This window comes from Lytechinus pictus, chromosome 3, assembly GCF_037042905.1.
Source record: "Lytechinus pictus isolate F3 Inbred chromosome 3, Lp3.0, whole genome shotgun sequence".
In the NCBI taxonomy this organism is placed as follows: domain Eukaryota; kingdom Metazoa; phylum Echinodermata; class Echinoidea; order Temnopleuroida; family Toxopneustidae; genus Lytechinus; species Lytechinus pictus.
In genome coordinates, this window is record NC_087247.1 from 6,398,856 (window position 1) to 6,520,751 (window position 121,896).

The window sequence follows — 121,896 nt, forward strand, 5'->3', positions numbered from 1 at the left end:
AAAATAAGAAAGATTCTATACACAGTGCGATACCAAATAATATTAGACAAATCATTATTATAATTATCAACCATAAAGGAAGAAGCCCGAGTCTCACCTCTACATGGTCTTTGTAAAAACCTGAATAAAAATCAATTCTATAAACAAAATGTTGAAATACAACATGAATCAATGTAAGCAAACATGATGAATGGCAATTTAAGCAAATCATTCTTTCCCTTAATAACAAAGCTGCTCACTGCACAAGCACATCTTTTTAGGTACAGGCAAACAAATGCGTCCCAGGTGTGAAGATCACAACATTGAAAATTTGTTCTTCTCTCGACACAACTGCCATTAATGTTGTTTTGAACATATAACCAAATACATGTAGCATACATAAAGTGCTCTATATTAATTAGCATATTACCCTGGTATTTGATAGCTGTTACACGCTATACATTTCAAGGAATTTCAAGACCTGCCAGGTCACAATTTACCTAACCTGGGTTAAGTGCAGCACAATACGGAGCAATTCTAATCCCATTTTCAATTTACTTCAAATTTCATAAACCTTCATATTCTTGCATTTAATTGAAAAATCTGATTAAATTTCCCAAATGTAAACAAAATGAAATCAACATTCAGAATACAGAATAAAGAATGAGTAAAAAATAAAAAAAAAACACCTCTCCATCCTTTTATGACACATCAATGCATATCTATTTAGTTTCATACATTTTTTTTTCTTGTGTTTTGATGATGATCCTTCAATGTCAGGATTTTATATCAATAAACTTTATAATTTGAATTTGTACAAATGCAAATATTGCTTTTTCAATGTTAGTGTTTCAGAAACAAAAGTTTGAAAAACACAGGTATATTTGGTTATTAATTAAAGCAAGAGTTCAAACTGAAATGCATGCTTTTTGGAAATGGCAGTTAATTACACACATATTCAGATCTCAATTTATTTCAATTAACTCAACAATGAATTTGGATTGAAAGATTAGTCTAGTAGGTTTCACAGTACACCATGTATCTTTCTTGGGCAAGTTAAAAGATTGAAAGATTGAAATATCTTTTCTACAATAACCAAACGCATTACCTTTGCCAAACACGCACATTTGTAATCATAATTTTTCTACAAGTATGTGTCACTTAAGTACTTACTGGTATTCCATAAAATCTACATTTACTCTAAATCTACACTGTTCATAAATTCTAACTTATTAATTCTAATTTGTAAATCAAATCTATGGTTACTGATTCGAGCCACCACTCATATAGCTTTTATTTGATTGATACTTCCATCAAACTTCGTTTTTTAAGGGGTCATGCTCAAATAATTGAACACATCCAACAATGACACTTGACTTACCTATAACACTTTTGGCAAATGAGCTCTTTTTGAGGGTGGCCAGACCCAGATCGCCAATCTTGACGGAACCAGAAGTGCCAGTAATGAAGATATTGTCACATTTGAGATCACGGTGTATGATGGGTGGTTGTCTTGTATGGAGGAAGTGCAGGCCCTTCAGGATTTGACGGCACCAGCTCCGCAGCACACGGTTCTTCACACCCTTGAAGCGTTTGAGATATCTAAAGGAAGATATGAAACAGGAGCTTAAAGGCTGCTACAAGCATACATGTATTTCCACCTAAATTATCTTCATATAAAACTTGTTATTTCTTTTTCAAAAAATCCTGCCTCTTACTGATTTCACATCATTGTAAGAAAACACAAAAACTGTATGCACCTCAATACATATATAATTCTGAATATTTACGATAAAGAAGCCTCCTTTGAAATCTACACATAATTCACATTCAAAATATAATAATTAAATTTAGAAATTCATTGACATGTACATAAAGCTAAAATACTTGGCACTGCTTTTTTTTTGTGAATCTGTTTTTACAATTTCATTAACAATTCAATCAAATGATTTTGTTGGATAATCGTATTTAAATAGCTTCATGATACAATTAAATATAAAAAAATACTTCTTTAGCGCTTTACAATCAATATTCTGTATACACAAATAATATAAAATGTCTGCGATATTTGCATCGAAGGCGACTTTAATTCTATTAACCCACATGAGTCAGACATTCACAATGTAAATAAGCATTGCTAAAAATGCATTGGTATCATCCAGAATACTGAACGATAATTGTGATGAGAGCTTACGTTTTCAAGGTTCCAGATGTCATGAGTTCGGTGACAAGTACTATGTGTTTCTTTCCTCTGGGACTGACTTCCTCCCAGTAGTCGTAGAAGCTGACAATGTTTGGGTGACTGAGTCCTTTCAGCATCTCTGCCTCTTCTTTGAACCTCTGCCGCTCAGACCGACTCAACTTGCGCTCCTGAAGGGGTTGGTTGAAAGTGAGAAGAAAAAAAAGTGTATTTGGAAAATGGAAATAAGAAAAATAGACCCTGTTAATTTTTTTTTTTCCTCTTGTACATAGTTGATTGAATGAACTACATGTATTCATAAGGCTTCTAATATTGTAGTGAAATTATGTCGGATGATGTAAGTTATTAAACATGATAACAGTTGAAAAAGCAGTGCAATTGGCGGTTTTCATCATTTATGTATTTTGTACCTCGATCCTGTATATTATGTACATGTACACAATTAAAAACAAAAACCAGGATCACAAAATGGAGCAGCATTGTAAAAAGAAAACAAATGAACAAGTGGAATGCCTCTGGCGGTCTCACCTGCATCACGCGATTCAATATAGCAGCAGTGCTGACTTTGAAAAACACCATTTAACTAATTATTCACAAAAAACACCATTCATATAATGATACAATACTGTACGTTCATTGACATTGGACCTTGATCATGTGACCTAAAACTTGTCAGTGATACTTGATTACCCCTACATGTATATCCACATTTTATACACTATATCTATAAACTTTGAAAGTTATGACAGCAATCTAATAATTACCTCTAAAATGGCCAAAGTTCAATGACCTTAAATGACCTTGACTTTGGTAATGTGACCTGAAACTCGCATGAGATGTTCAGTGATACTTGACTCTTATGTCCATGTTTTATGAACTAGACCAATATACTTACATAGTTATGATGGTAATTCAACAAATACCCCCAACATGGCCAATATCCATTGACCTTTGACCTTGGTCATGTGACCTGAAACTCACACAAGATGTTCAGTGATACTTGATTACTCTTATGTCCAAGTTTCATGAGTCAGATCCATAAACTTTCAAAGTTATGATGGTAATTCAACAGATACCCCCATTACAACCAAAGTTCATTGACCTTTGACCTTGGTCATGTGACCTGAAATGCACACAGGATGTTCAGTGATACTTGATTACTCTTATGTCCAAGTTTTATGAACTAGACCAATATACTTTCAAAGTTATGATGGTAATTCAACAGATACCCCCATTACGGCCAAAGTTCATTGACCTTTTACCTTGGTCATGTGACCTGAAATGCACACAGGATGTTCAGTGTTACTTGATTACTCTTATCTCCAAGTTTTATGAACTAGACCAATATATTTTCAAAGTTATGATGGTAATTCAACAAATACCCCCAATTTGGCCAAAGTTCATTGACCCTAAATGACCGTTGACCTTAATTATGTGACCTGAAACTTGCACAGGATGTTCAGTGATACTTGATTACTATTATGTCCAAGTTTCATTAATCAGATCCATAAACTATCAAAGTTATGATGGTAATTCAACAGATACCCCCAATTTGGCCAAAGTTCATTGACCCTAAATGACCTTTGACCTTGGTCAGGTGATGTGAAACTCATGCAGGGTGTTCAGTAATACTTGATTAACCTTATGTCCAAGTATCATGAACTACATGTAGGTCCATATATTTTCTAAGTTATGATAACATTTCAAAAACTTAACCTTAGGTTAAGATTTTGATGTTGATTCCCCCAACATGGTCTCAGTTCATTGACCCTACATGTAAATGACCTTTGACCTTGGTCATGTGACATGAAACTCAGGCAGGATGTTCAGTAATACTTGATTAACCTTATGGCCAAGTTTCATGGACTAGGTCCATATACTTTCTAAGTTATGCTGTCATTTCAAAAACTTAACCTTCGGTTAAGATTTGGTGTTGACGCCGCCGCCGCCGTCGGAAAAGCGGGTCTATAGTCTCACTCTGCTATGCAGGTGAGACAAAAATGAGAGAAAATACAAATCACATTTACTAGTATACCACAGTGAGCAAGTCCACTTCTGCCACACATAAAAAATACAATTTTTAATTTATTTTTCTCCTTTTACCAGATTTTTTGAAAAGTCTACATGAACATACAAGTGTACATGTACATGTAGTTGGACAAACTACAGACAGTTTCAAAGCCGAAATGTTTCCCTTTCTCTGTTTCGCTGCTGTTTTCAAGAATGATGAATTAGGAATAATGACTGTGCATAGGTAATTAGGTACATGTACAATGTAGACTGTGTACTGAGTAAGAGGGGGGGGGGGGTTCATTCATGTATGTACACTGCTCACAAAATACATGTATAATCTCACCCTTTCATACAAGATTATTTATTACAATTACTACATGTACATGCATTTCATACATGATTATTCATTACTTTATGAATTACTGTGCACTTTTATTTTGATACATGATATTGATCATACATGTACATGTACTTTGTCCATTTGGCATACGAAGGGCATTTGTTTATATTGATACAGCACACAATTGTACATGCTATTAGTGACAACTCTCAGTTATAACAATGTACATGTATCACCTTCACTAAACCAATTGATTTTTCTATTTCATATTATTCTAAACCCAAATGCTATTGATTTTCTCCTGTACAGCATACCATAAGGTACTGGTGACATGATCATGTACGATCCATGCATACAGTTATTTACTGCACTGTATAATGTACTGTACTTTAAGTTCTGCAGGCCTACATTTACAATGTGCATATAGCGACAGTACAATTACATGATCTGTAACTTGTATGGATAAATATTTCCAGTTCACAATCACAAATCAACTGTTTGGGCCTATAGACATTGAAATACATGTGTGTCAGTGTCAAAAACATTAGTTTTCTTTTAGGCCTACTGTAGAATTACTGTAAGTAATGAATAAAAAATTGGTGAGGCCACTACATGTACATGTAGCTGTAACGATAGCCAACATGTAGTTGGAGATAACAGTCTGCACAACTGTAATGTCCATCTTTAACTTCCTCAAATCCAAACTGATGAGATGTACCACTTTCTAATCTATAAGAACACAAAACAAGACTATCCCCGGTGGTAATGCACTTGGAACTGCTTATGGCTCTTCAGCAAAATCTCAGTTAAGGAGAAACACACCAAGATGATTCCCCCATATGGCAAAAAGACATGTAACCGAACCTTGACTATTTGGCCTACACATGTACTACATGTATTTATGCTAAAGCCTCCAGACATTCTGCAGTTGTGCATGCTTCTTTCTGTAATTACATGTACATGCATGTATGCATGTAGGCCCGATTTGTAGTTCTTCACACTGAATGAACCATAAAAGTGTTTGCTTTCATGAAAAAAACAAAATAATAAACAAAGACAGCACGTCTGATACACATACATGTACAATGTAGGCCTACAAATGAAGGAAAAGGGCTTAATACATCTACATGTAAATGTATGTAGGCCCCTGGTGCAATATAGCTTACAACATGTAGGAGTAGGACTACGCATGAACCAGACTTGACATAAACTAAGCATGTATACTTTTACTAGACATATTTTGTATCATACTCCTAGATTACATTGAATCCATGGTATGGTCCAGTGGTACGTGTATTTCTTTAACTTCCTAAAATGTATTTAGTATATTTACATGTGCCGTAAATTAGACTGCTAAGAGTAAAACCATATGCACAATTGTACTGTACACATACATAAGATGGCCCTCCTTTCAAACACAACAATGCATGTAGGGCTATTTGTCTACAGTACAGTATGACATGCATGCCGATAGTGTTGCCACAGGCCATGTGTGTATACTACACAGTGTGAATGTAATGTACAAATGTGCATCCCTACATGTAGTCTGTGCCTAAAAACATGTTACAATGAAAATCATTAACTGGTCATGTATTTGAAATACATGAACATGTAATTTACACATTACTGTACGTGTGTACATTTGAATGAAAAGAGCAAAATAAAACACACATAACACTGAAAATTTCTTCAAAATCAGATGTAAAATAAGAAAGTTATGACATTTTTAAGTTTTACTTAAAAGTCAAGTCCACCCAAGAAACATGTTGATTTGAATAAATAGAGAAAAATCAAAATCGGATGTAAAATAATAAAGTTATGAGTTATGACATTCAAAGTTTTGCTTATTTTTCACAAAACAGTTACAGTATATATGCACAACTCTGTGATATGCAAATGAGAGAGTTGATGAAGTCCATCACTCACTATTTCTTTTATTTTTATTGTTTTAATTATACGATATTCCAATTTTCACAGATTGAACATTAAGAACTAACTTTACTGAAGTATAAAATGTTAAAACAATAGAAGTACCATACATGTATGTTCAGGGAGGAATAAACTTTGTTTCACAGAACAATGAAGAGAAAGTTAGAATATTTCATATTTCATATAATAAAATATAAAAGAAATAGTGAGTGAATGACATCATCGGTCCCCTCATTTGCATACTACCAACCAGGATCGGTGTACTGTTTTGTGACATTTAACTTTAAAATGCCATAACTCTCTTTTGCATCCGATTTTGATAAAATTTTCAGTATTATGCTTGTTGGAATTTTATCATTTTATTCAAATCAACTTTCATTAGGGTTGGACTTGTCCTTAATTTTTCACAACAGTTAGGCCTCTACAGGTATTTACATCCTGATCAGTATGCAAATTACATGTATGTGAACCAATGACATCATCCACTCACTATTCCTTTTGTACATTTCATTATGGGATATGAAACAAAGATAAAGTCCTCCCTGAACTTGTGGAATTGCCATAATTTGAACATTTTGTTGTTTGAACAAGATGATCCTTACTGTAAAATCTGTAAAAATTGAAATATTGTAAAATCCAAACAATAAAAATACAAAAGAAATAGTGAGGGACATCATTGACTCTCATTTGCATATCAGTGATTTGTGCATATATATGCAAAAATTTTAAATGTGATAAATTTCTTATCTTACATCCGGTTTTGATGAAATTTTCAGTATTACATGTAGGCTTCTTTGATTTTTATCTACTGATTAAAATCAATTTTTTTTCTGGAGTAGAATTGCCCTTAAAGCACTGACTAAAGGAAGTGTCACCAGCCATTCACTTAAGTTTTGCAAAAATCTTGAACAGATTTTATACAAAACTTCACATCTTGAAGTAATTTATATAGGCCTTAATGCTTTTTCAAGATCTTAATCTTTTGATCTAAATCAAGAATTTAGGTTAAAGTATTCATTTCCAAAATTTCAGCTGAACCATCAGCCCCTTCTGACCTCCTGAAGGCAATGAAAATCAAACTAAAAAAAAACACAGGTATAAACATTTCTACCAAAATTTACAACTGTGAATCAATCTACAGTACAGGTATTATTTTAGTTAAAGTTTAAATGTAAAAGAATGAAACTGCAGCAAACAATTTAAGTCTTTACAATCAGGGTTAATTGTCACCGTGTTATAATAGATCTAGTTCTTGAACACTACCATAAACTTATTATTGTGAAATGATTAGGCATAAATCTTAGTTCAAAAATGATAATTTTTATGTTCACATACATGGGGCAGTTAGAGCTTGGAAAAATACCTGACTTTTGCTGGGATTCCAAGAATATTTTTCTCAGCTACTACATGTACATGTACATGTACATGTAGGCTGACATATTTTCCTCCAGAGTCATTTTTTCACATATTTTTTATTACTTCATTTAGGTGGTCATTTTGTTGGGATTCTGTTCGAACTCATTATAAGACCAATACCACAACTGGCATAAATTGTCTTTAAAGTCTTGAGATCAATGTATCAATGCAGTCCACTTTTGATTTTTACATAATGTTCAATCACTACTGAATCCAGCAAATACATGTAAATGATAAAGAATAAAGCTACGGTATGTTTCCTTTCGCTATTCAGGTTTTGTCTACAGTTCTGCAAACTCGGGATACCATGCAGAATAATACAAGATCCTTGATCAGTCCTCATATTCTACAGACCAGTAAACAATCCCAGAGATCCATAATGACCAATATATCTTCTCTGGTCAACAAAGTTCCATAAAAAGGGTTAATTGTGACTGGATCAAATATGCATCTAAGGTGAGCAAGAAAAACATTCCAATAACAATACACAACAATTTGATTTTGAGCATTGGACCAGTTACCACCTACAGGAATATTGTTTACTGTGAAGTTTGTTCACCAATGCATGTGATTACCTGCGCTGTACCCCTTTGAACAGAGCGCTGTGTCAACTTACAAAACCCCTCTAATCCCCTATGGTCTCACTGGAATGTGAAAAGATTGTTTGAAATAAATGGAGGAAAAAAGTGATTTCACTTTTAGAACAGCCCTACTACTCATGTACATGTATCATTGTAATGCTTATGAAAATTCTTAATAATCAATCAAAGGGAAGTCTGGCCTAAATTTATATGAATTGGATAAACTACATTGTAGCTCAGCACAATTATGACATAGTGAACACATACATGTAGGACAATCATATAATAATTTATAACATTATTATGAAGATTGGTTAATATTTTAGTTTACCATACATGTACATAGGTTGGTGGGTGTAATCTTTTCTACTTTTTTTTCAATTATACAATCACACTCAAATTTTCTGATCCAAGATTTGAAGACAGGATGATCAAGTCCACATTGTGAAAGATCAACAGTGTAATCACTAAACTTTTTTTATAGTACAATGTTATCATACTTTTAATATAATTATAATAAACACTTTAAAATGAAAATACATGTAGGGGCTTAGAATTATCAGCTCACTTATTGAATATCAATTACAATCATGTAGGCCTACAGAGGCAATATAGTGCAGAATTTATCATTTCCATTTCATTCTGATTTCAATTGATTTTCAAAGTATTAGTACTGTGCTTGTTTCCTTTAAACTTTTTAGTTTGATTTTGACATAAATATTTTACTTCTTTTCCTTTGAAATGCATTTCTCTCTCATCATTGTTAAGCATAAGATCAAGGCTTTGTTTAAAATGTGAAACATGTGGTGAACATTAATATTTTCAGAAGTTTAAAAAACATATCTACAGCACCTTCAACAATGGTGTATGCAATACATGTACATGTATGTGTACAATTTAGGCCTAAGTACTGAACATGAAACTATAATTCTTTGCAGATTGCACTGTATCCAAGGCTGAGATTTGCAATTTAGTGACAGTCCGGGGTGGCAGTAGAAGTATAAAATTTCAACTTTTCAAGTCAGATGTGCATTTCTCACACTTGTGCATCAGCATAAATCATTTACCGGTACGTTTTCAATGTCATTTTTTTTTTACTTCTAAACCATAACATCTGATTTATAACAGCTTTTCATAGAATTAAAAAGAATAACAACCAATTTCCAATTCAAGAAATCAGGCCTTGGCTTAAGTTTTGGTATTTTTAGAGCAAAGGCATTTTTCCATGGGCACATTTCTATTTAACAGAACCAGGGAAAAAGTGGGGGTACAGCGCAAATTTTGAGGCCACATGAAAGGAACAGCACTGAGACCAATCAACAGGGAATACATGGCCACAGCTTTGGTAAAATACTCAGAGAATCTTATTGTGAGTCAATGTAAAAATAACTTGACATGCTTTAACAATTAATGAAAAAAATTCTTAAATGAAAAGTACCATATACACACACAGGTATAGATGTACATACTAGCAGTACATGATGTAGAAGAGAACTGGCAAATATGACTGGTTAACAACATTCTACTACAACACTCTTTGGACCGTATTTCCTTTTTAATGCCAGACAGGTTCTTGTCACATTAATGTGTTTGTACACGATCTAATGAAGAGTTGACTTTCTCTTGTGATACATGTATGTTGCAAGCATGATGCAACTACTAGTTGCAAGCAAAGAACAATGTAACACCAAATAAGGTACATGTATCTCAATAGTGTACACTAACTATGACTACTTTTTTCAGAAGGAATCCTGTGCAGAATCTGTTTTTTCCCTTCTAATCCTCTTATTATGCATACATGTATGTGCATGTACATGTAGAAAAGATAATGGGGTTCACTTCAGGGATGCTGCTGCAAAATTCATATGGCAAAGAAGAGCAGGCTTTAAAAATGGTGGACACCACTTTTATTAAGTTAACATTGTCAAAAACAAAAAATTACCCCTGTCAAGTTCAAGAAATTTTTGTCAAAGAAAGTTGTGATCATAAAAGAAGTACTGTAGGAAATGATAAATTATGAGGTACAAACCTGCAATTCACACCATGCTACAGCAACTCCAGTCTCTGTATCCAGCCCTCTGAACACAGTCTTGAAGGAACCTCTCCCTACTTCTACATCATACTTCATGAAACGACCATCTGCAGACTTAGCAATGGCTTTCTCTTCCACAGCTTCTAGTTCTGCATCCTCTGTATCTGGCAGGAGACGTTTTTCTTTGCTCATAAAATCAGAATAGGGCATATCATCAATCTGCAAACGCTCAACCTTCTCCTCTTTGTGTACATCTAGGTGACCATTTTCAGTGATATCCTTAACAGGAGTCATGATTACAACCGACTTCTGTTTCTTTCCATTCCCGGAAGCGATTCTACCCCTTTCTGGCTTCATGTTACTGTCTTTCCTGGCACTCTTCAGAGCAGTTCCATTTGGCTGTGATTTTGCTAAGTGAACAGATGTATCAGGCACTTTTTCTTTTAATGGTTCTTTATCACCAGTGCTATCTAATCTACTGCTATATCCAGTGGTGCTACTATCATCACTGATTCCTGTGTGTTTTGATTCAGCTGCACTTTCCAAGTTTTCTGTAACCTTGTCGTGTTGGAAGGATTCAACATTCACATCAGCATCGGGGAAATTAGGAGATCTGCGATTAGAGATCACCATGTTGCTTCCCATACTGGATTCGCCATTGACACGCGAATGACTGGCATCAGCAGCTACTGCCTCCTCTGTCTGTGTGTCACCAGACTTGCCTTTGCTGCCTTGCTTAGTCACACTCCCACTGCTATGACTCTCTTGTGGGACGTCCGTGTCTCTTTCCTCCAACGACGCAACTCCATTTGACAGCGAGCTGCCGCTGTGGTGGCTCTCCGACTTACTCATTGCGATTGGTAAAGTTCACCCAAACACAACTGTTACACTAGTCCGAAGCAGGGCTTGGGACAAAGTCACTCACTTGAGAGAATCAAATGTGAGCAAGCCTACTCTGTAGGTCAAAAAACTGGATAAAAATCCAGTTTTATGGACTACCTGGACACAAGAGTGTTCCAAATAATACCCCTTTCACTGCCTATTGCACCTTTCCACAAGTAGCAAATTGGCTTGCTGCCAGATGCAGCACACTGTTCAGTTGGTATGTCCATTATGTATTCCTCCATGGCAAAAGATTGGAGACCACTTCCTTTGCATTGCAGGATAGGTGGTGAAACAAATTACAGGTTCACTGTTGCTAAGAGTTGGTTTGGCCAGGAAGAGGGACTCTCTATCCTTCACACTGTGTATATGGTGTGAGAATTGGTTTTCTTCTTCAGGTAGATGTTTTTTTCCTAATTTCCTTTTACTTTTAGGTACTTTCCTTCGAAATCCTGTATAAAAAAGAAAAATGAAAGTTTACATCAGTTTATTCCTTGCCTTAATTACCATATATTTAAGCAAATGCAGTTCTAAATAGAATTTGATTACGATTTTCAACTACTCCCATCCCCTCACACCACCCCTAACGAACAAAATGGCATCTGCTACACATAGGCCTACAGTACATGTACATGTACATAAAACATTACATTAACATTAATTAAAAACTCTGTTCCATTAATGCAAATTCTTCTATACAAGTGCCTATTGTATTACAGTGAAAAACATTACAATCAACAAATTTTGCATTTCAAGTACTTAATAAATATTCCCAATAAATGGACTGGCAAAACTGTAGAAAATCACACTCATCATGATCAGAGGATTTACTTAAGCGGTCGCAATGAATTTTGAGCTGTCGTAGATTTGGAGCCAAGTACGATCATACTCGATCATTGCAAAGTTTGTGAATTATTAATGACAGAGTACAAAAATTATTTTTGTTGTCATCTTTACTTTTGTATTTTTTAGAAGATCCAGACTAGCCAGGTAACAGACTGAAAAAATTGTCCGTTTTGATGAGCTTTTGGTTTTCTTTTAAATCTTTGTTTTTCCTCATTCAAACACAGATATGGTCTACTACTACTCAGTACTACATGTAGGTGGCCAGTGGAGTGGAACCAGATACAGAGTTAGTGTCTGTACACCACACCAGCAATAATAATAAAGACTGAAGCTTTCTGTCTAGCCTGACCATTGCCCAAGCTTTACAAGTTATTAGGCCTACAAAAATCATTGGGATGAATGAATAAAAAAAGCCAAACAAAACTCAAATTATAAAAAATAATAAAAACTTATTGTAGGCTAATAAACAAATGGCCAAACAGACTACGCCTTACATATATTCTACATAGTCTTGAGGACGCAATGATGATGATTTTTTATATACTGTCATATAGGGCCTACTTCTTGAAAGTTGAAGAAGTATATGACAGTATATTAAAAATCATCATCATTGCGTCCTCAAGACTATCTTCTACATCACAAAATTTCAATTTAATAATGTAAGTTTTAAGGGCCTTAACATAAGCTGAACAGCCTGTTAAACTTGTGGAAAACAAAGTTTTAAAAAACATTAAATTAACGTTTGTTGATAGATCCGTGTTAATTATCAGATTGATTATGACTTTATTCTTCTGCTCAGAATCGGCTCATGTCGTCAATTATGAACCCATCTTGTGTTGAATGAATCTGGACATTACTCTTCATCACTCATGTCTTATCAGATTGTATGACTTTAGTTTGTTCTTCATGAATCATTTTCTTCTGCTCAGAGTCAGTCAGACCTCAGTCAGAGTCAGACTCGGCTCACGTCGTCAAATATCAGATTATGATTGAACCCATTTTGTGTTGAATGAACCTGGACATTACACTTCATCAGATTAAGGTCTCAGACATTAAGATCTACGTACCACTTTTTTGAAGATCAATCACTTGCTTGAACTAAGCAATACATTCCCATCTTCATGCTCAATGCAGACTTAGTTTTGCATTGCTTCCCAACGCAATACACGTCTGACGCAAAATACAGACACAGCTCCAGTACAGCGACGGAGGTCTTGATTGTGTGGGTTGCATCCATTCGACATGTTCGATGAAACAAGTTGGCTTAAAGTCACACTTCCATATTCATTGCACAGTCAGTGATTAAAAAATGCCGGGTGGGTTTCGTGAAATACTGCGACATGTATTTACCGATGTGAGGGTAAAACATGCCGGGGGTACACCAACGTTGCTTACGACCCCTTTTCTTATGAATTGTGGATTTCCTACGGTTGCTTCACAGACCCTCCATTTTCCCTAATTTCTACACGTTATACACGATAACATATTTTGTGTACGTTAACCGAAGGGCTATCCACAACGCGGAAGGATTATTTTATATGAAAAATATTTCTGAACAAATACCAATCTTTATTCTTGTCATTATATTTTATGACGAGCTTTTATTTACACTTATTCCCAGTGAATAAAAATAATCATCCCTATTCATAAGAACCAATTGATCTTATTATATTAACCAATTTACGAACTACTTTTTTACTGCGCAATAATAAGATCACCTTTCCAGTGGCCAGGCCAGGTGGTATCAAAGACACACAGCTCGTAAACGTTTTTGTACTGCAATTTCATTTGGGGCCGTGAAAGGGGGCACCAGGCCCACAAGTAACCCAAAGGGGTTCCAACTGAGGCCGGGGCCCGTGCAAAATTGCCAATGGGATATAGGCCTATCTTTCAAATACCAATACATGAATCAAATCATTCCTCAGCGCTTATGCGGATAGCGGAGTCTACTTTCTAAGGAAACAGGCAATGCCAGAATTTCAAGAAGCGTCACATCTTTTTTAATTTGGGGGACAGATCAATTATTTGGCCCAGCGTATGTGGATCGTGTGTCAATTCATGGACCCTACTAGCCAGTCAATAGTATTTCATTTACTTTCGCTTGTATTTGCCTTAATTTTTTAGTTCATCTCAATCCATAGTCCGAGTCCCGGGAGTCCGAGTCATGAATCACTTACCTGCTCTATTAAATCTGTAAAAACAAAAATAAACTGGGGGGTAATCAAACTGTAACTCCACAGGGGGAATTTCATCATTGTGATTTATGCTGGCCGAAACAGTTAAATAATACCAGTTAAATAATTCTAGTAATGTTTTTTTTTTTAAACAGTATCAGGTATCAGCACGGCACATGTAGGTATGAGGCCCACCCCCCCCCCACATTAATTGTTTGTTTGTTTGTTTTATTTTTATTTCTGCGTTCACAATACATTATCATAAATATTTACATTGTTTGTAATATACAAAATAATTCATAATGCATACAATATAAACATAATACATAATTTGAAGGAAAAAATGGTGTGGGCATATACTTCACATTTTGATAATAAAAAAGGAACATTAACAAAATTTAAATGAACGCAGGAGACCGCCATCGTGAGCGGTTAAGCTTGTAATTGATGGCGGCCTCATAAAAAGGGTTCGTGACTATGATTGGTATAATTACTGAACAAGTGGGTGCAATGCAGGTGCAGGTGCGGGTGCAGAAGATAGCTGTAGAATTTATATTTTTTATTTAATTTATAGTGGTAAATGAGGATTAATTTGAAGGTTGGGATGAATAAGATCGAATGATATTTCTTTTAACAGGCCTATAGGCCTATCTATATTACAGACCTCAATCGCAAGTCCCAAATGCGCGCTATTGATTGGTTGAAAATCAAGTTACTCATGGTAGTTACGCAAAAGGTAGGGGGACAAGGTGCTGGAGAATTTGACAAGCAAAAACAAAAGTTATCACCCCAAAATTATTTAAGGTCATTTCGACGAAAATAAATTTGACAAGCAAAAAAAAAAAAAAAAGGTTATCATCCCAAAAGTAAGATCATCTCGTCCTAAAATACATGTTTTATTTCGATTTTGAATGATGTATTTCTTACCATCATAAGAGACCACAAATAGTAGGGGGACATTTGATATTGTGTCCCCCCCCCCCCTACTATTTTGAGTAGGGGGGACACGTCCCCCTGTCCCTCCTGGGATTTCCGCCCATGGCTTCAGCCAAAACTAAGCAGGTGTCAGCCGGGGGTGGTACCCCCGGTACCACAGGCGTCCAGTCGGCCCGCCCCACCTATGATCGCCCCCTTTACTTTTTCGAGTAGTGACAAAAAAAAAAATATATATAGGGGAGGAAATTAAGAAGCATGGAGAGTAGACCTATATTATGAGGCATGTAACTATAAGTGCATATTTGTGAATAATCTGACCCCCCCTCAACAGCTGACACTTTTTCATGAGGCACCCCCCCCCCCAGGCCCCGTGGCCCGCCGCCACGGAGTTGCTTGTGAAGTTCAACTGTTGACGTTTTTTTCAAGAGGGCCAGACTCACTTAACTTATAGCTGCGTTACTGCATGCTTATTGTAATGTTGTAATGTTTCCGTGTGAACCAAGGGTATATCATGTATGCTTATTCACCTTTTTAATTTTTCTTTGATTTCTATTTCTCCTCCTATGATATGTGGGGGTCCATGGCCCCCAAAGACCCCCCCCCCCCCCCCATGGCAATATGGCAGCGGAAATAATTTGCCTGCAGTAGTATCACAATCATTCCCTTCTTATAAGATTATTGTTTGAATACAATTATCTCTTCTTCTTTTTTATTAAGATCTTCATCAACTAACAATATTTGTTGCAAGCAGAAATAAAACTTTGTTTCACATTCACTGGGAAAAATATATTTCATATAAAAATACAAATGAAATAGCGTGAACGTCATCCCTCATCAATTTGCATATACTATTATAAAATATGCATAATAAAAGTTTTGCAAAATTAAGTGAAGCTTTAATAGGGGCCCGGCCATAACTTTCTTACTTTGCATGCAATTTTCCTTAGTAAGCTTGTCTGATTGGTTTCCCTTTTTATCAAAATCAACTTTTTGCTAGGATGGACGTACCAATATTAATTATTACATCATCCACACTTTTTTCTGCGTTTTCAAATCAGTCATGATTCCTTCCTTTCCTTTCTTTTCTTCCCCAGGCCTCCCCTTCGGCAACATAATTATATTGAATTCCGTCCCTTTATTTTTTTCTCTACCTTCCCCTTTGATATATTATTATCCCTATATGATATTATATCTATATGGGGCTTAGTGCAAAATGTGCATTTTACAAGTACCCCGGGTCTTGTATCCACCAAGCCTATATATACAGTTTCCTTAAAGTACCCGAGTTATGCATTTTCCACTGGTAGGAGTTGGTATAGAATCGAGGGTTCACCGTTTACTTTTATGAAGTTTACAGGCAATGCGGCATCCAATTATCCCATTATACCCTCCTCCTCCCCCTTTCCCTTTTCTTTCTTTACCCATCCATGTGTAATTTACTTCCTTTCAGTTCTTCAAAACCGCTCAGTGATGCATCAAGCAATGATGTCATTTTCTATTTTTACCGCGGCTTATATCTTATTGATTCGACGTAGGTGGCGGTATTGAAAGCGGATAACTGTTTTATTTTGACAATTTCTCCATAAATACAGCGTTTTTGCCGGCGTTTTTGTTTGTTTTTACATGTATATTTTGGATTTGAGGACCCCCTCCTCGTATTTTTTTTTGGGGGAGGGGGCTTTATTAATTGTATTTTTTATGGGGAATGATATTAGTAACTATTTTGTTTTGTTTGGGAGTGACTTTTTCGAGAGGGTTTGTCATTTTTCGCGGTGACAGTTAGATATGAGGAACTTCCTTTTTTGACTTATCAAAAACATCATGCCAAACAAAATCGATCAATTTCTGTGCTCCCTCTCCCCGGGTCCTGGCCCGCCTTGTACGATCTGTTTGTTAGTTCTTGACTTCTGCAGTTTAGTTTAATGATTTTCAGTTCTCAACAAAGAATGGAATTCTGAAAAAAGAGGGGGAAATGCATCATAAATTATACAGAACTACATAACAATGACAAAAAAATCAACCTTATCGAAATTGGGAGCATACTAAAGAAAATGAGTCAAATAAAAAGCACAAATCGTATGATGCAACTTATTTCCGGTAATATGTTTTTTTTTATTAAAGTTTAGTTTAATCGGCTTATTCCCACTGAAAAGTAGCAAAAAATATTGAGATACAAACGAATAGAATGTTGACTTCAACATTGGAAGCAAAAGTAACAAGGCAAACTTTTTATTAAATTTTTTGTTTACACTTTTATTTGTCGTAAATCGCTTTGACCTGTAGATAACTTCCATCCATTCTCTGTATATATATCTTCATATCTTCTCTAACTCTCATTTTCGTTCTTTCTTTCCACTCTTTTCATATACAGCTGCCCAGCCTTCCGATTGTTTTTGTTTCTTGTTCTGTCTCTCCCCCCTTTTCCCCGTCACCCCCCCCCCCTCCTTCTTTCCCCCTCCACTTTATGTTCCTAACTTTACTCGTAAACTGATTACCAATATTCAAATCATGCATACTATAATAGTCACAAGCTGTCGCTCTTTATAGGAAAGTATAGATCTACCAAAATTAAAGGTCAAGTCCACCCCAAAATCAGATGTAAAATAAGAAAGTTATGACATTTTAAAGTTTGGCTTATACAATTTCTTTTGTTTTTATTGTTTGAATTATTTTTTATAGATTTTACAATAAGGACCAACTTGACTGAACCATAGTATTAAACAATTCTAATTCCACATGTTCAGGGAGGAATTAATCGTTGTATCACTTGACAATGAGGAGAAAATTAGAATATTTCATATTTCATATAATAAAATACAAAAGAAATAGAGAGTGGATGACGTCATAGTCTCCTCATTTGCATACCAGCCAAGGTGTGCATATAACTGTTTTGTGAAATTAAGTGAAAGTTTAAAATGTCATAACTTTCTTATTTTACATCCGATTTTGATAAAAAATTTTAGTGTTATGCTTGTTGGATTTTTCTATTTTTATTCAAATCAACTTTTTGTTGGGGTGGACTTTTCCTTTAAGTGTTATCTTCCATGTATATAGAGTAGGCATAAAGGGGGGTGCTCCTTACACAGGGACGGGGGGTTGGGAGGTAGAACATCACCTTTTTATCATTGTTTTTTTTTCTCTTGTCATTTAATACATCTTGTTAATATTTCATTTTGTAATTGTTGAAACGCATCAGTATTCATTTCCAGTATCTTCGAAGTTTGATGTATAATTATTATAATTATATGGGATATGGATCTATTTTTTTTATAATCATGTTTCAAATAATTTGTACAACCTGTTTATGGATTGTGAATGTGTATTTTGATTTGAGAGAATACAATAAAAACATCCTTTAAAAAAATATCCAGTAAACCATACAGTGGGACATTGTAGAAGGGGATGTTGCCAGGAATTGTAGAGAAATTCGGCACCCCTTCTGACCCTCTCTTAACGAAATCCCGGATCTGCCCCTCACTGCGACTTCAAGTTTAGCATGACAAAAACCTTATTGTAAAAAGTGTAAACTGGGTCAGAAAGCCATTTTGATTTTCCAAGCACATAGACAATGAAACTAAAAAAAGTCTCACCTAGCAAGTACTGATTTGCCCTATTCAAAATAATGTACTTTTACTCGCATTCAGAAACAGAAAACACTACTAAGACCAGGAAGGGGAAAGGCATTTTTGTCGCGAATAGAGCCGTATTACGAACATGTTTTTTACACGAAAAAAACAGTGACTCTGGGACTAAGATGCCTTTGGGGGCAATATTTCTTTAAAAATTTTGCAAACGAGTGGGTGGAATATTATGATCATTTTGAAATAAAATCTAATTTAATGATAGATTGTGACATGATATTCATACACCAGTGGACTCACTCTTGGATATAGAGTGATTATTATTTTTTTTTCATTTATTTATTTATTTATTTCATTTATTCATTTTTACAATTATTTATTCATTTATTAGGCTCGTTAATTTATCGAGGAGGCAAATGTCGACCCATTATATCCCTTCTCGGTTGACCATTTTGTCTACAAGAATGACATTTTGACACTAAATTAGTGACCCCCAAAATGATTGAATGGGCTTGCAATCAATCTAACAATTCAACATTGGCAATGCTTGCAGAGCTATTACTATGGATTTGCCGAACAGCACCCCAGCTCATCTCCTTGAAAAATAAAAACTTGTAACCCCCCGGTGTAAATCCGGCCGGTGTAAACCGACCTTTCAATTTTGTTTATCACATTTAGATTGATTTACAACAAAATGCTTATTCTATGAAAATTACTATAAGGATTTAAAGGAGAATGAAACTCTTGGAGCAAGTTAGCTTATGTGAAAGCAGAAAAATCAAAGAATAAGATCAACAAAACTTTGAGTTAAATAGGACTAGCAATAAAAGAGTTATGAGCATTTGAATGTCGAGATCACTAATGCTATGGAGATCCTCCTATTGGCAATGCGACCAAGATCTGTGATGTCACACACGTACAACTCTCCCATTTGGACACTGAAAATATACCCCAAAACATCTCTTTTTGCTCATTCTAATCATATGACAAACGATTCATCAATGATATAATGTTGTGAAACCTCTGTACTTGTCATCTTATAAAGAGAACACATCACCTTGTGATAGACTCTATAAAAGTGAGAATATAAGTGAAATAAGTACTAAAGTAATGAGGGAGTTGTACGTGTGTGATATCACAGATCTTGGTCGCATTGCCGATGGGAGGATCTACATGGCACTAGTGATCTCAATATTCAAATGCTCATAACTTTCTTATTATTCATTCAATCTTCCTCAAACTTTCAACAATATGTTTCTTTGATTTTTCTCTTTGATATGGATTCAGCTGGTTTCAAGGGTTTCATTCTCCTTTAACTTTTTTTTTTCGTTGTTTGTCAAAATGACGAAGTAACAAGAGCGCGGCATGAGTACGGCATTTCATTGTGAACTCTGTAAAAAAAAATCTGCATATGGACTTCGATACCCACAATTTTACTACACTGTAAAAACTGTGGTGTTAAAACTGACACCAGTGGGTGTTAATAGAGGACCACACCCTCTGGTGTTAAAATTACACCCTAGAGATTGAATATAACACCAAAGAGTGTACATGTAAAAACCAAAGGTGTTGCAATAACACCTATAGGTGCTAAACTAACACTGTCAATTTAACACCGGTGTAAAATAACTGGTGTGGTCCTCGATGTACACCGGTTAACACCACATTTTTTGCTGTGTACTAGTATTTGAATCTATTGCACTTTCCCGCAATATTGATGTTGTTATCAGTGTTGACTAACACTGCGGTTTTTTTTACCTTTATCTTGTATCAACTCTTTTTTCATTGTTACTTTGTTTGATGTTTTGAATATTTTCGAAATAAAGATTGACTTGAATTGAATTACATTGAGTATTCTTAGCTTTTTTCCTCTTTTTTTTGCAAGGGAGGGTCATTAAAATGTAATTATTAATCTTTCCCTATTTGTTGTTGCTGATAACGTTGGATGGCGCCCGGGGGGGGGGGGGCAGTCAAATGTATTGCTTTACACATGCGTGACAAAATTATTTCCATAAACACCCCCTAAACAAATTTATTCTCTGTATATGCAAAATAACCCCCTAAACAAGCGGGCGGGGGGGGGGGGGAAGTGGCGGTCGTGTTTATTTGTTTCATTTTTTAACGTTGATGTACAGTACAGGTTGTTCTCTTCGCTATAGGATATCCCTACTCTGAGTATTTTCAAAGTTCCAGGATCCTTTGCAGATGGACGCCCAAACACTCCCAACACTGCCCCAAAATGTCCCCTCTTAGCTGGCTGGGCCGGGAGATCAGTGCCCCCAAAACAGGGAGTTGTACCACTGATCTTTCCACTAGTGGAGAGATCAGTGACACGGGCCTAATCACAACTGGCAGGCCAAAGATATTCATTCGAGCCAACCCATTGCTCAATTTTTAAATTTGATATTGCTGATTGACAAAAATGAATGAATATGACTGACAATCTAACACTGATTCTAGGGAGGGTACCTACTGAACTTCCTTTTTCCAAATTGGAAAGATATATCACCACTATGGAACTATATTTTTACTGGCGAAAGAATTAGGGTCATTTTACTCTCTCAAGTGATGAATTTGATCCCGTCAGGTGTAGTCTTTATAAATGCTGATTTATTTTTAAAATGAGCTGGTCGAGGTACCCTTTTCTGGTCAGATATGGAACGTCAGACATTTATCCTATCCACTGGTAGTAAACATTAAACCCTCGAATTTCCTCCTTATTCTTTATGAATTCTTTTTAAGTGCCACTTTAACACACGAGTCTATGGGAAATGAATTAGGCCTGTGATCGTGAGCCCTAAAGAGTGTTGCACAAAGAACGTGGAGGGCACTGTATAACTTCGAAATGGCGCTCGAGGGATCTGAAGCGGCAAAAATAACGCAAGATTTAGGGTAATTATTCAACAATTCGAATGAATAAAAACATTTGGATGTATTGTTTCAGTATCATTACTTTTATGCCTACCATTATTTTATTTTTCCTTGTCATGTCTTATTGATTTTAGTCTCGAAAGTTGACTTTTTATTGGGTGTTCTCTTTCCAATTCACATGATAGCTACAGTCCCACACGTTCAATATATTGATGTGTACTAGGCCTAATCTATATGATGGCGCTGGACTCTTGGATGGAGTGGAAATGGAAGTGATCTGACACTGACATTAAATTACTAAAGTTGGTCTAACTCAAGTCAAGCCACAACTTAGTCTAAGGAGCTCTGTTTCGCCCCCAACTTGACTCTACATCAGAAGAAAACTAGGACAGTGAGAAAAGGGCATGAATTTAAATGAAAGGAAGAACGAATGATAAAAAAAGAAAGAGAAGAAAAATGAAGAAAGAAAGAAAACACCAACTTGAAGAAGAGGTAGAAAAGAGAAAAAAATAAAAGGAAGAAAGAAAAGAAACTTGAAATAATAGAGAAAAAAAGTAGAAAAGAAGACAACAGGAGAGGATAAAGAAAAGGAAATAAATATCACATGATTGATAGTTTCTTTGTAGGCCTACATGGTCATGGATGGTGTACTCTTCTTTTATCTGCACGGAGGCACACAAATTCCACTAACTATCAAAGTGTAGTGAGTGATTATTACCGACCGGCCTTGTATTATAGAACGTACGCGTCAGAAAATAATTTCATATGCTAAAAACTTTGCAACATCCTTCCAATGGGAACTTTAATATAAAGATGATGAAAAATGATTAAAAAAATATTTTCAAAGTCTTAATATTCTAAAGATGATAAAATATGGTCAAAATAGCTCATCAGTAATTTTTTTTTGTCAACTTTTCCCATAGAAAACACACATTCGGTAATACGATACCTTTTTCAAGTGACCAAAATATTTTACGTGCGAAGAGGGGTCCGATTGGAAGCTAATTAAAATATCGTAAAAAAGAAAAACAAATTCGACAAAAAATTTTGCGTATTTATATTTTGTAGGTAATTGTGTATTTGTGGTGAAAGTTTGGTAAATTTTATGAGAATAATGTGTTTGATATGATTGAATTCATGAAAAGTGTTCAGTAATACGATGCACTACAATACATATAGTGAGTTCACCACCCATTGACCACCTCTTTTGAAACCGACCACCTTGTGCGCATTAAGATTATTGGTATTACAAACACAATGCACAGCACAGGAGAGTAGGTGCAGTGTCCATAACAATGAGAGAAATAGATTAAAATTTTGTAGAATTTTTCAAAATTGCATCGACCACACCTGAACCCCGCTGTAAAACAGTTGTTCATATTAAGAAATCTGATAGGAAATGGCTTCAGAATAAATATCCATCGTCAATCGTCGAATCATGTGCCGAGCTCGCAGTGGAAATAGTGAGACAATCACTTAGCACGGTGCAGAGCCACGATGACATCATAGAACTAATTTGAAAGCTAGTCAAAATATTTCACCAGCGCGACAAGAATCGGCCGTCCTAAAAGAAGGGTGGAAATCGTCGCATTTGTTGGTCGCTGATATACATGTACATGCATAGAATCGTCGATCTAAACGTGATTCTGATCTCAATTTTCTCCCCGAATAAGATGAACACTAGGTAAAACCAGAAAAAAATTGCAGATATGATGCTTAGAATATTAGGTGGTCGATAAGGGGGAATTCCAACCAACCATATATACTGCAATAATTCTGGCCGAACCTACAGTATGCCTATGGCATCAGTAAGCTGTGAGCTCTGCTGTCACTTTGCAGCAGACATAGATCTAGTCAGACATCTATTCTCAGTCAAACACCCTTTGTAAAGGTAAATCGCCTGGTAAATCAATTCCATGCTGGGCAATGGTACTACCAACCAACCTTTTATACAAAAAACATGACCATTCTAAATGTTTTTACAATATGATTTCATCAAAATCTGACTTTTCTCCACAAAATCAAAACACCATACCAGACCTCTTCAATGTATGAAATTTGGAGAGTGGTTATGTCAACATCTTGGCTTTTGTCTGGAAAGCAATTCTGCAATCAACGGACTGATCACTCGACGAGAAACTCAAAATCAAAGAAACTAAAAAAACTCATTATTTCAATAGTCTCACCATGCAATTCAGCCATTGACATTTTTGCCCTCTTTTCTAATCTCTGGAAATTTTCAATAGGAATCATTCATCCCACTGCAGTCACTGTCTCATAAATAGAATATGTATTTTGCCATTGAAATTGATTCATGATGAGCTGTGTAGGACCTGAACCATATAGGCCTATGGAATTTCTATAGAACAGAGATATAAGGCCTTAGAGCACACCAATCTGTTAAAGGACAAGTCCACCCCAACAAAAAGTTGATTTGAATAAAATGAGAAGAATCCAACGAGCACAACACTGAAAATTTTTATCAAAATCTGATGTAAAATAAGAAAGTTATGACATTTTAATGTATTGCTTATTTTCACATAATACTTATATGCACATCCAAGTCGGTATGCAAGTGAGGGAACTGATGACATCACTCACTCACTTTTTCTTTTGGTTTTTGTCTCACCTGCATAGTAGAGTGAGACTATGGGCGCCGCATTCCGACGGCGGCGGCGTCAACATCAAATCTTAACCGAAGGTTAAGTTTTTGAAATGACAGCATAACTTAGAAAGAATATGGACCTAGTTCATGAAACTTGGACATAAGCTTAATCAAGTATTACTGAACACCCTGCCTGAGTTTCAGGTAACATGACTAAGGTCAAAGGTCATTTAGGGTCAATGAACTTTAATAGACCATGTTGGGGGAATCACCATCAAAATCTTAACCTAAGGTTAAGTTTTTGAAATTTGGTCAGAACTTCGAAAGTATATGGACCTAGTTCATGAAACTTGGCCATAATGGTAATCAAGTATTACTGAACATCCTGCCTGAGTTTCAAGTCACATGACCAAGGTCAAAGGTCATTTAAGGTCAATGAACTTACCAAGTTGGGGGTATCTGTTGAATTACCATCATAACTTTAAAAGTTTATGGATCTGATTCATATAACTTGGACATAAGAGTAATCAAGTATCACTGAACATCCTGTGTGAGTTTCAGGTCACATGGCCAAGGTCAAAGGTCATTTAAGGTCAATGAACTTTGGCCAAGTTGGGGTATTTGTTGAATTTCCATCATAACCTCAATAGTTTATGGATCTGATTCATAAAACTTGGACATACATGTAAGAGTAATCAAGTATCACTGAGCATCCTGTGCTAGTTTCAGTTCACATGACCAAGGTCAAAGGTCATTTTGGAGGTAATTATTAGATTGCTGTCATAACTTTCAAAGTTTATAGATTTAGTTTATAAAATGTGGATATAGGGGTAATCAAGTATCACTGACAAGTCTTAGGTTGCATGATCAAGGTCAAATGTCATTTATTGTCAATGAACGTAGTATTGTATTATTATATGAATGTTTTTTTTTTTGTGAATAATTATTTTATAGTAGTTTTCAAACTCAGCACTGCTGCTATATTGAATCGCGTGATGCAGGTGAGACTGCCAGAGGCGCTCCACTTGTTTATTATAAGAAATATGAAATATTCTAATTTACTCCTCATTGTCTTGTGAAACAAAGTTTTATTTCTCACTGAACATGTGGAATTACCAATGCTTAACATTATATGGCTCAGTCGAGTTGGTCCTTATTGTCAAATCTGTAAAATATTGCATAATTCAAACAATAAAAAACAAAAATAGTGAGTGAGGGACATCATTGATTCTGTCATTTGCATGTGACTAAATTGTGTATATAAATATTTTGTGAAAAATAAGTGAAACTTTGAAACTCTTATCTTACATCCGATTTTGATGAAATTTTCAGCATTATGCTTGTCTGATTTTCTCTTTTGATTCAAATCAACATTTTAATGAGGTGGACTTAACCTTTAATTGCTTGTGGTCTTTGCCAAAGCATTGGGTCAGAGCAGTATTACTGATGTAATTGCATGGATTTGAATCCTACTCTTGTTGGCTAATATATTTTTTTCAGTTTTGGGAAAATCTTGGTTTTTGAATGTTTAGATATTGGATGATGGATAATCCTGCACTAAGCAAACATTCATCACCGGCTCGCAGCTTCAATGTAGCAAGACAGGTCTCCACTGCACAAGAGTATAACATTTAATTGTATACTTGCATCGTCCAAACAAATCATTGCATAACTTTGTTCCAAGGGCTTACTGGTGATCAGTTACCATTAATGTTTAATTTTGAAATTGATCACAAACGTTTTTGTTAGTGAGGCCCAGGGCCCCATCTATCAAAGAGTTAGGATTGATCCAATCAATCTCAAGTATCTGGAAATCCATCAATGTCATAATTTTTCTTTAGGAAATTTGCTCAATATCCTCAATTTTAGATGTTGACGTTGCTGGTTTTCCATAGTTGAGATTGATTGGATCAATTGCAACTCTTTGTAAGAGATCTAGAGTGGGTCAATTGCATAGCAAAGTTTTAGTTACCAAGGATGACACTGCATGCCAGTCTGGTTTACAGAGCATTCAATTTCAAAGACTAATATTATATTGTGGGTAATTCTTGAAAACTTATTAGTTTAATTAATAAAATTCATTGTATGAAAACCAATTCCATGATGAATTGTTGGAGATTAAGCACTGGGAACTGTTTGTTTTAGATATTTCTTTTTATCAAAGATATTTTTATGACACAAGAAACTAATATTGTCAATGTGCACATACTGTCACACTTCCCAGTTTTCCATGGTCAATATACAACCATCTAAAAGTTAATTTACTACCCTTATTATTTGGTATGAATATGGCATTGCAATGCGACGCTATCAATGGTCATTTTGGTTATGAAGTTGGAAATCAATGTAAATATGTGGCTGTTTGTGGAATATCCACATCGTAATCAAAGTTGATACCTATTCATGTTGCATATTATTTATTTCGTAGTATTGCTTTTTTATCTCTTATATTTCGAAAAATACTAATAGATCTGGATCTTCAGAATCAAGTGATGAGGTTCTTGGGTTATGCAAGATAAGTCCACTGACATCCTCCAGTTTCAAGGAGAAAACAGAGCCCATGCTTGAGGATAGAAATGGAAAAGATGACAAAAACGACGACGATGAAGAGGCAGATGAGCTCGTCATTGATGAGGGAAAATCTCCGGAAGAAGAGCAACCTAAAGCCCAGAAGGAGAAGCCAGAGTATAAGAGACAGGTATCGACGCCTTTGAAGAAGAGAAAAGTGTCACTTGCTGAGGATGAGCCTGTATCTACACCAGCTAGAGAGGAGAAACGTGACGTCGAGGAAGAAACAGCGCCCGATCTCACCACGTTTGGCTTGCCCCCTGGATGGACGCGGAAGATCACAGAAAGAATGTCCGGGGCATCTGCAGGAAAGTTTGATGTATACCTCACCAGGTAAGTGGGAAAACTTGAAGGGCGATTTGACATATTTAGGTGTTTCATGAAGCATGTTGAGCACATTTCTTCTTACCCAGTACTAGGCAGGGTCACAGGGGTGGGGGCCCAGGTTTTTCGTTATCGAAAGCATGCACTTTTACTGATTAAAAGCAATCAATTTCATGTTACTTTTTAATATTGAGATAGTGTTACTGATGATATTCATTGAAAATTGAAAAAAAAGAAAAGTTGAAAAAAAAGAAAAGTTGAAAACAAAGAATTGTGGAGCTTTATTCAAAGATTAACAGCTGAAATCTGATATTTATGAATTTGGCCTACCGTCATTAAAAGAAATTTATAATTTTTGTATAGCCTAATTGACTACTAGTATCTAATTATGGAGATTACATTTCACGATCGAAGGCCAAGATTTGGCCTACAGTCATTAAAAGAAATTGAATAATTTTTGTATAGCCTAATTGACTACTAGTATCTAATTATGGAGATTACATTTCACGATCGAAGGCCAAGATCTGAGCCCCCCCCCCCCCCCCCCTCCCGTCTATGCAGTACCAAATTAGCCAGGGCTATATAGGGTTAAGGATAATTAGGCACAACTTAACTTACAATGCGATAGGGGAAGAATTTCCCTTCACCCTGGGTAATTTTCTAGGCTGATGTGATTCCTCAAAACTTTACATTTTCATTTCAAGAATGATAGCTGTGTGCGCTATGAACGCCTAGCTTAGCCGGGTAATATAGGAGCGCCTTGAGCACCTAACAAGGTGGATATGTGCGCAATATAAATACCCTATATTATTATTATTATTATAGCAGTTTGGCAAGTCCATGTCAAATCAACTGATCCAGATCCTCCCGATTTTATAATTTTCATGTAAAGATACATGTGTTTTTAATACTAATACAAGATTTGGCTGATATCCAATTTTTTTTCACCTACAACAGGAATGAAACAACGATGTACTTGACAGTACTCCCCACTTCATAAGTGACCTCTATTATCTGAAAGCTTTGAAATTTACATAAATTTGTTATACTCCTTATATATTCTAATTGCAGGAAAAAAATTGTTTTGTTTTAAATGTGATTTGTAATTATCACTATTCTGAACAAATGCATTATTCATTTTTGAAATTGTTGATGTACCTGTGTTTTCCATTACCAGAGGTATTGCACCATTCTTGGCAACATGTCATAACAGGAAAAGGGTGCTTAACCGATGAATCATTTAAATGGCAAAGAACCGATATAACAGGTCATGTTTATATGAGAAGCACATTCCTTCTGTTCCTTCTATCTGATGGTGTATTGATTCTGTGTTATTTTGTGGAATTGTTTTCAGCCCCGAGGGAAAGCGATGTCGATCCATGAATGAGGTTATCAACCACCTTGAAAAAACACATTCACAATATAAAAGCGCAGACTTTATTTTCAAACCCAAGAATCTTGTGCCCAGTGCTGTAACACCAGCGGCAACGAGGGCACCGTCTAAACAACAAACAACACCAGCAAAGCGTTCGCCGACCAAGACGCCAACTAAGCGACGGAAATCAGCAGATAGCAAGGAAAGCACCAAAAAGGCGAAGGTAGACAAGGTGAAAGCTGTGAAGGAAAGGAAGAAGCGTAGCCCGTCGAAAAGCGCCACGCTCCAAAAACAGAAAGGAAAGGAGCCGCGGCTTGTGAGAAAACCGCCTCCGGAAAAGGCGAGTGTGAAAGCGAGCAAGCAGCAGAAATTCCAGAGACTTCTTGTAAAGATCAACTTCCAGCAAAAAGGCACCGACGATAGTGATTTGGACAGTGAAGAGGAAGAAGAGGAAGATTCCTTTGACGAAGGGAGCGAACCAGAGGAAGAGAAGATGGAGGAGAGTCCACAGATAACACCTAAAAAGAGTCCAAGAGGTTCGAGAAATAGTCTTTCTGATTGAAAATAGGAGGTGGATATTTTGCACTTTCCGAAGTAATTGAATGTCCTTTTTGAAACCATTATTACCAGGTAATGTACATTTAAAAAAATGTCCTTGTCAAAGTAACAAAATGAAATATATAACTTAATGAAATCAACATTGTCGCTTGTGATTTCACTGTAAGCATGGAATTGGTGACTATTTGTGTTATTTATTAAACTTCACGAAGTGCAAATTACCCATCTTCTAGAGTCATTTTCATTATTCAATTGCTTCGATATTTTAAATAATACCTTTTTAAACAATAATGGTTGATGTTCTGAAAAAAATCTGACTGTAAGTTTAGATTAAATGTATGATTGCTATTTTTCAAGTTTATTATTTGATAACAATCAAGGCATTATATTTTATTTAGGAGGGATAAATCACTTTAAACTTTATAACCGTTGATCTTTTACTTTGCAATATTGTTTTTATGTCCTCAATTATGACTATTTTCTTTTTGCTCTTGTCTTAGTCTTTAATAATTTTGATTAGTTATTTTTGTCATGATGATATGCATATTATACACATAATGCTAACTGCAAAGTTTATAATTTCATAACTTTCCCTTGCACATTTAGCGCCATCACAACTTACTCGCGGCACATAAACTGACATACCAATTTACCACTTTTTCAGCTGACTTAAGCTCACCGCACACTGCACAATCCGAATATGACACAATTTTTTAATAAATTGCATTTGTCATTAAATATTAAAGTTGCAAGAAGAAAAATCATTTAAAGTTAGGCATATTGCGAAGAATACTGAAATCAGAATTCTGCCTTGCTGCAAGCTTTGTGGTCAGAGTAAAGTCCGAAGCGGCATCGAGTCACATCCGATGATGTCATTCAAATTTGGTGTTGATTTCGTTGTCATTTCTATAGAAAAGAAACTGGAATTTAATTTTAGTTTTCATACCACTGAAATTGATCATTAAGATTCTGTAGGTTGGAACGTTCATATCAAATGCTATGACAATTTCTTTGAAAATCAGAGACACCAAGCTAACATATTTTTTGCAAAAAATGGTGGGGGAAGAGCTGGTGAGGGTGGACACTATTACTTGTACACTGTTGAGTTGGGTGTGGGTATCAACATTATTGGCTTGGATCTCTTCTCGATGGCTTATAGCATTTCAATTCATTTGTATGGAACATACACTGAATTAAATTTTCCATTTTTTGCAGTATCATGAGAAGTTTCATATGAATAGTTTACCCAATATTGTTGATTCATATTGAAGTTTCAGTGTCATATGGTTGTTATATTGTGCAACCCAAGTAAGTTGTTGAAACAGCACCATTTTGGCTTTGGGTTAACACCAGAAAGGCATTTAAGTAACACCAGTCATTGTTAATATGAATCGGTTTGATTCGAAACTGGTGTCTCAACGATTCTCTGGTGTCTTCCTGTATACAGTGGTCTAAAAAGCTAGTGAACCCCACCAGAAAAGGAACATATTTAAAAGTGTTCAAATTCTACCATCTCTTTTAGATATATGTAATTGTGAAGTCAGGTAATCAAAATATTGCATTCAATAAAGTTTGTTTCTCTGGGCTGACCGGACAGTGTAGCTTTGTTGTCTACGTTCAACACTCACTCAGCATGAAGGAGAGCATTTTCTGGTGGGGTTCACTAACTTTTTAGCACCACTGTAGATATATGGCCAGTGCTAATCAAGTCATTTTTGCAGTGTAGGGAGATAATTTACAGAACAAGGAGCAAGAGAAATAGTCTGAACATCCTTTGTACAGCTGAGAGAGAAATGAGGAAGATTTGATCATCGCTGCATCATGAATTGTATATTATTTCACAAGTTGTAAACTAAATCTTGCCCGAGGTACATTTCTTTTGCCTCTACTTCTCATACAAAGTGTAAGATAATAAAATGGTTCTTGACGGCATAGCGAAAGGGCAAGTCTGTATAAAGAGTAGGTTAATGGTATTGGGACTGTTTGTCCATAGTGAGATACGTAGTTTGGTTTGGAACAAACAGCTTATAAAGTATGGATATTTAGATATAGTTAGAAAAGGGTTAGAGTATACAAGGTTTACAGGATGAATGGAATTCGGAGTAATATGTAATTGAGCTTTTATTCTAATTAGCATGATGGAAGTGTAATATATTTATTAGATGGAGACAATATTCAAAGGAGATTTGGTGGATACTTCATCCCATCATGCAACATTCTTCGCAACTCCTTACTTTTTTTTTTCTAGTCTTCAACATGCTTTGGTTTTAACACTGAATCATTTATCTTTTAAGAATTTGTACGACTTTCCATTGATATGATTTTTAATGGCCCATTCTCAAAAGACAGCCCAACCTTTGACTAAATTTGTTAAGTTTACATGGAAGCTCAAAAAGTAAAATGGGTTGACACTTGACCCCCCCCCCCCTCCCCAAAAAATAGAATTAAAAAAAAAAAATTGGCAAATCAAGTGATGGAGTTTCTGGGGATCATGTAAAGCAATACAAGTGTTGTTAACAAAGGGCCATTTTAGATCGCGGTATGGGATTAAACATATGGCTTGCCATACATATATCGGCTTACGCTGGCTAAAATATCCAGGTAAGGCTGCCTGACAGTCTCTTAAGTGTTGTTGTTCATGTTAATTGATTTACTATTGGAGTATGCTTGATAAATGGGCTACATACTTTGTAATCCACTTGACAAATGTTCAGTACATTGGTTTCACATCCATTATCACAGAGCGCGCATGAGTTCTTCAAAGTTTTTATCTTCCTTTGCAAGATCACACTGAGATGGGTATGTCGATCGTTTCAATACATTAATTAGAATAATAGTTCATGTGAGTGTATTATACTTGATTTTTACTGGTGTCAAAGGGATGGGTTTTTTGTTGTTTTTTGTTTAGACCTGGAGGGCATTTCATGAAAGGACTTGTCGGACGTTTTATCCGACAAGTCCCATTTTATCCGACAGTTACCATAGGAACAGTGCCTTTCAGCCAATCAAAATCATGGAAAGATGTCAGATCTGACAACTTGTCGGATGAAAATATTGATGAAACGCTCCCCTGTACCCACATGGAGGGAGTAAATTGGTTACTCGACTATGATTGATTGATTGGTGGTGATTTTTTACCTGATTGCTAAGAAAGCATGAATGCTTGTAAGTAAGCAACCAGAGGACCGACAGCTTAATGTCCTCTCTGAAGGACCTGGTACTGAGGATTAATGCCTTACCAAAGGGCACTAGCGCACCAAGTGTGAATCGAACCCGGGTCATCAGAATACGAATCCCCCGCTCTACCGACCCTAAAAACACTCTGTCAGTGCACATGCTTAGCAATATAATTGAGTGAACCCCCAATTGATCCCCCCCCCCCCCCCCGAATGTATATTTGAAGGAATTGTTCTACGTTTGGCTTTCTTGTCGGTTCAAAGTGAAATCATTTTGAGATTTCCAACTTTGAAGTTCTCTGTTTCTGGTGAAGTCACTCCCGTATGAACTCACCAAAGCAGCTTTCGGCCGCATCAACGCCAAGCTTGTATATAACCAATTACATAGGAAACATAGGCTCACATCATATCATTGAACAGTGAAAGAAATGTTATTTTCTTATTTTGTACTTCTGCACCCACGATTTACACTGTGAGGTCACTCAGATGTGGAATGTGCAAAATAAAAGTAATGTACATCGTTTTACTGCCCTTTTTGTCATTTCCAGGGCAAAATCATCCCCTATCTATTTTTCCCCTGCACTGCTTGCGTGATGAAGTTGATAAATGGGAGAACACAGTATATTTCGAGATAGAGTTTGTTTGTCGACAGAAGGGAAATGATATTTCTCCAAAAAATATTTTAGATGCTCATGGTTTCTTTATTACTCTTCATCATATTAAACTTATGCTTAATTTTTTAATCTGTTAAAACCCTCTTTGCCCCCCCCCCCTCCCATCTCATCCTCCCAAATATGTCACTTAGTGTGACTTTTTTTTTTCTTTCCAAAACTGAAGCACTTGTATTTCTTTTGTATCAATCAGATGCTCAAGCTTCTTGTGACATGGAATTTGATTCCTTGTATACCTCATCAAAAGCAACTTGATACAAGTTTTTATTATTTTGTGAATATTAAATTGGGTAATTGGTAGGCTTTTCATGGTGGTCTAAGTTTTTTTTTTGGATTATGTTAAAGGAGTGAAGGGTGTTGTAAACTTGTTCTTGGTAAAAACAAAAGGGGAAAAAAAATGGTGAATGTATGGGCCATATGTGAGCGGACAGTCATTGGTTCGAAATGTATAGATATTTACCTTTGAATTATAGTTGGGTATTACATAAAAGAGGTGTACATGTAGTAATATCTGAACTGGATTTTTATGAAAAGAAATATATTTTTCACTTCTTTAATACATCTACTTGTAAAGATATTTGTAAATACTGGACAACGTCTACCTTTTATCGATTTGTTTCTTTTTTTGGAGTATTGAGAAACAGATTTATTTAGTTATAGTTTCATGTATACTGGTAGATTTTGTATTTTATTTCAACTAACTAACTATATGCGTAATGAACTTTGAATATCACCATTCCTTTCTAATTGTGATTGAGAACGTTGTGAAATTTGATGAAAGATCTGTAACTTTTGCCTGTGTGCCATTGCAATCCTTAGATTGATTTGTTTTATTCAAATTAAACTGTCTGAAAGTTTTTGTACTTCTAATCCACTGTTTGTTGTATATTCTTTGGAGTGATTTTTCGTTTGAAACAGCAGCTGCAATTTTACTCTTGTATTCTTATGTCAAACATTCAAAATCTTGTAATTCCTGGGTGATATGATTTATTTATTAAGTGATGATATACAAGATTTATTAATATTATCAGTCTTATTCAAAGTGTGATTAAGACAGTGATGCAATGAAATATATCGAAAAAAATGTTGAAAAACATCAATTATTGCAATAACTGAGAAGTCTGAGGTTATTATTTAGCATAGAATATTAGATACACAAAATCAACATGACTATAATTAGTGCATATCTACCTTTTGAAAATGTAAAAGCATTAATAAAGACGTCAGGTACCATATGGGTGTGTAAAGATAGATTTTGCTGCTGATTGGTAAACTCGGGTTTGGTGTTGGCATTGGTGTTTTGGGCTTGAATTTGGCTGCCTGACATACTCTGACACCAAATGTGGGTTAGTAATGGTTAGTGGCATGATTTTAGTGGCCAACACTTGTCTCATTTAAAGTTTGGTGCTCAGTCTGATGCAGATATTAGCCCAACACCAGCTATCGGCACTGGACTTGAGATTATCCAGTGTATTTAGCACCAGCCTCTTTTCAGGTTTGGTGCTGTCCAGGCACCAGCTGTCAACACTGAACTGAGAATCACTGGTCTTGTCCTGTTAACGTTTAAACCTTGACATGGTGTTAAGAAATATAAACACTTTGACATACACTGAAGTTATCGCACCCTTCACTCCTTTCCACATTCCTACGTCAGTACCAAAATAAATCGGGTGAATTGTTAACAAGTGAGCGTCGGAATTTAATTAGGATTTTTCTTTCAGATAACTAACACGATTTTCTTATTGAAAATTGTGATTTCAACATAGTTTTCATATGTATATTGTGAAACTTTGTGAGGATATATTTCCCTTCACTTTGGTAAAGGTTAGATTTATTGTCACTGTATGTCACGTTTGATGATTTCAAACCCAACACTTCCGTGTCAGAATGGAGTAAACAATAAGCTGTTATGGTCTTTCCTCTGAAATCTGTATTCAAATGTGAGTTGATAGATTTTACAGTATAAAAGCCATTTTCAGATACAGATTCATTTCAGTTTATTGCAAAAACCTCGTTAAAACAGTCAGGAGACTGATACAAACAAAGGTTACAAAGTATATTTATGCAATAAATTTAATGCAGTAATATTGCAAATTCATTGCTTTTTTTAGGACTTGCCTGGGATTCATGGACATAATACACATTGTAATGTGTAATACAAATTGTGAAATTGTTGCCTAAAAATCATTTAAAATTAGATTTACGGTCCCTATACATGTAAGCTCAAGTTCTTTTTTTTTATGGGGGCAGGCTTAGACAAATTTATATAATGGTTGAGAAAACCTACATTTCTTAACATAGGCCTTCACCCTAAACCACTCCCGTTGAAAACAGATAATTCAAATAAAGAAGAAATAACAGAGAAATAAATCGTTGAGTAATCCTACATGATGAATAAGAAGTAAATGAAGTGATAATTCAAAATAATTTACAAATTCATACTAAAATCACTGCATTAAATGAAAGGTCAATCATTAATTCAAAGGTAAAGGTAAGATAATTTAAAAATTGAAATTTACTTAACTGATTGATTGATTGATTGATTTTATTTGTCAGGTAACTATGAACAAGTACAAGAAAATATGAACAGAAGTGTATACCTTGACAGGATAACCCATGAAAGCCGAGATGGCTTATTTCCAATGGGGTCCTTACATCAGTAATTGAAGACAATGTACATCTATGAAAAAACACCTATAGAAATCTACAAACTACATCAATTAAGTCTAGACCACTAAATTAAGACGATGAATTGTAAAACTTAATATATAAAAAGACAAAAGCAAATAAATTTGCCATGAAAAACACGCAGTCAACAAAATATGATTAAAATAATTGTAAAACAGGTTGAGTAAACGATCATTACTTCTAAGTTACATATGAGAATTATACTAATAATCAATTTTTAGGTAGCGGTAAATGCATCGTAACTAATACAAGATTCATGGATCGTAAAACCTAAGATATGGAAAAGTACAAATAAGTTTGACATCAAACTTTCACGCAAACAACAAAAGATGATGAAACAATGTAAAACAAGTTGATTAAAAAAATCATATCTAAATAGTTATATATAAGACTACGATATTTAACATTACAGAGTGGGGACATTTTTTAAGTGTTGTTTCAATACTCTTTTAAATTGTGAAAAAGTCTTAACCGATTTAACATGATTGGGGAGGGAATTCCAAAAATGTATACCTTTATAATAAAATGTGTTACCAATTTGACCTTTTCTCATAGGTACAACAAAGTTAAACAGACTATTTCTTGTTTCATGCCCGTGAATATTAGATGACCGTGTAAATTTTTTTGATATGTAATGATATTCGTTTGAATAGAAAATTTTATGAACATGGTGAAGTATAAGTTGTTGCGACCTCAAGTCTATGCGAAGAAGGCCAGCTTTTTCGATTTCATTCTTCCCAACATGTGTTCTTGGGTGTAAGCAAGTAATAAATCTAACAATCTTATTTTGAATAATTATAAACTTTTTTTGATCAACCTTTCCAAGACTGCAGTACCATGCTGCATTAGCATAATCAAATAAACACTGTATTAATGAAAAGCTTAAAATGCGTCTGGATTTCGTATTCATGCAATTTTGGTACCGGTATAGAAATTTCAAGCGAGCATTAGCTTTTTTGACAATAGAGTCAACCATGGATGTACATGAGAGATCACTATTTAATATCAGGCCTAAACACTTCACGGAATTCTGTCTCTTAATTAATTGATTGTTATAGTATATATTGAAATCATCTGTATGCTAAGACTTACCCCGCGAACAAAACAAAATACTCTCAGTCTTACCAACATGTAAGCTAAGCTTGTTATCTATCATCCATTTAACACAATTTGATAATTCTAAGCTATAAGTTTTTCACCGATCAGCTTAGGACTTGTATCAGAATAGAGTAAAACACTGTCGTCTGCATATAAAAGTAATTTACTTTCATTAACACAAATACACATATCATTGATATAGCACATAAAAAGAATGGGACCTAATATGCTCCCCTGTGGAACTCCACACTTTATAGGCATAGAATATGAAAGTACATTTTGCATGGATACCACTTGACGGCGATTGGTCAAGTAAGACCTAAACCAATTCAAGCATGCTGAATTCAAACCCATCACTTCTAATTTCTTTAAGAGTATTTCATGATTAACCGTATCGAATGCTTTTTGTAAGTCAAGAAGAACCATGCCAACATAACGGCCTTCGGAAATTTCATTCCTAACAAAATCCAACAAGTGAATTAAACATGTTTCAGTAGAATAACCATTCCTAAAACCAGACTGAAATTCATAAATGATTTTGTATTCTTTAAAGTATTTCTCAATTTGAGAATACACGCATTTCTCCAAAATTTTCGACACTGTGCTTAACACACTAATAGGTCTATAATTGCCAACGTGAGTTTTGTCTTTTTTTTGTGTGTAGTGGTGTGACTTTAGCGATTTTCATTTCATCAGGGAAGGTACAAGTTGAAATAGATAGGTTAATAATGTAAGTTAAAGGTATAAAGACGTTTTTTGCACCATCCTTTAAAAATCTAGCAGAACGTATTGTTCACAATGATTACAATGAAATGGTCAATAAAACATTTCAAGAAAAAACAGCTCAGTGGAAGGAGCATATACACGATTTATGGTTATTTTTTATACATCAAATACATGTACCATACTAGTAAAGAAAAATTATGACGATGATAATCATCATCACTATCAACATCATTATTCACAACAACAGCAATATATATCGTCATCATGGTGATGAAATAGTAACAGCAAAATCGAAAGAATAGCTTTGGTTCGGCGGTATTGAAATTATCTTTGATTGTCCCGAATTCACCATCTTTAGGTCACAATAAATGGCAACCAATATCACACTCGAATGCGGGTGGGTGGGAGGTGCGCCACTGAAGGGGCGATTAGTGGTAGTTTCTGAATAAGTTTGAAAATAATCTAAAGAGGAAAAAAGATTGAAAGAAGGAAGAGTCTATTGCAACGCGGAAAAAAATGGCTGGGTCATAGAATTATTTATTTCCCTTATTCATTAAAAAAATAACGTCATCTTTCTTTCTTCTTATACCGCCCCCATCAAAATAAGCTGCTGCCGCCCCCTTTCAAATGACATTAATGGACATTTTATTATAAGGAACATAACTAATATTTCCCAAAATGAACAGGAAGTGCCTCTGTGATTTAATTTTTCGGGGGGGGGGTGGGTGCAAATATTGCGATAATTCAGTTTGAACCAATCCTTTATCCAATAATTATCGAACATAGTTAAGAAAAATATGAATAGATGAATAAATAAATAAAGAAATTAATCAACATATGAACATTTTCGAAGTCCATAATTTTATTTCTTCATTGCTTACTACAGGAATTTATATATTTATCACCGTATATATTATAGTACACTACAGGAGTAATAACAATTCTAATAACAGAAAAAAAATAACGTATAAAATAAAAATTGAAAGGGGAAGTTCACCCTGACAAAAAATTATTTCAAAAGTAGCAGAAAAAGTAATATAAAAATATAGCCGAAGGTTTGAGAAAAATACATCAAAGAATTAAAAAGTTATTAGAATTTTAATTATTTGATTTGTGACGTCATGTGCGAGCAGCATTTCTACATAGCGAATGGTAAAAAATAAATGAAATGTCGTTTTCTCAGAAAATTGAAAATGGTTTTTACTGTACTTTTTGTATATCAATAGGCAAATCATTTCACACCCGATCGTGAATAGAAAACAAAAATAAGAAATCAGGAACCATTAAAAAAATGAAATTCATGCCTTTTATATTATATTAACATATTGTGTGACTTTCTTAATCTTTAAAGGATTTTCCTCAAACCTTCACCAATATTTTTTTATTATTTTTCTGCTATTTTTACAACAAACGTTTCTTCAGGATGAACTTCCCCTTTAAGTTGAATCTGATGAATCAAACTTTTCAGATCATCGTGCGTGTATGCTCGACATAGAGATTTGTCACACCTCGACGTTTGGTAAGCCGTTTTATCATTGAATCCTATATTTCTTGATAAGTTGATATACATATATAAAAAAATCATAGCTAGAAATCGAATTCTTACATTCTTGATAAGAAAAAACGACTTGCCACATGGCGGCATACACCAACTAAATCGTTCCGTGATCTTTTAACATTTCTTAAGGCTTTTAAAAGACGAATATAAGTTAAGATTTCATTAGCCAGAAATTAAATAGCATAGGGGTTGACTTGTGCTTTATACTTCACAGAACCGATAACGGTATCAACTCAATTTTACGAAGCAAATTCGACCCGGATATCTTCATAATAAAACTGTACATACTTTCAAATTTCAACATATTCTAATCCTATTTTCAAATTCACTTCATTCATCCATTAAAAAGAACAAGAAAACATGAATGCAATATGAATAATACAAAGAAAACGATAAATACATGATAAGTCAATATAATGACAAAAGGAAAGGGTTAAACCAATTAGGGGACCGGCAAAGGCCAAATATCTATCGATGCGGTAATTAAACAATCACAGCAAAAACATAGGCTCCAATTTATTTAGAAGTTGATGGAGATTTGGCAAGAGGTGATTTATTTATGTTTAAGAAACGATAATACCTTCTGTATCTCTTAACATAAAAGGGAGATAAAGACATAGATATTTTTTTTTTCTCTTTTTTTTGAAGACGGAAACCCCTAAACGAAGATCAAATAGTTTAGTTAAAAACAGCCTTTCTTTGATATTCTATTGAACGATTTGTTTTTATCATATATTTTCCAGCCCAAAGGACTGGGAACGCCTCTCGTCGTGTTCACCGGGTCCGCTCTTCACGTTCAGGCACATCGACGGTGACGACCTCCGTTACGAGGAAGAGCCCTTACTTTATGAGGAGCAGTGTCTTACAACCGTCATCGAATTCGAGTAATTCATCTACCACCTCCTCCACGCAGTGGACTCCGCCTCGATCACCGTACAACCTGGTGCAAGAAAGCTTGTTCCATGATCCATGGAAACATCTCGTCGCTACCATCTTCCTCAACAGAACCAAGGGTGAGGAATCTTCCTGATGTAACACAAAGATTTTGAAAATTAAAGCTTAAAAAGTGTCACCCCCACCTAGAGATATATTGTTTTTCCATGTTGACTTTGAAAACCTGATCTTATATCGATATATTTTACGAAGTCGACTTATTTAGTTACATGTCGACATACGCGACATAATTTTCATAAATCGAATTAGCAAGATAACGTACCTCACATTGATGACTTTAAACTTATTTATAATTCCACGGCTTAACAATTAAGATAACCTTTTATTTCTCTCCATGACGAACCTGTTTTTTTTTCATTTCGACATACTTTTTTAAAGATTCAATTTGGCAAGATATTTTCTCTCGTCATGTCGACAAGAGTCAATTTGGAAAGATATTTTCTCTCGTCGTGTCGACGTAATAATATTTGAATCCGTCTCGTGTAATGTTGCTTTCACATAGCTACAGGGGCGGCACATCACAGGCAAGGGAACGAAGAGAGAATCCCATGCACTGTGATCTTTCTCAAATTTTTCAAGAAAAACAAAATCTGGTACCGCCCCTTAATGCTGTCAGAAACAGCCTACTGAGCGTGGTTTTCACTGCTGCAGCGGTAGTCTGATTTAAAATCCACTAATCAACATTTTGATAAAGGCCTATATCACAAACTCTGATTTTCAAACAGAAGAGGAAGCAATCTGTTGTTATGTCTTGTAATCACCGCCTCCCAACTTTTTTTTAAAGAAATAATTTGTTTCATTTTTATTGATGCGAGCAGGAGTAATACAAAGGAAAAATCTATTCAGTGTCGATTTTTTTTTTACTTGAAGGCTCGAAAGCCATCCCTGTTCTCTGGCGGTTCTTTGAAAAATGGGACACAGCGGAGAAGACTCGATCCGCTGACTGGCAGCTGATCGCTGATCTGATTCAACCACTGGGCCTTCATGAAAAACGCGCCAAGATGCTCATTCGATTCTCTGGTAATTTTAACATGATTAAAGGTCAAGTCCACTCCAGGAAAATGCTGACTTGAATAAATTGAGAAAAATCAAACTAGCATAGTGCTGAAAATTTCATCAAAATCGGATGTAAAATAAGAAAGTTATGACATTTTAAAGTTTCGCTTATTTTTCACAAAACAGTGATATGCACAGCTATAGGTGAGTCAGTCGATGATGTCCATCACTCACTATTTCTTTTGTTTTTTATTGTTTGAATTATAAGATATTTCATTTTCTATAGATTTGACAATAAGGATCAACTTACAATGCTAATTCCACATGTTCAGAGAGGAATTAATCGTTGTTTCACTTGACGATGAGGAGAAAATTAGAATATTTCATAATAAAATACAAAAGAAATAGTGAGTGGATGACGTCATAGTCTCATTTGCATACCAGCCAGGATGTGCATATAACTGTTTTGTGAAATTAAGCGAAACTTTAAAATGTCATAACTTGCTTAATTTACAACCGATTTTGATAAAATTGTCAGTGTTATGCTTGTTGGATTTTTCTCTTTTTATTCAAATCAACTTTTTGTTGGGGTGGACTTGTCCTTTAAGAGCAACGAATATTATTAGTAATAACGTATTATCGGGTTTGATATTGTTCTCAACTTTGTTTGCTATGAATGACTGTTCATATAACTATTGGGTTTTTTAAAATTGATTTTAGTTTGAGAAATAAATTATCTTATATAGAGAGAAAAGGGGAGAGAGGGGTGAAAGGGGGCGGGGGGGGGGGCTTTTTATAGATTACACCTATTTTAAATTCTGAAATAACGATAAATGTATATAGTTGTACAAAATAATGGATGAAATGAGGGTTCGGTTAACATGCCGCTTAATCAATACACAACATTTACTTTATATCTGTACGATGTTTATGAATATTTTAAATAGGCCTACTGGTCGGATGCTTCATTTACGATCGTTGTTTTTTTAACGTCAATATATCTTAATCAAAAATGAACCTTCAATATACGAAAACTTATGTTTCATGGTAATTATAGCAAAATGTTATGAAACTTCATAACTTAATTTTACATGATTTGATTTGCCTGTATCCTATTTTTCTTCATGTTAAATCCATCTATTGTAAAGTGAAATAAAGTTTTTGAATAATTCTTCTCTCATGTAGATGCATATTTGACTAAAAGTTGGACGTACCCCATTGAGTTACCCGGCATTGGAAAATATGGCAACGATTCCTATAGAATCTTCTGCGTCAATGAATGGAAAGAGGTAAGAATTTCTTTTAAAAAATAATTCTATCAATAATTTATTTCACTATTACAAAAATGTTCCCCCGGCGAATCCGGGATCTATCAAAGAGGTGGGGCCACTTTTTCCCTAAAATATGGCTACCCTCCCCCCAAAAAAAGTTATACTAATGGAAACCATTTTCAGTGAAAATCATTGGTAGGGTGGAGACCCGCCCCGCCCCTGGATCCGCACCTGTTCCCTTGACTCTCAAGTTCCATCCAATATTCGGTCCCTCCCTTCCCCTACTTATCTTGTCACTCTCTCTCGTTATTGTGTTTTCTCAGTCTGTCTTTCAATTCCCTCCTCCCCCTTCGTCTCTTTTGGATATAAAATTATATTTCTTTGGGCGGGATCACATTATTGTTTATTGCTCAATTATTATATTTGTCCATGCATGCATGGTTTCATTCTTTTCCAATTTCACATTGTTCTTTTTAGTATTTTCATAGGGTATTTTCATTGGTTATTAAAATGATTTGGATGCTTGTACATCCATCTTTAGGATGATCATTTCAAAATGGATGAATTAGTGAGTTGAGTCAAGCTCTTTGTTAAGATACAGATATTCTGACTCGTGTACAATTAGCTCGGAAAATGTTGAAACCATTGTTTGCTTATCTTGAATGTTCCTTTAAAAATATGCACTTTAAAGAGAAGTTGAGTTAGTTGGTATATCCGGATGAAATTCCTCTTTCGTTTTCATTATTTTTTTAGAAACAAAATATTATATGTTGTTTGAAGGTTTGCATGGTGGCATGTACAATCGCTGATGTGGTTTACGGTACACCATGTGGAGTGTTACAGAAACAGTGGAAAGAAGAAGAAAAGGAATTGGATAGGCGAGAAAGTGGAGATTTGAGAGTAGAGTATTCTTTTCTTGAAAATAGTCCTGAAAAGAACTGTAAACCAGAAGAGATTGATGAGTTGAAGAAACAACTTGAGTCTATAATATATCTAAAAAGCCCCCTCTTGGCTTTCATCATTTAAAAATTTAGAAATATTAGCATGGGTTGAAGAAAAAAGCATGCATATATGCATAAATAAACGTTTTGATATTTCTCGATAAATGGAGATATAATCAACTTACTCATTTCTAATATGATATCATGGTACGTATTACATTTTAGATATTTTTCATGGAAAATCTCCAAATCAAAATTAAAAAGTGAAATAATTTCAACTTTATTTATTTTGCTTCTGTTTGTATCTTTAGGTCAAACCCCAGGACCATATGCTTAACAAATACCACGACTGGCTTTGGGAGAATCATGAAAGACTGGGAATATGATTAATGCCATTATAGTACCCGATCATAATGTCGTTGATGCATGATATTTTCATTATTAACCTTTTTATGCATTACCTGTTAACTGAAATAATATTACAAGCTTTTATAATGATGCATATTGAATTACACTGCGAAACCTTTAACCTCACTTATGATATTTGCCCGTACATTTTATCCATCTCTAAATAAATCTTGATTGTGTATCTACACAATTCCGGTAAAAATATGAAGATTCAATTTACTAGAATTCAAGGCCCCATTTCATTAAAGGTCAAGTGTACCTAAAAAAGTTGATTTGAATCAATAGAGAAAAATCAGACAAGGATAATGCTGAAAATTTCATCAATATTGGATATAAAATAAGAAAGTTATGACACTTTAAAGTTTTGCTTATTTTTCACAAAATAGTTACATGAACAATTTAGTCACATGCAACTGACAGAATCGATGATGTCCCTCACTCATTATTTCCTTTGTTTTTTATTGTTCGAATTATACATAATTTCATTTTTTACAGATATGACAATAAGGACCAACTTGACTGAACCATAAAATGTTAAACAATGGTAATTCCACATGTTCAGGGAGAAATGAAACTTTGTTTCACAGGACAATGGGGAGAAAATTAGCATATTTCATAATAATACAATACAAAAGAAATAGTGACCGGGATGTGCATATAACTGTTTTGTGAAATTAAGCGAAATTTTAAAATGTCATAACTTTCTTATTTTCCAACCGATTTTGATGAAATATACAAAGTTTTGCCTCTCAATCCAACTTTTTGTTGGGGTGGACTTGTCCTTGAAGTAATTAATGCAATTTCTAATTGGCCGATGCTATTATATTTTTTAATATAAACATGTTCGTATCTGTACTTCAAGACATTTATTCCTCCTTTGAATCATTTCTAAAAATAAAACTAAATTGTGGATGGAATAATCGAAGCTGAAAAGTATGGAGGTATAATCGTCAAATCGTTGAATGCGATTCTACAAAATGTTTTGATTTTTAGTCTGTCTGCTTGTAGATAGGCGTAGATTTCGTTTGTCTTTCAGAGTGCAGGCTGTAAGAATTCGAAATCAGGACACAATTACAAACTCTTTAAAATAATGAATAAAGTTTATTCACATCGTACTTTTACGAAACTCATATACATAGATCAAAATATACTATTTTAAATGTATCGTGCATGCAATATTATATATATATATATATGTACATGTATATCTGTATACATGGTGTAATTCGGTATCAATAATCGTATCATACCATTCAGGCACGGATCCAGGGGGGCACAGGGGGCACGTGCCCCCCCCCTTGAGATTAAAAATTTGTAATGTAAAAATGAATTGAAGACCTTTTTTTTTTTTTTTTTGCTTGTCAAATTTTTTTCCTTCCAAAAATTTGCCCCCCTTTTGGAAAATCCTGGATCCGCCCCTGATACCATTACGTAGAAATTATTTCTACTTGATAAAATAACGCAGAATTTCAATTTGTGAAGAGGTTGAATACACTGTAACGTATAATCTTCATTCATGTTAATATCCATATTGTGTTTCATTGCGTAGATTTCACTGATGGCTTAAGTCTAAATTTAGACTTATATGAAATACATTTACTTCATGAATACTTTTTTTTTACTTCATTCCCAATGAATTGCAGAAAAAATGTACAGTTTGAGATACATTTATATCAAATATTTGTAGATCATGTCATTTTAACGTGTATAGATGGTCAATAATAAAGTATTTTTGTAGATCATAATTATTATAGAAAATCTGTGCTTTTTTGCGTAGTTGGTAAAAAATATTTACTGAAATACTCACACCAGTCCTGTATCTATATGATTCTGAGGTCAACCTGCAAACTTTTTATCAGAGAAAATATTTCCTCTAATAGTATGATATTACCAACTCGGTTTTCATATAGCTTTAGAACAAAGTTGGAACTGACCTCGAAATTAATGGACCGAAAAGTGACCACATTTTCAAAATGTTAGGCTGTCCTCCATGCGAGCACTTGATTTGAACTCGTTAGATTTTTTAAAAATATTTCTTAAATAAATGGTCATTCCTTGGATGCTAATCAGTTTTTCTAACATTAAGTATAAGCATAATCCCAAGTGGCAAGATATGAGCAAGGAAAAATGGTCAAAAGTACTTCAGAAATAAATTATATATAATGTGACGAATAAGAGAAAGTATACGCTCTGATCGGGACTATTCAAAGTAACGAAAAGTAGTTTAAGAACTACTGGAATGTGGAAGGTCAAATGTTATTCTATTTCGTTAGAATCAATGTCATTCTATATTTTCAAACATCATTAAATTTAGGCCTAAAAATGTATTTATAACAAAATATTTCATTAAAAGCGTCATGTTAATTTTATCATTTGGCCTATCATGTTTCAAGCTGTTCTTATACCCAAAAGGAGCAAGTTCCATTAGGCATTCATGCATGGAATGTTTTTCTGCTTATATTCACGAACATATGAATATCGACATGAATTATTCGTAAACTTTTGGAAAGAACGAGGCCATCATTGTTGTAGGTGTCCTTAATCACCCAACGTCTGCAGTCCTCTCCGAAACGGAAGCAGCGTTTGAGAGAATACCCTTCAAGGCTGCCGACCTCGGACCTGAAATCGACGGGGTTTCCTTCAAACCATATTGCTTGCCGGCCTTTGCGAGTCCTTTATCTTCTTGTATGGCCGACAATTTGTCCACCTTACCCAGGTTACTCTTGAACCTCACCATCCTATGCGTGATATAAAAGTAATTTACTTTCATTAACACAAATACACATATCATTGATATAGCACATAAAAAGAATGGGACCTAATATGCTCCCCTGTGGAACTCCACACTTTATAGGCATAGAATATGAAAGTACATTTTGCATGGATACCACTTGACGGCGATTGGTCAAGTAAGACCTAAACCAATTCAAGCATGCTGAATTCAAACCCATCACTTCTAATTTCTTTAAGAGTATTTCATGATTAACCGTATCGAATGCTTTTTGTAAGTCAAGAAGAACCATGCCAACATAACGGCCTTCGGAAATTTCATTCCTAACAAAATCCAACAAGTGAATTAAACATGTTTCAGTAGAATAACCATTCCTAAAACCAGACTGAAATTCATAAATGATTTTGTATTCTTTAAAGTATTTCTCAATTTGAGAATACACGCATTTCTCCAAAATTTTCGACACTGTGCTTAACACACTAATAGGTCTATAATTGCCAACGTGAGTTTTGTCTTTTTTTTGTGTGTAGTGGTGTGACTTTAGCGATTTTCATTTCATCAGGGAAGGTACAAGTTGAAATAGATAGGTTAATAATGTAAGTTAAAGGTATAAAGACGTTTTTTGCACCATCCTTTAAAAATCTAGCAGAACGTATTGTTCACAATGATTACAATGAAATGGTCAATAAAACATTTCAAGAAAAAACAGCTCAGTGGAAGGAGCATATACACGATTTATGGTTATTTTTTATACATCAAATACATGTACCATACTAGTAAAGAAAAATTATGACGATGATAATCATCATCACTATCAACATCATTATTCACAACAACAGCAATATATATCGTCATCATGGTGATGAAATAGTAACAGCAAAATCGAAAGAATAGCTTTGGTTCGGCGGTATTGAAATTATCTTTGATTGTCCCGAATTCACCATCTTTAGGTCACAATAAATGGCAACCAATATCACACTCGAATGCGGGTGGGTGGGAGGTGCGCCACTGAAGGGGCGATTAGTGGTAGTTTCTGAATAAGTTTGAAAATAATCTAAAGAGGAAAAAAGATTGAAAGAAGGAAGAGTCTATTGCAACGCGGAAAAAAATGGCTGGGTCATAGAATTATTTATTTCCCTTATTCATTAAAAAAATAACGTCATCTTTCTTTCTTCTTATACCGCCCCCATCAAAATAAGCTGCTGCCGCCCCCTTTCAAATGACATTAATGGACATTTTATTATAAGGAACATAACTAATATTTCCCAAAATGAACAGGAAGTGCCTCTGTGATTTAATTTTTCGGGGGGGGGGTGGGTGCAAATATTGCGATAATTCAGTTTGAACCAATCCTTTATCCAATAATTATCGAACATAGTTAAGAAAAATATGAATAGATGAATAAATAAATAAAGAAATTAATCAACATATGAACATTTTCGAAGTCCATAATTTTATTTCTTCATTGCTTACTACAGGAATTTATATATTTATCACCGTATATATTATAGTACACTACAGGAGTAATAACAATTCTAATAACAGAAAAAAAATAACGTATAAAATAAAAATTGAAAGGGGAAGTTCACCCTGACAAAAAATTATTTCAAAAGTAGCAGAAAAAGTAATATAAAAATATAGCCGAAGGTTTGAGAAAAATACATCAAAGAATTAAAAAGTTATTAGAATTTTAATTATTTGATTTGTGACGTCATGTGCGAGCAGCATTTCTACATAGCGAATGGTAAAAAATAAATGAAATGTCGTTTTCTCAGAAAATTGAAAATGGTTTTTACTGTACTTTTTGTATATCAATAGGCAAATCATTTCACACCCGATCGTGAATAGAAAACAAAAATAAGAAATCAGGAACCATTAAAAAAATGAAATTCATGCCTTTTATATTATATTAACATATTGTGTGACTTTCTTAATCTTTAAAGGATTTTCCTCAAACCTTCACCAATATTTTTTTATTATTTTTCTGCTATTTTTACAACAAACGTTTCTTCAGGATGAACTTCCCCTTTAAGTTGAATCTGATGAATCAAACTTTTCAGATCATCGTGCGTGTATGCTCGACATAGAGATTTGTCACACCTCGACGTTTGGTAAGCCGTTTTATCATTGAATCCTATATTTCTTGATAAGTTGATATACATATATAAAAAAATCATAGCTAGAAATCGAATTCTTACATTCTTGATAAGAAAAAACGACTTGCCACATGGCGGCATACACCAACTAAATCGTTCCGTGATCTTTTAACATTTCTTAAGGCTTTTAAAAGACGAATATAAGTTAAGATTTCATTAGCCAGAAATTAAATAGCATAGGGGTTGACTTGTGCTTTATACTTCACAGAACCGATAACGGTATCAACTCAATTTTACGAAGCAAATTCGACCCGGATATCTTCATAATAAAACTGTACATACTTTCAAATTTCAACAAATTCTAATCCTATTTTCAAATTCACTTCATTCATCCATTAAAAAGAACAAGAAAACATGAATGCAATATGAATAATACAAAGAAAACGATAAATACATGATAAGTCAATATAATGACAAAAGGAAAGGGTTAAACCAATTAGGGGACCGGCAAAGGCCAAATATCTATCGATGCGGTAATTAAACAATCACAGCAAAAACATAGGCTCCAATTTATTTAGAAGTTGATGGAGATTTGGCAAGAGGTGATTTATTTATGTTTAAGAAACGATAATACCTTCTGTATCTCTTAACATAAAAGGGAGATAAAGACATAGATATTTTTTTTTTCTCTTTTTTTTGAAGACGGAAACCCCTAAACGAAGATCAAATAGTTTAGTTAAAAACAGCCTTTCTTTGATATTCTATTGAACGATTTGTTTTTATCATATATTTTCCAGCCCAAAGGACTGGGAACGCCTCTCGTCGTGTTCACCGGGTCCGCTCTTCACGTTCAGGCACATCGACGGTGACGACCTCCGTTACGAGGAAGAGCCCTTACTTTATGAGGAGCAGTGTCTTACAACCGTCATCGAATTCGAGTAATTCATCTACCACCTCCTCCACGCAGTGGACTCCGCCTCGATCACCGTACAACCTGGTGCAAGAAAGCTTGTTCCATGATCCATGGAAACATCTCGTCGCTACCATCTTCCTCAACAGAACCAAGGGTGAGGAATCTTCCTGATGTAACACAAAGATTTTGAAAATTAAAGCTTAAAAAGTGTCACCCCCACCTAGAGATATATTGTTTTTCCATGTTGACTTTGAAAACCTGATCTTATATCGATATATTTTACGAAGTCGACTTATTTAGTTACATGTCGACATACGCGACATAATTTTCATAAATCGAATTAGCAAGATAACGTACCTCACATTGATGACTTTAAACTTATTTATAATTCCACGGCTTAACAATTAAGATAACCTTTTATTTCTCTCCATGACGAACCTGTTTTTTTTTCATTTCGACATACTTTTTTAAAGATTCAATTTGGCAAGATATTTTCTCTCGTCATGTCGACAAGAGTCAATTTGGAAAGATATTTTCTCTCGTCGTGTCGACGTAATAATATTTGAATCCGTCTCGTGTAATGTTGCTTTCACATAGCTACAGGGGCGGCACATCACAGGCAAGGGAACGAAGAGAGAATCCCATGCACTGTGATCTTTCTCAAATTTTTCAAGAAAAACAAAATCTGGTACCGCCCCTTAATGCTGTCAGAAACAGCCTACTGAGCGTGGTTTTCACTGCAGCGGTAGTCTGATAAAATCCATCAATCAATACTCTGATAAAGGCCAAAACAAACTCTGATTTTCAAACAGAAGAGGAAGCAATCTGTTATCATGTCTTGTCATGCATGTGTCTTGTAATCGGTTACACTTCGTAATTCTGAAGGTTCGTAATTCCGAAGGTTCTTTATTCCGAAGGTTCGTAATTCCGAAACACGTAAATTGCCTATACCTCGATCTTCGTTAATCCGAAAACGTAAAAGGGTTCGTTAATCCGAACATTTGTGGCGTTATTCCGAAGGCTCGTTATTCCGAAGGTTCGATAATCCGAAAACGAAATATGGTTCGATGTTCCGAAGGTTCGTTAATCCAAAAACGAAATAAGGTTCGTTGTTCCGAAGGTTCGTTAGTCCGAAAACGAAATAAGGTCACTTAATCATTTAGTTTTCGGACTAACGAACCTTCGGAATTACGAACCTCATTTCTTTTTCGGATTAACGAACCTTCGGAATTACGAACCTCATTTCGTTTTCGGACTAACAAAATTTCGGAATTACGAACCTTCGGAATATCCGAACCTTCGGAATAACGAAGCTTCGGAATTACGAATGTATATGCGCTTATGGTTTACCGCCTCCCAACTTTTTTAAAGAAATAATTTGTTTCATTTTTATTGATGCGGGCTGGAGTAATATAAAGTAAAATTATATTCATTTTCGATTTTTTAAAACTTAATTGAAGGATCGAAAGCCATCCCTGTTCTCTGGCGGTTCTTTGAAAAATGGGACACAGCGGAAAAGACTCGATCAGCTGACTGGCAACTGATCGCTGATCTGATTCAACCACTGGGCCTTCATGAAAAACGCGCCAAGATGCTCATTCGATTCTCTGGTAATTATTAACATGATTAAAGGTCAAGGGGAGAGAGGGGTGAAAGGGGGGCGGGGGGGGGGGGGGCTTTTATAGATTACACTTATTTTAAATTCTGAAATAACGAGAAATGTATATAGTTGTACAAAATAATGGATGAAATGAGGGTTCGGTTAACATGCCGTTTAATCAATACACAACATTTACTTTATATCTGTACGATATTTATGAATATTTTATATAGGCCTACTGGTCGGATGCTTCATTTACGATCATTGTTTTTTTTTTAACGTCAATATATCTTAATCAAAGATGAACCTTCAATATACGAAAACTTATGTTTCATGGTAATTATAGCAAAATGTTATGAAACTTCATAACTTCATTTTACATGATTTGATTTGCCTGTATCCTATTTTTCTTCATGTTAAATCCATCTATTGTAAAGTGAAATAAAGTTTTTGAATAATTCTTCTCTCATGTAGATGCATATTTGACTAAAAGTTGGACGTACCCCATTGAGTTACCCGGCATTGGAAAATATGGCAACGATTCCTATAGAATCTTCTGTGTCAATGAATGGAAAGAGGTAAGAATTTCTTTTTAAAAATAATTCTATCAATAATTTATTTCACTATTACAAAAATGTTCCCCCGGCGAATCCGGGATCCATCAAAGAGGTGGGGCCACTTTTTCCCCAAAATATGGCTACCCTCCCCCCAAAAAAAGTTATACTAATGGAAACCATTTTCAGTAAAAATCATTGGTAGGGTGGAGACCCGCCCCGCCCCTGGATCCGCACCTGTTCCCTTGACTCTCAAGTTCCATCCAATATTCTGTCCTGTCCCTCCCTTCCCCTATTTATCTTGTCACTCTCTCTCGTTATTATGTTTTTTTCAGTCTGTCTTTCAATTCCCCACCCACCTTCGTCCTTTTCGATATTAAATTATATTTCTTTGGGCGTGATCACATTATTGTTTATTGCTCATTATGATATTTTCATATTTGTCCATGCATGCATGGTTTCATTCTTTTCAAATTTCACATTGTTCTTTTTAGTATTTTCATCGGGTATTTTTATTGGTTACTAAAAAAGATTCGGATGCTTGTACATCCATCTTTAGGATGATCATTTAAAAATGGATGAAATAGTGAGTTGAGTCAAGCTCTTTTTTACGATACAGATATTCTGACTCGTGTACAATTAGCTCGGGAAATGTTGAAACCATTGTTTGCTTATCTTGAATGCTCCTTTAAAAATATGCACTTTAAAGAGAAGTTGAGTTAGTTGGTATATCCGGATGAAATTCCTCTTTCATTTTTATTATTTTTTTTTAAACAAAATATTATATATCTAAAAAGCCCCCTCTTGGTTTTAATCATTTAAAAATTTAGAAATATTAGCATGGGATGGAGAAAAAAACATGCATATATGCATGAATAAACGTTTTGATATTTCTCGATAAATAGAGACATAATCAACTTACCCACTTCTAATATGATATCATGGTACGTATCACATTTTCAATATTATTCATGGAAAAATCTCCAACTCATATTTAAAAAAAGTGAAAATCATTTCAACTTTATTCATTTTGCCTCTGTTTGTATTTTATAGGTCAAACCCCAGGATCATATGCTTAACAAATACCACGACTGGCTTTGGGAGAATCATGAAAGACTGGGAATATGATTAATGCCAACTTTTTAGTACCCGTTCATAATGTCGTTGATGCATGATATTTTCATTATTAACCTTTTTATGCATTACCTGTTAACTGAAATAATATTACAATATTTTATAATGATGCGTATTGAATTACACTGCGAAACCTTTAACCTCACTTATGATATTTGCCCGTACATTTTATCCATCTCTAAATAAATCTTGATAGTGTATCTACACAGTCCTGGTGAAAAAAATATGAAGATTCAATTTACTAGAATTTAAGGCCCCATTTCATTAAAGGTCAAGTGTACCTCAGAAATTTTTTGATTTGAATCAATAGAGAAAAATCAGACAAGTATAATGCTGAAAATTTCATCAATATTGGATGTAAAATAAGAAAGTTATGACACTTTAAAGTTTTGCTTATTTTTCACAAAATAGTTACATGCACAATTTAGTACATGCAACTGACAGAATCGACGATGTCCCTCACTCATTATTTCCTTTGTTATTTATTGTTCGAATTATACATAATTTCATTTTTTACAGATATGACAATAAGGACCAACTTGACTGAACCATAAAATGTTAAACAATGGTAATTCCACATGTTCAGGGAGAAATGAAACTTTGTTTCACAGGACAATGGGGAGAAAATCAGCATATTTCATGTAATACAATTAATACAAAAGAAATAGTGACCGGGATGTGCACATAACTGTTTGTGTGAAATTAAGCGAAATTTTAAAATGTCATAACTTTCTTATTTTACATCCGACTTTGATGAAATTTTCAGCGTTATGCTTGTTGGATTTTTCTCTTTTTGTTCAAATCAACTTGTTGTTGGGGTGGACTTGTCCTTTAAAGTTACTCTAATTGTAGCTTTTATCCAGTGATATAGCTTTCAAATGAAGCCTTGGTTTTCATCGACCGTTAAATATTTTTACCACTGTAGTTAGTAGTGACTATGCAGTTACCATAATATATATATTTTTTGCTACGGGGCCATCATCTTTCCCTTCCCTTTATTAAAAGTCAAGTTCACCCCAGAAAAAAAAGTTATTTGAATCAACAGAGAAAAATCAAAGAAGCATAATACTGAAAATTTCATCAAAATCGGATGTAAAATAAGAAAGTTATGACATTTCAAAGTTTAGCTCATTTTTCACAAAACAGTTATATATGCCCAACTCATTGATATGCAAATGAGAGAATCGATGATGTCCCTTACTACTAGTATTTCTTTTGTTTTTTATTGTTTGAATTATACAATAATTCAATTTTTACTCATTTGACAACAAGGACCCTCTTGTTTGTACCACAGAATGTTAAAAGTGGTAATTCCACATGTTCAGGGAGGAATAAACGTTTGTTTCACATGACCAGGAGAAAATTCGAATAATTCATATTTCATGTTAGTGAAATACGAGTGGATGATGTCATCAGTCTCCTCATTTGCATACTGACCAGGGTGTGAATATAATTGTTTTGTGAAATTAAGCGAAACTTTAAAATGTCATAACTTTCTTATTTTCCAACCGATTTTGATGAAACTTTCAGTGTTATGCTTCTTTGATTTTTCTCTTTTTATTCAATCCAACTTTTTGTTGGGGTGGACTTGTCCTTGAAGTAATTAATGCAATTTATAATTGGCCGATGCTATTATATATTCTTTTAATGTAAACATTTTCGTAATTGTACTTTCAGGTATTATTTTGAAAATAAAACTAAATTGTGGATGGAATAATCGAGGCTGAAAAGTATGGAAGTATAATCGTCGTATCGTTGGATGCGATTCTACAAAATGGTTTGATTTATAGTCTGTCTTCTTGTAGATAGGCGTAGATTTTGTTTGTCTTTCAGAGTGCAGGCTATAAGAATTTGAAATCAGGACACAATTAAAATCTTCAAAAGAAAGAATAAATTTTATTCATATTGTACTTTAAAATAACTCATATACATTGATCAAAATATACTATTTTAAATGTATCGTGCATGCAATATTTCTTATATATATATATATATATATATATATATATATATATGTACATGTATATCTGTATACATGGTGTAATTCGGTATTAATAATCGTATATCATACCATTCAGGTGCGGATCCAGGGGGGGGGCACGTCCCCCCCCCCCTTTGAGAAGCAAAATTAAAAATTTGTAAAGTAAAAATTAAGTGAAGACCTTTTTTCTGCCCCCTTTTGGAAAATCCTGGATCCGCCCCTGATACCATTGCGTAGGAATTATTTCTACTTGATAAAATAATTTGTAAAGAGGTTTAATACACTGTAACGTATAAATTTCATTCCTGTTAATATCCATATTATGCTTCATGGCGTAGATTTCACTGATGGCTTAAGTCTATATTTAGACTTATATGAAATACATTTACTTCATGAATACGTTTTTTTAACTTCATTTCCAATGAATTGCTGAAAAAATGTACAGTTTGAGATACATTTATATCAAAGATTTGTAGATCATGTCATTTTAACGTGTAGATGGTCAATAATAAAGTATTTTTGTAGATCATAATTATAGAAAATCTGTGCTTTTTTGCGTAGTTGGTAAAAAAATATATACTGAAATTACTCACAGCAGTCCTGTATCTATATGATTCTGAGGTCAACACTTTTTATCAGAGAAAATATTTCCTTTAATAGTATGATATTACCAACTCGGTTTTCATATAGCTTTAGAACAAAGTTGGAACTGACCTCGTAATTAATAAACCGAAAAGTGACCACATTTTCAAAATGTTAGGCTGTCCTCCATGCGAGCACTTAATTTTAACTCGTTAGATTCAACCTTTGCATATATTTAAAAAAAAATAGTCATTCCTTGGCTGCTAATCAGTTTTTCTAATATTAAGTATAAGCATAATCCCAAGTGGCAAGATATGAGCAAGGAAAAATGGTCAAAAGTACTTCAGAAATAAATATATATAATGTGACGAATAAGAGAAAGTACACGCTCTGATCGGGACTATTCAAAGTAAAGAAAAGTAGTTTAAGAACTACTGGAATGTGGAAGGTCAAATGTTATTCTATATTTTCAAACATTATCATTAAATTTAGGCATAAAAATGTATTTATAACAAAATATTTCATTAAAAATCGTCATGTTAATTTTATCATTTGGCCTATCATGTTTCAAGCTGTTCTTATACCCAAAAGGAGCAAGTTTCATTAGGCATTCATGCATGGAATGTTTTTCTGCTTATATTCACTAACATATGAATATCTACATGAATTATTCGTAAACTTTTGGAAAGAACGAGGCCATCGATGTTGTAGGTGTCCTATATCACCCAACGTCTGCGGTCCTCTCCGAAACGGAAGCAGCGTTTGGCAGAATACCCTTCAAGGCTGCCGACCTCGGACCTGAAATCGACGGGGTTTGCTTCAAACCATATTGTTTGCTGGCCTTTGCGAGTCCTTTATCTTCCTGTATGGCCGACAGTTTGTCCACCTTACCCAGGCTACTCTTGAACCTCACCATCCTATGCGTGAATCTCCTCGGTGTCCCAAGCAATGTTGGCTGGCCCGTATCTTCGAGTTTCTGGATCGCCTCCGACTGGGCTGTTTTCAGATTGATGATATCATCACCCGAAGAACACCTTGTTTTGCTCTTGATGACTGCATCCGCTAACAAACGACTCGTCGAGTTCTTGTCCAGCTTGCCGGAAGTGGCGGATTTGATCGACGGTAGAGGTTTTGGCTGTTGCATCGTCGTTTTGTTCAAGGTTTGCTTCCTTGAGTCGCGATGCTGCAGCGCCACCTTCGCACCCGACGTCTCTTTCACTCTTGTAAGTATCAGATTAGGATAAGATTGACCACATGATGATGTCCGAGGCTCATCCGTCTTTGTGGATATTTTGGAAGCATCACATCTTATAGGGTCGTCCTGTAAAGAAGGTTTACAGTCAACCAGCCGTAGAGGTTTTAACGGGTTCTTTACTTTGGCGTGACTTCCTAAAAGACGTTGCTTACTTCTGGCATCAGTTTCTTTGTTGTCGACGACGACGACGGATTTGTTGACATTCTCCTTCGCTTTTTGATTGGACATCGTCCCTACAATTTTCCTGCGAATAATAGATAATTCACTAGCTATTAAACGTCTTGTTTTGAAAGAGTTCATTATAATGGATACATATACGAGATATTGTGTAAATAAAATAAGCCATTTTTCTTTAACATATTTTTGTCCGCCTATATTCCTCTTGCCCTGTTAATTTCGTTCCTTTCCTTCACCAAAAAATTAAAGAAAGCGATAAACAAAAAGATTCTGATTTGGCTTATATTAATACTCCACGGTTTAGTTACCGAATATAATCGTCTGCGTGATTTGAGATATATCTCCGATAGTTAAGGTAGCAAAATTTAGTCGCGTGACAATGCACCCTTTTGCGAGAATGGTAAAAAGGGACACACCCGGTAAGAAACGTGTCGGATGCCCGAATGAACACCCCCCCCCCCCATCCCTTAAGTTTCAGTGAGGGCACAGGTGGAGGAACATCGGACTCGGACAATAAAAACTGGATGGGCATCTCATTTTTTTTTCAACAAAAGTCGCCCTTCCACCTTAACCAAAATATGACGTATTATCTGTACTGAATGAGGGTGTATTTGTATAAACTTCTACATGTTCGAAAATCTATTACCCCCCCAAAAAAAAATCTATGATCTGGATCTGTTCTTGGACTTACTTGACATGAGAGCTGTGACGGAGTGCATACGGAACATGACGAGACTTGACGCTCCTAAAATCCAAAGTTGAACAGAAACAAAAAAATCAAATGAAACAACTAAGTCCAAAATGTAATCATGATAATTCGGAAATAAAACTATCAATACTTCACAGATGTAACATTTTAACTTAAATCAGTCCCTTAGAATTGAAAGTGGTGAGATTTAAAAAAAAATAATGGGCGAGCTGTGTATAGATTCAGGGGGTGTAATAAACGATGCCCCTATTCCTCCGAATGACAACCCTAATTGCAATAATATGAGGGGCCTATATCGTAGGTAAAATCCAGGGGAAAATATTCCGGCAGAGATTAAGGATCGTTCGCCCATCCCCAACAAAAACGGATTATAACCTTGTATTCAGAGTCAAAACGACCGTGAATTTATAAAGATTGCTATCATAATGATATATTTCATACATATTTAAAGTTATTTTAACAACACGAGATATTTTACAAAACGGGCCCCTATATCTAAGCCAAAAAAATATTTTTAGAAAACTCAAAGTAAAACGATAAATCTATATGATAATGATGAGGATACAAAAATGCTAATTATTAATGTAAGTATGTTAATGATGCAAAGTTTGGTAATTGTGTTTTCGAGAACGTCCCGACAAATCAACTTATTCTCCCCGCCCTTATATTCATAAACTTCTAAATAACATACCCAAGAGGCAAGATGGTCGAGCCTAATTCCAGGTTATCCACTTTCCTTTGCAGTACTCGCTTGATCAGCTCGCCCATCGGGACTGGATCCGCACCCTTTACTTGAGAAAACATTCGATCCGAAACAACCCCACCCTCACCAGAGGAATGTGACATCTTAGGTTGCCTGTAAATAGAAAAGTGTAAACTAGTATGAATAAAACATTATCACTCGAAACAGTGGCGGATCCAGGGGGGGGGGGGGCACATCTGGCCCGTGCACCCCCCCCCCCCTTTGAGAGCCATGATCAACATTTTTAATATGCCGTTTTTACCCAACCGTGCCCCCCCCCCTTTGAAAGTGAGGATCATTTTTTGTTGTTTTTTGCTTGTCAAATTTTTTCGTGGACGAAATGACCTTAAATGTTAGGGTTTTTTTTTTTCGCTTGACCAATTTTCCTCCAGAAAATGTGCCCCCCCCCCCCTTTTGGGAAATCCTGGGTCCGCCCCTGTAAAATAGTATGAATAAAACATTATCACTTGAAAGAAGGAAAATATATCACTTTTAAAGGGCTTGGTACTGCAACATCAATAACGAGATAATAAAGATAAAGATCCTACAGGTATCGTGTAAACTAGGGCAGGGGGCGGGGGATATGTGATGGAAAAAAAATTAAAGCCAAATAAAATGATTATTTTAAAAAGCACAATGGGTTACCTTATTACAGAATACCAACATAAAAACCTTTATTCAATCAGATGTTCTGGTTTGAATCATTTACATAAAAATATAGATACAGTAACAAAAGAAAATCTTCAAAATTTTGACAATCGAGAAAGTTCATCAGAGTTCGGTAGTAATTAGACTAGTATAGAAATATGATTATTTTTAATATATCAGACACGTGACTGTATTGATAATCAGTGCGGCGCATTTCATGTTATTTCCACATTGACTATTGAATGAATAATATTGTTTCCATGGTAACCTACCCATACATTATACTGAATCATCATGTTTCCATGGTAACTTACCAAGACGTGTAGTTACTACCCAACAGATCTCCCGGTGTCACGGATAGTGATGGTGGTTGGTTTGCCATACCGCCTGATAATTTAGCGGTATCGCGGAAAGCGTTTCTTCGCCTGGTTTGGAGTAGTGTAGATGAGGTCCCAGGTCCTTTGAAATAATGAATGATGGAAGTACAAAATGAATCACATTTCATAACGTGTATTGATGATAATAATTATTTTATACAATTTGTTATTTATTTGGGCACATATCCATTTATTACTGTAAAAAAATAAATAAATAAAAGAATGAATATCCACTCAATCAGGGGCGGCGATTTAGGGGACAGGGGCGACCACCATTATGTTTTTTTTTCCAATGAGTAAAAAAAGAAGAAAGGTTGAAAGTTAAATATTTTTTTAAAAGACGCAGAAAGGGTGAAGAAATGGGAATGAAAAAAGTTATTTTATTAAACGGGGATGCCGCCCTGTTCTTATGCCAATGGTTACAAATATTTGTATTAGGGGTTTTTTGGTAATCTTTCATAAACGCTTAGTGATCACAATATCAGTTCTAATCAGATTTATTTAAAGAAGGGTGAACAACTACATAATTCTCGTAAAAATAATGGAGCATCGTGTACGCGTGTATATATGTGCGTGCGTTGTGTGTGTGTGTGGGGGGGGGGGGGCTTCAATTATTTTACTCATTGGGCCGGGAGAAAGGTGTTATGTTTAAGTTAAAAAGCAACTCACCTTCTCTCCGCTGTCTCATTCGACCCCGAAGCTGCTCCTGAGCCTTGTCACGCTAGAAAAAGAAAAATAAGGGCGGAAACAGAATGATTGAAACGATAATATTTCATTGCACTTTCATATAAAAAATAATAGCATTACATCACATGAATTACCGAACATATCAACTGTTGTTTGACCCAAAATTACATACCATTCGAATGGTGATTTAAAAAAACAGTCAATATGAATAATTTGAAAAGCCAACAGGCTATGGCTTCACAAAAATCTCAGAATAAAAATATGAATAATGTCACAAACTGCATTACAATTTGATTTATGCATCATGTATATATTCGTGCACAGAGTGCCCAATATTATTCATCATTGAAAAAAAAAACTATCGTATCCCATGTCTCAAATAAGATTATTTAGAATAAACGCATATTGTGATTGTTAAAAGATAAAATGAAATGATATTGCGATTCAACGGAATAAATGGACGTATAATGTATACCACATATCATTAAAAAATGTGATATGATTCCAAGCGATAATTATAGCAATAATTATTCTCAATCTAAAATTATACTCAGCAACAACGCATTTTTTTAAATAGTACAACGCTCTATTTACTATATTGCATGTATATCGGAACTATGCAGTCGTCGTTTAACAGCTTGAACAAATGTTTAAAAAAATCCAAGTAATAAAGTTTAATTTTCAATAATCTTCAATAAATAAAGCATGGTTGTTTAAACTGTTACACATCTACTGTAAACAGTGTTGTTTAAGATTTTAAACAGCGTTTTTACCGTGTAGAAAATGCACAATATTAAAAAAACCACTTCAAAAAAAAACGAAAGATGAGAACATAATGGGGGACTACAGGAAATGTTTCATTCTCATTCCATTTTAAATACAGGAGAAATGATAACAATGATCGGCAATGCCGATATTGAAATAATAACATTATTTTACCTTGCGTTTTTGTAGCATCGCTGTCGTCGTCATTCTGATTTCGGCATTGAAGTCTTAACCTAATGATTTGTGTCAAAGAAAGACGGAAATATGAGCTACATGTCTCTCGGAGATTTATATTCTTCATATCTAGTTTAGTAAATTACCACCCGTGCAGGTGGTAATGGTGGTGTTGATGATGATGAGTAACTATGATGATGATGATGATGGTGGTGATGATGATAATGATTATGATGATGATGATAATGGTGGTGATGATGATAATAATTATGATGATGATGATGATGATGATGATAATAATGATGATCAAGACGACAATGATGGTGATGATGGTGGTGGAGGTGGTGGTGGTCATGATGATGATGATGATGATGCTGATGATGAAGATGATGAAGATTATCTTGATAATGATGATGATGATGATGATGGTGATACTATGATACTATTCAATTCAGAAAATAATGGCGTCACCCTAAGGTCGTCATATCAGAATTCTACTCAATGTGATTGATGACAAACGAAAAGTTTCAATATATTCTTATGCAAAATTCTCAATATCATCAGTGTCATTACGTCAACAACTAATTATCAGTTAATAAACAATGTCTATGTCTTACCTTTGTTTTTATAATCGTCAGTTCTATATCACCATTCTATCCTCGGGATCTTCATGGCCATAGGCCTACTATCTTGGTGACTTGATTTAAAAGATAAACGATGAAAAGTAAAGAATTAACGATCAAACACTGCACGACATTAACTCGATAAAAAGTCTCACACTTTGATGTTATATCTACTACATGAGAGACTCCAATTGGTGATTTATAATGTTTTGTTTGCATTGATATTATAAACCGAGAAATCGCCCACACGATGATAATGTTTGCACATTGCAATTATTGATGCATACATTTCATGCTTCACTGTGTATATTTACACAATGAAAATGATACCAAACGGTGTCTTAACAGTGTGAAAAAAAATACATGTAAGTATATTTACCTGTATTTCCAGACCAGCTCTTCAATTAACATCCATCCTCCGTCTCCATCACAAACTTATGGACTGCTTGTTTTCCGTAATTCTCGCAAATATATGTAATATACACTCGCGAAATAACACATCGTGCAATGCTTACATGAACAAATAAAATGGACTGGAGTCTTTGCGACTTAATACGCCATAATTAAAGTCAGCTTACATGCGAGTAATGAATAGGGAACAAGAGAGTGAGCAAATTATCACGTTATTACTGAGAGCTTATATTGCGTGAAGAAGAGACGGTCTTGTCGCCATCTTGTCACTTGAAGAAGAAAATGCGACTATCTCGAACAATTCTAAACTTCAGTTCAAGTCAACGCTGGTTCCACTAATTGATGCAATTATAGACGAGCAGGATCCAATATTCCAAACCACGAAAGGGTTTAATTCTTCAAAAAGATGTCGTTACAAGTCAACAGGACTAAGAACACGCTATCATGCCTGCAATTATCAATCCCTTTCCTGTTCCGTGGCAATATTCCTCCGATACTTTATATCGGCTTTATATACGGCTCCGGTATAATTATCGATTTTCAAAAGGGTTGTGGCGACATATTGTCCATTATGTTTGGTGTATCAACCCACTGCCCGAATCGGTCAACCCCCTTTGGCTGACAGAATGGGTTTTATTGACCCGATGGTAGACAATAAAACTGTTTATAAATCGTGGAGAAGATTGCAAAGTGGGTTACACCGATATGTTTATACCGTTGTGTAGAGAGGTTTATCGGTAGACGAAGATCTAGAGAGCAAAGATTGTTGCTATCTTCCATCGACAAGATTGCAGTAAATACATGTCAGTCTCAGTGCTTTATTGATCATGCACTGTAAAACGCTGTTTAAAATTTCAAGCACGTTGTGTAAATCCGTCACTCGAACAACTACTGTTTAAACTTTTTAAACAACTGTTTAAACTGTTTAAACAACCTGTTGTTAGAGTGACAGGCTTAAAGAACGTGCTATTTTTTACTGTGCATGTGCGAGAAGGGTGATTTATTCATTTCATTCTCTCAACACAAATTGGTTGGATATTGACTTCTTTTTTCCCCCATATAAATCTAAGCAATATTACAGACACACAATTTAAAATAGAGTGTTTAAAGAATTGATACTTGAACGGGAATACTTTATTCAGATAATCCGAAGCGATCAACATCATACGACCAAAGCGAACCTTCTTGTATATTTGCAATTTTGCAATAGGCCTATCATATTCGTCCTCAATTATCATTGATTGACTGCTCGTGCAGGTGCAGAATCTACGAAGAGAGGTGGCATTTTTGGCTGACAGTCCACCCCCCCCAAAAAAAAAATGGGAGAAAGACATAACGATCTCGTTCAATTTAAATTTGATATAACCCAAATTCTGCATCACAACCTCCCCCCAAACAAAAAAATGAATAAAATGACTCCTATACACTCTTAAAATAGTTGGTTAAAAAATACCCAACTTTTAACCAACCCAGGGCAACATACTGTCCACACAACTATTGGTTAAAATCTGCCCAAATTGGGTAATAAAAATTAACAATTGGGTAATAAAATGAATTGGATAATAATCGCCCAGAATATATATATATATTTTTACCAACATACATTACCCAACACAGTGGATAGTACTAGTATGTTACCCACTATTCTTTAGTGTGTGCCATGTGACTATAGTGAAGAGTGATAAATTCTGAATAATCAATCAAATCTTCACTCAAAAGTTAGTCAATCAATCTAGCAACACTAATCATACTAAATTAATTTTCTCAAAACCGCTTCCTTTAATAATTATGATATTTTATTTGAAAGGGGTTTCATTTTTCATTTCATTACCATATTGCACTGATGATGGAATTTCATCTATAGCGATTGATATCATATATTGTTGTTTTACCTTATCCAAAAGTTTTTTTCCATTTGTGCCTATTATCTGTATTGATTATACATGTAATATATGTAACATACATATATGTATGTATTAAATTTATTTGAATGAATAATAAAGATCACTACCAAAAAAAAAACCTATAATCAAGGGTTTATGTGCGTATAAACGTGTGTTTACATTCACTGTAAATAATTTTATACATAGGCCTATTTATAGTTTTATATAACATAACTCGAAGATGTGAACGATTCAAAGGACCTTTTATTTGGAATTCTCTTCCCCCCTCAGATTTCATATACCGGTTTCATATTTTAATTCTTTTAAATCTAAGCTTAAAAAGCTTTTTTTTCTTCAACCAATCAACATTTTATATCATTTCATCATTATTTCATAATATCCGTACATGTTTTGAATCCTTTTTTATTTTACATAGGGACTGTCTCGATAGAACCTTTACTTTGTTGTTTTGCAGTTTCCCACTTTATGTTGGACCTCCTGTAAAAAACTTTTGTACAATCTTAGCCTTTTTAACTTACTTGTTACTTGTATTTAACCATGCATCTTTCTTTTTCCCCTTTATTTTTTGTGTTTTTGTTATCGTTTTTATTTGCTTAATGTATTTTAATTGACTTTGGATGAATTGTTTTGTTTGTTAAGCTTTATTTTGTTAATATTGCTTTTTGTCACAATAACTCTGATCTGATGTTTTAATCTAATAAGTTGTAAATATTGTAAGTTTACCTTATGACTTCATGATTTAATAAAACATACAAATATATATATTAAAAAAGATGAGATTGAACTTGATCTGTGCCAAATTAATTTGATTTGACTGAGACGGTGACTGGATATTTGGTCTTTTCCAAGAGTTATATTCATTTATTTATGCCATTTCTTACGGACGAATGAATAAATCACTGATTATTGAGTTGATACGAAATACGCAAGCTGTATGCACTATTTGTTTATGTCAACATAATGTCAATGTATTTTTTAAAGATAATATATACTGTAGCACAGCAAAAATATATATATTGGAATATATTATTGCAAATGTTTAATTACAATACGCAGGTGCGATGATTGCCAGGAGGAAAATGGCAGAAATAAAATGGTTTACAAATGGATCTTCTTCGCCTTATCTGATGTAAATCGACCAATGAAATGATGCGATCACAACTTTTGGTTTCTTCTCTGTCCACACTCGGTATAGAGATAGATTGTTGATAGTTGATTTGTTGTGCAATAAGAATTACGCATTAAAGTCGCGAGCGCCCTCTTGAGAATACAGCATGAAAGTTTGCTGTAGAATGAATAAAAACGTTTTTCTTGCAAAATTATTTCAAGGGCCGCGGAACGGTTTTCAAAGTGGGGGGGGGGGGGGGCTGACCATGCAAAAAATCACAATCATATGGTCATTTTTACGTTTTTGTACACGGTTTTGGAAGCCCCCCCCCCCCCGCTTCCGCGGCCCCTGTATTTTTTGTAAGTTAGGCAAAGTAGCAGATTTGGAGAACTGAATTTGAAAGTGCAAATTGAATCTCAGTTTACAAGACATTTAGGCAGATTAATCTTTATTTAACTATATGATATACACTGGTAGAATAGACTTAAAGATACAGTGTGATGTTGATGTATCAAATGGTTTATTAGTCTGACCCAATCATCTGTATAACATAATTCTGTAGGTCATGAGTCGGAGATAATGTAAAAAAAAGTTATGTATTTTGAAATATAATCAAAGCAATGAAAGTACATTATTCACATGGGTTTGTGATTTATAAGCAGATCCTCTATAGAAGGGTATATATCGATTGTATCTATTTCCTTGTCTCAGTTATCGCTTTCTTTAAGTCCCTTCCATTTCTTCGTCACAATCATCTTTATCTTCAGCTTGATACCATCGAATTTTATCCCATGTCTGGCGAGGACTCTTTGAATTGCTTACCTTTTTCTACAGTTCATTGACATCAGATAGGATTTCCTGATTGGTATCGTCTTCTTCAAGAAATTGGAGTAGCGGTCGAAAAAGATGGTTGGTTAAATGTCTCGTATTTTTCATAATGGTTGGTTAATTGTCTCGTATTTTTCATAATGGTTGGTTAGGATCCTGTGCATGATGAGACTCACCATTATCATTAGTTGCATAGCTAGTTTATTGGTAATTGGTAATTTATTCATTTATTGTTTTTATTGATTACACTTTTGTTCTTATAATCCTGGTAACTAATAATAATCAGAAAATTGAGAGCTCGGGAATTAAGCGCCTTATAAATGCTATGATTATTATAATTATTATTGCTGTTGACATTCGTCTTACGTCCAACTTTAATTTGATCATTTTTTTATTGTTTTAGGGCAAGTTGTTTCTACTTGTTTGTAATTCTTACAAATATTTTGTTTAAATGCCATAAATATATATGTATATGTCTTACTCTGTAAATACATGATGTTTATCTATTGATGCGTTAAATGAATTAATCTTTACTTTGTTTGTTATTATCATTCTTGGTGTAATTTTGAGGGTATATAGGGAGTGTCATCTAAAAAGAACGACTGTGGTGTTCATGTAAAACACCTTGGTTTTTACAGTACAACAGAAAAATTGGCACACATTTGTATTTTGTGATAAAAAATAATATAATATGCTTACTCGGGTATTTTATCGGTAAACAACATTCTTGCCATTATTTCAGACTATCATTTTTTATAAATTGAATGCTAAAATACGCAAAAATTAGAATAGATTTAAAGTGGATGAGAAGACGAGGTGATTGTATGATGAGGGAGGACAAAGGGAAAGGAAGTGGGATCATTACGCTTCGCCCCCCCCCCCCCCTCCCCTCCTCCACGATCGCGACTCGACTGTAAACATCCAACTCTGAGAAAGTTTGTTCACCTTACACCGCGAACTCTTTTATTAGTCTGCTGAGGAGTCCGTAAAACAGTCTTGATGTTATAAATATGTATTTTTTTAATTGTTAGAGTGAATACATTGGCATCAAATTAATTTCTCTATATTCCTAAATTTATTTTTTGACTAAATTTTATCGTAATAATTGCACAAGTCACCAAAAATGTCGATTTAAACACGCCCTTCAAACGCTGTATAGAGTTTAGACTAGGAGTAGAGAAAGTTTGTTGGCCTTTCGTCTGGCTGTATGCCAAAAGCAGACGTGTTTTATTTATGAACTGAGCTGAGCTGAGCGAACATCTATCGCCGGAGTTTGTGAGCTGGACAACTGGCTGTGTCAGCAGTGATCATTTCTTGGAGCTGCAAGTGCAAGATTCTTTCTGAATGTTCATTTTTGATGAATCAAACGATCTATTCGATTTTTTTTTGCTGGAGACAGTATATGAGAACGTGGTCTTATAGTTGATTAGAAAGATTAAGCTGAGAAATGGAGAAATTTGACTCCGATAATGAAGAATCTAGTTCTTCTGTCGATCTGCAGGCGACGTTTGACATCGAGAAGAAACCCTGTGATGTGCGCCTCTCGGGCCAGTCGATTACGTGGTGGGAGGCATCCTCCACGCTGGGAAGGCATCATCAACTCCGTGAGTCAATGTTTGCATTTTTCTTTTGAAGGAGGAGATATTGCCTGGGATTTGAGTCGAGTTTAGTTTATATAAGTGACGTGATAATAAGGAAATCACTCAGCTTTTATGATATTTGATTTTGATTCTAATTTCAGGATTGAGAGCAAATATGAGCAGAGAGGGAGAAAGAGAGAGATGACAGAATTATCTTGTACTGCTAGTTTTTTATTTTAATTCTTTTATTATTATCATCATCATCATCAATATTATTATTATTATTATTACTATTACTATTCATTATTGGTGGTAGTATCATTCATCACCATCATCATCATCATCATTAATTACTAGTAGTAGTATTATTGGTATTTTGTGAGGTCATTATATAACAACAAATTTGACTGAAATATTGTTTCGAGTGATCCATTTGACAATCACCAGTATATCCAATGAAATTGTAATACAATAAATACATTTTAGACAGGTGATCACAACAACAACTTTGTCTGGCATCTTGTTTGTAATTCCTTGCATTGAATTTTTTTTAAATCCATCTTTGCCTCAGAATATTTTGGTTCAGTATAAATTCTAAACTACTATTAACATTTTTTAAATCCATATTTTCAGACAATCACCAATGTATCCAGTTAAACCGTATTGTAGGGATTCGACTGAAGGGACCAGAGAAGCCTTCCACACCTGATGGAAGTCACATCATCACCTTGACTCAGATGGGTCAACTCTTTCAGGTGTTCACACCATCAACACATCAACCATTATTTAGCTTTACAGGTATGAATGAAAAAACATAAATATGTAAACAAAATCTCTATAAAGTAGGAGCTGTCAAGTACATTTTTTAAATTCTAACATTATAATTAGTAATGAGGAAAGTTAAAAAGAGGTGATCGATTTTCATTATTGGTTCTTGTGACAGAGATTGTGATATTACAGGCCTATTACAGTGGTGCTAAAAAGTTAGTGAACCCCTCAAGAAAATGAACATATTTAAAAATGTTCAAGTTCTGCCATGTTATGGATATTTAATTGTGAAGTCAGGTGATAAAATATTACATTCAAGGAAATAAATTTTGTTTCTCTGTGCTTGTCCGACACTGCAGTGTTGTTGTCTACACTCAACACTCGGCACGAAGAAGCGCATTTTGTGGTGGGGGTTCACTAACTTTCTAGCAATAGTATAATTTACAAATTATGACAAATAATGATAAAAAAATTTAAGAGCTTATATGTGAGAAAAACCAAGATCTATATCATATCATATATAACAATCTAATCAGCTTACACAAAGTATAATCTAAGCAGGATGCCATTTTCTTGAATATATATTTTCATCCTGTGCCAATTCTTAATGTTCATCGACTTCTTTGCAAGGTTTATGTTGATTTTTGGAATGTTATTTGTGTGTATCTTTCAATATAATTTGTAATCTTGTTTTAAAAAAATCCATAGTAGCTTCCTTAATTTGCCTTTAATCAAGATTTTGTATGAGCTCCAAAGGAAACCCTAAAAAATGGTAGCATCTTTTTTTTTACAATCTAGGCCAACTACCCAACAGTGGAAAGTAAATTTGTATTGATGATGCCTCCTTCCAAAATTAACGATTATAATATAGATCTCATTGAGGTCTCATGAAATTTGTTTAATTTCTCTATTGATTGTACATGTGTGTCTGTGTTCTCTTTGCTTCAATGGTTGCAGTATATGTTGGTAGGAGCAGTCGACACATGAAATGGAAAGTTCAAGCTGTCACATTCTGCTCCCATGATCAGGAGCTTTGTCTGAACTGGGTCGATAGAATAAAAACAACTCTCCAGCAAGGTAAGAACACTTCTGCAATATTTTTAGAACCCCCCCCCCCCCGAACCACAGAGAATAAATCTGACAAATAAATATATCTGACAAAGTGGGATCCACGTTTCTTTATGTAAACTAAACTTAAAAAAAACCACCCATATCAAAATATGAGTTTACTATTAATCAGTTTTCAAAATTAACAAAATAAATTTGAAATTGAACACACAAAAAAGGAGAAACCCCCCTTGTGATTGTTTTGTTTTCACTGCTCTGAAAACATAGGATTAGAAAGAATAAAAAGGATTTTGATGACCTAACTTTTTATTTGTAATTTCATCTTATTTTTAAAATTTTATTTCATAATTATTTTTTCTAAAATTAATTTTCTCCCTTTTTTAATATATGTATTTTTTTATTCTTATTAAAAAATATTTAGGTGTCTAGCTATTTGTCTGCTTAATTATTTATTCAATCATTTGGGTAAAGTACATTTCACATACTTAAAAAAATACTAAAAAAAGAACAGATATTTGGTCAAATTGAAACTGAAATCATGTGTTTGCTCTACTGTTTCACCTGAATTAATATAAGTTCATCTCAACTGGAAATACTGGAAAAGGAAGAAGATAAGTTCACACATAATAGGTACACAGTCTACACAAGGGAAGTAATTATGTTAAGTACCAGCATCATCGTGCAAGACTGAGCACGTTCTGCCTCAACACGAGTGATATTCTCTAGCTTTTGTTTTCCAATAATTATGTGGGCAATATGAATGTGTAGCCTACTGTTTTCAGTGTGTTCTACATGTACTCATGTGAACAGCAAACCTAGTATATATGCAGTACATACAATACTTGTATGTCTTTTAAAGCGTTTGATTTTGCTTTGTTGATTTCTGGCACAGAAACCTCTTTTGCAGTTTGTATTGAAGTAAACTGTACATAGTGATGTATCGTAAATATTGCCCTCGTGTATCATATAACAAATATGTGTGTGTTCAAAACTTGGTTCCTCTTTTGCTTCATTGAACGGCATAAATTGCCATGAAGAATTTTCAGTAAAACAATTATGGAATGAAATGTTCTCAATTTCGAACTATATAGACTTAGCCTATTCCATGCTTGAGTTTAAGATAAACAGATTTTCATATTAATTAAAATGTCATCAAAATTACAGATAAACTTTGAGTTGACCTTTGATAAGAATCTCTATTTTATGACAAATATTGTGTGTAGTCAATTTTCTTGGAGGCATAGGGCCAAATGGATTTAACACCTTTCCTTGCCAAGGGTGTGGGGTAATTAATGTCTATATCCTGCACCGCTTTTTTTTTAATAATAAGAAGGTATATCTTTGCTTTGGGAAAAGATAAAGGAATGGATACTTGATTGTAGATAAACATGTTTGGCCGATACTAGAATAATATGCATTTTTATTTTGATCAGTAAAGATTGGAAGGAAAAGAAAGAATTGTGGCTTTATTTACATCCATTTTAGACAGCCCTCTTTTTGTTTACAGGAAACTGATCAAAATACAGATATTGCATTGCCATTTTGTTATAATTCAAAACCAAATAACTCAATAGTAGTAACCAGGAACTGCAAAAAAAAATATTCACCCTGTTTCTTGGTGCTTCTGCAATTAAACATACTTGCAAAGCCCTTGTTGCTCTGTACATATGCATACATGTATTTGCATGGCTGACAAATTGTTTATATTATTCCTTGACAAGTGGTGGGTGAAGAGAATGTCATTTCTTGAACATGAAAAATTTACCCCAAAATTCTGGGAAATCAATTTTAGTTATTAAAATGAGTTTTTGTAATAATCAAAAAGAGAATTAAAAAAAATCATTTCCTGATAGATGTATCAAAGGGAAAATATGAATTACAAGAAAGTGCATTTTGTCTACTATGACAAATCACACACTTTATTTCCTTTCCCAGAACCATTATTTTTCTCTCTTGGCAGTAAGAAGTTATTTGCATTTTACATGAACAACAGAATTCTAAATTAGTCACTAAATGAAAAAAAAAAAAAAAATTGTACCTGTGTTAGGAATCATTACTCTAAACTGTACTGCTAAAAATAGAAAAGACCAATGCCATTTTGAATCTCTACAAGATTATATCTCTGTATGGTATCTGAAACACATATACCCTTTTTACACACGCTAAAATTTCCTTAACCCCGTACTATAGGTGGGGCTAAATTGCCATTTAGCCCCACCTATAGTACGGGGTTAAGCTTAGCCCACTTTCTTTTTACACAGCATTTTTGCAAAGTGGGCTAACCCCACCTTTAGTACGGGATTATTTGGCCCTGCAAAAAAGCAGGGTTATCCCAGCAATTGCGGTGCTAAGAGCGATAGTACGGGGTTAAGATCGCTAGTGTAAAACGAAAGTGGGCTAAGCTTAACCCCGTACTATAGGTGGGGCTAAATGGCAATTTGGCCCCACCTATAGTACGGGGTTAAGGAAATTGTAGCGTGTGTAAAATGGTAAGAGTGAAGTACTTGTACTACGAATGATCGACAAAAACCACTAGTCCGGGGTTAGTGAGTTTCGTGTGTGAAAAGCAAGCATTTCTTATCCGGGGTTAGCAATAACAATTTGGCATGTGTAAAAAGGAAAAAAAATAGTACGGGGTTAAGGATAGTACGGGGTTAGCGATAGTCCGGGGTTAAGAAAATCCTGTGTAAAAAGGGTAATAGGTAAGGATCTTGGAAATGTTCAATGCTAGGATGATTGCACAGTATGATACAACAGAAAGATGGCTAAATGGTGACATGTCATGATGCTTATAACAAAAATTCAAATTATCTCTTATCTCAAAAACTGAAATGTTTGGGTCATATGGATAATGGACAGTGATAAAAACATGGGTGCCATATGATAAGCATTGAAATACAGTGTAGTCAAGCAGATAATACTTGGGTCATGTTTCATTAAGACTTGTTATAATAACAAATACACAGTTTCTATAACAAATTACTATCAGCCAATCAAATTGAATGATTTCAGTAGCTTTAAACTGTTTTTCCAAATTTGTTATTTGCATACATGGACCCAAGATAGCTTCATTCTAGATCACGATCTTCGATGTGAACAGGACATAAATATTTTTAATGATTAAAACAAATATTATTTTTCCATTAAATGTATAGGATTAGAGTTCTTGATGACATGCATAATACCATATTTAATCGTACTTGTAAATTCTCAGGATAGATTTCAAATAAAGGTGTGGTTAAACCAGAAAATAAGTAAAAAGCCTATTGACTTTAATAGTGCTGTATATGGCCCTTGCATTTGCTGATTTCTCTTCCATTTGTTATGTCTTAATTTCCATTTTCAATATCATGAATATGTAATAATATGTAGGCGTATGTGAAGAATTATTTCATTCTATAAAATATGAATGTAAAGTGAGTTGTGACTTGGTCCCATCCTGCACCATTATTTATTCTACCCTTGAGTTATTACTTTCAGACTCTTTATTTTCCATATGAAATATATAAATGTGGAAAATCATGTTTCTAAAAATAAGCTGAGTGTAATCAGAGGTCGATGGAACTCATGTTAATGGTGGTGTCGCATGACAACTCTGCCATGTTAATGAAACATTCTTCTAACAGGTGATTTGATCCGTTTGATTTGAATCCTGATACTAGGTAACAGCAGACCAAAGCGATTGCATGTAATAGTGAATCCATTTGGAGGTAAAGGAAAAGGACAGTCGATCTATGAGAGTAAGGTTGCGCCTCTATTTGACCTCGCTGATATCGAGACCAGTATGACAAGTGAGTCACCTAATAGGATTAGTGTTATTCTCCTTCCTGTTAATTTCATTCGAACTTCCTAAAATGTAAATGGTGTTTTATTTCCCCTTTCCTTTCTCTTCATGTCTTTTATTTGTCTATCTTTCGGATATACACATGCATTCTCTCTCTTTCTCCTTCTAACACATGTTATGATTCTTTGTATCTCTCCCTTTTTATACCCTGTTCTCACAAGCCAAATTTCTCTTGACCTTATACTATAGGTGGGCTAAATGACAAGTTAGCCTTACCTGTATTAGGGTAACGAAAGTTCAGGGATTGGAAACTCAGTGAAAAAAAGGGAATATATCTCTCTTTTTTTAACCGTTCCTCTTATTTTACTGCATTGTCTCTCCCCCCGTTTTCTCTTATCATCTCATCCTCCCTTTCTCTCTCTCCATTGTACTCTTTCTTCTTTTTCTTGTACTTCCTTTTGTCCCATGTTCTCCAAATTCTATACATGTCGTTTTTAGCTTTACAATTTGATACATATGATTTGATTTTTGTGTTTTTTTTTTCTTACATTAGCAATTAGCATTACGCTACATCAAAGCACATTAGAGTGAAATTCTGCTTCAAACAGTATGTACTGAGATTTAGTCTTAATTATAATTTCCAAGTTTGGTTTGTTTTATGTGGTAATCAAATAGCAAATGCTGATAACTTGGCACGCACTGCAAGTTTAAAAATTAGTATTAATTTTAAATTATTGAATTATAGTAATAATTTTTCTTTCTTTCTTTTGTTTAAAATAAAAAATTATAGTCACAGAAGGCCCCGATCATGCCAAGTCACTGATGCAAATGATGGACTTAACTGGAATTGATGGGTAAGTTTTAAGTAACTTTGTTTTAAGTAACTTCAAACATTTCATTCCTTCAGTATGTGATCAGCATCCATCTTTTTAATTCACAGTGTAATATGATATTTCCTGGGGAAGTTTTAGTGGTATAAACAAAAAGCTATCGGTTTCTATGTATCGCCTACAGATTTGGATCACCAGACACGTTCTAATTTCATATCGATTTGAAAATACTGGCACTTAAAATAGATTTCTGTAAAAAAAATGCATAGATCTTTCAATCAGGGGAGTGTTTCAGGAAGCATCTTGTCAGTGATTTTCACTGACAAACTTGCTCTGAGCCAATCAGATGCAAGGGTTTCAGTAGCTTGTAACATTTGTCAGTGCAAAATCATTATTCCTGAAATGCTCCCCTGGAGCAAACTTGATAGCAATCATATAGTGATAGGATAACTTGGCATGACTGACCCCAACAGATTGAAATGCAATAGCAATATCAATATTTGATCAAACTTTTTTAATGAGCTGCAACTACCTACGCATGCAATTTGGTTATTACTTAAAGGTACTTTGTATCCACATTCCACATGTATCACAGGGGCTGCGGAACTGTTTCAAAGGGGGGGAGGGGGGGCTGACCATATATATAAAAAAATCAAAAGCAGATGTTTACGATTTGGTACACAGTTTTGGTGCCTGTATCACCCATCAGTTACTTAATTTTTTTAGGGGTGTATGTATTTCATTCACAATAAGCAAAAATAAAATAGGGATTTAATATAGAAATGTAATTCTACCATGTTATGAAAAGAACAAATGAACAAAATATATTGAAACATAAAAATATAAGAGTGTCCACCAATCTTTTTTTTATTTTATTGATTTGAACCTAATTGATGTCTTACTAAACTGACAAATCCATTCACCAATTGTATCTAGAGGGCAATAGTACATGTATGTTTGTACAAATTACAAATGTATCAAAACAGATCTTCATATGAAATAACATCCAGTTTCCATATGAAAGATATTGAATATGAGCTTATTTGCCTAATTGCCCGTAATTCAGAGATTTAATAATAATATTTCTAGCTTAGTAATGATAATTGCTTGAAGATGATGTCTCTGTTGTTATTCGAATGGTTATTATTAAACCTTAAGTTTGACTGTTATGTAAATAGTGCTTATATTTTGCTCACATTATATCAGTTGATATCGGCTCCTTTGTTTAAAAAAAATCCACTTTATTTTTCATTTGTATGATCATTGTCCAAATATGAAATGCATTTATCACAAACAGGGTTGATTAAATGTTTTATTTCAAATAAAATCGAAATAAACTTTACTTTCATTTTCTCCACACAAATATGTGCGACATGATATACATACATTAACATATCAATAAAGTCATAATGAATATGATACGTGCTGTAGTCTATACAGAGAGCTGTTTATGAGTAGGCATAGTCTCTGTACACACATATGACTGTGTGTTTAAATCTAGGTTCAATAAAGTTTCTTTGTTCAATTCAACACTCAATATGCATAGGTCTACCCACGTATCTTTATTAACAATGGGTTATAATGTAAAAGGGAGATGTTGGGTCTTTTGAAAATTGTGAAAAGGGAGTCCAAAGATCAAATATGAAAATGAATACATTATGTATAAGTATGCAGGGCTTTAGACACGATCCAATGGATTTTAATGGCAAGGGTTTTGGAAGTTGTCATAACACTAAATGAATACAAACCAGTCTCCCATGTTTGTAAGATACCTACGGTAGTTACTTTGAATTTTGCATTTCCTGCAAGTACAGAAAATATCCCAAGAGAGTGATCTGTTATGATCGCAGTGTTTCTGGTGCCAACTATGCAACATTTCATGATTTTGATTTTTGAGTAATTAATTGCAATTATATGCAAGTAAGCTTTGAAGATAAGGTTTGATGAAACCCCATCAAAGAATTTAATAGAGTTCTGAATTTTTTTTAAAGCTCTGATTTTTTTCCCCTCTTTGTACTGTTTTCACTGTTCATTCAGATTTACTTCATATTTTTCTTCACATTAAACAGAAATAGATGAATCAAGTATATCCTGATATATAAAATATTATAAACAGAACGCATGCTTTGCAGTAATGAGTTAATTACCCTTTTCCATTCTTTGTTTACTTTCACCCACTCTAGTATTGTATCTGTTGGTGGAGATGGTACGTTTGCTGATATTGTGAATGGATTATTAATAAGAACACAGGAAAAGGAAGGGATAGACCCCAACAACCCTGCCTCTGTACCGGTCCCTCTTGGTCTTAGAGTAGGCATCATACCAGCCGGTAAGCGCCATCAATGTTTCATTTAACAGCCCAGTCTCTGATCCCCTACTTTTTTCGTTGAATATGTGTCGCAAACTGTGATAAATTTATGAGGGCGATCATGAGTTTTCACCTCGTGCTTAAATTAATGAAATGAGATATCACAGTAGAAATCACATTTTTTATTTCGCTTTTTGTTTCCAATGAATTTGACTTTAGGATATGAAGAATTTATCAGGAAAGTCTATAAAAAATCTTATGGCAACAAAAATATTTTCATACTTATTTTCTAATTGTGAATCCTAAAATTTTCAACATATGTCCCATTAATACATTTGTAGTAGCCCCAATTCCACAGAGGGGAGACCTTTGAAGGACCTTTCAAAGACCAAAAATTGGCAAGGTCTTACAGCAGTCTCCAAGATCACTGAAATTTGTCATCTCTGCGGAATGGCTCAGAAAGACCCCTCAAAAAGTCTTAAAGACTGATGGATATTTCTTGTCTTACTGGTCTTAGACTAGTCCTATAGAGATCTTTCAATGGTCTTTCAGAGATCTTTTATACAAGTGATCTTTCAGAATTCTTTCAATGTTCTCCTCAAAAATCTTGACTGCCAAAAGATCACGGAAAGACTAAAGAACTTTGAAAGTTCATTGAAAGACCACTGAAAGACTGCTGAAAGACCATCAAAAGACAATTTTCCTGTAAGACTGCTGAAAGACTGTTTTGAACCGTTTCAAAAAGTTTTGGGACTCATGAGGACCATGAAGACCATTGAAAGATCCATCAGGAATTATGAAAGACCTCAGAGATCTTTGAAAGTTTGTTGAAAGACCCTTGAAAGATCAAGGAAGTTTCATGGTCTTACAGCAGTCTTTCAGAGGTCTTGCTCTCTGAGTAATGGGGGTCTAAATGGACGAATCATCGATTTGAAATACTTGAAAACACCTATATTATCGCATTTTAGAAACATGCAAAAAAGAGTATTACGGTGCCTTTTTAAAAATCATATCTCAAGTATACTGTATTAGTTTATTCAACAACAAACTTTTATGTTTGCAAATGACATGGATGCACTTTTAGAGACTTTTAAACCCATAATGCATTGATAGAATAATGGTGATAAAATTTAGTATTTATAAATGTTTATATTCAAGTTTTTTATCAGTTTAAAAGGTCTTTGTAAACAACTATTGTGAGGTTCTTTACCTCTTTTCTTCTTTATCAATCTGTCCTATCAAAAATGGACTTTGATCTTGAGAGCCTCATTGTTCTGGGGATCAAAACAAGTGGAAAACAAACATATCAGGAATTCAGTGTGTTAGTGTGATTATTGATGAAGATTTTCTTTGAATAGCAACATTCTTATCATAACAAACAGAACTTTAAAAAAAAAAGTTGTATCAGTAGCAAACTTTGGTATCACTCTAGCCATATTAGACTTACTTTTTTTTATTGGATTATTGTCTAGGACAACACATATCCATCAAAATTAGATAAACTCTAAAGTTACTAAAGAGAGTTGTTATGACTGTACTGTACATGATTTCATACCTACTCTAAGCCTTTATTTCTCAAATTGAAAGTCCTGGATATATTGTATTAAAACCTAATAAATTTATCATAGGATTACTTCTCTTAAAACATGTTTACACCTCACTACCTGAAAATTTACAACTTCTATTAACATTAGATGAGATATACTGTATAATACATGTAACATTTTTGTGGAATGGAATGCAAGAATCTTTAATCTTTAATCTAATTCATTTTTTTTAAAACAAATTTCCATCTATATCCCAGGTTCAACAGATGTGATGGCATATGATACGACAGGAGTTAACGATCCCGTCACATCTGCATTACAAATCATTCTAGGTATGAAAATACAAAATTTTAGTTTATTATGGCAGTTTGAACTTTCAATCCAATCATTAAGAACTTGCTGTATTTATTTGGCCTTGGATTGATCACATTTTAAGAGCTTTTTATGGTTTCCCCTGCAGAAAGGCATCCAATTGTTGGCTTACATTTTGGTTTTATTTTTCTGCAATTTAGTACTTCCTTGTTTAAACAGAAAATGTGTTGCCAGAAAAAATGACAATGCGATTTAAAAAATTCAGATATTAGTCATTGGTTTTGGAGGAAGTCGGATCACAGGGAAATATTTAAGATGTATTGATACATTGACAAAACATGATTGATTTTCAGAAATTAATTCGTTTAATAAAATACATTAAGATGATTGATTGTATGGAATAATGATAAATTATGTTAAATTATGAAATAATGTGTCTGCCACTGGCCAGGACTGTCATGGTATTGGTGAACTGCAAAATATAGACTTTTAACTGGAATGAAGCATTCTATCAAATATCCAAGGAAATTAAATTTGTGGTCTTTATAGACAAGATGGTCCTTCTATTCAGGTGCTAAACCCGTTTCATAAAGGACTTGCATCTGATGTAACTTTGCCATAATAGCAACTACCATGGCAACAGGGCTCAGCAGCCAATCAAAATCAAGGTTTCCATGGTAGTTGCCATTATGGCAAAGTTACAACAGTTGCAAGTCCTTTATGAAACAGGCCCCAGGTTTGATTATACTTCATTGTACCCTACCCCCTCCTTTCTCCATCTTGCTTTATATCTGTCATACAGTCAAACTGATAGGCCCGAATTCACAAAGGTGGTTTTGAAAACCCACGGTTGAGTCCATGGTTTATGTAGATTTCCTGTATAAATTACGCTTAATTTAGCGCGTATCGGGCGCGTATGTAAGAAATGTCCAATGCTAATGCGCGCTTTTGTCACAGTGCGCCAAATTGACGCCTGTTACCATGGTTAAATACGCTATTTTATTCATGAGTCCACTGTTTTTATTCATGAGTCCACTCTTCAAACAGTGGACTCATGAATAAAATAGCGTATCTAACCATGGTAACAGGCGTCAATTTGACGCACTGTGACAAAAGCGCGCATCAGCATTGGAATTTTTTATACACGCGCCAGATACGCGCTAAATTAAGCGTAATTTTATACAGGAAATCTACATAAACCATGGACTCAACCGTGGGTTTTCAAAACCACCTGTGTGAATTCGGGCCATAAAGTCTGCTCGATGTAGAGACAGGAAAGCAGTCCATGACATTTGCTCCAGCAGCAATGCTCTGAAGGAAAATCTGCATGTTATTAAAGCCAAACATGAAACCTAACCTCAAAAGTAAATCAACCCTAATCATTATCTTTACAATATTTTGATCTGAACCAAATACTATATTACAGTCCTAACTCTAACCCTATGCCCTCTGAGATATTGAGACAGGAGCCAATGTCGCAGGAGCATATGGTGTGTCATCATATATTAAAGGTCAAGTCCACCCCAGAAAAATTTTGATATTAATAAATAGAGAAAAATCAAACTAGCATAATGCTGAAAATTTCATCAAAATCGGATGTTAAATAAGAAAGTTATGACATTTTAAATTTTCACTTATTTTTCACAAAACAGTTATATGTACAACTCATTGACATGCAAATGAGACTGAAGATAGTGTCCCTCACTCACTATTTCTTTTGTTTTTTATTGTTTGAATTCTACATTATTTTTTAGAGATTTGACAACAAGGGCCAACTTGACTGAACCATGTAGTAGTGAAATAATGCTATTTCCATGTGTTCAAGGAGGAATTTATCTTTGTTTCACTTGACAATGAGGAGAAAATTATAATATTTCACATTTCATTTAGTAAAATACAAAAGAAATAGTGAGTGGATGACGTCATCAGTCTCCTCATTTGCATACAGACCGGGATGTGCATATATAACTGTTTTGTGAAATTAAGCGAAACTTTAAAAATGTGATCACTCTCTTATTTTACATCCGATTTTGATGAAATTTTCAGTGTTATGCTCGTTGGATTTTTCTCTTCTTATTCAAATAAACTTTTTGTGGGGGTGGACTTGTCCTTTAAAGCAGGTGGTCTTTATGGACAGGGTCCTATTTCAGTGGAAAAAAGTATCCAAGGGAACTAAATTTACTAAATTTGTGATCTTTACAGACAGGTGGTCCTTCTGAATAGGTAGTCACTAAATCAGGTTTGACTACCCTATATTGTACCCACCCACCCCTTCCCCTCCCTCCTTTCTCCATCTCGTTTTTCCTTTGTTATACAATATTCATGATATCTCTTGTTATCCTCACCAGGTTTCTCCCTCGGTCTAGATGTGTGTTCCGTCCATCACAACAACTCTCTCTTAAGATACACGGTCTCCTTCATGGGTTATGGCTTCCTGGGGGATGTCCTCAAGGAAAGTGAAAACTACAGGTGGATGGGACCCTCTAGATATGAATTTGCAGGTACAGTGTAATACACACTTATCTTCCTTTGCCACTCTCCACCCAGGTGTTAAATGGAAACCGATAGGATTTTAAAAATCAAAGTAGATTTTCAGTACTGTGTGATGAAAAATAATAATAATAGTCAGTTCTTGTATAGCGCATAACACATGCGCTTCCAAAGGACTTGGATATTATTACCCTGGCTGTAGCTCAAGCAGCCTTTCCAGCGCTCGGCATTTCAAGGAATTAATTCCTGCCAGGTACCCATTCACCTCACCTGGGTTGAGTGCAGCACAATGTGGATAAATTTCTTGCTGAAGGAAACTACGCCATGGCTGGGATTTGAACCCACGACCCTCTGTTTCAAAGTCCAGAGACTTATCCACTGGGCCACAACGCTAAATGAATATATTAGGGCACTGGGTGCCACCAAAATCTCAAGAATCGCTCCCAGTACCTATTTAGTTACTATTTAGTTGAAATTTGGATTAATGATGTGTTTCCAGTCCTTAAACACTCCCCAGGATGTACATGATTTGTATGATAAAAGATAAAGAAGGGCAATTCCATTCGGTTTGTTTAATTCCTATATGTGGCACCTTCTTAAAATGATTTGTCACTTTTGCCTCTTTCATATAAGAAGTTGTGAAGCTCTCTTATTATGGCTTGAGCAGGTCATCAAGTGAAGTTAAAAAGGGGGAAACGGAGGTTAGGCAAAGAAAAGGGTAGATTATTTCATGGAATTGGCAGTTAGAAGGTAGCCAGTATTTGCCAAAACATGCAAAGAGGAGCATCTTATCAGTTAACAAGAGCAAAGAGCTGTCATCAAAATCAAATTGTGTTCAATGGGTTGATTCTTTTTTAATGTCTTTTTTCTTCTTTTCATTAGGAGTCAAGAAATACCTCAGACATCAAGACTATCTGGGAGAGGTTGCGTTCTTACCGTCAAAGGATGAAGATAATACACCGTGGGATAAGAGAGGGTGTAGGATAGGGTAAGTTGGTATGGTATCCCTAATGGTCAAACTCATAAAGGTCGTAAATCCACAAGTTAAAAAAGGCATCATATAACATGAAGTTTATTTGCTGATGTCAAATGACATGTTTTTGGGACCTACAGGTTTAACTTGACCTAAAATTTGTGAAATTAAGATTTCAATACCCATATACTCTGCAGAATGGATATGAGCACTCTGTGCATTGTATTATTATTGTTAATATTATTATTGAGTACCTGTCTCTGAGGATCACCTGTATGTTCTAATATGAACCTGGCCATGAAGAACATCGGTCTAAAGAGACCACTTTTCTTGTCGTCCCGGCACGGATCTATCTGGATTAGACACAATAGATTTGAGAGTCCGAGTATTGTGCAAAAACAATATGGCCCCTGAAATGGTATTGTGTCTAATCCGGCTGGATCTGTGCCTTTGTCTTCCACTCTTCCTTCAATAAATGGACTGCATACATAGTTTACTTCATACATTTTGATAAGCAATGCTGGTATATCACATTCATGTATTTCTGTACTTGCAGGTGTGGGGTTTGCTCAAAGAGAAAAACACGAAATCACCACGAAGCCCGCAAGAAATCTGATTACATTGGTGAGTGTGATCCACATTTTGCTCAAATTCGACCAATGGTTTATTTGTCTTGCGTAAAAGTCCATTTAGTTTGTACATCTGAGCACTTATTTTAGGACCCTTCCTGAAAATATGTATTTTTTTTCTAAGTAGCCAGGCCATTGAATACTGAATGATTTTGCTATAACGCATGTTTTTCGTAGACTCAAGCCTGCATATATGCGGGGTCAGTCTCCACCAGGTCGATGGAAGGATCTTGGTTTCAGCAGTTTTTAAAAGTGAAGTCAAAATTATGAAATGTGGGGGTGAGACACAAAAATTTGATGATTTTAGGGAATTACCCTGATGTAGATTACAATCCTCCACTCCTTTGCTGCCATCTCTTCAGATTCTTCGGATTCGTCATCCAAGTGGCGGCATGTTAGAGGGCACTTCACAGCTATCAACGCTGCCCTCGTGAGTGGACGATGCTCCAGGACTGTGACTGGTATGTCCCCGGCTGCTCATCTAGGAAATGGCTGCCTTGATCTGGTTCTAGTGAGAAAATGTTCAAGGTTTGACTACCTCAGACACATGCTGAAGCTGGCTTCATCGGGCAATCATGTAAGTCCATAGTTTGAAAGTACTCTATCAAGCAGGGCAGCAAATAATTGGAAGCCTTATTTATTCTTTGAAATTACATCAGCAGTTGACCTTGCATATTGTAAATTGCCAAAATTCAAGCTTTTTTGACAAACATTGCTCACATTACCAAAGGCATGATGGTTGAGTCATTGGTTCTGTAATTTGAAGTTCCCAGTTTAAAGGTTAAAGTCTGATATGCCAGTGTCTTTTGTTGAGGTAGTGATCCTTTTATGGCCATCTATGGCCATCGGTCCTCTGGTTGCCTACCTATCAACCATTTATTAACCAAACAATGTCCTATTTCCTTTCTGGACATACAGTTCAACTTTGACTTTGTGGAGGTGCACCGCGCCAAGGCCTTCAAGTTCCGATCTCTCAACACCGATCTTGAGCTGGCCATGGCTGCCGAACCCTCGACCCTTCACGATGAACAGCAGACCTTCAGCAAGGGAAGCCCTAAGAGGTTTGGCATGTACAAGGCTGTCAGGACCAGTAGCGTCTGCAGCACCAGCTCATGGAATATGGACGGGGAGGTTGGGGAACCCCCTGATATAGATGTCAGGTGAGCTAGTAACATCAGTCAATTATGGATATTCATTCACTTGTAGAGCTGCTAGATATATTCCATAAGTTGGTATTCAGTGACAATTAGCAGAAACAATACGCCTGACCACGTAGACCAAGTAGTGTGGAATTGTGGATATAAGATGAAATGAGTGTAGCCTAATTAGAAATTAACACAAAAAATTGGCTCACTGGCTATTAGACCAAATGGTTAATAGACGAACCAGTTGTAGATGAACTAGAATTAAATGTTGGATGGGAAAACAGAAATTAGATGAAGTGGGTGTTGATCAATTGGCAATTTACCCCTGATGCGTAAGACGTTAACTTTACCCTTTAGCAAATGATGTTTTGTGCTTGTCCCCTCAGGGTGCATTGTCAGTTAATCAAGGTGTTTGCCCAAGGGCCAGACACACCAGATGGTGAAGAGTTGCTTCAACAATGTTGCTTCTGTCAGTCTCACAACTCGGATCCCTATGAAATATATTCAACTCAGGACAATGATATCACCGTAGCTGATGAGAGGCCAATATGAGTGACCACTAAGTGACCAAAGAGAAACTGATAGGATTGTACCATCAAGTGACAATTGGGAAGATACCACTAAGTGACCACTGTGATAAGCATTGGGCTTGACTGCTAGGAGTAACCACTAGAGTGACCTTCATATGATGTTTTCACATGAGTGAACACAACAAAGTGGCTGCAAAGAGTGACCAATAGGAAGATACTATGAGTGACTGCTGTGATTAGCAGTAGGCTTGACCGCTAGGAGTGGCTATTAAAGTGACTTTCATTTGTAGATGATCGACCCCTAATTAAGTGACTGCAAGGAGTGACCATTAGGAGGATAACATTATTAAAGTGACCACTATGATTAGCATTTGGCTTGACCACAGGAAGTGACTATGAAGTGACCTTCATGTCTTGTTATAGGTGCACAATTGCAGGTGTGATTATGAAGAGAGTCAACGGGTGGAATGCACAGATCTCTTTCGTACCCGTTAAAGTTCTCCATGAAATAGATACTGGTATTGCAGACGAGCAGTTTCTGCAAATAAGTACCAAAGAACAACAAGCAAAGTTTTTTGTAGTGCATACTGTATTGTCGCAAGTTGTTTTTGTTTCATTATTTTTTATCTTTTATTCACACAGACCTTTGACATGTATATTAAGGCGACCGCACACCTTACGATTGGTCTGCGACCCGATTTCAGATTAAAATGTAGTAGAATTTGATACTAAAATTGAGACCTGGAATATCTTACTGTGAAATGTTCTAAATCATCGTACGAATACCACTGTTGAAATCTGTGACTATGCTATCATCCTTCTTAGAATAAAAGCGAATTTAATATCTACCGGTAGTCGTAATGACGTCATAGCAGTCGTACGATTGGCTACGATTTGAAACTAATTTGGCCTTTACTCTGAAAAAAAGGCTTGCAATCTTTCAAAATGGTTATATTAGTATTCTTTCAATTAATTTAAGCCTAAAATAAAAGGATATGTTCCATTCACATTTTCAGAAAATGAGCAAAATGCGATTTGTTCCAAAATCGGATCGCAAACAGTCGTAAGGTGTGCGGTGTCCTTTAGTATTCACTACACTGGCATTGCATAATGATAAGTATGAATCTTTTCTGTATAATATGATTAGATCTATTATGATTAATAGTATACAAATAATGAATGTTTATGAGTGCAATGTACGGAATACTTCATGTCATGAGGTAAGAGATGAAATGATCCATTCAACGAGGTGTAGCCGAGTTAAAGATAAATTCCAGTTGTGGGAACGATCTCAAAATGACTTTTTACAGAATTTAATATAATGATCACCAAAGTGTCTGTTTGTATGAATAAAAAATATGTGCCAAAGGATTCTGGAAGAAATTGTGTAATTGCTGAGAAATAAGCAAAATAAGCGTGGATTCGGTCACTTCCGTCGGGTCTTTATTCCAGCAATAATAATACACTGTCCCACGTGTGCCTATCTGTGTTGGCGATCTTTAGTGTGATCGTTTTTTAGCTAGATATTATGATTTCAAAAAGTTCAGTTTATGTAACTGTACCAGATCTAGATCCACGATGATATATCAATACTTTACTTTGGTTTTACAGACTTTCTACGAAATCAGTGTTTTACTGCAACTACGTTCATTTAGCTTTAAATAGATTATTCATTTCATCTTTTACCAAGTAAGTATTCTATCCATTGCATGAGTGAAAAGAATATTCATTATTTGATTTATATGACGCCTAAAATTAGATCCTTTTGATTTGACAGTTATAGATTTGAATTCAAAAGTGCATTAATTGCAAACAAGGTATGCTGATTGTCGCATACATATAACACATGCACTGCAAACACAAGTGTTTTTACGTGTAGTGCTGTTGGTCTACCTCGGCGAGCGTGCAATGGACAAAATCGCACAGATAATGACGTCATTGTAAAATGGGCTGAATGATCGACATCAAACAACCAATCAATGACAAGGATCTATCTTGGTGTCATATAAGTATAGATATTAATCACATACAGAATGGCCAAATCTTGCTAGATGTTTTAAAATGTCTACCTCAACTTTAAAAAATCATCTGCTCTTGACCTCAAGCAAAAGAGAGTTTTTATTAACAAGACTAAGAAAATCAGCTTTGTATCGGTTCAGTAATGGAAGTTATTGTTCATGTATATATCCTATGGATAAAATAAATTGTGAACTTCGTTCCACGGTAGCATCTTGCAATACTTGTTTGTTAATGATGCATTATGGGAAACTACATGTATAAGTAGCAAATGAAGCACTGTGACATATACTGAGAATAAAAGGAATTTAATCGTGACTTTTGACAGAAAAGATGGGAAAAGGTTGATTGTGGGAAAAATTATGTGCTAAATACCAACATTTCTTATTTGTGGAAATTTTTGTCATTTTGATCTGTAGTTGGTTTACTGAGTGGTTTAAGATGTGTACTTGCTGAATATGATCTGAAATCTTTCATCTTGTATAGTTATTATGTTTAAAGTGATTACATCTAGGCCTGATTACACGACCAGATACACACAAAAACATACCAGATTACTTTCATATTGAATATTGTGCAATAGGGTTTGATTAATCAAGCTGAATATAAAATTGTGATTAGGATTTATCGAAAGTAGAATTTAAGTATCTTTCTTTATTTCTTACTGCATATTTTTCTCTTGCATACCACATTGATATATTACCGGTAAAGATAAATTCTTTATAAAAGAGTTCTGTGAAAATGAGTGGGTGACATACTTTTTTTCTTCTGATTTTAATCTAATTCAGTTCACTCAAAAGTCTTGTAACTATCCATTATTTTCTAAAAATTGTGCACTGAATATTGAACATATTTGTTTTTTTTATTGAATATATGCTAATGTTTCTCATTCACCCAGTCCGTAAAGTGTGTGAACTTAACTTAGTACTCCTATAGATGGATTTAGTAATATATACTTTAGGTGGTATACTAGTATAAGATTTCTGTCCAAAATGACATGAATATTCAGAGTTAAAAAACTAGTACAATGATTCTGGTTGCTTGTAAGTGTATTAACTTGCCCTTATGATGAATGCCTTTCATGATTAGAGTTTCATCTGAAATATTATAAATTCCTTTTGGTTCATCGTCTCGTGTCTGCATGTTAGCGGGTCATTAGGATTTACATGTACGCCAATTCCCATTCTTGTTGGTCATGCAGAAGGGCATTAAAACCGTATATTTAGCATAGCACATGGTTGATCTAACGCCCTTATGCCATCCACCCATGCAACCTACTGCCCTCAGTTCTGCCCATTATTTTATCTTAGATAAAATATGGGCAATGCAGGAAAGCCGCCGTGAAAAGACGTATAGCGCCTTTGTAGTGGGATTTCTGTCAAAGGGGCCTTTTGGCAAGTTGCCGGGGGGGGGGGGGGGGGCGCAATGAAAATTGGCTGAAAAGGGAAAGGTGTTATTTGCCCTTACATGAAGTATTATCATTGCACAAAGGAAAACGAATGTTTTAAAAGTGAAACAAGTGAAAATTAATTATTGTATGTTGTGTCTAATTTACTCACAATGTTGCATGTAGAATATTTCTTAAAAGTTGCATGTAAAAAAGAATAGTCTGCTCTATCACATTCCAATGCTGTTAATTTTTTATACTTGACCATTTATAAATATCTTATATGTTTATCTGTGTGGGAAAGCCTTAAAATGCAAGGCCAATGGCTGATGATATTTTGTGCAAATCAAAACTATACAATCTCTTATAGACGTCTAATTATGGCTAAAGATTGCCCATTTAATTGAAAATGTTTATTATTTCTATGCATGTATTGTGTTAATTTATAATGACTTTTCTATTGTATTCACAATATTCACTGTTGGCTCTTTGTCACGTCCATCTGATAAATGCTCCCCGTTGGCAGAAAATGATGAGGATGAGGATAATGATGAAACCAAAAGTTTTTGAAGAGATGCCAATTTATTAGATAATTTTATTTGAGGAGAGTAGTTCTTTCCAGTCCTAGTTGATAACTTATTCCATGTTTGATATGACAGAGAGATCTTAGACAATGCATAGGCATTGTTCACATATGATGCTTTGAATGGCCTTAGAATGTTGCTGTGGCAAAGTTACTGTTAGAGGGCGTCCACCCTTACTGTGGTAAAAAGAGTAACAGGATAGAGGAACTTAAAAAAAAAATTGAGATTTAAAGTTTAGATCTTTTGTTTAAGTTTCTATGTAAAGTTTGGTTTGAACTCAGAACTTGGGTACCAAATCTTAGATATGAACTTTGGTTTGGACATGAAGTTCAAATCAATCTGAAGTCATAACTTCACTTTCTGATGGGTTGTAAAATCAAGTTGCATTTGATTTTCCCTGGGTGTGATGTTTCATAAAGCTTATTAAGCTGATTTTTTTCATAGAATCACACTATTCTGTATGTGAATGGAATGGAAGCTTGCAAAATACACTAGTGTCGTCTCATTTATCTCAACTTACTATTGACTAGTTACAGCTTTCTTACCAAAATTATGAATTCAGTTTATGAATTAAAGATGGACTTCCCCTGTCGGTTTTCATTGCATGCAACATGCAACTAATGTTTGTTAAGATGATTTTGAGCATCGTATATGAACAAGCCTTCTAATAGATGAAATGCCACATAATCTCTCAATTAGATAGGGGAAAATGAATGATTTTGCTTGAACTTCTGTCTCAAGATGAAAGCATGGATTCCCTTTTTAGTGTGCAATATTTTATGTCATTTGCATTCTGCAAGCACTTTTAAGCTGTGTGTTAATATTAAATGTACATTTTCATCCGAGATGATAAAAGTTTAGTTTTGAATGGTGTTGGTATGATTTTCATTTTGTTCATTTGAGTGTCAGGTCGATTACTATAAGTGTTCCTATAAGTTTTGTAATCAATTGCAAATTTGCAATAGACTTGTACATCAACATATTCAAAGTTATCATACATACTCTATAAAAAGAGGTTCTTGATGACCTGGAAGCTTGCCATAGGCTTGTCAGACATAGCAGCAAGTAATCTTTGCAATCTGGATTCCAAGTATTGTTGTGTAATGCTATAACAGAATAAGGATTATTTTGTTACCAGGTTCCCAGAGAAGAAATGTTGATAAATTTGAATCACATAGTAAACAGGCCTTGTAATTGATGTTCCACTTCTTGAAAGTAGAAAAAATAGATATGAATTGTTATTGATTGTAAACAAGTTTCTTGCATCACTCCTCAAAATTGTTGTATACATTATATCTGTAGGCTGAATGATGGGATTATATCTGCACTTCTATACTGCACGCACATGACATCTGGGCAATTTCATATTAAATATGCATGTACCTCCAACCCCCTCTTTGTGGGAACTACCTACCTGAAATGATCTGTATCCTTTTCTTACTTCATGTGAAAAGATAAATTCATCGCAAATTTCATGTCTAAAAATTAAAAGGCGATAGTAAAAATATGATTTGGACCATGTTCATAGATATTTACTGTACATTTTTTTGTATCCTTCAGTTTGGTGGTGTTTTCTTTCAATGTGTTTTTTTAGGGTAATTTTGTCAACCATAATTGGGGGAGGGGTTAAAGTGTTTCATTAACGTTGACTTATGAATAGACCTCTGGGCTAACATTCAAATTTTATACTTACTTTGTGAACAAAGTTTATCTTGGTAGCTTGGGTGCCCAAGGCTTGCCAGGCATAGCAGAAGAAAAATCTGAAATAATACAGCATGTATTGAAAATACTGCAGGTTTTAAAATTACGTCGCCACTTGGTCTTTATACCCAGTTCCCACTGTCACGATTTACGCCACAATTGAAATGGTGATCTAAATCTTGGAGTAAGCGCAATGATCGTATCAGATCAGTCCAGGCAATCGTATTGATCGTAGAAATTTTTTGAATTGTTAAAAAAAAACTGCGATCAGTTACGAAAGACCAATCGTGGTGTTTGTAATGGATCACAAGACAGTGGGAGAGAGGTATTAGGAAAGACACCTCTAAAATAAATTTAATAGGAAGTAACATGGCTCATATTCATAACTTTAATAGGCCAAGTTATCATCTAGTTAACAACTAGTCCAGTTGATTTGACATGTGCATTGCGGGTTACAGTCTATGGGCCAAAAAAATTCTTCAATTTATAAATCAATTTTTGATTCCCCCAATCCCCATGTTATGTCTAACTTAATCATCTTATTACACATAATTGATTGGTGATTGTTTTTATGTCTGAATGTGATGCAGATTACAGGTCACAATTCTTTTTTTTTGTTCAGTCACATGACTGCATTTTCCAGTCTTTTTTAATATTATCCTGCTTAGTTGTAATATGATACATTTCAATCATGATGGAAATAAAGCTATTGTGTACTTAAACCTAACGCATGTGTGCATCTTTATTTTCATTCTCATTTCTTCCAAGTCAAATACATTAAAGGAAAATAAAACCTTTGGAACAAGCTTGTGTGAAAACAGAAAAATCAAAGAAACAGATCAACAAAAGTTTGAAAAAATCGGACATATAATGAAAAAGTTATGAGCATTTGAATATTGCGATCACTAATGCTATGGAGATCCTCCTATTGGCAATGCGACAAAGATGTGTGACGTCACTTGTGAACAACTCTCCCAGTACTTGTGTATATATCTCACTTAAACTGCCTCTTTTATCACATCTATCAGTAGATCATGTATTCTTTCTATAGGAGGGCATGTAATACAAATTTTCAAAGAATACATTATGGATAAAGAGTTTGGATCACCATAAGAGCAGAGAGACATTTTTGGGGTATTTTATAGTCCACCAAAAGGAGAGTTGTTCACGTGTGACATCACACATCTTTGTCGCATTGCCAAAGGGAGGATCTCCATGACATTACCGATAGCAATATTCAAATGCTCATAACTTTCTCATTATTTGTCTGATTTTTCTCAAATTTTCTTCGTTATTCTTTGATTTTTCTGTTTCCACACATGTTCCAAAGGTTTCATTCTCCTTTAAGCTTCCTTCAGATATGACGAAGCTTGGCTATTAACAGTGTTTATTCACTGTGAAAGTAATCTCACTTACATCTGTCATGACTCGTTTTCTCTATGTCGTAAAAACATTGCTCTATTAGGTGGGCATTTCATGAAGAGTTTTGTAAGTGATTTACACTGCATAATTGCCTCCCAGCCATTCCAATCCATCCATTATTTCTATTCGACAATAAGTCATGAGTGAATATTTTTGCCTCACACTGTATGTTAAGTGACGTAAAAACATTTTCTTCATTTCTGAAGAACTTTTTCAAATTTTTTTTCAATAATGATATACTATTTCAATCATTAAATTATGAGAGAAAAAAACATCAACACCAACGCAAGCAAAACAAAACACTGATGAAATTAGTCATCAGGAAAAGTGTACGGGGAGTACTTTCCTATATTCTCCAGTCGTCTATAACAAGTTTTGTTTGTTGTACCAGCTACAAGACGTTTCATATACCAGGGGTGTGAGTGGTCACAAATAAAAAGATCTGAAAAAAGCTGAAGAGTGTTGAAAAAGAAAGAGCTCCCATACTTTTTGCACAGAGAAAAGCCAAAAATAAGCTGAAATTAAGCTGAAAATAAAAACAAACAAAATCTGAAATCAGATAAAAATCTGAACTCTCACACCCCTGATATACATAAAGCTGCCATTTTCGACTCACCGTGCGGAAACAGTAAGGGAATTATTGACTGCAGAAGAATTGCTTGTTTCATTTGGGCCATTTTTTAAAAAGAATTTGCTTGGTCGCCTTGGAGATAACTTAGTAGATGCTAGCATCTGCAACATGATTTTTTTTTAATGCCTCGTATCTCCATTGACTTAGTACCGGAATAAATTGTTGAGTTTAGTTGCATTAGGCTTGGATGACCCCGCATGTTTTGCTTGGCTAATGGCACTCACAAACTTGTGGTGCCATTTAGTATTCCAATCAAACACATGCATATCACTGACATGCCTACAAGTTAATCTCCTCATTCTGACATGATCATGCTCACAAATAAATAAACCAACCACACAAACAAAACACATACAAACAAACAAATACACCCACCACTGATAGCTGATAAATAAACCATAAAATGTTAGAGTTATGCGTGCCATTTCGCTATCCATAGTCAAAGAACAGATTTCAACCAATATCCACATTTGTTTGTGTAAAAAATTTCAGAATAAAGCTAGTATGAACATAAATGAAAACACACCACACAAAATGTTTTATTTTTCTATAAATTCATCACCCATTTAATACAATACAAGAAATGAGTCTTCTATTCTTGTGTATAAAATACTATCTAAATCATGCTTTGCATATCAAATATATATATATTTAGTATACTCTTCAACATCCATTCTCATCAATGGGAAATTAAGGTGTATATAATTGATTCAAGTCAATAATTGACACTTTAAATACATTGAAAAAGTTCTAAACTTAATGGGAAATTATATTTCTAAATGGATTGGAATTCATAATTTGCAAATTAACTATGTTTCGTTGCAATGTAACATTATTATGTTACATTTCTAATGTAGCATTCAACTAGTTGTTATTTCTTGTAAATCAACTGTTTCATTGCAAATAAAGCAATAAACCAAGTGTCTATTAACTTTAGTTAGTACTTTTGTTCATTTATCTACTTAAGTGTACAGGGTGTTAAAGCCAGCATGTCTCATAACAATAAAAACATGTCACTTTCTTTCTTGATACAAATCGATTTTTGTATGAGGATTTTTTAGACAAAAAGAAAAAAGAAATTTACCCTCAAATGCAGGTGCTGGCAAACACGTCAATTTAAGCAAATTGACTAAGAAGTACTAAGCTCCATTTAATATGAGATAAATATGCATATTGTTGGTCCAACATGTGTCTTTTCTTTGCGACACTTTAGGCAAGAAACTTGTTGGGTGATGCATGAAGAGAAACAAGACAAATGCCCTGTCTATGGTGAAAAGGAAAAGAAAAATTCCCTTCAGCAAAAAAAATGTGGTATAACTGCAACAAAATAGCCTACATTTTATATTGGATTAGAAGCAAATGTCCATTGCAAGTACCATGTATTTTGTGGGTAGTAATATGTTATCTTAGATTTTACTTGTCTTTTTAAAGATAACAGATTCTTGAAAATTCATTTAAGCGAATAGAGCCTCAGAGTTTTGAACTGTTGAAAATCACAGCATAGAATAAAAAAAGTGTAGCCCCATGCACTTCAATTTATGTTAGTCTAGTAATGAAAAATGGCTTCCATCTCCTTGCTGGTGCTTTACGCAGTGAGCTTCTTTTCTTGAGACTAGATGTTAAAGTCTGTGAAGGGAAGGAGAACACACATACACAACTAGAATGAGATCCTTCATTATTCAGCAAACCAAGCTGCCCGATTTCATTTCAATTACCAAAACTCTTTTTAAATTAAAACTTGAGAAATTAATCCATGTTTCTGGGTCATAACTTTGAAATTGATAAACTACTATGGCCATCTTTGAATTTGAAGATTAGGGAGATCTGAATAAAACAAAACAAATAAAGCAATATATAATATCAGACACACTGAATAGAAGTTTTCTCCCTTTTTATAAGCTAAAACCATATTTTGGAAGCTCTTAACAGTCTACATTTCTATCTACGTGATTTTTTTTTTCATTATTAAAGAGGCTTCTCTCTGAGACACAAGAGTGTGCATCATGCAAAACATGCGTACAGGAGCACACATGAAGGTAACTACCCAATTAAGTAGCTTTTGAGCATTCTATGACGTCCCATCGGTGCATATAATACCGTTATGTTGACTGAGGTGACGTCAAAACCTAGAAAATAACAAATGTGATCCTTGAAACTCTGAACAGCAAGTGCTGACATTTTGACAGATTATTATTTCAAATCTGTATCACTTATAGTTGAAATATAAAAATCTATCAACCTTAAATCTTTACGAAATCAAACACAGGAAGAGACAGTGGGAAGAGCATCGGACAGCTAGCAGCCATTAATTACAGGAATAAAATCAGCCTTAGAATTTCATTTTGTTCCGAATATGTACCTTTCTTTGAGTATATTTGAAAATTGTGAATCACATCCATGGAAAAGACAGCTTTATTTAACAACAAAACTCGGTAAACAAATCCCACTTAATTCCATTTGTCAAATGACGGTGTAATTCAAAAGTAAACATGGGATTTATGTGATTTGTACTAGTGATCTTGAAACCTAAAACCATTTCATCTTAATAAATAATCGTGTTAAATAGACTTGATAATTTCCCATAGTGTTTCATTCATTCATGCCATCAAGGCAATTAAAACTAGTACAAAAATATAACTAGTATGAATAAATATATCTCTAAAAAATGTCTTCTGAATTCTGATAATCACGTTGGTTGATCGCATGAACAAGGATTAGGTGCATCTACGTATTCATGTCATATGCAATGGAACTGATTTTGGACAAAGCAGAGTTCTTCTCTGCTTGTGTTTAGCATGTTCAACGTGTATGAATCCTGGGGAGCGTTTCGTGAAAAGACCGGTCGGATATTTTATCAAGACAGGTCCCATTTTACCCGACAATTACCATAGTAACAGTACTTTTTATCTAATCAGAACCAGATCTGATTACTTCTCGGGCAAAAATGTTGGTGCAACGCTCCCCTGGACTTGAAAATTGCACTTGTGTTCTGCTTCCAACACCTTAAAACTACATCTTTGCCCTTGAAACACACACAACATTCTGATAACATCATTGTTTTTTAAAGAATATATTCCATTATCATCCCAAAACCATAGGGTGAACAAGACACATCTCACATAACAAAAAGAACAATTTGCAGTGACATTGGTAGGGCACGCACACACAAAATCTGATTGAATCATTTGCTCATATAACCGATTATTCTCAACCAAAAATATCAGACATTACTTTCTATCGAACGTGTGCCTTGTGACATAGGGTAGGTTACACCACATCTGCTCCGGCGACAATAGCTCTGGGCTTAGTTTCGTCTAAGATATAAGGTCAGGCTTGCAATAGGGATTTATGTTAGGTTTAGGATAGGGTGTAGTGTTAAATCCAGGGTTGAGGTTGGTCATTCCATTAATGTGTGGTATTTGCAGCGGAGCAATTGTCGCCGGAGCAAGTGTCATGGAAACAGAGAGTATTGCAAGAAGGTTACGTTCTGCTGCAACTGAACACAAATCAATTACAAATTTACTTGAAGGACTTACCCTTGATATTGGGATTTATGACTGATTAAGAAATGAATGTAAATTTCTTGCAACATCCTAATAGTCAATCTTACAATTAATTGTATGTTTGTGAGTTGTTACAGACTTACAATCAATATTGATCATAAGATGGCTACCTTTTGTGCAACAGGGCATTGAACATAATATAAGTACTACTCCCTCAACGACAACCAATGAGTGTTTAAGTAGAGAGTGTATGGTGAAAACATTAAACCCCAAAAGCTTTATACTGCACTCTTGACATCTTTGATCTTTATTCCCTATCAATAAGTGAAGCAGCTATCAAAATGTACAAAAAGAATGAGCTCTAGTTCAGCTGCCATTTTATCAAAATCAATTTACTTGTTAGGGTTACTCCATTTGTAGGTGCCAGTGAAGTGGAAGTTGTTCTTTTTGGCCATCTCGTCCGCCTCTGTTGGTCCTCGACTGCAATTACAGAAAAACAATAAGCAGTAATCATAAAAGAATGGTATAGAAATGAAAATTCTCTACTCAAGGGTAGAACTTCAATTATGAAACTTCTCTAGCAGTGGGCAATGCATATGTTATCACGACCCTTCTCAAATTTAAATACATAAGCTAACAAGCAGAAGTTTCCAATGTTTTAAGAGTCTTTGTATGGCTCGGCCAGGGCCAGAACCCATACCATCCTTTCCATGGGGCATTTACTCTACCCTTGAGCCTATATAACCCAATCAATGTTAGCTTTAATACCACTAGCAATTGGAGTCTATACTAAAGAGTGCCTTAAAGTGACTGGTTAACATTGGTTTGACTTTTGAAAAATCTGAGCTAGAAGGTCACACTTGTCACCTGTGTCTGTGATATGTTACAAAAATGAAGCCCAGAAAAAATTGCGTTCGAAAATAATTATTTAGTGCTTCAAAAATTGAAATATAAAGTGACCGGAAACACCATCTTAATTTCATCCCATACACTTATGTGTACTATTTAGGCGTCTTAAATTGGGGTTTGCCTTGTAGTTTTAGCTTTTCATTCTCAATAATGGTTGTTTTCAGGGTTTATTAGTTCTAATACATGCACTTGTACACATGTTTCATCTTGGTTTGAGAATTTTTTAAATCGGCTGCTCACAAAGTAACACAGAGGACTTAAAGCTCATACCTTCCATATTTGTATGGGATCGGTTTGGGTTTCTTGGCTTCAATCTCATGCAGGACTGGTGTGAAGATCCTCCATGCTTCAGCTAGCTCATCGTTTCTTACGAAGTGGATCTGACTGCCACAGAAGACATCCAGGATAAGACGCTCATAAGCATCGGGAAGGGGAAGGTCCTGTATTTAATGAAGAAAGACAAATTTTTTTTCAAATTACATTTTGTCCCTTCATATGAATTTATGGCTTGTATCCCTGACATTTTGTACGATTAAAGACAAGCATAATTAAACAAATAAATAATTTTGTTGCATTCAGACCTTTAAAAAAAAAATTCTTATCTAATTGAAGGAATCACTGTCATGATTGAGACATTGTGCCTAGATGCCATATAATTATAAACCAACAGGAATTAAAAGGACAGTGTTTGTTACTTATATGGGCTATAAATTATATTTTGGATGTAAAATGACCCTTGTCAATGTTTCCTAAGGTTTGTATCCAGTTATTCTTCAGATTGTTGAATTATTATGGCAAAATCTATGGTCATTGTCAACTTATTACTTTTTTAAATTTCTCAAATGAGAATTCATTTCACAGACTGTTCATATAATAATATAGACAAAGTGGTGCCGGTCCAAGTGGATATTATACAAAATGAGTATAGCCTATTAATGGTAATACGTCAAAATAGTAAATAAGCTAAAAAGAAATTAGACCAAATGATTGGTTCATAACCACAAGTATGATTATACTATATAATGGTAGGATGAGACCAAACAGAAAGGAGGTGGTTGTAGATCAAAATAAGCAAATTCATGTTCTTCTTTTTGCTTCCCCATGCACACCTTGTATCTTGACTTGTAGGTCAGATCCAGTTCAGTCTCTTCAGTACCAAAGGCCATTCCTGGTTTCTTGGTCATGAGTTTAACGTAGACAGCCTCGTTTGGTTGTACCCTGATTACCAGTTCGTTGCGCATGATGTTCCCAAAGATATCACCGGGGACGTCCTTGAACTGTACCCTCACCTCCGCTTTACGCTCGTTCAAGGCTGTAAGGAATGGGAAAATAGCCGGTCAGTAATGCCGGCGACGAGGCATTTGAATGGCTGGCATAAACTGTGGACGGAGTTTTTATCATTTTCAACACCAACATTATTTTCATTATCATCATCACCATAATAATCATCATCAACAGCATCATCATCATCCTCATCACCATCATCATTAATCACCATCAATATCATCATTATAAAAAAAAAAGAACTTACCTTTTCCACATTTCAGCATGAATGGCACACCTAGATATGAAATAGAATGTAACATATGTTTTTGAAATTGCAACACGTTTCTTTAAATGTCAATACAGAAATACTTCATATAACAAGTTTTAAGACAGACCACTTAGTGCAATATAAAGCATGGAGGCTATGTATAAAATACCTACAATGACTTGGATCTCTGACTCTGGTTACGTTTCATCAAGACAACACAATTCACTCTTGGCGTTAAGAAAGTGCTCCTTATTCAAAGCTTTGAAAATCACTTGACAAAACTTAACATAAGATGATATCAAGATAATATAATGTAACCTCAAGGGAATGTTTCTCATTTCCAGTCAATAATGTACTCATTATATATTCAAATGAGGTCCTCATATCTTTCTGAACCTGTTACAAACTTCTTTCTATTTAGAATGCTATTTGTAAATCAAAGCATTCATGTCACTGAAACAAAAAGATTCATTGCCGTCAGTCACTCACCATCCCATCTCTCGTTCTTAACCAGGAACTTGGCAAAAGCAAATGTGGGCGTGACCGATTTCTGGGGGACCGTGGGGTCATCGAGGTACCCCTCCTTGGCGTCCCCTTCTCCGTCCGGGTCACCCGCGTACTGACCTAAGACCATGTCGTCAAGAGTCAGGGGGGCCATGGCCTTCAGGACCTTGACCTGTGGAACAGAAAAAACATCCCCACTGAGTGATTTCAAGATTCTCTTCAAGTTTGCTGCTGAGCTAATAAAAAACTCATCCCCACACCAACAACGGAAGGCAGGGATGTTGTCGAGACCAGCCACAAGCCACATTTCGCCGGCCTTGGTCATGGTCAGAGTCACATCGGGAGGGTATTTTCTCCAGCAGTGACTCAGAGAAGTACTGGCCCTGGCTACATCATTGACAAAATGTCAACACCAAACTTGAAATCATCCACTGCATAGCTTCATCTGACAGACGTAATAGCATGAAAATAACATTCTCTTTTGTTACAATAAAAAACGAATCAATACCCATGATGGTTAGCTTCCACCTGCAGTGCTGCAAACTTTATCATAACTTTACTTGTAGCTCGTGTATTTAGGTCTGATTAATCTTTACATAGATGCAGGCATAAGCATACCACATTCAGTGAATTTGCTTGGATTTACATATATTAGATTTATATTTTCTGACATGGGAAATGTTTCATGAGGTGCATTGTTCTTTCACCAACACCGATTACAAGCTAGGCTCGGCCTCTGATTGGATAGGAGTGAATATGTTCTTGACAATTCCTGACACAGACCTGCCAACCTTCTACAACCCAAAAAAGGTATTCTCATAAGAAAACATATTTTTTGACAAAAAAGGGTATTTTTGAAAATTGTCTCAATGTAACAATCCCCGGCCTGTTGTAGTGAGATCGGTGAAAAAAACATGTGAAATGACTCTACATGAAAACTTGATAATTCACCCTTTTAAGCATGTGCTGTAGGCAAGAATTTACTTGTTCTTTGGCCCGACAGTGACTTTTACCAGTCTGGGACTGTCGGACCAGCACTAGTACATACTCCATGATCAGAAATTAAAAAAAAGTATCAAATCATACAAAAAAGTATTGGTGTATTAATAGCAAAAAAGAGGAACTAATACTCTAAAAAGGGAACGGTTGGCATGTCTGCTGACATGGCTCTCGGGAGCAGCATTTTCTAAAACAGTTTTCACTATTGTTTCAAGCTGCTGAAATGCTTGCATCTGATTGGCCGAGACCTGTATTGTCAGTGAAAATCACCGACAAAATGCTCCATGAAACACTGCCCTGGTTTCCTGATCTTACCTTTTCGTTTCTGATGTCCTCAGCTCCTGTTGAAGCAGGCTTCTCCATGGCTGTCAGACATAGGATCTGAAGAAGATGGTTCTGCATGACATCCCTGTGAATAAAAAAAAAAGGGTTTGTATTCACTGGGTCTACAAGCAGTAGGTCTACTTCTCAAGACAGTCTTATACCACATGGGCCAAACTCATAGGCCCATATTCTGAAGTCGGGTTTAACTTGGACCACGGTCTAACTCTGTGCTAAAATTATGGGGAGTCAAAAATTAATAAAATTCTGTACATATTGTATATTTCTTATGTTTACTATTTTGTTTCCTTTTGCTTTCATAATGAAGAAAAATACTTCAGCTATCATTTCCAGAGAATTATGAACAATTTGGGTGTCATATGAGTTAATAAATTGAATGTGTACTGTTAGGGATTTGTGCTCCGGTTGGCTGTCCATAGTTAAACCACAACTTTAAACCAGGGTTAATCAAACCTGAGTTCAGAATAAGGGCCATCTGGGGCCCGTTGCATAAAACTTTTGCCATAAAAAAACTCTGGCAAATAAACAAAAACTCTGGCAATTAAAATTATGCCATTGAAAATTACACATTAAAAAACTCTGGCAACAATTTTTTTTCAGTTTTTTATGGCAAAATTTTTATGCAACAGGCCCCTGGTCTACTAGATATTTGGTTAATGGATATTTGGTATACCTACACTCGATCCAATATCCACTTAGACTAATTCTCACTTAGTCTAATTAACTCTTTTGGTCTATTCATTTTTTTTTTTTTTGGTTTATAAACAGTCCATCCAACCATAATAGACTAAGTAGTGCTAGACCAAGTGGATACTACACGAAAATAGGTGTAGCCTAAACTTGAAATTGGGCTAAATGGCAATTAGACCAATGGTTAATAGATGAAATGGTTGTAGACGTAGTAGGATTGGTACATTTGGAATGAGACTATAACAATACACAATAACAATGTTTCGGTAAATTGAAGTACAGGATAGAAATTGGTATGAAAATACACAGCAGTATTTGGGGTTGTAAGGTAATAATTGTTTCACAAGCCAAAAACATTGGCCCGTATTCTGAAGTTGGGTTTAACTTAAACTCAGGTTTAAAGTTGTGGTTTAAGTATGGATAGCCAATTGTTACACAAATCATTAACAGTAGAGATACCATATTTAAGCTCATTTGGCTCTCAAATCATTCATAATTGTCTAGGAAGTATTAAAAGATGATTTTCTTCACCATCGATGAATCAGGAAAGAGCACAGCAAACATAAGAAACATACAACTGAATAAAAATTATAAAAAAACCTGACTTCAGAATACGAGCCTAAGAGTTCCCTTACCTGATGATTCCAAATTCATCAAAGTAGCCTCCCCTACCCTGGGTACCAAAAGGCTCCTTAAAAGAGATGATGACCGACGCGATGCTGTCTCGATTCCAAATCGGGCTGAACATACGATTGGCAAATCTGAATAAAAAAAAACATTCAAAATAGTATATTTACACTTGCACTAATCAACATAAATGAGTACAAACCTTGTACATGTAATTGTTTTTTTTGTTTTTTTTTGGGGGGGGGTTAATTGAAGATTTCCTGCAAGTGAAAATAACAAGGTCAGCAAAGAAAAAAAAACTTTGTCAGCAGCAGGTAAACAAGAAAAGTGGGGGGTTCAAGGATTGTAATCACATATATTCAAAACAATTTTTTTCAATAATGCATTTTTTTTTTAAATACATTTTTTTCCTTCAAAAGATTCATTACTTTCATAGAATTTGGGATGAAAGTAAAAAGAAATTGGTTTTGTTCTGTGAAAAGTGCTATATCTGGTTGATATTTATTGTTCATGTTTGCTTTGGCCCCCTGTTAAAAACAAATAGTAGATACAAATTTCAAATATCAAAGATAAATTTTTTTTTCTTTTTTTCAAAGAGACAAGCAAACCTCTAGTTTAAAAAAAAGCTACAAATCAAACCAATAGACCAGTATAGAACTGCATTATGTGCATGGGCAGTAAACGGTCATTCAAGATAAATCATCAAGGTGGTTTAAAATTCATAGACATAAAGCATTCATGATTCATATTTCAAAATATTATTGTCATCACATCCACTAAACAGTAACAAAGTTTCATAAGCATTGATATTTGATCACTGATCCACTGTTCTAGTCACCTGGGCCGGTATTCAATTGAAAGTATTGATAAAGTGAAAGTATCATTCTTAGCATTTCACTTGGATAAGCAATATGCTTTAGCTCGCATTCCGATCACTTTTAAGTTTTTAGTTTATCAAGCCAAATTTGAGCAAAATACCAATAACCATTGTGACGTCATAAAGTCTATGCCCAAAATCGTGCAATGCATGTATCCACCTGAGCCAAGTATATGACTTGGTATGACTGCGCATATGGATGTTTGTAAAGTATACGCAAGCCAGACATAAGCCAGGTAGGGGCTGACTTAGATTTAAGCAAAATATTTAGCAAAAAAACAACAACTGAATAGCAAAGATGGATAAGTATTTCATTTAAGCAAAATATTGAGTAAAATACTTAAAATTCTGGCTTAAATATCAAATCGAGGACTGGCCGTGGTCTATGCCATGTCTTTCTTCCTTAGACTTTGAATAATATCTCATGAAGCTATTAAAGTCGGGAATGCATATGCAACATCTTCACTTGCAATCTAGTGCTCATACTAATGAAAAAATGAGTAGGCCGAAGGTAATTTGAGAAAAGTTGATCATAAGACAGGCTTGTAAGGAGTCACTAAATTTTGGGTGAAGTCTAGTCATTTTAGGGTTCAAGTCAGGTTGATTCAGTCAAGTCACTGTACAAATGTCAATAGGAACGAGTCATGGAATACTGTTCGAGTCACAGGTAGGTTACAAGAGTCGTGAGCCATTTCTTGATTACCTTAGCACCATGAGGTTTTGGACCATCTCCTTGCCAAGGTAATGGTCGATACGGTAGATCTGGTCCTCGGTGAACAGGCCGGCAAGATGATTGGATAGCTTAGAGGATGACTCCAGATCACGCCCGAATGGCTTCTCCACAATTACCCTGGTCCAGCCACTAGAAGTTGGTTGGTTGGTTGAGAGAAAATAAATGAAAACGTTATGTATCACTTTACATGAATGAGTGACAAATAAATAAAATCCATGGATTTCAAAACAAAATTTTGTTTCAAATTGTTTTTAATTTCTTTTATATACATAACAAGTTTGTCTCTGTATGCACGAGGGCATCAGAGACGTACATACATTTTTTTTCAAAATTAGAAAAACCCATGATAATATCGGAATGTTCAACCAATTATAAAATGTACTATTTTGAAAGTTGGATCTTACCTACTCAGAACAGTGTAATTTTTTTTTTTCACATTCAAGAGAGGATGTAAATCATGCTATAACATGAACAATAATATATTATCAAAGTTTGACATAGGGCCAGTTCTCTACAATTATGACTATATTATCTGTGGACCATCTTGCTTCTACTGTTGAGCACAGCTGATGAGACATACATGTGCTTCAGAATAATTTTCATCATCCAAACAAATCAGCATCAGATGCTGCCACCAAAGTAATAGCACTTCTATTAGCCTGGCTTTAGCTCAAGCTACAGACTCTGGAGATCACTACTATTAGGCCCATTTACCCATTTAAGTACATGTATTTTTCAAAGGCTTAACTTCAACTCTTTCTGAGAAGTTCTTATCTTCAGCCCGACACATTCAAACAGACCACTGTAAAATGTTGTTGATCAAATGAAATGACTATGTTGACTATTAATATAATCTGTGTACAATAATAGAAAAAATAAATACCTGTAGTACACATCTATATAGCCCCATCTATATATATATAATCTATTCCCAGACAAACTAATTTTATTACCATGGCTTTAGCTCAAGCTACCCTTTCCATCTCTCAGAGCCTTCAAGGACTTTAATCCTGCCATGTACCCAGTCACCTCACCTTGGTCGAGTGCAGCCCAATGTCGTCCTTCTTGCTGAAGGAAAGCATGCCATGGCTGGGATTGGAACCTACAACCCTCTGACTGAAAGAAAGTCAGAACCACTAGACCAAGATGTGCATACTTACTTCTCAGCCATACAGGCGCCCTTGATATGCTTTGTTACAGATTCGAAGACGGACGGAGGAAGAGCCAGGTAGAAGAGTCTGTTTGTCTTTCCTTTCTCCAAGGTTTTAAGGTTGTCATTGAGGTGTTCAAATTCTGCAGCATCGTCGTAAGATCCCTTGTAGTAAACATTCTCCTTGAAGAATTCTTTTAACTTCCCCTCCTGGTCATCCTTGATCTACATGAAAATGATAAATTCAATGCAAAAAAAAAATCAGCATCATCATAGACATCATCAACAATGTCATCATCACCATCATCGTCATCATCACCATCAATACCATTACATTCATCATTATCATGATGATGATGAACAGCGTTCTATAGTGCCATTGATCTGTAAAAAAAAAACATTCAAAGGTGCCGGCTCCCCAATATTTCACACATTTTTCACAAAGTTGCTGGAAAAGTTTAGTCTTTAGTTCAAATTTTAAGGTCTCATTGTTGTTACAATCAAGAAGCTGGATAGGTAGAGAATTCCAAAGCCCACCTGTAACACAGAAAATGGAGTTATTGGTCAAGCAAAAAAAGTGGAAGGTAGTGACATGACCTTTGACCTTTTGACCTCAAAGTCAATAGAATTCCTGGGATCCATGCTAGTATCATACACACCAAATTATATGAAGTTATACCGTTTACTAGGACTTCAGAATGGTAAAATGAAAACGTGTCACTGTGACCTTGACCTTCAACGTTTTGACCTCAAAATCAATAGACTTCCTGCTAGTAGGACGGGCGTATAAAAAAGCTCTATTCCTATAAAGTTTTCAGACGGGTACTGAGTCCTGGCCACAGGCGACACACACTGATCAAACAAGTTACATAGCTAGGGGCCAAGTTATGGAGAGCTTTATACATCAGTATTAGGATCTTATACTGCACTCTGCATTGGACTGTCAGCCAGTGAAGCCCGTGAAGCATTGGCGAGGTGTGATCGAACTTCCTAATGCCCGAAAGAAGGCAGGCCGCAGCATTCTGGACAGCCTGGAGCCGCTTGATAGCTGATGAAGGCAAACCAGCAAGGAGACAGTTGCAGAAGTCCAGTCTCATCTCCATCATCTCCATCATCATAATCATTATCATCATAATCATTATCATCATAATCATTATCATCATAATCATTATCATCATAACCATCATCATCGTTGTCGTCTTCATCATCGTTATCATCATCACCATCAGCATCATCATCATGTTCATGTTCATCATTGCCATGGTGGTATGATTTCTTAGTGAGCTTTCATCATTAACCCTTTGACTTCATGCTTCATTTTGTCTAACTGGCACTCGTTTCATTCCCATAAAGTCAGATGGCCACTTGGTGCAATTACCATTTGGTCTAGATACCACTATATATTTAACCGAAATAATAATCAGCATCTTCGTATATCAGACTGAACAGGGTTAGCCAGACTGAATATCACACAGACTTGTTTTCAGGATTTTTTAAGTGATATGAAATGAAATGGTAAGGAGACGAACTGGTTGGAAATAAAAGAAAGTTGGATGTTCATCCAAGAGAGAGAGAGAGAGAGTATAATGATAATGATAGTATTCAGTTCTTGCATATTATGTACCATTTAACGTCTGGATGCACTTCCAAGAGCACTTTGGATATTATCAGCGTGGCTTTACATTCAATTCTTGCATTGTGCATATTCTGAACCATTTAATGTCTGAATGTGCTTTCAAAAGGGCTTGGGATATTATTATTGTTGCTTTAGCCCGAATGTGACTGAATGAATGATGACTGGATATGATAGCTAAATTATCATGTACAGTACGTGATTGATTAAATCACTGCTTCCTCGTTTTAAAACAATAACTTCCATTTTACATGACAGGCCTAAAGAGCAACATCACAAAACTAGGCCGAAACAAAATTCCCTTTATTGATCATATCTTAATTTAGAATTTTCTTCAGTAAAAAGAATCAATCTCATCATTTCTCCCATAATCCTTGCTTTTTACACAGACTGAAAGCAACACACAAATACGGTATTGATTCGATTATTCAACACCCATTTCCGTGACATTGCCTCACACCCGAATGCACCTGAAAAGCCGAGTGCTTGATCGAACAATTGCACCCCCTTGCTTTGCTTTCACGATGCTCAATTGAAGAGAAAACAAGGCATGCCTTTTGACACAATTTTCATGACAGTATTATCATGGTTGGTTTTGCCAACCCAATGCCGGCCAATAAAAGCAGAGATGAAAGGAAGATCCATGAACACGTCTCCTCCATGTATTTTCATTTCAATGAGAAAATATCAAATACACAAGATGCATGCTTGGATTGTGTTTCAAACAATGTAACCTACAACTGGTCCATTTTTACATAGTTCAATGTTTTTTTCTTCTTCTTCTTCTTCTCCTCTTCAACTTGAAGTAAAGCTCTAAAGGACAATTCCATTATGGTCAATCTTTGTGTACAATGTACCTCTGACCTCCATTTTACTCCATTCTTATGTCAATTCACAAAATGCTCAAGCCATGATAATTTGAGACCATTATCAAATTTGCATATGAAGCAGAAAACAGAGGGAAATCAGTTCAGGCAGGCCACAAAGGGTTCAATAAATGTGCATACATCTCTTGCAATACATGTAGCTCCAAAGCAGCATTGTACTTTTCTATTTCTATTAATCAAAGTTAAAACTTAAGATCTGAATTCTCCAATAACACTGCGATCACCAATAGACGGCTTTTGAAGTTGAGTCAAATTGGTGGTTACCGGTAATTGCTGATTTATCTACTTACCCATTTCCCACACGGTCTGATCCTAGTTTGCCTACAACCATTTCGTCAAGTTACAATTTGGTCTCTTTGCCATTTTGTCTAACTTCCAACTAGGCTACACCAATTCCGTCTAATATTCACTTAATAGTCTATATGTTTAGATTCTGTTAAAACATCTTTTGATTTTAAAGGTAAAAAATAAAACATAGTCAAAGAGGAAATTAGACAAGTGCTTGTAGACCAAATAGCAATAGGTTATCATACTATCTGCAAGTAGACAAATTGCGTCGTATACCAAGTGAAGATAAACCAAATGGATATCTTACCTTCATGTATGGTCTAGTTTTCTTCGCCAGTGCTTCAATGGTCATAACGGACCTAGCGTATCCAACAAATTTCGTCTTTTTTGGAAGGAGCCCATCCTTGTACAGCCACCTGTAAAATGACATTGATGAAATATTCTTGAAAAAATGACATCAAGCTCTCTTTTGTTTTATCACTTATGCAGTGAATGAGCACCAACGATCGATACTCCACAGAATGACAACCCATTTGCCTCATCAGCCTCTTAATTCCAATTCTATACATATTTTGTATAAACAGATATTTGGAGGGGGAGTACCCCAGTCTGAAGATTGTGAGATTTGGATAGATAGGCCTACATGTAGAGTAAAATCAGGCAAACAAAAACTGGAAAAAAAACACATTTTACTGAGACATTTTTATTCTGCTTGTGATCTTGTGGTCCAAAGCCAGTATTTTTCTCACGCAATCAATCTTCAGACTATCCGAGAGCCCGTATTGGTGAATGGGGAAATTGCACATACATGGACATGTAAGATGGTCAACACCAAATGTAATTGGAACACAGCAGACCACATTCAACACCGGAGGAGCATTTCATGAAAGGACTTGTCGGACGTTTTACCCGACAAGTCCTGTTTTATCCGAGAGTTACCATAGTAACAGTGCTTCTCAGCCAACCAAAATAAAGGAAAGTTGTAAGATCCGACAGCACTTGTCAGCTGAAATGCTCCCCGGTATTCAATACAATCTCCAGATATAAGTACAGTCTGATTTCAAGTTTGTGTTGCCACAACACAAAGTGGATAAGGTAGGCAGGGCTCGACATTAGCAGTGGCCCGGAGCAACCAAATATGAACAGATTATGAACGGGGAACGAGAGGCCAACCACACCATGATGTTGGAGGTAATTTGATAGAAAGGTAATGGCAAAGTCACATTTCACCTACCATGGCAGTACTGCGAGTCGAAAACTGCCGTTTTTATAAGTTTTGTACGGTCAGCTTCCTGTATGTGCTTTCAATATAAATCTGTAAAACAACCGTTTTCAACTCACCGTGCGGACACCGTAGGGGGAAATGTGACTGCAGCACAAACCTACAACCCATGCTAAGCAAACAGTGGCTCAATTCATTGACTTTAAAATGTGCCATCTTGATTTAAGAGACGTTTCCTGCTGCCGCTTCAGGATCGACTTTCAATCAACTGTGGCAATCGTACCCATGGCCAACCTCTCCAACATAAACACACATTGACAAGGTGCTTTCAGACAAGAAATTGCAGGCCATGCTAATTTATGTCAGTCTTGTGGATTTTCTTTCTCCATACCAAGGGACGTGCAATGGCTGTAGTACTGAATGTACATGTTGGTCCTATGTAGTTGATTCAAATGCATAGACTTTTTCTTCTTTGTGGGTGTTGGCCAGTTGGGCCCATTTCTGATAACCAAACTTCATGCTCCTACGCATCATAAAATCATACTTATTTTAGCAACCATGCTTCTTCAATGCTCACAAGTAAACACCCTCTTGTCTAATCTAAAAAATAAAATCATGATCTTGCCAGCACTGTAGTAAGTCTCCCATCAGCCCTATTTTTAAAAAACTTATCCTGCAATTTCTGACCTAACAAATTATCTTGATCAAAAAAATTCTCAAAGATTATTTGAAAGGAAGTTGCAGTTAATATTCGGGACATATCATTTCCATGATTTTGATATTCTAGTCCCAAGTCAATTTCGTATTTTATGATTTGGCAAATAATCGAGATTAGAACAGTCTAATGATTATCCGTGTTGAAGATAAAATTATTTCAATATTTCATTGACTTGAGATTGGAGATTGGAATACCAAATCAACTAAGATTAATGGGGTATTAATAGCACTCTATTTTGTGAATTATTCAGCTAATTTACAGGTGGAGACACACTCAGGTTTTGGCTTCGGATAATTTATTGTTCACGATACCATACCATCCCACGTTATTCAAACATAGAGCCATAAGTATACATAATCTACAAACACATGGTTACATTCAACACTCAAGTGACAATTCCACCCATTTGGGCTGATGGGGATGGGGTTTCTTGAACCTCATACCCCTTTCATAAACCTATCCTCCAATTAGCCGCCTAATAGTAATGCGGATAATTCAACAAAAATTGCTTTCACAAACTCCGAAAATTATCCGCATTATTTTTACGAGCGCCCGTCCTGAAAAAGGCGGATAATCGTCATGACAACTGGACACGCCCCCTCCGATACGGTTGTGTTGGAAAAGGGTGACCTTGTGACCGCACCATGGCAATTATCCGCATTATTTGGAAATACGTTCATAAACTCAAAATCTTGTCCCGATGCTGCTATTATGCGGATAATTGCAGCATCAAAATAATGCGGATAACTCTGGTCCTCCTCCGATTTTACGACCAAATTATGCTGCTATTAGCCGCATAATTGGGTTTATGAAAGGGGTATTAGAAGGGCCGATTAAGCTAGAATCTGAAGATCGGGCAACTCTGGTTGATGAGACAACAGCTCATGAAACTAATGTAGAACCCAAATTCAATCCTCCATGTTTGGATTTTTGCATTTTGAGTGATGGATGTTTTTCATACATCCAAATGCTTAGAAATGGGTGGTTGCATATATGTATGCAGCAGCACGGCCTAATAAATGAGCGCTGCTGAACGGTTTTAATGGCTTTTCAGTTGGGATAAATTTCCTGCACTTGCTTAGGCTCCACATTCAGACTTCAATGTCACTGTCATACGGTCATACCAGTAACAATACGGATAGTAATTTAAAAAGAAATTATTTTACTTCCTCACTACCTCTGAAAATTTGCTGTTTTTTCTCATTACTCAACTGCAACTTATTTTTTGAAGCAAAATAATTCCCTTTGTATGTACAATGAGCTTTGGCCCCACTTTTAGGTTATGGTTCCATAAAAAATGAGAATAAAAACTACTGGAGAAAACCACAAAACAAAAATCTTTATCTCCAGGAAGTTTAAAATTACATGTTGGTGGGGAATTGGTTGTTCCCAATCTTTTAAACACACATTTTGCATAACAAATAAAACTGCTTCCTCAATTATGAAGCTTCTAGCAGAACTCGGTGTGGCATGTATCACACAAGTGTATGTGCCGATCGATCGTACACATGGTTTGAAGGTATTCGGACATCACTCATCAGGGAGTCTGAAGCTCTGAACCATTAAGACTACATATATTACAAGGGATGATGATGAGGATGAGAGGAAGCTTGACAACAGCCAAGCACCTTTCTCTTTATTTCTGTGCATTTCTAACAATAGCAAACTGCATTAGAATCAGGGGGTGTTTCACAAAGATCTAGTTGCGCACGGTATAAAAGGCATGACAGCATTGGTCAGATCATGCCAAAAGGACGCGCACTACTACATATTGATAAAAAAGATTGCGCGTTGCATATCATGTACACGTCGGCATTTAAGTGTGTCCTAACTTAAGTCATAGTTTTATGTTTGTGAAACACCCCCCAGTCAACCAGTTGGTCAAAATAGTCAATTGACAATGATAGTATTTCAATTGAAATTACGAATCAAACGCACAAAATGACTATTTGGAAGTGATGTTTCTTGCAAATTTAACACATATCATTAAAACCTACACCCATCCCACCACCCACCGCCCCCCCCCCCCAAAATAAAAAAAATTAAAACAACCCTAAAATTGTCGTCGAACGCAACTGATTTTGCTGGTCTGAAAGAGGGCTGTAATATCCATTCCCGTTCCCTGACAAACATAACTGAAGAAAAGGTAAATACCGTTGATCTATTGGCTAATGAGTCTGTCAGTGTATGCAGCTGAATTTGTATTACTGATCGATGTTTAAAAAAGTTGATTGACTTTGTAACTGATTTTAGTGAATGCAAACACTGATTATAAATGTGAATCACACGCCTGCATGTACGAAATGCAAAGCACACCTTCTAGTAGATATATGTAAAATTGTATGGTATCATGACTTCATCCTGTTATGTTTAAGAACTTCCTAAAGTAGAGTGACATGTACAATATCGTCAGTTGGGTGTTAACACCTAATATTTCAAATAAAAATTGCAGGACGCTCAGAAAAAGTTGTATTTTAGAAATATATTGAAATGGGGGCAACCTCACATTGAAAACAGTCTCATAATATCTGAAGAGAACCAACTCTAGGAAAAAGCAGGTTGCCATCCATGTCACACTGTTGTAATTAAGCTTCTTCTGAGCTGTCCTAATATTTTTGAACTTTTTTTTAAATACCCCTCTAGCACTATACATTTCCTGCATATAGGCCTATATATCAATTCTTATTAAAAAAAAACTTACCATAGAGTTGGATAGATCTTCTTCTTTGCCAAATCTCCCTGCAAAGATAAAACAACGAGAGAAAGGGGTAATTCATATAGAAAAACAAGAATAAACAATTGTTTTGATGATACCATATATAAATCTTTTTGAAGTTGTTGAAAAATTGCATTGATACTCATGACCAGTGTGTTACATGTAGTATGTTTTCATAAGAAATTATCACCAAGATAAAAATCCTACATGAACATGACAGGCATAAATAATAAAAATATTTATATTTGTCTGGTGTACATTAAAACATCCATATGCACTCCTTCATTCTCCCTACCCCCTTCTCTCCTCCCTCCCCCCCCCCCTCATCTCCTACACCTTCCCCTCAATACCCCCATCTCTCTATCTATCTATCTACATTATCTATCTACCTACATCTATCAATCTATCTATCTATCTACATCTATCTATCTATCTATCTACATAGATATATCTATCTATCTACATAGATCTATCTATCTATCTATCTATCTACATCTATATATCTATCTATCTATCTACATCTATCTATCTATCTTTATATCTATCTACATCTATCTATCTATCTATCTATCTACATATATCTATCTATCTATCTACATATATCTATCTATCTACATGTATCTATCTATCTATCTATCTATCTATCTATCTACATGTATCTACATCTATCTATCTATCTATCTACATCTATCTATCTATCTACATATATCTATTTATCTATCTACATCTATCTATTTATTTATCTATCTACATCTATCTATATATCTATCCATCTATCCATCCATCCATCCATCTGTCTATCTATCTATCTAATGTATATCTGTCTGTCTGTGTATCTGTCTATCTATCTATCTATCTATCTATCTATCTATCTATCTATCTATCTATCTATCTATCTATCTATCTATCTATCTATCTATCCATCCATCCATCAATCAATTAATGAATTTCATCCATGTACCTGACTGTACCCATCATCATCCTACCGATTCACCTGCGAGGCCTATTAATCAAACAACCTATTAACAGACTAGATGGGAAATGAATAGAAATGGATCAATATTGGCCAATGACATTGCCTCGTACCCTTTAACTACAGCTGGCCTTTCAGGCTTTCAGGATGTAGTGGGAAAAGGTGACTGTATTCATTTTAATTTGTTCATTGGCATACAATCCATTATCTACTTAAAATCAACAAACTCGGCCAGCTCTTATGAATAAAATATCGACTGTTAACAATTTTTATTGCAAATTTAAAAAAATCTATGGCGGCTCCACTTCTATATACTCGTATACATGTCAGGCGGAAATCAATAAAAAATATTCAGTTTGAGATATTTTCAAGCATCTTCAAACTGGTAAAAATTTCACCCATTTCACATCAATATTATTTTATTTGAATCTTTTAGCAATTTAAAAGGCAAATAATGATTCGGCTCAAGAGGCAGATACGTTTGCTTTGTATATTCTCTTATCAAACTTCAAATTCTGTGTGTGTAAGATAATGAATGCATCCTGCAGCATGACTTGCAAAAAATCTTCAAACTCATTGCACAATGAGCATGATTTGAAATTACATATTTTTTTAATGAAGGGTTTGGGTTTTGTCATTGATATTCACTGCCTAATTTGCTCTCAGCAAATCTGATAGAATTTGCAGTAGTTTTTGATTATATGAAAATTCTTCCCCTGAGCCTGAGTTATTCTAGATTTCCAGGCATGGGGCTACAAATTGGTAACCATAAAAAAATGATAACAAAAATGACAGCAATATTCTAGAATTAATTAATGCAAGCCATAACAAAATATTAACAAAAATGATTAAAAACTGCCTCATTCATTCTATGAAATTAAATCTAAAGCACATGAATAGTAGTCAAAACTGCCTCATTAAATCCATGAAATAAAATCTCAAGCACACGAATAGTCGAAACTGCTTCATTCAATCTAAGAAATAAATTCTCAAGCACATGAATAGTAGCCCAGGGCTGTAGTAGAGTAACATGTATCATTCCCTAATGTCTTTTTTGAGAGAAGAGTGGAAAGACCCACGGGTGGGGGGGGGGGGGCAGTCAAATGTTTTGCTGTACACTTGCATGACAAAATATTTCCAAACACCCCTTAAAATGCATTTTTTGGTCAAGCATGTGTACAGCATGATGTTTGACTCCCCCCCCCCCCCCCCCCGGGTGAACAGATTGCTGCATTTAATTAAAATATTTGTATCAATCATCTTGTTCTGCCTGAATTAGAGCAGTTTTAATTCAAAAGGCAAAGGGGCAAAATGCATTGGAAGACTGCCTTAATTAATATGATTAAAATCCCTGCAGGTAACTGATGTTCAGATAAAATGTGATTGCCTTTTACAATTAAACAGATTAAGTTCTCTGGTCTCAATTTCTTTACTTTTCAGGCCATCATCAAAGTAATTTACTTTTCCCAGACAAAACTTGGATTTGATTTCTTCATGGATAAAATTACATCATTATCACGGGTAGGTATACTGACTAGTGCTGAGTGAAAATAAGTGAGACTCTACTACTCAAAACTACGATACTTCCTTATTTTACATCCGAATGTAATGAAATTTTCAGTGTTAGGCTTGATTCATATTTCTTTATCATCAACTCGTTGCTGGGGTGGACTTTGGCTTTGAATAAAAATCACAAATCATGACTATGGGAGACAGTCTTACTGAATTCATGAAAATGGTTCGAATCAGGAAGTACACAAGTTTAAATTAATTCAATGTCCTTGTTTGAATTAACTGATTATTCATTTACATATCAGAAATACAGTGTTTAATATGTATATATGTTACTGAAAATCTTAACTTTTGTTCTCAACACACTGGAAAATTTATAAAATTTGCTCAAAATGTCCAAGTATCCACTGCAGCCTTTATCAATTTGTGAGATTTCCAATATATCTTTTACCAGAGGTGCCACCTCCATTTCTACATGTACCAACACAGATCATTCAGTACTAAGTACAGGTAAATTTACTTTTGAGAAATGGTCTAGACACAATGTACATTTATATCATATGGCACTGAAAAGGGAAATCCCCTTATTTCTGAATAATTATTTGAATAACACCCCCCCCCCCCGGAAGTACACCATCCATGGAACGTTCCCCCCCCCCCCATAACCATTCAGGACCCAGGAATACTTCCACATCCATTCATTGCATACTCAAAATATTTCACTTCACTATAAAGTGTACTGTATGTTAATAAAAAAAAAGGGCCCCATGGTTATCCAAAGACGGTATGATGAGCACTCAAAGATTCCATTTTAAAGGAAAAAGAAAATAGTACAGAAAAAGAATGTTCAATAAAAAAAACACCAGATTAATTTTCAGATAATAAGTCGCTGAAAAAAAAATGATTCCATGGCCATTAGATGTTAGATGATAGAGTCAAGTATAATTCCCATTAGTGACCCTTTTAATAGAGAATCTTTGGACGGACTTCCAAGGCTCAAAAGTGCACTTAACACGACATATATTATGTGAAATGCACGGTGACAAACTAATTAGATTTGGTGGGTTTCATTATGCATTTTCAATCTCATTAGGGCAGGTGCATGATGGGAGTTGATTTGATAAAGCGACGGGGACAGGACTGCCGCCAGAGGCAAACTTCAGCTTGGTAGAAAAAAAAAGGATGAGAGAGAATAATTGCAAATGCATTTTTCACCGACCGTCTAATAATTAACATAGTCCACATTAATACTTTAAAATCCATGGTATATAAGTAGGGATATTCAGGGCCCCGTCTTAAAAAGAGTTACGATTGATCCAATCCCTCGTAACTCTATGGAGATCAATCAATCGTAACGTTATGGAAATCAATCAGTGTCATAATTTTTTCTACAGGAAATTTGCAAAATGTCCTAAGTAAACAAAGGAGATCACAAAAAATTGTCAAGAAATCAATTAATTTATGGATATACATTCATATCTAGATTTTTTTTGAACAAACATGCATTTTATATGTTGACTTTGCTGGCTTTCCATAGTTGCGATTGATCGGATCAATCGCAACTCTTTGTAAGACGGGCCCCAGGTATGATGGTAATGCAGTACTATCGTATGGAATTTGAATATTTAAGACATAGATTATGAGACCCACATGTTATGCTTTATAATTTCCCCATCATGCATGATAAAAAAGTAAGGGTATTTATTATCTACTAATTAATATGAAAAAGAATGCCAAAGCCATTGCAATGAAATGGGAAAAGAATTCAGGAAATCAATTTTTTTTATTAAATTACGGTAAAATACTAGATTGTAATATAGGATGATTTTCAGATATAAATTTATAGCTACATGTATAAAATATTTCCAATACAAATTTTCACAGAATTTTGTTTTTAAATGACATTTTGTCTGAGTTGAATATCACCAGTACTGGTTTTGGCACATTTTGTAAATCTGTACCTGTAGGAAACATTTAAAAACATCTTTTATTATGTACTTCAAGTAGAAATAAATCGCTTGGGCTCCATTTTGGAGTCGAGTAGAAATGTTGATGCCTTCTCCTATATTTACTCTGAATTCAATTCTTCAGAAAACCCGTTTTTGGTATAAAAAGAGAAAAAGCAAAAATACTGCCAAGACTTTGCCTACTCTTAATTCAATTCTTCAGAAAACCCGTTTTTGGTATAAAAAGAGACAAATCAAAAATACTGCCAAGACTTTGCCTGATGTTATGAAAATACAAAAAGACTTTATTCATTTACTTGAATGTTTAAATGGGAAAACACTCTATTCTGAAATGGAGTATGTAAATTCTTTCATGATTTGACTTTTCTAAATACCATTTTATGGTAAATAATATTCCAAATCCAATGCAAATTGTATGGATAAAAAATTGATATAGATGCTTTTGTTTTTTATATATAAATGGTACACTTAATGTATATTTGTAGCAGATTTTTTTTACAAAACAGCCTGAACTGCAAATCAAATCTAAAAAATAAAATCATTCTCTGCTCTATTCCTAATAGTCTTCCCTTTCTCCTTTTTTTTGCATTTAATAGGAGATTGGACGTACATGTAGAAATAAGCAGTTCTTAGAAAGAGTCTATGCGTGTAGAATTGTCGTTTTCTATAGGGCTAATACATGTGTTTCTCGAAGAGATACATTTTTAACACAGATTTAAATATGTTGAAATCTGTTATTGATCTTACATTATGAGGCAGATTGTTCCACAATTTTGGTGCCATTTTCCCAAAAGCTCTATCACCAAAAGTCTTCAGAGAGAAGATCATTTGATTGTGAACGAAGATTTTCGACTGGGTTGACATTTCTGAATTAAATCATTGAGGTAAGCAGGGGCATTCCCATTGACACACTTAAAAAAACAGTCTCATCCATCCATCACAACTGCCTCTATTTATGATTGTTTTTTAATTTTTCCCCTTGAAAACAAAGTGAATAAATGTATATAAACCACACAGGAAATTAATGATCTGTGCAAAAGCTGGTGGTACCTGTACCTTTAATACTTTTAGACTTATCTATAACCACCATGGTTGGCAATTTTTTTTACTTTTTTTTTTATCAGATTTGATTTAAATCAGATTTTTAAAATTTACATCTGATTTTTTTTTAAACAAAGTGGAAAGATTAAAAATATAACCCTTACACTGAAATCATTTTTAAAATCACACATTTCACAACTAAAATTATTATTAACATCTATTCTATTTCATGATTAAATCCAGTCAAAATAGAATTTATATAGAATATGTAAGTCATGACGAAGATGCCGTTTCTGCATCCTCTCGTGTAGGGTATTTAGCTCCTACTGACTGGTTTGGTCCAAGTTGAGGAACTGCCTCAGTGCCTTGTACATTGTACATGTTTCAATGGAAGTGACTTAAATCAATGATTTTAAAAAAAATTATAGTGAAAGTGGAGTAGGGGGCTAAGTGGTAACCGCTTATGAAGGATTTATTCATGTTTTGATGATATAAAGTTGATAAAATCTTTCGATTTTGAGTAAAAAAATAAATAAAACTGCCAGAATAAAAATATTGTCAATCATTTGTAGTGTTTCAATGGAAGTGATTTAAATCCATGATTTAAAAAAAATCATAGTCAAAGTGGAGTATATAGGGGCCTAAGTGTTAAACCGTTTATAGGCTACATTGCAAGATCAACCTGATTTTATTGACATGATTTCAATTGTTTTTAGTAGATATGAAGCATTTATTTATGTTTTGATGATATAAAATTGATAAAATCTTTCTATTTTGAATTAAAAAATAAAACTGCCACAAATAAAAAAAATGTCAATCATTTGTACACGTTTCAATGGAAGTGATTTAAATCAATGATTAAAAAAAAATCATATTGATTTAAATCAGCCAACCCTGATACCACCAAGCTCTCATTTAATCGGAGGGGGTGAACAAATAATTCATTTATCCCAAATCATTGGCCCATTAAATACTACTTGGTCAGAAATACATACATGCACCAAAGGAAATAGAGAAATTCTGTCTAATAATTGAGCCAGAAAAAGATACATAAAATTACCATCTTGATTCCTGTACAGTAAAGCACATAATCTGATATTCACCCCTCACAACACATTTATGGGGTGTCGCAAGAAACTTGCAATTAATTGCAAGTCTATTTTTTGGTCCCTAAATCAATCATATGTCTTGCAGTTAATTGCAAATTAGTGATTGATTTTTAAACTAACGTTGATCTATCAGTTGTAAAATTGCAACAGAATATTTGCAATTTATCGCAAATATTTTCTTGTAACACCCCCATAGTGTTTATGTATTTTCGTGACATATGGTCTGGCACAAATTCTGGCATACACTGGATCCTCTTCAAATTTTACAATGTCTACTCAAAAACATAGACTTATCTGCATTAAAAAAATTCTGGAAGAGACTGGCTTGAAATGTGTAGGACTAGGACATTTTTGTGTCATTGCGCCAGCAGATTCCATGTAGCTGCATTCATAAAACATGTAGGCCTTAGGTTGAGGTTGTCATAGTTTCATTCATAAAATACTCAATTTTCAGGTAATGTGTGGATTTGGTATATAATGTTGTAGGAAACTGTCAAATCGTTTCAAGCCTGAATTCCCCATATCACTGAATTTGTCTATTGGATAATTAAAACACTATAAAATTAAGAAATATGTATATAAACAAGTGGAACGCCTCTGGCAGTCTCGCCTGCATTACGCAATTTAATATAGCAGCAGTGCTAACTTTGAAAACTACTATAAAATAATCATTCACAAAAACATCATTCATATAATGACATAATACCACGTTCATTGACCATAAATGACATTTGAACGGAGACTTAAGACTGTCAACTACACCCATGTCCACATTTCATTCACTCTATCCATAAACTTTCAAAGTTATGATGGCACTTCAACAATTACCCCAACACGGCCAAAGTTCATTGACCTTTAATGACCTTTGACCATGGTCATGTGACCTGAAACTCACAGGGGATGTTCAGTGATGCTTGATTACTCTTATATCCCAAGTTTTATGAACTAGATCCATAAACTTTCAGAGTTAGGATGGTAATTTAACAAATACCCCCAACTTGGCCAAAGTTCATTGACCTTAAATGACCATTGACCATGGTCATGTGACCTGAAACTCGCAAAGGATATTCAGTGGTACTTGATTAACCTAATGTCCAAGTTTCACGGACTAGATCCATATATTTTCAAAGTTATGATAGTAATTCAACAAATACCCCCAACTTGACCAAAGTTCATTGACCCTAAATGACCTTTGACCTTGGTCACGTGACCTGAAACTCGAGCAGAATGTTCACTAATACTTGATTAACCTTATGCCCAAGTTTCATGAACTACATGTAGGTCTATATACTTTCTAAGTTATGATGTCATTTCAAAAACTTAACCTTCGGTTAAGATTTTGAAAATAATTTTCCCAACATGGTCTAAGTTCATTGACCCTAAATGACCTTTGACCTTGGTCATGTGACCTGAAACTCAGGCAGGATGTTCAGTAATACTTGATTAACCTTATGTCCAAGTTTCATGAACTAGGTCCATATACTTTCTAAGTTATGATGTCATTTCAAAAACTTAACCTTAGGTTAAGATTTGATGATGACGCCGCCGTCGCCGTCGGAAAAGCGGCGCCTATAGTCTCGCTCTGCTATGCAGGCGAGACAAAAACAGCTGCTTGCACTAAAATAGATGAATTTATTTTTCAAACAAAACTGTTCATGGCAAAAATCCTCTTTCAAACATGATCACAATCAATACCTCTTTCAAACATGATCACAATCAATATGTCAGAACAGTTGTGGAAAAAAGAACATGATTATTACAATCTATCTAATTTCCTCTCACATATAGTCTACTACGGACTTCCATATATACATTTACAGTTTATACTAAATCATATAGCTAACAATTTCTGTAATTGTACAACTCCTTGAATTTACAACTGGGATCTCAAAGCTACAGGTACATCAGGGAATAATTTTGCTTACCAAATTTGATTTGTATTTTGGGGCCATTTAGGAAATAACTCTCCCCTATTCTGTAGGCTACAATCATTCTTATATTAAAAGAAATTTAAAAAAATCTGCATCACAAAAGACTTTTTTGTGTGGCAGTCTTTAAAAATGTGGAGAAAATTATGATGCAATAACCAGGAAAATTATTCCCTGCTACAGTGTACATGTTTAAAGGTCAAGTCCACCTCAGAAAAATGTTGATTTGAATAAAAAGAGAAAAACTCAACAAGCACAATGCTGAAAATTTCATCAAAATCGGATGTAAAATAAGAAAGTTATGACATTTCAAAGTTTCGCTTATTTTTAACAAAATAGTTTTATGAACGAGCCAGTTACATCCAAATGAGAGAGTCGATGATGTCACTCACTCACTATTTCTTTTGTTTTTTATTGTTTGAATTATACAATATTTCAATTTTTACGAATTTGATGATTAGGACCTCCTTGCCTGAAGCACAAAATGTTAAAATAATGGAATTCCACATGTTCAGGGAGGAATGAAACTTCATTTCACATGACAATGATGAGAAAATCAAAATATTTCATATTTCATATAATAAAATACAAAAGAAATAGTGAGTGAGTGATGTCATCAGTTCCCTCATTTGCATACTGACCGAGATGTGCATATAACTGTTTTGTGAAATGAAGCGAAACTTTAAAATGTCATAACTTTCTTATTTTACATCCGATTTTGATGAAATTTTCAGTGTTTTGCTTGTTGAATTTTTCTCTTTTTATTCAAATCAAGTTTTTGTTGGGGTGGACTTGTCCTTTAAAGGACAAGTCCACCCCAACAAAAAGTTGATTTGAATAAAAGGAGAAAATCCAATTTATGACATCTTAAAGTTTCGCTTAATTTCACAACCTGGTCGGTATGCATATGAGCAGACTGATGACGTCACCCACTCACTACTTCTTTTGTACCGTAGTTTTCTCATTGTCATGTGAAACCAAATTTATTCCTCCCTAAACGTGTGGAATTACCATTTTTTTCAAAGTTTATGGTTAATTCAAGTTGGTCCTTATTGTCATATCTGTAAAAATTGAAATATTATATATATTTCAAACAATAAAACACAAAAGAAATAGTGAGGGACATCATCGCCTCTCTCATTTGCATATCACTGAGTTGTGCATATAACTGTTTTGTAAAAAATAAGCAAAACTTTAAAATGTCAGAGCTTTCTTATTTTACATCCGATTTTGATGAAATTTTCACTTCAGCATTATGCTTGTTCGATTTTTCGGTTCAAATCAACAATATTCTGGGGTGGACTTGACCTTTAAAGCTAAATGAACGTAATTGCAGTAAAACACTGATTTCGTGAGAAAGTCTGTAAAACTAAGTTAAAGTATTGATATATCATCGTTGATCTAGATCTGGTACAGTTACATAGACTGAACTTTGTGAAATCATAATATCTAGCTAAAAAACGATCACACTGAAGATCGCCAACACAGATAGGCACACGTGGGACAGTGTATTATTATTGCTGGAATAAAGACCCGACGGAAGTGACCGAATCCGCGCTTATTTTGCTTATTTCTCAGCAATTACACAATTTCTTCCAGAATCCTTTGGCTCATATTTTTCATTCATACAAACAGACACTTTGGTGATCATTATATTAAATTATGTAAAAAGTCATTTTGAGATCGTTCCCACAACTGGAATTTATCTTTAAAGAATACTTACAGAAGCTCCTAGGACAACAAAGATGTGTTGAACCTCATCTTCCTGATTCATGCTGTCCTTCAGCATAGAAAGACCACTCTCCTATAAAAAAAAATAATAAAAAAAATGTAAAAACACTTTTCACTGACGTTGTCTCATCCTTTGGGGTATGACTTGTTGAGTTTTCATGCATTATCATTAATACCTCTTGTTTGTGAATTAGGGAGCTTTAGGCTTGTGACAACTTCTGTGATTTGTTTTACTTGGCAAACAGTGTTAGCAACAACAACAAAAATCTGTCAAGTCCTTGCTTCTAGTAATTTTTACAATTTTGGGTCAATCTATCATTTGTGAGGATCTACTGTGCATATTCTGGATGGTTGTGTACTGCTGAATTGATATACCCTAACCCTCAGAAATTCCAAGCTAGCAGCGAGCTAGTGACTAGTTAGTGGACAGCTTCACAAGCTTGCAATAGGCATGCAGAGAAACCTTTTCGCAAGCATATGCCATTTGCGAGCTTGCAATTGCTTATAAGATAACCAGCGGCTAGTCGCTACTAGTTACTAGCTTGAAACATGTTTAGCCTCCATCACACTTATTCGGAATCAGCAGGAATCAAGCAGAAGCTGGAACAAAAAAAATATTTAAACAATCTAGAAATTTTTGGGAGGAACTTATGAATTCACCAAACAGGAGTTGAAATTCAGTAAATTGACCACGTGAATCATCATACACTAGTCAAAATGAACCGCAATGGAGTCAGATTGATAATTCGTGCTACATTCTTGGACATTCTAGGCGCATTCTCAATATTCTGACTACATTCTGAGTGCATTCGAAATATTTTTGTCATTTCTTTTGGCCGTCCCGAAGGTTTTGGTCATGTTCAAAACATTCGAGGGGTATTTTCGAACGGTGTTCGAAGTAG

The 121,896-nt window shown here is 34.9% G+C and overlaps 7 protein-coding genes across 8 annotated transcripts in view; 4 read left to right on the forward strand and 3 right to left on the reverse strand.

The window, feature by feature from the left end:
• Positions 1-13,717, reverse strand: part of LOC129257928 (serine/threonine-protein kinase WNK4-like) — a 20,294-nt gene extending 6,577 nt beyond the window's left edge. Inside the window, exons 1-4 of the mRNA XM_054896370.2 lie at positions 13,286-13,717; positions 10,488-11,824; positions 2,174-2,349; positions 1,361-1,581 (exon numbers count right to left, since the gene is read on the reverse strand). Of these exons, the coding sequence (XP_054752345.1) occupies positions 1,361-1,581; positions 2,174-2,349; positions 10,488-11,342 (1,252 nt within the window). The 5' untranslated portion in view covers positions 11,343-11,824; positions 13,286-13,717. The remainder of the gene's footprint in view (positions 1-1,360; positions 1,582-2,173; positions 2,350-10,487; positions 11,825-13,285) is intronic.
• A 7,749-nt stretch (positions 13,718-21,466) lies between these two features.
• On the forward strand, positions 21,467-33,927 carry LOC135153502 (methyl-CpG-binding protein 2-like). The gene is made up of 3 exons (XM_064096224.1): positions 21,467-21,801; positions 26,855-27,286; positions 28,632-33,927. The coding sequence occupies exons 1-3, from the start codon at positions 21,755-21,757 to the stop codon at positions 29,212-29,214; spliced, it is 1,062 nt and encodes a 353-aa protein (XP_063952294.1). The 5' UTR covers positions 21,467-21,754; the 3' UTR covers positions 29,215-33,927.
• A 5,073-nt stretch (positions 33,928-39,000) lies between these two features.
• On the forward strand, positions 39,001-47,959 carry LOC129257927 (methyl-CpG-binding domain protein 4-like). Its single transcript, XM_064096225.1, has 5 exons — positions 39,001-39,088; positions 39,871-40,140; positions 40,952-41,101; positions 42,263-42,366; positions 43,601-47,959. Exons 1-5 carry the CDS (start codon positions 39,052-39,054, stop codon positions 43,673-43,675), a joined length of 636 nt encoding a protein of 211 aa, XP_063952295.1. The 5' UTR covers positions 39,001-39,051; the 3' UTR covers positions 43,676-47,959.
• A 492-nt stretch (positions 47,960-48,451) lies between these two features.
• LOC135153721 (methyl-CpG-binding domain protein 4-like) lies at positions 48,452-53,049 on the forward strand. The gene is made up of 5 exons (XM_064097838.1): positions 48,452-48,539; positions 49,322-49,591; positions 50,898-51,047; positions 51,512-51,615; positions 52,645-53,049. Exons 1-5 carry the CDS (start codon positions 48,503-48,505, stop codon positions 52,717-52,719), a joined length of 636 nt encoding a protein of 211 aa, XP_063953908.1. The 5' UTR covers positions 48,452-48,502; the 3' UTR covers positions 52,720-53,049.
• Positions 53,050-54,897: 1,848 nt separating this feature from the next.
• On the reverse strand, positions 54,898-62,340 carry LOC129257926 (uncharacterized). The gene is made up of 8 exons (XM_054896368.2): positions 61,825-62,340; positions 61,440-61,519; positions 60,823-60,881; positions 59,866-59,917; positions 59,134-59,278; positions 58,121-58,285; positions 57,412-57,465; positions 54,898-56,787 (listed from the first exon to the last, which is right to left on the reverse strand). Exons 3-8 carry the CDS (start codon positions 60,853-60,855, stop codon positions 56,010-56,012), a joined length of 1,227 nt encoding a protein of 408 aa, XP_054752343.2. The 5' UTR covers positions 60,856-60,881; positions 61,440-61,519; positions 61,825-62,340; the 3' UTR covers positions 54,898-56,009.
• Positions 62,341-66,912: 4,572 nt separating this feature from the next.
• LOC129255978 (ceramide kinase-like) lies at positions 66,913-90,075 on the forward strand. 2 transcript variants are annotated; one of them, XR_010292882.1, is made up of 14 exons: positions 66,913-67,300; positions 67,910-68,074; positions 69,002-69,121; positions 72,775-72,903; positions 73,687-73,750; positions 75,910-76,055; positions 77,839-77,913; positions 80,242-80,394; positions 81,266-81,371; positions 81,913-81,980; positions 82,348-82,562; positions 82,904-83,145; positions 83,517-84,323; positions 84,747-89,175. XR_010292882.1 is itself a non-coding variant. In XM_064096226.1 (13 exons), exons 1-13 carry the CDS (start codon positions 67,144-67,146, stop codon positions 83,680-83,682), a joined length of 1,806 nt encoding a protein of 601 aa, XP_063952296.1. In that variant the 5' UTR covers positions 66,926-67,143; the 3' UTR covers positions 83,683-90,075. The 2 variants fall into 2 exon arrangements, 1 of the variants encoding a protein (XP_063952296.1); XM_064096226.1 differs by having other exon boundaries at positions 66,926-67,300; positions 83,517-90,075.
• Positions 90,076-91,938: 1,863 nt separating this feature from the next.
• LOC129257925 (glucose-6-phosphate 1-dehydrogenase X-like) lies at positions 91,939-110,751 on the reverse strand. Its single transcript, XM_054896365.2, has 12 exons — positions 110,719-110,751; positions 106,385-106,493; positions 103,280-103,494; positions 102,090-102,248; positions 100,518-100,643; positions 99,166-99,259; positions 97,837-98,023; positions 97,345-97,374; positions 96,923-97,125; positions 96,084-96,253; positions 95,301-95,384; positions 91,939-93,027 (listed from the first exon to the last, which is right to left on the reverse strand). The coding sequence occupies exons 2-12, from the start codon at positions 106,427-106,429 to the stop codon at positions 93,021-93,023; spliced, it is 1,320 nt and encodes a 439-aa protein (XP_054752340.2). The 5' UTR covers positions 106,430-106,493; positions 110,719-110,751; the 3' UTR covers positions 91,939-93,020.
• Positions 110,752-121,896: the final 11,145 nt, after the last annotated feature.

What these genes read in the sequence shown, in the direction of transcription:
- LOC135153502 (XM_064096224.1), top strand. Translation starts at nt 21,755, where the DNA reads ATGGCGCTCGAGGGATCTGAAGCGGCAAAAATAACGCAAGATTTAGG. An exon ending in AAAATAACGCAAGATTTAGG is followed by an intron (nt 21,802 to 26,854) that starts GTAATTATTCAA and finishes AAATACTAATAG; the next exon opens with ATCTGGATCTTCAGAATCAA. An exon ending in TTTGATGTATACCTCACCAG is followed by an intron (nt 27,287 to 28,631) that starts GTAAGTGGGAAA and finishes AATTGTTTTCAG; the next exon opens with CCCCGAGGGAAAGCGATGTC.
- LOC129257927 (XM_064096225.1), top strand. Translation starts at nt 39,052, where the DNA reads ATGCTCGACATAGAGATTTGTCACACCTCGACGTTTG. An exon ending in GATGCTCATTCGATTCTCTG is followed by an intron (nt 41,102 to 42,262) that starts GTAATTTTAACA and finishes TCTCTCATGTAG; the next exon opens with ATGCATATTTGACTAAAAGT. An exon ending in GCGTCAATGAATGGAAAGAG is followed by an intron (nt 42,367 to 43,600) that starts GTAAGAATTTCT and finishes TTGTATCTTTAG; the next exon opens with GTCAAACCCCAGGACCATAT.
- LOC135153721 (XM_064097838.1), top strand. Translation starts at nt 48,503, where the DNA reads ATGCTCGACATAGAGATTTGTCACACCTCGACGTTTG. An exon ending in TTGTCACACCTCGACGTTTG is followed by an intron (nt 48,540 to 49,321) that starts GTAAGCCGTTTT and finishes TATATTTTCCAG; the next exon opens with CCCAAAGGACTGGGAACGCC. An exon ending in CTTCCTCAACAGAACCAAGG is followed by an intron (nt 49,592 to 50,897) that starts GTGAGGAATCTT and finishes ACTTAATTGAAG; the next exon opens with GATCGAAAGCCATCCCTGTT.
- LOC129257926 (XM_054896368.2), bottom strand. Translation starts at nt 60,855, where the DNA reads ATGACGACGACAGCGATGCTACAAAAACGCAAG. An exon ending in CGATGCTACAAAAACGCAAG is followed by an intron (nt 59,918 to 60,822) that starts GTAAAATAATGT and finishes TTCTTTTTCTAG; the next exon opens with CGTGACAAGGCTCAGGAGCA. An exon ending in GGTAGTAACTACACGTCTTG is followed by an intron (nt 58,286 to 59,133) that starts GTAAGTTACCAT and finishes TTCTATTTACAG; the next exon opens with GCAACCTAAGATGTCACATT.
- LOC129255978 (XM_064096226.1), top strand. Translation starts at nt 67,144, where the DNA reads ATGGAGAAATTTGACTCCGATAATGAAGAATCTAGTTCTTCTGTCGAT. An exon ending in AAAAACAACTCTCCAGCAAG is followed by an intron (nt 69,122 to 72,774) that starts GTAAGAACACTT and finishes TCCTGATACTAG; the next exon opens with GTAACAGCAGACCAAAGCGA. An exon ending in TATCGAGACCAGTATGACAA is followed by an intron (nt 72,904 to 73,686) that starts GTGAGTCACCTA and finishes AAAAAATTATAG; the next exon opens with TCACAGAAGGCCCCGATCAT.
- LOC129257925 (XM_054896365.2), bottom strand. Translation starts at nt 106,429, where the DNA reads ATGACCATTGAAGCACTGGCGAAGAAAACTAGACCATACATGAAG. An exon ending in AAACTAGACCATACATGAAG is followed by an intron (nt 103,495 to 106,384) that starts GTAAGATATCCA and finishes ATTTTCATGTAG; the next exon opens with ATCAAGGATGACCAGGAGGG. An exon ending in CCTACAAGTCAAGATACAAG is followed by an intron (nt 96,254 to 96,922) that starts GTGTGCATGGGG and finishes CATTAAATACAG; the next exon opens with GACCTTCCCCTTCCCGATGC.